The following is a 117,671-nucleotide window of genomic DNA, read 5'->3' as shown; positions in this document are numbered from 1 at the left end:
CTTGAGGAACTTGCCGCTCAGCGGCACCGAGCCCAGGGCGGCAGCTCTGCTGGAGAAGCGCACTGTGCGCAGTGCTGAGCCCAGGGCAGCAGCTCCGCTGGAGAACCGCACCGGGCGCGGTGCTGAGCCCAGGGCGGCAGCTCCGCTGGAGAACCGCTCCGGGCGCGGTGCTGAGCCCAGGGCGGCAGCTCCGCTGGAGAACCGCGCCGGGCGCGGTGCTGAGCCCAGGGCGGCAGCTCCGCTGGAGAACCGCTCCGGGCGCGGTGCTGAGCCCAGGGCGGCAGCTCCGCTGGAGAACCGCGCCGGGCGCGGTGCTGAGCCCAGGGCGGCAGCTCCGCTGGAGAACCGCGCCGGGCGCGGTGCTGAGCCCAGGGCGGCAGCTCCGCTGGAGAACCGCGCCGGGCGCGGTGCTGAGCCCAGGGCGGCAGCTCCGCTGGAGAACCGCGCCGGGCGCGGTGCTGAGCCCAGGGCGGCAGCTCCGCTGGAGAACCGCGCCGGGCGCGGTGCTGAGCCCAGGGCGCAGCTCTGCGCAAACGCCCCGAGCAGGGGCCGCAGGACGGGCCCGGCCACGCCGGCTGTTGACAGGTGTGGCCAACACGCTTTGCAGCTGCTGCACGGCTGCTACCGCTTGAGCCAAAGACTTAGATCAGATTATGTTGAGATCAGATTTTCTGTTTTCGTCCAGCAGAAAATCCCCTCTTAGATGTAGCAATGAATCTGCTTCCTGAGGTAAATGTTGTTGGACAGGAGGAGGCTCACTCAGGCTTGTGTAGCGCTTGTGTAGCGCTTGTGTCACACTTATAACTTACATAACCCTTCCTTGTTTGATTCACACCTGATAGATAAGGGGATAATAGCTCTTCTTTAGCACCTTGTTCCAGGGGGGCTCTGATCCTTTTGAGGGTTTTTTTGGTACCACAGCAAGCAAGAAAGCAGTTTTGAAAATGAATTACAGATTCATCCAAGCCCAGAGAACTGAAATATTTTGAGAGCAAGAATTAACTGGCCAGTTCAGCAGAAATCCTAAAGCTGAAGCTTACGTGTAGATGCATTTATTTACATAAAAATAAATACGCACAACTGCAGTATTTGCTTGCTCTTTATCTTGTGCAGGGCAAGCGGGACCCGCCGGGTGCCCACGGCCTCGCTCAGCGGGCGCAGCCGCCGTGTTCAGTCCTCGCCCCCCCAACACCCCGAAGAGCTGGGTACAGGCTCCAGTTTGCTTCTAGAACAACCCCACCTTGAAACGGCGAGTATGTATTCTACGTATTCCTGTAGATGCAAGAGTAGCTGGAGGGAAGGCAGGTAATCTAGTCCCCCAAAATGTAAACGTTTTTATTTAATGCCTTTCACTCATCACAAGGTTCTTTTTCCCCCTTTCCCCAGCCCCCAGAACCGAGATGGCAGCATAAGGCACTGTGTAGACACATGCACAGTCCACATACCATCTATGTAGGATCTGAAACGCAGCTATTGTTCTCACCAACAGTACCATGTGTCCTTATTATTCATGTACACAACGCGATTTTCCCCAGAGTTTGTTCTGGAGAAATGAACAATTAATTTAGAATGGCGACACTTTCCCCCACCCACCCCAAAAAGCCAGATTAAAAACACAGGTACAGAGCTTAATACCAGAGTAATGAGATTAGTCCATAAATTAAAAAAATACAAAAAAAAAAGAACAGTTTCACTCTTATTTTCAGAAGGTCCACGTGATGTGGTGTATTGTGCAGAGACTCCTTACGGTGTCCTCTTCCCCCTTCAGACGCAAGAGAACTGAGCGGTCGCCCCAGCCTCGCAGTGTTTGTCGGGGGGGCAAACGGCAGTTACAGCTCCGCACAGCCGGCCCGGCCAGGCGGCCGCGCGATCCCCGCGCATCCGAGGCTCCTCCTCTGTCCAAAGGAGGAAGGACTCGATACACTGTTCTTTGGCTGCGAGTTCTTAAGGGCTTCCACTGAAAGGGTTCTCCTTCAAAAAAAAGAAAAACTGCAGTTGCTGTGGGATTTTTTTCAATAAGAAAGTGTTGAGGAAAAGGTGGAACTGATGCGATAGTTTGAGTGAAGCCCTCACAGTGCTAAGATGTTGGGGTCTGCTACAAATATTCAAGTTCCAAGGCGTGCCGAAGAGCTTCCAGGTCGGCGTGACAAGAGATTCTCCAGAATGGCATGTTGTGCTAGAGTGAAACCAAAAGAGGGTGTTGTTTGGGTTTTGTTTAATACTGAGATCAAAACAACGTTCTTGTTTGCACCTTCAGGAGCAGAGCGTTGGTTGTCCCAGTGTCACAGGCAGGGAGGCTCATCTCGGAGAGCGAGGGAGGGAGGGGGCGGGAAGGGTCTGCTTGCTGAGGAGTTTCTCGTATGCAGCGAGGAAGGCGGACCCTGCGGCCCCCCCAGCGTCCTGCCTCCCAGATGATGGAGCATGTGCTAGCTACTAAACTTGACTGCTTTTTCTCATGGATTAATTAGGAACGTCTCTAGAACTGCAGTATTTCAGCGCTAGTGTTGTCAGTGGTTCACAGGCAAGTAACAGATAGATATCATAAAAGAAAGTTATTACCATTTATAAAAATGTAAAGAAAGGAATAAAATACCACAGAGTCAAAATGCTTCGTAACAATCCCAAGTCAACTGGAGCAGCAGGTCATGCTGCATTTTCTGTAGATGTAGGAACTGGTACCACTGCTCAGATCAGTTACTGGTGTGGTGTAACTGCTGCCTTAGAGAAGGGTGAGACAGGCTTGTAAGACAGCTTGTCCACAAAAACCTTCCTGCTTTGGAGAGACTATCATCTTCTCCTGCGTCCCTGTGTTTCACTTTACATTTACTGTGATAAATTGGAATTCACGTATCAAGTGTGCAAGATTTAACCAGCCAGTTCCACTTGATGTCTGGACAAAATCTGGAAAGGTAAACTACCTGTGACCTACTGTACCTTCTTCATAATATCCTGATGAATCTCTTGAAAATTGGGAAGGTACTCTAGGAAAAGACTCACAGCTGAAAGAGGACAGAGTATCAACTTTTTAAAGTGCAGTTCAATTACAGAGGGCACCTGAGATGGAAACTGTAACGTGCTAAGCACAACAGTGCTCTGAAAGCATCTTCAGAACAACGTAGTCCTGCCACCATTAGCATCCTGTTCCTTTCCAAGTGTACCTGCCTGTGGAAGAACCCTCCAGGGTTCGAGCTGTTCCCTTCACAGAGTGCCTGTTCACACTCTGACCTTTAAACAACTCCAGCTTCCCTCCGGTACGCTGCTCAGTAAACAAACGCTTCCTTCAAGCTATTGATCAGTGTGTGCAGACAGCAAACACGGACAGCTGAAGTGATTGGAATCCATTGCTCTGCAATTTCCCTTTAAGGGGAAAAGTTATTTCCTCCTCCCTCCCCCTCCCCTGGTTGTTATTAAACCCCTTCCATTAAATTATCTATTTTTTTCTTGCTTAAATTAGAAGAAAACTTGGCCTCCCAGCCACTCCTGTTGTTCAGCATTTACAGAGTTATCACTCATCAGACAGGTGAAGAAAAATGACCCACTGAAATGGAGATATTATCAGTGCTGTCGGCAAAACAGCGAAAGGCTCCCCGCCTGCCCCCTCCCGCTCACCTCTTTTGTATAAAGCTCAGGTGTGTGGAAGCCTTGACTAACGATTGTCATCAATCAACTGGAGACGGCAAAGAATGTGCTCTGCTAATGGGAGAGCTCCTTAGGCCAGGAGACACAAGCAAGAGGGCTCTTGAAATCTGCCGGCAGAAGATTGTTGAACCTTCCCACTCCTTCCTCCAGCCAGAGAGCCCCTGCAGCCTTTGATGCAGCGTGGTCAGGGCCCCGCTGCCCCGGGGGCGCGGGCTGGGCTGTCAGGAGCAGCAGGGCTGCTACCACTCCCCCAGGGACGCGTTTTCTGGTCTAGAGACTGGTAAATTAGAACTCTGCTGTCCAATTCAGTTCTCCTCTTGTACAATTCAGCTGATGCACCCGACTGCTCTCCCGCACGTCTCCATGTTTCTACCCCGCCTGGGTTTCCGTGATACACCGATATCCCCTGTATAAGGCAGCAGGTGTTCCTGGATCTCCGACCTCCAAGCCCAAATCACTGTGAGCAGAACACAAGCTTTGGGCCCCTCAGAGTTCGCTTCTATCTCTTCCAGGCTCTGGGGTTCTGGCTGCTCTCCTCTTACAGTCTACCCAAAACAAAGCAGCTTCAGCTGGGCGCTAGAACTCCAGTTCTCCTTCCAGTCAGAGGACTGGGTACTAATGCATGGAGACCCGACTGCACGCCCAGGTTACTGCACTGAACTCCCCCTACGGCCACCTACGCACCAGCGGCCGCTTCTGCGCCATGAGCATCAAATACTGCCCAGGCCTTGTTACTCCTGACCAAAATGCTATCGCAGTTTCTGTTCTACTTCTTCTCCCCATTTTGCTTGTGAAATTAATCACATTGATCCATAAAACACCGATAAAAGCAGCAACTCAGTCCTAGTCCCCTTGGTATCCACTCTAATGATGTTACACCCCATGATCTCAGTGAGTCATAAATACAAATACATGTGCATATTCTAATAAGTAATTCAAAACTAATTTCAATCATCTGGAATTTACAAAAGCGACGTGTAGATCAGAAATTCAGCCTGCTTGCTCATCTGAGATCACACACTGGAGTTTTCCTTGCCATCTATTTAAAGCCTTCTTTATTAAGCAAGCGTGATTCCTGGGACACACGGCACAGCGACCACCTGAAACATCGTCCTTGCTGCCAGGGTGCGGGGATTTACAGGAAGAAATTTCTCACAAGGTTGTTGAGTATTTTGCACATTAAGAAATGAGACCGGCTGTAAGCTGCTGGAGGGAGCTTCATTCAATGCTTAAGTAAACAAAGGGTCATTGAAATGAAAACTTGGAAGAATCCAGCATGGTATCCACAAACTGTACCTTTTTTGCTCCCTGTTCCTCTTCAACGCCATCTCCTATTACAACATACACGGCTTTCCTTCCAAACCTTTGCATGATTCTCTCAAAACAGCTTTCCTTCCCTAAGCAACAGAAGAGAAGACAGACACAGCTTTTTGTCTGGACACACAGAGCAGGCGGGGCTGACACTCAGGCAGTCACAGTGGAGCTGGGGCCCACCTGAACTTGCTGCTACACCGCTACATTCCTCGTTTTCTTTAGAAATTAGAACCCAACTGACCCTTCACCTCAGATGGACTCTCGCCATCTCATGACGGCTGCTGGCATTTTCTCCGTCAGCTGAGGACTTCCGAGTGCTGCCAGTTTTCTGTAAGCTTGGTGACTTTGATACACGGGCTCAGACCGGGCAGACTGATGTGACAGTCACGGTGTTCAGTTTCGAGAGCCCTCTTCTGTTCATTCTGGTTACAGTAAGAACACTGAAAAAACTAAAGCCCCAAGGCAACCCTACCTATACTTATTACTGACCCAGCTTCATAAAGCTCATTCAGCACGCCTGACCCCTCTGCCAGAACACCAGTACCCAAAGTGTCTCTGTTGGTAGCAGCTCCAGCCACCCACATGCAGCAGATGGGGATGAGCATTTTCAGCTCACTCCCCACAGAGACACTTGGGAAGACTTTGGTTTCTTGATTTTGTTTCAGCTTACGTGTGGGCGGTCAGGATGTGAATTAAGAGATGTGTAAACATGGAGATAAAAAGAAAGCTCATACTTCACTTGTTGCGATCAGGTTGAATGGATGTGCCTGCCTCAGGGACAAGATTTCAGTTTCTCCTCAGCAAAGCCTGAGTTAGTTTGCTCTTACCTGTTTTTGTTGCGCTGTAGATGTTTTCAATGGGGAAGACAGTGCCCAGTCCATAGAGAAGCACTTTAGCGAGAGCTGGTATAAGCTGAGTTGTGGTGACCAACACGTTCACACAGTTAGGCCTAGAAAACAAACGTTAGCAGAAGTGGCAACCTGTGTTCCTCTCTTTTATTCCTGCTGAAAGACAGCAGGAAGCAAACCTTTCTTGCAACTGGGAGCTCCCAAGCCCCCGGGAGATTCTGCAGCTAGAGACAGACAACGTGAGCACTGGCAATGTCTTTTTATCAGCTTAGTAGAGTGAAAAAACCATAAACCAAGACCAGCAGCAGTGAAGCAGCCTCACTGCATGCATGCCAGGGTCTGTCTGGGGGGAATCTGAACACCGGTGTCCTGCTGGATGAGCGAACATGTTCAGGGATAGAGCGTTTTCTCCCTTTCCTACTCTTTTGTGCATCTGCTCACGGGGGCAGCGTGCTGCAGATGACATAGCTACGAAAAGGCAAGGACTGGTTTTGCCTTTGCTCAGCTCAGCGTCTCACGCTCACCGCAACCCTTGATAGCGCAAGCCTGCAAACACGCGCAGACCGGCCTCCCGCAGGTTTGGCCAGCAAAGTCCTGCAAATGTGTCTCGATTTGTCTAGAGGGGGAAAAGAGGGGAAGCAAACGAGATCCTGGATCAAACCTGTAGGCAAATCTTTAAGCTGTTCTTACCGGGAATGTATCAAATTCAGTGCCTTCAGAGCATGTGTGAGCCAGAGATCAGTCAGCGCTTCAAGTTCTGCTCTTAACTGCAGCCAGGTTTCCCTCTTAGGAGCTCCTATTAAACCTGTAAGCAGGGAAAAGCATCTTTGCAGAAGCACAGACAGGGAAGGCAGAGCTCTGTATGGAGAATGCCAAAGGGCTCCTGTCTGCGTCCTGAACCCTCTCTCTTCAGTACCCTCCTCGTGGCCCGGGTGCCTTGTTACAAACCAGCAGTTATGAGACAAGAATGCCTTCAGACGGAGACCAGTGATGTGTGCTGTGGGAAAAAAGCCAACCATATTTAGTTTTGAACTGTTTTCTTGCTTACTAAACACTCTGAAAAATTGGAGAAGCTTGCTTTCCTGCTAAAGAAATTACAAAATAAAGCAACACACAGAGACTCGAGTCCTTCTCAAACCACTGAACCAGGTATTTTATCGTATCTCCTGCAAATCCTGTACAGAATCTTATCTAAGGACGACTGGTGAAGCACAAGCTCAGCTCGGTGTGAGGAGTTCCTACCACGATGCTCCCTACACCTCTGCCGTAGATGTCCCTAGCAGGGTCACAGGTATTTGGGAAGGTGGAAGCCGTGCTTGCTGCGTGGCCACAGACACTTACCCCCTACATTGTTTTTGTAGGTGTTGTACATCTCTTTCACCCGGCGGTAGCGGAACGCCAGCTTCCTCATCCAGTCAACTCCCCCGTGAACTCCCGAGCCCAGGCACAGGTTTGCGCTGGCGGCCGAGCTGTGAAAGCCGTCTGCGGAGAAGTTGTACGTGCTGGGCAAGGGCGGAGAGGAGGGGAGAGGTCAGCACAATCGCAGCCTGCACGGTGCCGCAAGGAGCAGAAACAATTGAAGAGAAGCACAGACAAGCGGCAGCAGAGACGTACGCGAGCCACGCTTCACGAAACAGGAGTTCATCTCTAGCATGGCTGCTACTGATTTGAAAAATGTCCTTACTGCAAACACAACGCAGGTTGCTCAGCACTCCCCGACAGTTCTGAGGTTCTCTGGCCTACAAAACACCGGACAACCCTCAGGTCACCGGAGCTCCGCACCTGCCTCTCACCCAGGCTGCTATGGTGACTGCAGAAATACTCAGTCCCCAAATTAACGTTTTGATCACTGCCTGAACAACTATCTCGACTGCTTACAGGCCACTGGAGCCAAAGCACCTAAATATACACGCGGCATTTCAGGGCACTGCAAAGCACGAAATAGCATTTCAGTTACAGCAAAAAACATTTCAAGGGTTCTATGCAGAAGGAAAAGTCTCTTCCCCGAAATACTTGTTTTTTGTGCTGTTTCTGAACCAATTTCTCATAACAACCAGTCAAAACCACAAACTGTAAAGCTCTATATGGGCCCTGCACATTTTATTCTTGTGCCTGTTACCATGACTCTACAGGCAACACTGGGAAAGGCAGATGTAATTGTACAGAAACAGTTTTTACATACATGATGATCTAATTTATGCAAATAATCATAGTGTTTGGTGCAGTTTGGATTCAAGTGTCCACCAGTGACGAGGCTCGGGCACGGCAAGGCCCACAGTCCTCACCGCTAAGCCCATTCATCAGAGACTGGGCAGAGGGAAACCTTTCCATCTGGTTTTGAAGTGTTCTGTCCAAGTCTGCGCCAAGGGCTGGGCAGATCGCATGAGAAAGTAGTGCTGTCTGACTGGAGTTCAGCCTCATTTCAGACAGATCTCCCAGAATGGTTCAGGACAGTCAGGGCTTAACAGCAGGCACAGGCACATTAATGTGAGGGAGGGGACAGGCAGCAGGCACAGGCACATTAATGTGAGGGAGGGGACAGGCAGCAGGCACAGGCACATTAATGTGAGGGAGGGGACAGGCAGCAGGCACAGGCACATTAATGTGAGGGAGGGGACAGGGTGCCTCTGCGCGCTCAATGAACGCAGCCCCAGGGAGCCAGGGAGGGGAGAGGCGCACGGTGAGAACCTTGCCCAACACCACTGACCGGCCCCTGCTGTTTCCAAACAGCTGTGGACGACCTGACCTGCAGTTTCCGGCCTGGAGATCCCATACCTTAGATCCTGACCGTTGTCATCCGAGGATACATCATCTATGTGGATCTGGTCGCAGTCCTGGGAAGCAAATGAAAAAACAATGTAGGAGAGTAAGTAAACGCTTTGAAAAAATATTTGAAAGAATGTAATGAAAAATTACTTTAAGGCTAATATTAAGGAGATAAAACATTACATATTGCTAGTGTTGTCTGGCACTGTCTAGCCAGTTAATTGTTAGGAATAAGTATAACATAGCACAAAATATGAATAGAGTGTGTGTATGTGATCCGCTGTTATCTAAGGGCACAACAGCTCTTGAATAATACAGTAAGTGAAACTCCTTCCTACGTAGACAGGACGGGGAGAGAGACACTTGTGTTTTAGCCAGGAAAACTGTGTTTTCCAAACTGCATGCATGCTAAGGCCGAGATCTGGCAGCCTGTGCCCCTGTGAGAACAGAGCTTTGGACGGGAGGTGTCTGCCCACCTGAGCACCAGGGCAGAAGAGCTGTCTGAAGACACCCCCAGAGGTGCCTGGCCTGCCCGTGTCTTCCCCGCTGTTCTGAGAGGGCCGAAGCACCCCCAGAGGTGCCTGGCCTGCCCGTGTCTTCCCCGCTGTTCTGAGAGGGCCGAAGCACCCCCAGAGGTGCCTGGCCTGCCCGTGTCTTCCCCGCTGTTCTGAGAGGGCCGAAGCACCCCCAGAGGTGCCTGGCCTGCCCGTGTCTTCCCCGCTGTTCTGAGAGGGCCGAAGCACCCCCAGAGGTGCCTGGCCTGCCCGTGTCTTCCTCGCTGTTCTGAGAGGGCCGAAGCACCCCCAGAGGTGCCTGGCCTGCCCGTGTCTTCCCCGCTGTTCTGAGAGGGCCGAAGCACGGCGGGGGGGGGCAGCCGCCTTTCACAGCCCGGGTGATCTGCATCAGCAACGCGAAAGTCAACCAGAATATGCGCTTGGAGCTCAGCCCACACGAAGTATGTACTCTAGATCTTATCTTCCAAAGTTCTTCATTGTTTGAATGGTGGAGGCCCTGCCTCAAAAATCTGAGCAATGTTATTTCTTTGGTTTCTTTCCTAGTCCTAGCATTAAGGTTAGAAAGAGAAAAATCAGGAAGCTCCTCCCACCACCTTAAAGCTCCTTTCTCCGTGGCCCTTGCAGGGAAGAACAGAGCAGAAAGCCTTCAAGCTGACCAACGCTCTCTTTCGTTCTCGCTGGTTTTTCAACAGAGGTAGAAGCACTTGGTACAACAGGGCCCCGAAGTCAGAACCACTGCAGCTAACCAGGGCAGTTATCCTCCGCCACTTCAGCACTCTGTAAACCACAGAATGTCACCTTCTCTACAGGATTACGAGTTTTACAAATGACTCTAAATTAGTCTCTTTAAAAAACAAACACCCCCTCAAAAAGCAACGACCAATCCCCGAAAAACCCAACAACAACAACAATCCCCAAACAAGTAACCAAACTTCCTATCAAAGGCAAAATATCACAGATAGTTCTTGTCCATAATGAGATTTTCTGCAGCATCTATTTTAGGTAATTCTCAAAAAGACACACGATTTTATCTTGTTCTCAGGTCATTGGTCTGGTCTCTTATCAACCTATCTCTGGGGTGAATATTTCTGTACGTGGCTGGAGCCAAGTGGCTGAATAACCGATCTCTGCTCCTCTCTCCCCTCTACCCCCATGACTTTTTAAGCCCCGCTCCTGAGAGCCGTTGTGAGCCAAGCTGGGACAACACCGAGCGGCCCACTCCACTCCAGTTGTGTGGTGCCGGGCATTAAGTCAGAGGAAAGGTATTTGTGGAGGGGTCTGTTTTTCTCATTTGTGGATGAATTGTTCTGTACACTGAAGTGTGACAACAGTAGCTATCACATTTCTAACTTAATAAAATACCATGACACTTGGTGAGACACTACCTCATAGTGCACCGGCTGAGCCTATCATGTTACCGGGTGAAACACAGGGAAGCTGGTTAAAGCCAGAGTATGGACCATGTTTTACTACTTGGTTAGGAGACTAATCTGTCATTCCTGCAGAATCTCTTTGAAATCTTAGTGAGCGGGGAATCAAGGCAGGATATCTGGGCTGCTGGAAAGAAGGTCCAGATTGTTCAAGTGGGAGTCTGCAATGGGGACATACTGCAGTTTTCACATCTGCTGACTTCTAAAAACGATAGTCTAGGACCAGAAGGGTATGTGACGTGTGGCACGTACGCCCTGTGACTGAGCCAAACGTGTAAGACCTAAGTCCACCCCCCCAGCTCTGGGAAGGGCACTGGTTTTACCGCGGTGGTATCTCCAGGTCAGCCTGTGCCACAGGACTTGGCTCCGGGGGGACCAGGCCCTCGTACCCACACGGAAGGAGCCTGAGCTGACGCAGCTGTGAAACGGTGCTGCAGGCCTGGAGAAAGCTCCTGCTGCCTCCTCCTGAAGCACAAGCTGTTCCCAGAACGCATGGTTATCGCTTATGATCATCACTTATGATCCCTCTGAATACTCTCAGGGTATTTCTTGCGCACCTATGACAACAGCTGATGAACGCAGAGGCTGTCTGTGTACCAGGACTGTGCCAGAGATTTGTGAAATCTCATGGATTCATTGACCAGTCAAGCCTGCATCCTCATTAGGCAGGAGGGTGAACGGTTCCCAGAACACAAAACCCCGCCCCGGGATGGCTCTGAAGGGCCGTAACTTGTAAACACACTAATCCCTTGTTCGTTAGCTCCTCATCCCCCTTGTCAGTTCCCCTCTGTAATACCTGTTTCGCAGAGTGCTACACAGAAACATCTCCAGAGGGACGGGGGGTGGAAGGTGCTATTCTGTAGCCAGCGCTGCACTGGGAACAAAAGGCACGTGGAAGAAAAAGCACAACCTGAGTTCGTATTTTAACTTTCTTGTGATTTCTATCCTTGGGCCACTCCTCTTCTCCCCTGATTTCCCAAAAGGGGAACAGAGAGTGAGAACAACCTGCCAAGCGGAGCAACGCCTGCGCCCTGCATGCCCTGGGAGCGCAGCACGCTGGCCGCCCGGTCCGAGTTTGGTGCCTCCATTCTTTGCGAACGGGCAGGCACAACACTAAGCCGGGGCTCAACAAGCATTGACCTCCCCCTGCCCCGAGCCAGCTGGAAAAAGAGTGCAGATGCTCTCTCTGTTTTGCTATGTTTGGCATTTTCTACTAAGAGCACCCTTGCTGGCCGCCTGGTCCGAGTTTGGTGCCTCCATTCTTTGCGAACGGGCAGGCACAACACTAAGCCGGGGCTCAACAAGCATTGACCTCCCCCTGCCCCAAGCCAGCTGGAAAAAGAGTGCAGATGCTCTCTCTGTTTTGCTATGTTTGGCATTTTCTACTAAGAGCACCCTTGCTCTGGTCCTGCATGGGCAGCTCTCCTACCGCTTTCTCCGTCACAGCTCCTTTCACCCTGCCCACCACAGGATACAGGCAGAACTGGCTTCAGCCCTGTGTGGTCCAGCTGATTTTGTCTTGTACAGACCAGTGCTGTACCACATGATGGTGCTAATGTATATGGTAATGTTTGTGGGTACAGAACTCAATCAGCTGCTGGGCTTGCTTTTTATCAACATCTTTTTTCAATATTGTACGCTGCATTCTTTTTAAGCTTAACACTTGGTGATGTATGATCCTTAAATATCAAACCTGACTTTTATTTATCACCCCAAATGAAGGAGTGGGATGGGTAACGAACAGAGATGGATTACTCTGTTACTGCAAATTCTTCTGAACTGAAATGGCTTTGTTTGGAATGTGCAATTTTGTAGAGAACATTTACTTCTCCTGAATTCTACCTCATCCCTCACCTTTTTCATTCGAAAGGCTTAGTGAAAACCAAAACAACTTAGGTTTGGTTTTGTTTGACAAAAACTTTGGTTTGTTTCACTTATCAAGCACATGTGAAAAGGGAAAAACTGAAAATTTTCAGTAGAAAATGATCTATCTTTCCAGCTACCTGGTCCATGCATCATCATTCAGAACACCTAGTGGTTTGATCTCGGTGCTGAACCGACCAGAACTGTTCCACAACGCTGTCTCCTTGCTAGTTTCTGCTCTGGCCAGCTGCAACACTGCCTGTTTTCAAAGGTTCTTCACGTTTTTCATGGGCTTCAGCCATCCAGGTCCAGTAATGAGTTGTTCTCACCTTCAGGTGCCCGTGTTGTCCTTTTTACACCCTCTAACAAGGCCCTTCAGGCTGTACTGACTCACCGATTCAGCTGCGGACTCTGTGTCTCACATCTTTACTAAAGAGCAGGTAAGCTGATAAGCCAGCCTACGAAATCAGCAAGAATCGCTTCTCTTGTCTCATAGCACTAGCAACAAAAATGGTTTTGTAGCCCAAACTACCTGAAGACAACCTCCCTGAATATTCTTCTGAGCACCTGACTGTGCTGCAGATGGAGCCCGGGTATTTTGCAGGAGGTTCTGATTTCTATTTGGAGACACCGTGCTAAACTTCAGCTCCTCCCTGGGTTACATAGTTCTGCTGGAGAGGCCTCCAGCTGAGGGACTTCTGTTTTGTTTTTGCTTCCTTAATGTCAAGAGACCACAAAAGAAAAGAAATACAACACACTAACTTTGTAGAATTAAAACCACTGCTCTGTCTTTGTGGCTGAAGAACTTGAGAGGCCATGTGAGACCAGACTGACCCAAGGACTCAGCTTCTAGCAGCCAAAGCTGTTACTGACTGATAAACGTGCAGAGTTTGACTGAGGGCAGACCATCTGCCGCTTCATTTCGTGTTTTAGAGCGGTTAAGTGAAGCCAGGAGAAAACTTGCTTTAAAGTGATTTGCCAACTTATATTCTCACAAAAGCCTCGACAGGCAGAGTGTTTCTGGAAGGTGGTTTTGTGGAGAACATGGAGCTTTGTTGCACCACATGTTGAGATCTGATAGGGGAAAAGTGCTGGTTGCGTATTAAATATCATCGCTACTTATACAGAGCCCCGCACAGCGGGGCTCCCTTTTCAGCTTTTTTCCGAAGAGAAGGATTTTCCCTCTGTAGCTCCCGCGCCCTCATCACGACGTCCCTCTTTGAAACAGGCCAGCTCTGAAAGGAGGGGAAACTCAGCCAGCGAAACCTCGGCCTGTGAGGAGCGCGACGGCAGGAGAGGATGTGCTGCTGCAGTCCAGGCCACCACAGTGCAACCGAGCACTGAACGAACAAGAAATTCTTGCTGAACTCATCAGGCACAGAAAAAAGGTCTCTTGTTTCATCTGGCACTGACACAAATTCTTCCCTTTTCAAGAGAAGAAAAAGCCCATAGAGGTCTGCCCCTGGATGCCTCCGACACCTCCGAGTCACCCTGACCCCAGGGTGCTCCCCTACTCCCTGTGTGTGCGACTGCTGCTACCGACAGCAGATACAAACAGCTTTCCATCCGCACACCAACACTGCACAGCTCTTTCGCAGCTGGTGACACAATTCTCCTAGTGCCACTTTGCTTGAATTTCACCCTATGTTCAAAAGGCGTTTCATTTTATATAAGGCGCAGTCTGATCTGACCATGCCACAATCAGGAAGGATTCCTCCTCTTGCTCTTCTGTGTCGGAACTCCCGTGGCCTCATCCTGCAGCGTGCCTGAGCTCCAGCAGAGCTGCTCTGGCTCTGTGCGCAGCCTCCTCAAGAACAGAGAGCGTCTTCAGAACTCCGCATGGGCTCAAGGCTAACTGCTACCTGCCCAGAGGATCTGTGCTGATTTAGCTTAATAAAGTTATTAAATAGCAAATTTCAGAAGCAGCGGCAGCAATGTCCTCATTATTAGGTTTAGTGAAACTGCCAAAAGCCATCACTGTTACTATGCATTTGGAAGGACATTCCTTACCAGAATGAAGACGTCAAAGGGACACAGTAAAGTATGCTTCCAATAAGTCATCTAAGGCCCATTTCTTTGGGGTCAAAAATGAAAGTTTCTTGGCCAGAAAAACAAGTTTGTAGACCAGATGCAAATGATTAGGAAGAGAGTTTTTAAATAAAATGAGCAGCTACGTACCTCCAGGTCATTAAAGAACAGATGTGTATCTGCGAGGCTGAAGATCATCTCTTCCATCATAAGGCCAATCCGCACGGACGTCGTCGTGTCCTGTTAGGGGAAAAGCGGTGTTTTCCATTCACTTTGATTTGATTTTTCTTTTTTTTCCCTTCTTTTTGCGGGGAGGGAGGTGGGAGGAGGGCGGGAGATCTCAGAGCACGCAGGGGACCTGCACATTCCTCTTTCTGAAGATATGCTGATTGACTTTATTTCCTGAGTATATCTTGACACGATTTTTCCCATCCTTTCATTTGCTCTCCTAGATAACCAAAATCTGTTATTCGAAGGATGTTTGTGGCTCACCTGGACCTGTAATAGCCCCCACACTTCCGATGATATAACAAGAATTACTTTGGCAGGTTGGACCAAGAGCAGAGCGGTGTGCTCGACAGGACACGCAGCGTCCCTCCCGCCACCAGGGGCTGCACCCAGCCCCCTGCGCCGCGGTGGTCACTGGGTCCCAGTCACTTTGCCATGTGTCTCATACACAAAGTCAACCACCCTCCCACCCCCGGACAACCGACCTTGCACCTAAACCCGCAGCAAAAGCCCAGAAACTCACTGATGCAAACAAGGTCCCCAGCAGAACACGTTCTTACTCATTAAACTCTTCAAAAACAAAAGTAAAAATAATCTGTGGTTAATTTGATAAACACTCATAGCTCAAAACCATTGTGCTGTGCCCGTTCAAACTCAACAACAAAGGACAGCTTGGAAAAAAGAAAAGAAGAGAAGAGAAAGAACATTCCCACAACAGGCTTTTATTTGTAATTCATCTTCATTAAGACAGGGATCTCTCATCTGTATGTGGGTGGTTTTCCTCCACTAAAGCTACAAGCCATGCTAAACCAGGGCAGATTTATATGCAGTCTTTGCTCTAATTTTCTGCAGATTTCTGTGGAATCATGTTATTTTATGACGGGACAGTAATGAATTAGTTGAGGAGCTCTTAACAAGGAGCACAATGTTTGGAAGATGAGTACATTTCAATCAACCTTTGCGGCAGATGCTGTTGACATGGATGGTGTATTACACGCTAACCTAATTATTACGCATTCTTGGTGTAGTTCTCTTTAATTAGAGCTGAATGGCTATGGTTTCAGCCATGTGTGTGACTCACGAGCACTGTGCCCATCTAAGAAGAGCTCTGTCACTCACGTTTGAACACGCTCATCGCTGCCCCAGAAAGAAGGGCACTTTCTCCTCTGGGCGAAAAGCAGACGTCAACAGCCCTGCCTTGAACACAGCTCTAATTTCAAGCCCCGGAGCTGCTCCCTGACAAGGCGCAGGGACACAGGCGCAATCAGGGCGTCTGACTGCGGCCCCATGCGAACAGCACTGAATCAAATTTTACTACCCAGGTGTAGTTACACAGGGGAACTGTTCTGAAGAAAATATGCTGCTAGGAAGAAATTATTTTGTAAAATAGTTTTTAATGAAGCAATTTATTTTTATACATTTCAAGGATCATTAGCCTTTAAAACTCTTTCAGGAAATCTCATTGGTTGGTATCTGTCATTTATCCTCTTGGTTTTGTCTTTAGCTTTATTGGTATTAATCACTAATGGGGACCAGGAAACATTTCCACAGTGTATGAAGTTACCTTCTCTTATACTAAACACTATGGAAATTGAACTTTAGATGAGAGAGGGGAAAAAAAATCATTCTCTTGAGATACAGAATATGATGGAATGAAAATAAAACAGAAAATGTACTTTACCACCCAGAGGGGAAGTCGTTTGGGGAAATGATTTGGCATCGCTGCTTTCACAGTATGGACGTTTCCTCTATAGCACGGCATGCTTCCAAGTCTTAAAGAGGCTGATAAAGTTAAAAGGCAAATCAGCGCTCCCAGTGTGATAGAGGTGTCTAGAGGCACCGGGCCAGGTTCCGCTGGCAGTTATTTGTTTGCATTACTGCAGCATCTAGAAGCACCGGTCCCAGACTTGAACCCCAGTGCGCTAGAGGTTGTGCATACACACAGGAACGACATCGCTGCAGCTTTCGAGTATGAATAAACAGGGGAACCAGACTGACGGGAAAGCACCAAAACAATATAGGTATGTCAGTCAACATGTTGTGCAAATTCCCTGTACAGTGTGTAAATAATCTGAAAGAGAATTATAACATTTATCTGAAGATGTTGATGGAAACCCTGTACCACTAAAGGCTGGCTCGGTGCTGCAGGGGCTGTCCCGGGGAACTGCTGCAGCCCGTGCCAGTGTGAGCTTAGCAGACCAATGCAAAGGTGCTGCACGCAGACGGATGATCCCTGCTAACGTGTCCCTCCGCACCAAAGTGCGCCCTGGAGCCCTGGGAACCAGCCAGTGGTTTCTGATGCGAACGAGCCCAAGGAAGAATGGACCAGACAGCCTGAAATCAAATCTCCAGGAACCACTTTTTACAGTGAAAACAGATTAATCTGAAAACTCAACCCTGAGTGCTTGTTTAGTAACTTGAGAAAAGTGAGGTCCTACCCCTCTGCTAATCCACAAGTCACGCTTTCGCAAACCAGGACGGTGAAAGGCAGGGGTAGAAAACGGGCAATAAACTCCTTTTGCAAATAAAACCTGCAGCACCACAGCGCACCCCACGTCTCACTGCCACGCACCACTGCTGGAGCTTCCTTAGGACGAAATTAAACAGCTCCACAAATTAGTTTTGGTGCTTCCCTCTGCGGCCAGGACGTGACAGACTCCTGCCCCTCCAACACAGCGCTGGGACAGCTTCGTCCCGTCACCAGGGGAGACGGGGACCAGGGGCGCAGCGGTCGTGCTGAACTATTCATTCACAAAGATCTTGATATTCCGCTCCTCAATAAACATCCCCTCCCACTTCTAATGAAGAAGAGCAGGAGCTTCACAGCTGCCCGTTTCTGCCCAGTGTGCATCTCGAGGGAACTGAGAGGCAGAAGGTAGAAAGCCCCCATTACTCCTTCAGAAATAATAAAGGATCAAAACATACAAAGAGTAAGATAGACCCTTTTTTAATGTTTTGGATCAAGTATATTTGCCCTAAAGAGCATTCTCAGCCATGTCTCTCTGCAGTTTCTGTCACAGCTGTGTCTTCCAGGCAAGGAAAGCTCCTGACAACAGCAGCACCCGTGAGCGAGACGCCTTCCACCCTGGGCACCGCCAGCTCCCAGCCCCACACTGACAACAGCAGCACCCGTGAGCGAGACGCCTTCCACCCTGGGCACCGCCAGCTCCCAGCCCCACACTGACAACAGCAGCACCCGTGAGCGAGACGCCTTCCACCCTGGGCACCGCCAGCTCCCAGCCCCACACTGACAACAGCAGCACCCGTGAGCGAGACGCCTTCCACCCTGGGCACCGCCAGCTCCCAGCCCCACACTGACAACAGCAGCACCCCTGAGCGAGACGCCTTCCACCCTGGGGCACCGCCAGCTCCCAGCCCCACACTGACAACAGCAGCACCCGTGAGCGAGACGCCTTCCACCATGGGCACCGCCAGCTCCCAGCCCCACACTGACAACAGCAGCACCCGTGAGCGAGACGCCTTCCACCCTGGGCACCGCCAGCTCCCAGCCCCACACTGACAACAGCAGCACCCCTGAGCGAGACGCCTTCCACCCTGGGCACCGCCAGCTCCCAGCCCCACACTGACAACAGCAGCACCCGTGAGCGAGACGCCTTCCACCCTGGGCACCGCCAGCTCAGCTCCCAGCCCCACACTGACAACAGCAGCACCCGTGAGCGAGACGCCTTCCACCCTGGGCACCACCAGCTCAGCTCCCAGCCCCACACTGACAACAGCAGCACCCCTGAGCGAGACGCCTTCCACCCTGGGCACTGCCAGCTCCCAGCCCCACACTGACAACAGCAGCACCCCTGAGCGAGACGCCTTCCACCCTGGGGCACCGCCAGCTCCCAGCCCCACACTGACAACAGCAGCACCCCTGAGCGAGACGCCTTCCACCCTGGGCACCGCCAGCTCCCAGCCCCACACTGACAACAGCAGCACCCCTGAGCGAGACGCCTTCCACCCTGGGGCACCGCCAGCTCCCAGCCCCACAGCTGCTTGCCTGGGGTTTGCTGCCTGTTCGGCAGACAGTCCTACGAGAGGAAAAGATAGGCAGCAGCAGCCTAATCCTCGAGCTAGTTCTGTATCTTCGAAGTGAACTGCATTTTAAAATTACAGTTTGAGTTCAATTATGTCCTCCAAGCTGATAACACCTTGCTTAAAATTAATTGTTTTGTTTCCATTTCGTCCCCTCATTTTGAGCCATTTTCAGGAGCTGACCTACACAGAAGCTTGCGTTGCCGGATCTTCACTACTGAAGCCACTGGCATCACCCACACAAGAGCTCACGTGCAGCAGCCACACTTCAAACTGCACCGCCAGCACCCTCCCAAACGGCTCTGTACGAAACCCTTCCTACCACCAGCCTCCCGAAGCACGGAGACGGACTCTTCGTAAACTGCTTATACTTGCCCTAGCGTATGCATTAAGAAGACGTGTTTGTTAACACCTGCAGTTACTGCTAATCCAGTTGGCTGGATGTCCGCAGCCAGCTCACCCTTCTCGTACACTGTAATTCTGCGAGGAAGAGAGAAGCAGACTTATCTCTGGCAATCTCTCAAGTGCGAGTCACTCTCGCCTCCAATCCTGGCTCCGGAGCCCATTGCAAGCCACTGCCTCCAGGTACCCTGTTCAGACTTGCAGGCCATTAGCAAAGGGGCGAAGCTGGCTCCTTTGAGACAGATTACAAATCAGCCTGCTGGCTGACTCCGCTTCTATTTAGCAGTGTGCCAATTAACCCGGCATTCAGAACTTGGGACAAAGTCGTTCTGAGCGTGCAGCTTGGATCCAGACCCGTCCCACACCCCCACGCTTTGAAAAAAAAGAAAACAAAAAGCCCTCGTATTTAAAATTAATCAGTCTCTTTAAATCCCTGCCAAATACCTGTTCATGCCATGAGCAAATAATGACTTTTCTACAAGAAAGAAAGTATTAATTAAGAGTATTCATCAGACTCCTGTTCTCTAGGGTTGATCTGCCACAGGTGTCAGCCAGAGGTGAGAGATGGATTAGGAGAAAATCAAGGGCTTTCTCAGTTAAATCTCCTCCTTGTGGACAGCTGTTAATAATGAAGTTGTCACCAAAAGAAAGAATTTAATAGTTTTAATTGGGTTTAATTACTTGGAAACTCCTGGAAAATGGACCAGCTTGGTTGTAGAATAAAAATAACAACCATCATAAAAAACAGTGAAGATACAAACGCCTGGGCCACATGTTTGAACAAAAAGAGGCTGTGAGAACAGTCACTCCTCGGCTGTAACAACCTACACCTTGGTCAGAATTTGAGACACGAGCAAGGCTTTCCCAAATCAATGGGAAATGAAGCATGTCCAGCAGTTCTAGTTCGAGTAAGTCCACGTCTTTTTGCGGAAGAGAACACATTTAGCTCTTTTACTACACTTAAATATCTCAGCTTGCAAGGTTGTCTTTGTTACGAATACAGGCTACACCTGGATCGAGCTTCTCCAGGCTTCTACGTCAGAGCGGGAATAGTTGTGAGAAACGTTGTTTTAAACAAGTACAGCAGCTGGGGAGCCGAAAGCCGCTTTCAGAAGTGACTTAAGTGACCACACTTCAGACTTCTTAAAAATGGATTGTCCTTTTCCAGATAGGATCCCCGGCTTTTCAGGCTTTACAATTTTTTTCCCCAAAATGAAGAACTATTTTTTTTTTACCTAAATATTGACACATTCAGGTTTATCAGGCAATCTACTGAATTTAAATAATAGTGTCCATATTCATCACAGTGTGACCTTGTGAAAAGTCCATGCTAGACAGAGAACAAATATAATTTAATCCCTTTTCTTCAGATACCTTTTCATATTCATCCTTACTGCGGCTTGAGAGGTACTTCCAAAGTATCGCTTATTATTCAGTGAAGGAAATTTTACTGGCACGTGTCTGTTCAGAAATGGTTGAGACTACACCTTGGAAATGATTCCAAAAAGCACACGGGCATGTCAGCCCCCAAGTCCCCACTGCACGAGCACACAGAGGTTGAACAGGACCTTGTCCCTCCCTGAATGACCTGTGCTTGGGGACAAGCGATGACGACTCCCTTGACTTCCCCAGTGCCTGAGCCCACGAGTTCCGAAATGGATCCCAGGCCCATGGGAATACTGTATTTAAATACACATTAAAAGCTGGGCCATGATGCTTGAGAACTAATTGTAATTATTTTTATTTAGTAATATGAGAAGTTCATGACCAAAACCCTACAAATTATTTATTTTTCCTATAGAGGGCATAAATGTCAAAAGAGGGAGTGGAATTTAAACTAAATACGTCTTCATTCCCCTTCCCCTCCTCCCAGGAACATCACTGCATTTCCGTATGCTGGCCCTTGATAGCCCTGTGAGAAACACAAAACCTCGGGAGCGCCTGCTGGGAGCACCCCCAGTGCACCACCCTTAGTGCGCCACCCCCACTGTGCCACCCCCACTGTGCCACCCCCAGTGCGCCACCCCCAGTGCGCCACCCCCAGTGCGCCACCCCCACTGTGCCACCCCCACTGTGCCACCCCCACTGTGCCACCCCCAGTGCGCCACCCCCAGTGCGCCACCCCCACTGTGCCACCCCCACTGCGCCACCCCCGGTGCGCCACCCCCGGTGCGCCACCCCCGGTGCGCCACCTCCAGTGCGTCACCCCCACTGTGCTACCCCCGGTGCGTCACCCCCAGTGTGCCATGTGCGCCACCCCCACTGTGCCACCCCCACTGTGCTACCCCCGGTGCGTCACCCCCAGTGTGCCACCCCCACTGTGCCACCCCCAGTGCGCCATCCCCGGTGCGCCACCCCAGCACAGCCGCGTCTGCCGCACACACCACTTCCCAACAGCTACGTCCCTTCGTAGTTTCTTTTAAAAACTATTTTTCCCTTCAAATCCAGACATGATTCAGCGCTATTAGGAAGTAGGTCCCTTTACTCTTGCCAGTCTGACAACCCAGTATCAGCCTGCTCTGTATTTTACACCAAAAACAACAACGCCACCCGCGTGCCCTGCCCGGGCCGCTCCGCTCGCCGAGGCCCAGGCGCGAGGCCGCGCGGCGGAGCTGGGGGCGCCCCTGCCCGACCCGGCTGCCGGGGCCGCTCTCCCGCGCCGCGCTGCGCCGCGCTGCTCCCACCCGCCAGCACGGGCCATGGAAGGAACACGGACTTTGCTCCCGAAATACACATCTGAAATCATCAAATGGCTGGAATTACTCAGTCCTCTCTCTCCAATAAGGAACTAATAATTGATATAGCAGCATGTCTAAAGTAACAGACTTTTTTATTACCTGCAGTGATTGAACACTTTTTAAATTTAACTTAAAAAGGCATTAAATACAAGGTTTAGCCTCCAGTGGGGAAAAAAGTCTCCAACTTCCTCAGAAAATCCGTTCCAAATTGTATTCATCTTGACTTAATCCATGATCTACTGAGTGAATTAGGTTCTATTTGTTTTGAAAATCTGTTTTATGGAGTTCCAGGACCATGTTTTCCTTCGGCAGGGCTCGTCCTGCCGTTCCGAGCAGGATCCGTGCCGGCGGCCGCGGCGCAGGCCCCTGCAGGCCCGCAGCGTCCCGGGCGCCCCACGCATACGCGCACAAAATGTAAATAAACACAGCTGAGCCAGGAAGAAACTGGAAGGTTTTCTCATTAAAGAAATAAAATAAACAGATGTCCTTAAGCACTTGGGCTCATGTTTGTCAGAGGAATGGCAAGCTCTCAGATGTCTGGGCAGCAGTAGTGATATAAGGCCACATCTCAAGCGAGAGGAGAAGAAAAAAGCGACGCCATTGCACTTAGAATTAACTAATAGCTCTCAAGGGAGGGCGTTTCTGATTTGAACCTTAGCAACTTCTACAAAGAGTTTTTAACAGCCAAGCAATAAACTGGGGTTTTATTCCTTCTCAGTTTGTAAAGCAGTAAAGGACAGATTCGGCCATTAGAAGCATGAATCACCATCAGGTTTGATTGAATCCCTATGGTGTTTCAAGCAGGGCCTGTGCGAGAACAAAGCAAGGAAAAGCACAAGCTACCCAAAGGATTCAAGGAAAGCCGAAAAATAATAAAAATAATTAAAAAACCAACAAACAATACAGCCTAGGATTTTACAAGGATCTCAAGTAGAGCTAAGCAGGAACTTTTCAATGACTTTTGTTCTTTTTTTAATTGTAGAACATATAACTGCCAATGAAACTTCTGAAGAACAAGGTTTCTTAGATGCACAACATCATTTCTAGTGAGAACAAGGCAGTCCCGCTCACGGCAGCTATGGCATTTGCTAGAACTGCTAGCACATCACGTTCATGTACCCCGTCCAAAGGTCTATCGGCCCCGCTGCTGCTGCAGGACCAACCCCCTCCTCGTCCTTCACGTTCCTGTGCTGCCGCAAGCCCCCCACGGCAGAGGCGGCGCCCATGGCCGCTCCGGCCGCAAGCTCCAGCGCGCGCCCCGTCTGCCGCGCTCACACCGCTCTGCCTACCGCGTCTGCAAATCCAGCGCTGCCGCTTCTGATACGCAAAAGCAATAAATACTTCAATTTCTCAGACTGAAAGAGAAGCGGAATTTTTGTCATGCCTTGACAACACAGACTATAGAACAAGCTTGCAAATGTCTCGGTCAGAGAAAGGGGAATAGACTCGTGACTTTTTTTGGCACAGGAGTGCTTGCAATCTCTTTTGATTGTGTCTGAACTAATACCACCGAAAGAGTCTTTCTGTATCGCGCCTTCAAACAAATGGGCAAGCCCCTGCGCTTTTACGCAGCTCGTGAACCCCTGGCAGCGCTGTGATGATTTCGGTCCATTTCCCCACCGTGTTCAGCGCGTGGCTCGGCAGGCAGATCTCTGCAGCCACAGCAAAGGCCGCAGCCATCTGACTGCTGAGTGGGAGCCTGGGGGGATCAAAGGGGCTGGGTGGGCAGTACATTACGCTGTAATGATGGCCTACATCTGTTGTGGTCTCTAGGCACATGGTAAATATTCTGCACCCATACAGTGATCACAAGCCTGCAGAACAGGTTTCTAAACCCTCCTGAACACAATACCCAGGGTTAACTGCCTACGGAACGTGTTTTTTCCCTTTGTTTGTCAGAGGACCTCCCGCTGAGAAACAAAAGGGTGCAGAGATTCCCTTGGCTTCGACAGCTTCGCCTGCGACTCCGCATGTGCGTGCGGGTCCAAACCCAAGAAAGCAACAGGAGAGGTGACCTCGCAGGCCACTCCGGCAGCCACTGCAGAGGCTATGGTACAGCGACCAGATGGGAAAGACATTAACACCAGTGTCTGATGACCGTGCGATCCATGGGACAGAACAAAGAGTTTGGGCAGAGGGGAAAAAAAGGAGCAGCCTAGGCTGGGCCATTCATTCATGCTTCTAATTTGAATAAATTTTGTGGTTTATCTTCTGTTAGTGCTGTGAGCAAATTATTTTCCAAACACCCGAGATAAAGTGTCAACGCCCGGAGGAGCCTGTATCTATGGCAAGAACTACAGAGATTCCCCTCGGAAACCAAAGACAATTTTCACATGAAACCAGGTCATAAAACATACATTGAAGCATTCATGATTAATACGACTACAACTGATAATCCTTTTTTCGAATTCTTCCCCCTCTAATTTGTTTTTTCCAAATCAGATTTTTTTTTGACAGCTCCCTATTGCTGCCATTACCAAGGAAGGGACAACATGCAGAACCATTTGAAATTTTGCAGCTAAAGATACAGGAGTTTAGACCCAAATCTCTGAGGCTGTCGCTTGACGTTCCTCCTCCCCTCTTCACAGAAAATCACCCCAGAAAGGTGTTATTCCTCAGCTCAATCAACTTTCTACACTGATTGTTAGAGCGGCCGCACAGCAGCTCTACTGGTTTCACAGACAGGGTGGTACCGGGACCTTAACGTTGGTCAGGGGAACGGAGGAGACCATACAAACTGGCACTTTTTCTGGAGGAAGACATACAGAACCATGTGTGAGACTTAATTCAAAGCATGTGCATGTCTAATTACAGACACATGAATCTTTTATGATCAATTATGGACAAAAAAAAGAATTTTTGGCCTTGACACTTAATTTACTTTGAGATTAACACTTTCTACATTATTTAACTAAGAGGTTCTGAAAGTCTATTAACCTCTGGCTCACTGCTTCACTTGATAATTCAGCTCACTTACATATTTTTTGATTGTGTTAGGATTTAACAGCTCCCAGGACAGCCTGCCTGCCTGTGCTGTATTCCCCTCCTGGTTAAAGGTCTGTGCCGAAGCCCACCAAAGCCTCTGGTTGTCTTTGGATCAAGCCGTTAGCCTGTAATACTTTTATAACACAACCATTTCCCTTATAGGAAAGCCCCGAGGAATTTTATACTGAGGAAACAAGTGAACAACTACAAAAATATCCTTCTAGAGAAGTCTCTCAAAGACCCTGTTGTAACTTAATAGAAAAGGTGATTAATTTGTATCATTCTTTATATTTGTATAAAGAAAACGGGCAACAGAAGTTTATCATTTCATACCTTTAAAGGCCTCCCAAAGCAGACAACCCGCGAGGCTCCGTGTTCCCCACTCCCTTTTGCAGGCTCCTGCTCACAAGTGCCCTGTCCTGGCCCAGCTCTCAGGGCAGGCAAGAGCAGCGTGGCCACTGCCGAGCGCTTCTGACGAACCCCTTGTGGCCCCAGCCCCTCCACGCCCTGCCCAGCTGCTCGAGAGGCGGCAGCTTCTGCCTTGGTGGAGGGCAGCGGCGCGGGCGGACGGGTGCTGCGCGGCAGGGCCTCTCACCGCGGGCCACCACCGCCTGCCCCGCGCAGCACGCTCCAGCCCCGCAGCCTCCGAAGGCGTGAAGGAGGCAGAGGATGACAGCATCTGCTTCCAGGTTTTACGCTGGGACAAAGCTCACTAAGGAATTCTCCGTACGCATACTGCAGTCCCCACCCAGTGCTAAGCACGACCACAGAGCAGATCTACACAGCCTAAGTTTATGTTTCCTGATCCTGCCTAATTCCTTCTGTTTTCTGCAGGCAGTAGGTTTGAGCTCACATCTGTACACCTCAGACTGCCTCACTCATTACATTCCCTGGGAACAGCAACCGCCTCAATTACCTTGTACCACACGGGTCTGAATAAATCCCTGCTTGGAAACACGTGCTCGGTTTTCAGAGGGTGCTGCTGAAGTGTCAGCAGCATTCCAAGGGCTGCAGTAGACTTCCACACCACAAACACCACTTTATATCCTTTAGAACTGTGCACATCTAACAGCAAACAATAAATCTATCTTACTAATTACACATTCAGCTTGTTATAACCATCGTAAAACAAGTACAGCTGGTAAAGCCATGAAATGATGTCAAATCGTATTTCTGCTTTCTAGAGAGAAGTAGGGTTATTTTCCAGCCTCCTGATGAAGCCGACTGTTCCAAGCCATGTGTGGAAACAGCTGCCAACTAGGTCATCTACCTCTAATTAGGTAATGATATTGTCCTTTTTCCTACCCATTTAAAAGTGTTTGACATTCTGTAATTCAAAATGACTTAGGTGTTTATCATAAAAAGCTGCCTTAGGAAGAAACCGAAGCACATGGTTCTACATCCAAGAGCCAGCATTCGCCCCTCAGCAGCCAGGTTCAGTTTGTTCAGCCACAGAGCGCTACCTTTTACTTTTCAAAGGGGTATCTGGAGCACGGACAGCTAACGGTACGGTTCCTACAAGCCCTTACAAACGTGAGTTTCAGCAGCCACATGAGAAGAAAAGCCAGGATTCCTCAGGGCAAGGAGACCAACACCAAACCTCTCTTAAAAAGTTGTCTGAGATTCAAAAGAAAACACCGGTCTGACACAGAACGTGTCGCCTCGTTCAGCTGGAGCTAATGCTGTCTGGCTCGCTTCTGCAGGACACAGACGGTGAAAGAACATCCCGGTGACCGACCTAGGGCAGCTGAACAATACCAGCTTTTGGAAAACTAGGGGCTACTCGCAATATGAAAGGGAGGGAAATTAAATTCTCACATGTTCAAAGGAAATACCACAGGACATATTTATACAAATGTGTCTGAAAAACTCAGCAGCATCTGTTTGAAAAGCTGTCTCGTTAGCTGCCCCCACATTCCCGATGCGATTTGGCTGGACAAGTAGTAATGCTAAAAAAATCAAATTTTACCTTCCCGTATCTGGATGCGAAGGTTCCCGTGAGTAAGGAGTGAAAAATAATTATCGTCTCATCCAAATCCCACACAAACACACGCTGTGGCGGCAGACGGGCGGAAAGAAAGAAACACAGTTACGTATTAAACAACTGCGAGAGCTCATTCAGTGAGGAAACACGTCCTGCTGGCCTAGAGCTTGGTGAGTTCACAAGCCCCCTTGCAGCAGACGCTTCGTGGAAGCGGGTGCACTGAAACATCGGGAATTTTGGAACTCGTGTGTGCTGGTCATCCGGAGTCTGCTCCCCCAAAGCACAGGAGCCTCCTGCGCAGGACAAGTCAGCGGAACAAAGCAGCAGACTTATAAAAAGCCCAAAAGCAAAAAATTCTATATACGAAGAATAGTTTGAGAGGCTGGTAATACAGAAACTAGGCAATTATTGTGACTATCCATGTCTGCGGGCCCAGTTATGTTCCTGTTCTATTCTGGCTCCTACAACTCACTAGTCTGACGGTGGGATTCGCTAACAGGTGCAGCTGTTTATCTTTGCTGGGTTTACCACGGGACTATAAATGGAAGTTACCACCTCGATCTCACTGTCGGCAGCAGGGGAAGCATCGCTGCCTCTCTTTGTCCGGGCTCGCACTTTGCCGTCCGACGCCCTGTGATGTCTGTCTGCTTCTGGATCTTTTGCTGGGGTTGTTGAATATTCCCCTATTATGAAAAAAGAAATTCCAGTGTGAACTTAAATTTTGCACTGTATCATTATAATTAAAGCATGAAACGTTTAATGGAGAGCACCAGAAACACTGTGAAAACACCACTGGGAAATCTGGCTCTTCATGCCAATAGCTGACACTGTTAGAGAAGTAACTTTTAAATCCTAAGATTTGTTAAAGCAATTTAAAAAAACCAGCAAGACTGCATATATAACACTTCAAAACTTAAAAAAACTTATCACATTTTTCAGTGAAAAAACCCCCAGCTTTTTGAATTTTACTCCTCCTTGTTTTTCAAGGGAGAAATCAGAAAGGTAATGGAAGAGGAAACCAATTCCACTTCCGAAATTATTTTGTTCTTTAAAAAAACCCCGATGAATGCTTGTGGTTAAAAATAAACTTTCAACATCAGCTTTTACGTAACGACACAGAACCGGCCTGTTCAGCCACACCGCGGTTCACAGCGGACAGTACTGTAAAAGCAACCGAGCAGAGCCAGTCAAAGGTGAACTTCCCTTGTACAAAGCATCTGTTTTGACTGGCTTGAGTTCTACAAACCTGTCCGGACTTCACTTACCTGACATTACAAATCCTTTCCAAACGTAGTTTTCTCTTTACCTTGCTAAGCTGTGGCCTCTCTATCTTCCTAGAATAACCATATGCTTCTCCACAGAAGACTGGATTGTGCCTAGCAAGCCTTTTTTAAATCATCCTTTCTCAAAAAGGCTGAGACAAGATCTCAGGAACACGAAATCTTCCAACGGCTTTCAGAGCAACCTGTGATCACTTCTTTTTAAAAACCAATATTAGTTTATTTTTCTTTTAGAGCAGCCACAGATGTTCGGATTGGGTTCATAAGTCAGCAGAGCTACAATGGGCGTATACGGCGATCATCCACAAACTCTGTGGTGTTTTATATAAATGCTATTGCATGCCAACGAAAACTTGAGCAGGGAGGCGATATCTGAAGGTTGTCCTCGAGCAGTACACTGGAGGATCATCATCCGTCAAATTCCATAAACCGCGTGAGCTTTGAGACTGTAACAGTTCAGCATTCAAAGAGAGGCCACAAATTTTGAAATCTTTTTGTGTGGAATTCATCCTGAACTTTCAACTTAGACAAACAGTTTGTGCTGATGTTTTGAAGAGGGACTTTATGTACCTATTTCTGAATGTATCTATTACATGTAGTTGCAAGCGGTAAATACAAACCCTGACAGAGACATGGGCTAAAACACCGCCAGACGATGAGGAAACTGTGGCTTTTCCAAAGCACGGCTGTTTGCTTTGAACTCAATGCTGCCCACGTCAGCCCTCCATATCGATCTGGGTTTTATTGTTTCACCTTTCTGTACTACCTTTAGAGCACATCAAACCTCACACACCCACGAAAACAACACAGGATGGTTTTAGAGAGCTCAGATGTTTTCATCTCTTCCCAAACCCCTGTGTTGCATCACGTAGGCAGAACTGATAAGCGCTAGGAAATCTGATTTATCCATGTAAATACAGGTATTCCTTAAAACTCCCAAGAGCAAGGTGACAGTGTTCACGTGGACAGGCGGCTGAGGCTGCCCAGCGGAAGCCAGGAGGGAGGCACCTACCGGGCAGCGACTCCGTGCTCTGAGCGCCGGCGTGCGGGGAGGGCTCCTGCAGGGAGCACGCGGGGGCGGGCGCCGCGCAGGGGCTGATGCTGCTCGCAGACACGTACGGGGAATTGTAGGAGGAGCTGTAATACTGTGAGTACTGGCCTTGAGGAAAGCTTGGATATGACGAGTAGTCCTTTGAGGGAAAAAAAAACAACATCTAAATTCTGCATATCTGGTTTTATCTTAAACGAGTAAGGCACCACGAAGGCAGTGTTACCTACACACGCAGCAAACCACGGTTCAGGAATATTTCACTAGAGAACCGCGTTTCATTCGCTACATTACATTGCTACTTCTCCCAAAGATACTCCTGTTTTATTAGGATCAACTCATCAACACGAGGTCAGAAATCAGGTGAATTCTGCTTTTTCTGTAGGATTTTACTTCTCAGCGCTGACACGTTTTGTGTTACAGGGTTCACCACTTCATGTTGGAGTGAAGAAGGTGCAAGTGACCCTGGGGAGCTGAGGTATCATCAAAGCCTTTGCCTTGACTTTAAGGCTCCTAAACAAACTGAGCACCATTATCCCTATATGTTCCTTTTTTTTTATTTTTGTGAGAAGCAGGACACTGGAATCAATCAGAAAACTTTTCTCTGGACAATTAAAACATACAAGGTTTAATTTGTTTATTTTTTTTAATTGCAACTCCTGCCGTTGTCCACCTATTTGCTTTTTTCAGATAAGAGAACTGTATCCATGCTCTGGCCATTGTCTCTGGTATTACGAAAAATTAAATAATAAATAGTCTTTGGAAAGACAAAAAGCACTTTCCTCCCTATCTGCTTCCATCTTTGTGACACAGCTATTTCATTAACTTTCAGTCACTAGGGAGCTCTCAGGAACAAAGACTCGAGCTGTCGTAGTAAGAACTAAACTGAAAAGCAAATGAGAGAATTTCATTGTTTTCTCTTAAAGAATACCACAAAATAATGAAAACAGCCCAATTATTTTTTTCATGTTTAGGCAACCTCCCTACTCCAATCAAATGCACTTCTATCAGCGTTTACTGACCAGGTTTTTATCCAAAATTACAGTAGTAAAGAAACCGACTTGCGTTTTTAATGACAACAGTGGACAACAATCAGTTAAAATTATTGGCCAACCAAAACACATTTTCTGGGACAGTGTGTTCATTTATTTGATCCAATCAAGAAGAGCCATTTGCTACTGAAGAACACCTGTCTAGTGTATATCTGCATGCTGTCTATACACACACATTCATCAGGGTATCTGAGGCATGAAGCCCACAGACAGGCGTACTCTCACAGAAGGAAGGGCACAGGAGGCTCCGTGGCTCAACCTTCGGCAGATTGTTCCTGTTTATCACACGGTGCCAAGACCGCTCTCCGTAGAGGATGGAAAACATATCTGGAAGTTGCAAGATGGCAGAGGAATGATGAAACTTTTGGCACTGCCACAGCAGCACAGCAGAGACCGCGGGGGCATCCTCCTCCCGCAACGACCGCACTCCCCGCGAGCCCGTGGAGCAACGCACACCTTAAACGGACCGAGAGACCCAGGAGCCAGCAAACGGACGGGCCACAGGAGCAGAGCAAATGGCAAATGGCTATACCTTCCTTAAATGCATGCAAGTACCAGAATAATCTCTCTCATCTACCAGTCTTCCAAGTGTTTCAAGTAAGTGACAATATTGCCAATAACAAAAGCTGAACCAAACCTGATGCACAGCACTGAATCCCGCAGAATTTGCCAGGCCGTTGGCTCCCTGGTAAATCCCTGTTGTGCCTACGGGAAAGAATACCATAGTCACAAAACACACCAGCAATCAAAGCAACGGGATATATCAATATAAATTATTTCGATCGGGAAGTACCTGCTCAATAGAAAAAAACCATGGCACAAATGTTGACAAGTAAAGGCTGTAAAGGTTTAGAGCTGTTACTGAGATCTGCTTGCTGAAGGGCATTCAGAGACAACCATCACACACTAAAATACTTAAGGAGCTGGGAAACAATGCTGGAAAATAAGGATTCAACCCAAATTTAAAATTCAGTTACTTCTTTTACCAATAAATAATGGAAGAGTATGTTTTATCATCTTCTCCTACAGGAAAAAACCTTCAGATTACATATACAACCACCCACACACTCTTTCCTATGTAGGTATGTTTTGGAATCTGTCCTTATGGGCCAGGTACCTGGGAATTTTTAGAAGACTTTGAAAATTTGCTCCCTAGTGTTGATATCCCAAGTATGAGAACCACATTGCTGAGACTCTGGGAGAGCGGGGAGCAAAAACATCGCTTCATGCTGGGATATTAGGAAGAGAAAGGATGGACAGGCGAGTGCGGTCCCAAATGGAGCAGCTGATGTCCAGCCAGGCCTCCTTAGTTGGACAAGCATTACCACAACAATTCTATGGGTGGAGGAGTAAAGGTTCAGGAAAGATCTACTGTGACAGTCCTCCTTCCCTTCCCTTCCCACCCGGGAAGCGGTAGGAGACCACAAGCTTCCCATCCCCTGGATCCTGCACCCCTGCTAAGTTCTATTTGATTTAACTCTAGTCTGTGCTGTTTTCCATTTCCAAAGTTTCCATCTCACATGGGTGGAGAACTCCCTGTTGAGTTTGTGTGCTCTGATGAGAAGCTATATCAAAATCTTCTCCCCGTGTCTTCAAGGTGCCCGCTCCAAGGGCTGGATGTTCATGTACAGGAGGCAAAAGCTGGACTATGCTATTCTGCATCCTAACGGAAGGCGACGGCTCCCACTAGCGCTCAGACTCGCTCCTTCCACAGAGAAAAGAGGAATGGTTTTGGTGCTGCTTGGCCACAGTGGGCTCTTGTCTGGCCTCCAGGTTGTTACCTCAAGTACCATCGGACTGAGCCCTAACCAGGCACTCAGCATTTTCTTTTCCTATCTGATTTCTTACCAGGTGAATGACTTTGAACAGCGTTTTGAGTGCTGCTTTAACCACAGGACACTGTGCATGTCTTCATGTGGCAACCTTTCTCCAAAGACCCACTTGCTTATTTTTATTTTAAGATGCCAGATTAGCTAGGGAGTGGACAGCTGAACAAACTCCGTGCTGCCAAGTGTAGCTACAAAGCACACACAGTGAGAAAGAAATCTCAAGCCAAAAAGAAACCAGAGGGAGGACTCTGCCTTCCAGAACTAATTCGTTGCCACATGCAGTCTTTAAAAAGAAGAGGACAGAGAGAGGGAAAAGAGGGAAAAGAGGGCGCAGGTGCCTGCCAGGTACTGTCAGGCCTGGCATCCCCAGGCTCCCTGCACGTGCCGGCTGGGGAGCCGAGCCAGCGCGGGGGGGTTCAGGTGGTGCCCCCTCCTGGCACTCACCCCCCGCGAGCAGCATCCAGCCCCTCGTCCTCCCCACAGCCCACGTGGGAAGCTTGCCCGGAGCAGCGTGCCAAACACAGATGCATTCAGCTATCGGCGTTTCCCCACCTCCTGCCAACGCGAGGCACGAGCAGGCAGCAAGACGTTCCTGTGATAACGCAGCATTCCTCGCTACGGCGAAGGGGAGTAACAGAGCCTCAGTGCTTACAGGCAAAAACTGCTTCCACAGAACACAAAACAGCTCTTGTACACCACAGCTCCAAACAATACAGGGGGGAATTTGTGATCTTCCTAAACTGTCATTTAGAAACAATCCATCATCCTTTATTAAAGCTGTCAAGAGGGGGCTGAGCTACCTCGAGGGACTCACGCTTTATGTGTAAATTGTGATGAGAACATGTTTATTGCTGTGCTACCTGCACATGATACCACAGCTTCCTGGCTTCCAAACAATCAGAACTATAAAAAGGATGAGAGATCTGCACAACGGACTTGGTCTGAACTTCGCAGCAGCTACACAAAGCGCGTGTGTCCACGCACACACGGAGGCGGGACGTGAGCGGGAAGAGGGCAGAAACACCGTGGTGAGCGGATGGGGGTGACTCGTGCTTCCCCCAGCACGCTGTGCCCAGACCTTATGTGCTGTATTCTGCACTGTGGTTTTGCGGGATATGTTTCTGCGTTTTAGCTGGGCCACCCCAGGTCCAAGCCCAGGCGTCCCCACAGGCTGCGGCAGCCCGGATCGCTCCGCCCAGAGGATTTTCAATAGGAAGGACTGTGGTGCAGAGTCAGAAACGAATCCTCTTGATTTTTTTACCTGCACATTTAAATAGGTGTGAAAGGGCTTAAGACTGGTATTTTCTATAACCTTCAAGAGGTCTGGGAACAGATTTTGGCAGCTCAGGTTTTTCACTTGTTCTGGCCCCGTCATGGTACCCTGACCAAGCAGAAGCATCATTTGAGCATAGTCTGTCTAAACTGAGATCAAATACACCTCTCTTTCTCTGCTCCTACAGCATCCCATTTGGAGAATGCCCTCGCACCCCCCGCTTCCCTATTTCTTTCAAATGCTTTCCCAGGTAATACCACTTCTTGTAATATTCAGAGATAGACTGGAACGCCATTAGAAAGCAGCGCTTATGTGGAACGGGGCACACCTACGAAGCCTTTGGCAAGCAATGTCCACAAATGCCTGGCCCCCTCTCATTTCTGAGCGGATACTGCCCACCCCCATGGCACTTTTGCTTGCATATACATTGGCTGCCTTTCCTGACCTCTGCAGACAGCACACTGTCTCAAACCGCAGATTTTACATTCGCGATACTGTAGATGTGTGAGCAAGTGATTTGTTTCCATCTATCTTGGTAGCTCAATGTCAAGTAATTGCATTCAAACTCCTACTTGCAAATCAGAAACAAGCCTAAGAACTCTCCCTTTGGATCTTGTCCATATGGAATACGGTTCACATCTGTGTTCAATCAAACCAGTTGCTAAATGTCACAATGCCCTCATTCACAGGTAGCTTAAAGAACATTTAGCTGGTAATAAAACAATCTGGACTCTAGAGAAGGATAGCGCTTCAGATGTTCGGTACTATAAGTGTTCCTGTAAAGTATGTATATCACAAACACACTTGCATGAAAAGACACCGCATAAAAGGCGTGCATATGCTGCACATATTCAGCACCATGACTTTTCCCTGGTAAGTAGATGTGGTCCTTCTCTATGAGTGTGCAAGGGCAACATGGATAGAGAAACTCTTTGTGAGCTGATTGATGGCATATTCTTGTTCTCATACAGATGGATTTCATTTGCTATTTTTCCCCTCATTCCCTTTTTAATTCAAGTATTTTAAAATCTACACCATGGTCAATGATAATTTCGATGGCGTGTGATCAGGACTGTGCTCCTGCAAAACCTTCCATGGCAGCTTCTCCCTCCTCTCGGTGTCTCCCTTTGTCTTTTAGTCACTGCAATAACAGAATGTGTTTCTTCCCTTCCCTTCCAGGTAACAGCAAGTAAAGAAAATTTCAGTATCTTCAGAAGTAAACTCTGGCATTGCTAAAAAAAGGTTTTCCTTCAGCTTATGAATACACAGTAAGACATAGGAATATTGGTGTTTTAGGGGAGTTGTGATTACAGAGACTGGATGGGCCTGTTCAGATCAACAGCACAATAAGTTTGAAAATCAGGTTCCTGTCCTTGCATTTCAAGTCAGAGGGGCCCTGACACCAGGGAAGTGTTCGCCAAGTCTCCTGCTCTGCTCCAAAGAGAATAAGCTGCTACATTCAGAAGAACAGATGGTTTGTGGCTCCAACATCCCATGAAAGAACAATCAGAGGAGGAGACAGCCAGGTTCAGCACAGGCGGACAGCACGGCATTTATCACAGCGCTCTGGGTAGCCAGCAGCAATAAAGCCCACAACCCCTCAAAAGATGGACTGAGGTAACGGTGTTCACAGGGTGGCTACCACGGGCACCTCTGAACACGCGTGAAACAGAACAATGAAGCTTAGATCCAAGCGTTTCTTCTAACTTGCACATGAATTGCACAGCGGTTCCAGGGAGAATTCTCTCAAAGGATTATTTGATCACTTACCACTAATAAAATAAATGCCTACAAGGTTCAGCTGAACTGCATGGTATTTTACAAGCTTGCATATAATGGTTTGAGTATTCTTACATCGGCAAGCTGTTTTCCTACAGGAAGCAATGCTGACTGTGAGTGATGCAGGAAAGGCCTCAGTCTAACTCCCAGCAGAGTCTGCGTTACCCTGTGCTATGAAGAACATCTGGCTGAAGACTTGCATGGCCATTCAGACGAGTTCTTTGCGGTGCTTTAGCTCTCTGACAAGCTAATGTTTCCTGCAGTAAATATTGCCTTCTTCAGGCTGCTGCCTTTTTAGTGAGAGGTTAAGTACTCATCAAAATTACCTCCCACCAGCTATACTCCAGTGCCTTGTAAGGTTCCAAATCCTACAACATCTGCCTGCATTTATTGGGCAAGAAAACTCATAAAATGTTGCATGGCTGTCAGCTGTGGAGGTATTTCAAGACTATCTGACCTGTTGAAAGAGAAGAAAAACTCAACCATATGTACTCTGCAGCACATTGCTCAACTGTTTGCCATTAGGAATAATGAACACTTTCCCCAAACCAGTCTTGTATTTCTGCCTGGAAAGGCTCAGACAGTACGGGAAGAGCACACTGTATTAACCCAGATGAAAAGCACGATTCTACACTTACAGCACTCGACAGCAGCAGTGTCTGTTAAAGGACATTGCTCCCAGAAGCATATGAACACCTCCTGCAGATAATACTGATATGCAACCCATCTAAAATATGTCCATTTGTCTCCTACTACAATCCCATTCAGTCCTGCTAGCCTGACCAGGTGTCTGAGGAAACTTCAGTGGTGATATAAACCACATTTTATGGCACAGTGTTTCTGAGTCCAAGCTCTTCCCCTGCCGCCTGCTCCGGGAGTCCTCAGCCCACCGGGCCCCGAAGAGCTTTAACCAGCGATGACCGGAGCAGGTTTAAGGGGCAGGCTTTTACCACCCTTTTGAGCCTGGTCACCTGTACAGTTCAACCCAGCTCAGCAGTGGTGTTGAAAGTGCCGGATGGTTTATATTTACTCTCGGGATTTGAACCATGGGAAAGTAATTAAATTTTATTCTATTTTGATAAAGTGTTCCTTTTAACCTCTCCTATCAAATGATGCTGCAGCTACAGAAGGAAATCACACTGGATTGTCTTCAAAAACAAATCACAAAGAAATGTTTGGGGCCAAGAAGTGAACATCCTTACAACAATGATGTGGACTATTTCTGTGCAATCCCTTGTCGAAAAAACAACCAGCAAAACCGGCTTTATTGGGATGAGTCCACAGGCACCACAGATGGGAGATTCCCCCAGCTGCAGTTTCGTCCTGGACACAATCCTCTGCTGACAGACAAGAAGACATGATAAAGGAAAGCTGAATTTGCCACCTCCTGTGCTGTTTAGTGGCTATGAGATTCCAGTTCCCAGGTCCGTATTAAAATCTAACTAGCCCTATAACATCTGCTGTCATGCAACACAGGATAAAAATCTGGCTGGTGAGCACAGCCACATGTTTAGCAACTCCCTTCCCCTCGAGCAAGGTGAATCTCTAAATACCAATGGACAAGAGTGATCCGGGCAGAGCGCTCTGCTCTTCGACCCATCACTTAGGGTCACGGTAACTCCGCAGTGAACACTGCGGAGCCAGGCATTCGCACCAAGGCTCACCAGCCCCTCCACTACCGCACACCCCACCCCCGCTTTCTGCGTCACTCTCATTCCCGACCGTCACACCCGCCGCCACGGCCCTGGCGCCGTCCTCTGCCGGGCTGAGGACAAACAACACGCTCACGCTTCCTCCCTCGCTGCTCTTCACACCGAGGAAAGAGTTCCTCCTAAATATTTGCAAAGCGAATGCTTCAAAATACTCACCTGCAGTTCCTCCAAACCTCGCAACACCAGGTAGGAGCCCAAGATGCTCAAGTCACTGCTTCTAATGCAGGTTAGTATTATTAATCTTCCTTTACACTTTTCCTAATTCTTTATCTACCTTAATCCATAAGCAAGGCCCGTGCAGCGACGATGCACAAACACCACCACCACCGCTGGGCAGCCCTCGTACGTTTTGCTGCCATGTGAATGCCCGGCCAGCCAGACCTCACGGATGCTGAGTCTGACCTTGTGTGCAGGACAACCACAGAATTTCAGCCGACACTTCCTCCACTGAACCAGTGACTTCTCTTACACTCAGACATACCCTTCTGAAACTACCTGTAGGAGTTCTTAAGCACAGAGATTTGGACGGACACTCCAAAATGTAGGAAACGGGCTGTGAGAACGAAGCCTCGTGCAGCACAGGGCAGCGGGTCACAGCGGGCAGAGCCCTCCTCCACTCACCCCTCTGGCGAAGCCTCCCCTTGAGCACCTCAGCAGACACCAGACACCTCCAAAGTACACGTTCTGTCTCAGAGAAGATTCCTGTTTTGGCCATACCACCATGTCTACAATTAAGATCGTTTTGCCATTACTTCTGAGTTTCCGCAGGTGCTAGTCAGCCAGGAGAACCTGTGTCCCCATACGAGCTTGAAGCCTTACCACAAACCCTGGTGCTCTTCAGGGACAAAGACACTGACAATAAACCCCTGATGAGCCTGGACAGAGCAGAAGTTACAGATGATTTGTCAGCCCATTTCTCTCTTACAAACACACATTCGCTCCTCTAGCTTCAGGACCATTCACCCTGGTGTCTACTTCCAATGGCATATTCTCTTCCCAAGTCCTCCTTGTTTAATAAGGACCAAGGAATGAGTTCTACATAGAACCTTAAAAAAACCCCAAACAGTAAATGGGAGAAGTCAGTGTAGGGCTTTCTCCTTGAGTAGCAGTAGCACAGATCTCAGCAGCTTACGGCGCGTCACTCACTGTCAACACCTTTGCCTCTCCCCTTGACTTCCCTCTCCTGTAAGATCGCTCATTTTCAAACAAAGTAAACGTAGCACGGTCAGCCCCTGGTGTTTAAAAATCTTTGAAAGGGAGACTGTGCTGTTATTCTCAGGAACCTTGTATTTACACGGTAAAAAGTGAGGTCTGACCCCTCCTGAAGAGAGGCCTCTCCCTGCTGAACTCACTGCAGAGCGGAGCACGGCTTTACTGCCAGCGTTAGACTGAAACTAACGCAAACCAGCTGTGGAGCAGAAGCTTTGGAAAGAGACTACGCATTTTCCACGGAGGTTTTAATCCAACCAATCTAAGGGATCTGAGTGACAGTTCGCTGAGAGCACGCTCTCGCACTCCCGTTTCCTGGGACCTCAGATGGATCCACTATCTGTGTGCCAAGGTGTGAGCCACATCTCTCAAGTGTAGATTGAAATTTCCCCTTTTCACACATTTCATCACTAAGTACTTAAAGAATCAAGCTTAAAATTAAACATGCCACTTCCTTCGCAAAATTCATGCATGCAGAGCTAACTATTCATGCCAAGTAGATATTTATGGCCTCATATTAAATATCTAACACACAAACTGGCACACAATTGCAAGAAACTCAGGCATCTCGGAAAAAAAAATTGCCTAGGTTATCCAGATATTAACAAGAGCCAAAGTGTTTCCAGCACAAGAAAACATTTCAATTGATTAAATACTCAGATTTTACTTGGTCTCAGGCCAGAAGAACAATTCATAAGCAACTCATTCCACAAACACAAGCAACATATACAGTCTATTTAAATCAGTGTTGCGCAAAAGCAATGCTGCTTTCTATTAATTCTTTGTTTGACAGCTGATCAGAACGGAGTCTGCAAAGACAACAAATGCTCAGCAGTAGCAAACAATTTACTGCGTAGGTCTTTGGCCCCACATTTATGTCTGTGCCGAACTCAATGCTGCCTTGCAATTCCTTGACAAAGGAAAATCACCCCAGTTACATAACTGAATCTTTCTTTGTAATGTAAAAAGTATTTTGTGGGTAGATAGTTTTGGATATTAATAATTAAAAAGAAGTGGTCAAATCTTTTCCTGCCCAACGACAGTATCTGTAGTGGTCTTTGGCCATAGTTTTAACTGTTGTGCAACTTCATAGTTTCACAGCAGCTGCCAGTCGAGCTGTAATAACTGAAGAGCAAGGCATTGTCTAGGAACTCGTAACAAGCCGAGAAGGGACGGCCTGATGTGCACGGAAGGGACAGCAGGCGCCCGCGCAGCCACGGGAAGCGCCCTGCGGGCCGCCTGCTGCCGCTCTTGCTGCAGACTGATGGGTCTCCTCTGTCGCTGATGTGCCGGCACACCTCTCTCTTCGTATTCTGCACAGCTCATTAAATGATAAGTTCCTTATATTCCAGAGAAGCAACAAGCAGTTTCCTCATGCCAGCTGACACAGTAAGCCCTTTGGGGTAGAAGCCGAATTAGATCTTTGTATTTTATATTCGATTTCTGTCCTTGAATAATAAGTTTACCAAAAGTCTGAGCAAATCACTGAAATGCTAAATTGTCAGAAAAAGTTAAAAATCAGAAAAACGTGTGCTAAAGAGCACAATACACTTCTCGTATCCAGCCTAGGGTGTTGTCTGGGGATTTGGTGCTGTAATTGTACCCTTACATCAGGACTGATCAAGAAATGGCACAGACCTTGAAGCAACGTTTATCCACCAGCATCACAAATTTCTCACTTTAAAGACAGAAACCCCATACAAGCGGTGACCTCCTCTTCCAATTCATGGCTCTAAATATGAGTGGCATCCCCAGATTGGTCACAGGCATATTTCAAATATCCTCACCTCACTAGGAAACAAATTAATTTTGTAAATACAGTGATGACATGAAACAACACCGCATACAGCACTGGTTAAAAAAAGAGGAGGGAAAAGCGAGTGTCACTGCTTTGGAGTAAATAAGTGAATACAAGGTTTCGGTCTATCTGAGTGCTACAGTCCGATGCTGTGCTACCATATCCACTGTTACATGGCAACTAAAACCCATCCTTTCTATCTGTAGTACCTTTGTGATACCATTTCATGCCATTTTGATGAGCTATGGAATTTGTCAGTCATATATTCATATGTGTATGTGACATATTGCATTAGCTACTTGCCTTATAAGCACATACTTAATTTATTTTCATGCTAGGGACGCACGGAAACAGATTTTCCCCTCTGTCTGGTTGTAAAATAGGGTTTTTTCTTTACCACTTAAAGACCAAAGGTGCGCTCTATCCTCACTCTTGCTTTTTAGTAGATTCTGTTATCACTCAAGAACTAGGATACAGTCGATAACTGAATGCTACCCCAGTTCCTCTGCGTCACCCGTGTTTGTAAGGAAACCAGACCCAAGAGAGCGGAGTTTGGCTTCAGAAGCCCCACGTTACCAACGACGGCCGCCAGGGAAGCGAGGCTGCCCCGGGCACGCGCCCCGGCCAGCAGCAGCGCGGGCACCAAGGAAACGCGAGCAAACAAACCAGCACCGACTATTAATACATTGGCATCTACTGAAGGGGATCGTTTGTCCTAGAGCACTGTGAGACAAAGCATTTGTCACCCAAGAGGCCATTCATTCCTTGGTGACAGGCATAACACACCTACAACGGGCGCTGTTTGCTGGCTGGACCGGGTGACTCAGAAACGAGGGGACAGTGAGGGGGAGTCACAGGGGCTGCGCAGCCCGACCACCCACGCCTGCCCGCAGGCGACTCCACCGCGTTGCTCTGGGAGCTGGTTCTCGGTGACCGTACAATGGAAGCAAACAATACTAAAATTATTTCACTCCCGTGCTTGAGCCATCGCCATCTTAGAACGCTTGCGGGGCTTAGCTTAAGAAAATATCTCTTTCTCACAGTTTAAAACACAAAACTGAGCAGCACGCACTTCTGGAGATACCTTTCCTTGCTGATCGCCTGCACATCGCTCTCTTCAAGATCTCTCTTTCAACATTTTGTCCTTGAAATGGAGATTAACAGCTTGATTCTGAAAGTCTCCCTGAAATTTGATTTTATAAATATATGAAAATAAAAAATTGCCCTTTTCACCCAGAGTCCCTGCCTGGGTCAGCAATTTGGTGAGCAGAAGGACCACGGTGAACTCAGCAGGAGTGTCGGTGGTCCTGGAGCTGGGTGAGGAGAGCGGCCTGCTCGCAGCAGGGAGACGGGCGGCCCCTCCCGCCCCGCGCGCTGGGTGGAAAGCGGGCAGCTCGCGCGCCGCGGCAGCTCCGGCACCGGAAGGCTCCTGGCTCCTCGCTCCCACCTTCCCCAGCACCCAGCGAGGTAAACAAATCGTACGGTCAGATCGTTCCTCTCATGAGCGATGGGAAGACAGGTGGAAACACTTGTTTACAACACGACACTTATTCCTGCCCCCTTTGCCTTGGAGTGAGCACACGCCACTTGCAGAAACTGCTTTTTTTCTCTTTTCTTTTGCATTAAAGGCTTAGTGAGCTGGCTGAAATGATCTTCCTGGCGTAAAAATCTGAAAAGAAGTGATTTCACCTCATACCACGGCACCGCACCAGGGAACGTTATCTGACAGCACTTCAGGCACGTCTGTGCTCGTATGTGCACGTGAAGTTCCTCCCGGCCTGTCTGGGTACAACCCATGGTTGTGTCGCTGTTGTTTGCACGTGTAACATTTTCAAGTGCTGATGCACAAAATTTACCTGTCTAAACCTCCTGACTGAACAAAGGTGCCGTCTTAAAAACTTCAGTCCCAAGTGAGTCGAGAGTTGGCCTTCTCAAACAGCTCAGATTCTTCTAAGCTAGCGAAGCACGTGTGGAAGCTGTGTCCTGAGGAAGCGCACCGCGGCAGGAACCTGCACGGAAACACGGCGATCTTCCACGGCAGCACAAGGAAACAGCAGCGCCTTGCCAGCAGCGGCGCTCAGCCAGCAGCACCTGACCCCAGAGCAGGGAGCCTGGAGGCAGCACAGCTGCTGCTGCTCCGGGAGCGCTCTCAGCCGGCACAACGCTGCGACCCTCCAGCACCTGCCACTGCTGGTAACTGCAGCCACAGCTTTACTAGGACAGCCCTTCGGCTGCTGCAGTGTAGCACAGTCCTAAAGCAAGACCGATGTGTTCAAGGAGCAAAATAGAAGCCAAAAACTGAACTCCTGTTAGGAGCAGACAGGTGAGGTTTGTAGGAGTCAAGGTGAGGAAAAAAAACCCCACATAGCCTACTCTTGTGTGCGTGCACCACATTCAAGCCAGGTGTATCCAGCGTGTCACAGGAGGGACCCAAGCCACAAAACCCACCCTAGCGTTAGGGACGTGTGCTCTGACAAAGCCAGTACATGAAGTCTCAGGAGAGGGTCACCTCTCAGCCTTCAGCTTTCTTAAATAATTTCTAGAATAAAATGGGGACTTACAGATACATGGCAGCCTTATCTTAGCAGGTATTAGCTACACCTTAACAGTAAAAAAGTGCTTTAGTATCAATATCGGCTTTTAAATAAAAATAGTTGAGAGAATATACAGTAACTGAACCACGGGGCAGCTCCTCCAGGACAGCACAGAGCAGAAGTGTAATACTAACGTTACTGTGTGCGTGGAGTGTGAAACCACCTTTGCTTGCTTACACTTGGAGTCCAGGAATTCACAGCAACACAACGGTCCCAGGTACGCAGTCACAACAATCATTTTCAAAAAGAAGACAGTTTCTACAGAAATGCAAAGCTTTTCTTGATCATCTGTGAAGTTCTGGTAGGGTATAGTCCTGCTACATCCAGTACCTCAGCCAGACATTAATTCCTTTATGAGCAAAACAGATCTGTGGAGAGTTACCTCCTTCCCTCCCCTGCCCTGAGAGCCTACACCTAAGCTTTTCATCGTAGCTGCAAAAGAGGAAGAGCTGGTCTAATATGGGGGGCAACAGAGGACTCTGAGTTCTCCTAGCAAGCCCTGCGAGGCGCCAGGCTGTACTCACCGTGCATCTGGTACGTGTACGGTGCTTGTCCAGCTGCTGGGGCACTGAAGCTGGATCCATAGCTAAGAAACCCGCTCTGTCCCGGGGAATGGCTCAGGCTGTCCTCTGTTTTGATGCCTTCGGGGCATAAAGTAGGAACCAAGAGCAGAACGTGAGTGTTTGTCATATAAAGGTGTGAAAAAGCAAGTTTAGGCATTAACACTTTTTTTTTTTAATTATCTGCATTACCCAAAGAGGTCTCTTAAATAAGACAGTCAAGGAAATCAGTCACAAATAATATTTGAGTCAGCTACATCCTGTATCCACACCTGAATGAACTTTTGCTAAGATGAGGAAACAACCATGAATAATAGCGTTTTCAAAAACAATTTCTGAACAAATAGTTTTGTTTTAGAATTAAACGAACTCATTGACTCTTGAACTTTCCGGATGGTTATCAGATGCAAGCAATGATTAACAAAGCAACAGGACCTTCAGCACCATAACCTCAAGACTTCTATTCTCAATGGAGTTACCTTCTATTTGTGTTGCATTTTCAGCTCTGGTAGCAAAATATTTACTGGCTAGTCATACCGGAGGGTTCTCATGGGTTCAGTCACATACAACATACTAGGAACAACAGGTAAATACTGAAGCACAAAAATATTTTCATTATGAAGATCAGACGAACTGACAATTTACAGAGGGAACAGTGACAGCTGAATTAAACACTGCAAGACTAAACCTTTGCCGGTAGTGAAAGGGCTCGATGTTTTATCCCAAGATGCTGCTGAGATCGTACAGCTGTATTATTAAAATAAACAGCGAAAGGTGCATCTTACGAACCCTTTGGGCACGATCCTTCCCTCCTTTGCATCCGTATTTACACAAAACAAGAAAGTGGACACACCCTGAATGCTGGGCCTAAACAAAGACCCTGCTGATGTTCTGGCCCTGGATTTATCCACTTCCCATGCTGCCGTCCTCTTTCAGCACTTGTAGGCAAACTTGCCAACACACAAGTTGAGTTTCATGGGCCTTTCACCAAACATGCTGTCTTCTAGCTTAATGACTCTTAAAAGCAAGAAGTCTGCATTTGCTCAAGTTGGGAATAAGTTCTCCCAGATAATGTTTTCTCTAATAAAAATGACTTCCTTTAGCTTTAGGTGAGAATAGCTGCAATGCAATTTGAGTACAAGTCAGTAATGAGATGACAATGCTGCATTGTGAAATGCGGGAAGTTTATCTGGACAGCGAACGAACGAACGTGTGCTGGTGCAAGCGCCCGGCTCCATCACCGCTGGGAAAGCAAAGGGATTTGCGAGTGTGCGCAGAGAAGCCGCTTTTCATAACATCCCATGCTTTTCAATTACATCAGCACTCCGCATGCGAGCATTCAACCTACCCCAGCTACAATTAATCTTCAGCGAATGGGCCTTTTTGGAAGTCTAAAAATCGTTGTCAGACAGCGAAATAACTTAGCACCAAATTAATTTTCACACAATGTTCTGTTTTGTCTAGAAACTGGCTGAGTTTTATTTTTGTGCCTAAAACCAATACTGCTTCATTGTTCTTGGTTGTCAGCCAGGTGGAGTTTTTCATATGCTGTGTTGAGTATCTTAGAGAGGGTATACGGGCTGGGGGAGGGAAATCACTGCTCAAGGATGCTAAGAGGTCATCCACGGGATTTATAAGCAGCATATGGGCCTGACACATGTATGCCCTAAAGACTCTAGGCAGTAGCAAATGGCTCTACTTTCACCTGCTCTAACAGGACAACTGCTCAGAGTTTGCCTTGGAACTCAGCCAGCTGATGCAAACACACAGGCAGCTCCAGGAAAGGGTCTCTAAACATTCCTCTCGTCATCCTGGTAGAGCTTGGGCTCTGCCAAGCCCATTTCCCCGGCCTTCCAGACTCTCTCATGGAATTTCCCTTAAGTAAAAGCTTTGTCAATGGCTGTACAAAAGCTTCTTGTTGGGAAGAGATACCGTATTTGCCAAGCAAACAAAGGCGTTCAGGAGCACAAGAGAAAACAGGAATGGAAACAGAACCACCGTATGAAGCCATTTTAGGGCTGCAAGATTCAGCACTCATAGGATCAGCTGGGAATAAGGAACCCAAAGCTTTCTAAAGAGCTGCACGTAAGCAAGAGCAACATCTCTTTGGTCCTTAGGAGTGGAAAGAATTTCCCAGCTCTCTCAAGAGCTCAAACTTTCCACGAAGAGCCTGAGGACACCCTCAACACTTGGGCTGGCAGGTACCCCCCTACCGGGAGCGCTGGTTTTATCAGCCCCCTGCCTGAACCCCCAGCTGCTGGTGCCCAGCGCCGCTGCCCCGCAGCTGCTGGCCGCGCTGCGCAGGAGGAGCAAGGCTGACTGCAGTCCAGTGTGTTCACTGCACCTACACCTAACACCCTCCATTCAAATATTAACAGTCTTCCAAACCCAAAGTACCCTGTATCATATTTCACTTAAGCCTTATTCTGCTCTCTGTCTTGGTTCTTCCATAATAATATACAAAAACTTTTTGTAAAGTAGCTTGCATCATTGAAACTCCAGGAAGAAACAAGGAAGGCCAAGTGTAGTTTACCTAAATATCATAACTAATGCAAGAGACTTTGTCTTGGCAACGAGTCATGGGAACACTCACCAGATACTACTCGTAAGTGACACATCCTACTGTTTCTCATGCTAACATCCTACTACTGACTGGCTCCAAACTCAACTAGTTCGTAACATCATAACCCAGACAGAAAGAGCTGACAAACAGTTCAAAAGTAATCCTACCATTTTTAACAAAGCCAGATTTTCCTTTAAGCCTAAGAAGAGAACATTGCCGAGACCGAAACGACCCTTCATTTTAAAACTTAAGATTTCAATTCTGTTTTCCAAGGAGCAAGAGACAGGTGTCCTCAGGCAGCACGGCGGCAGAGTACTCACTGTAGGGTATGGCGTAGGGCTGCCCCGGCGGCGGGTAGGCAGCGTACGCAGCAGCCTGCTGCACTCCCGCGCTGTACTGGGCCTGTCCATACGCTGCCATCGCTGGGAAGGATGGCACTGTCACTATATGGGGATAATGTCTATTCGGAAAAAGAAAACAGAAGGTGTAAGGCAATAGCTACTGTACCTGACCTTCTAGAGCACACGTAGAACACTCCCAGACATTTTGATAGAATAATATCCAAAGTATGACAGTGAATATTTTGGGAGCTCAGAACTGACTAGACAGAGGCAAAAGTTAGTTTCAGTATATGGCTGACACAAGCTACTAAGATTATCTAAATGAATGGGGACTTTAAGACTGCATAATATGTGCAAGTTAATAAAATCACCACTGATTTTTCATGTTTCATTTTGAGTTTGCCAAAAAAAACCGAGTGACATGGGAAACCTCTGGCATTTCCACATATTCCTCTGTGGTAACTCGTAAACACAACAATACTCAAACTGATGAGGTTTGGATTCCCAGGGTATGAAAGTACAGTGCACAGTACTTCAGACCTTCTGGCACTCCATATCTAACAAGATTAAGAACCAGCTACTTCATTGGGGCCAGAAACACGCAGGGGAACAGGTGGATGGGCTTAAGGCAAACGCTCCGCAAGGTGACAGAAGCCTGCACAAAACGGCTGCTCAGCAAACACGGTTTGTAAACGACAGCACTTGGCACGAGCACTCACTTTGTGGAGTAAAGATGGAGAGGACACTGTGGTGCTGCTTGGCTGCTGCCTGGAAAACAAAATCAAAGGGTCTTAGATTTTCATCACATTCCGTTGTTCGGCCAAACTGATACCACTGTTGTACCATGGCTGGTCTGAGAAAAACACACAGGAATGAGAAGACTTTGGTTTTAGTGAATCTCCACAAACTGAAGTAGGTAAGAAAGTTATTCTCCACTTCATAACAAATAAAGATTTAGGTTTTAACTGAGGGTGAAACTGAACAATTGAGCTACCAGTTTCTTCTCGTGGAAGCAATAACAACCACGAAGCTGGTCTTTAGTGGAATGACCTTTATCCTAAAGGCTACAAAGGCAACTACTATGATTATTGATATAAGCTCACTGCACCTTTTGCCCTTTGGATTTTTTTGCACTCTCCTAGACCATAGCTCACTTTCTTTAATGTTCATTAAAATACATCAAATCAAAATTAATATTAAAAATACATCGTAAATCTCCTTACTCTTGAATTTTTTGAGTTAACTATAACCCACCTTCTTCACCCGCCAGCAGAACATCAAACCAGTAGAAAATGTAACGTACAGGTCATATGTGCAAGATGCCTCCCAACGAACCAAACTGTTGTGTCCTCCAACACTACCAAAGAAAAATGTGCCACCATATTCAGAGATAAATTTAGGTTTAATGAACTAAAATCTAAAAAAACCCCTAAATTAAAACCTCTAAGTTGTCTGTGAGTATCATACCTAAATGCACTGTGAGTACTACACAGGTTGCACCCATACTGCCATCTGAATTGTGCTTCTCAGTTCCTGGCTGGAGCTGTTAGATGTTATTACAGCATGACGAATGCCAAAACACCCTCACAATCGCCAATAACAGCATTAGGTACAACAGATGCAGCCTCTCTGTCTGCTGGCTGCAGCAATTAACAGACCAGACTAATTGCACACTGCTTCTCCACACCAGGAGAACACCAAGCACCGCGTTGTGTGCTGCTGGCAGCACCACCATCCTTGACACCGCTGCTGGCATCCACAGTGAGGTTTGTTATGGACAGGAGACGATGATCTCTCAACTACAGGTGCGCAAGGGTGGGAAGGGAGATTCCTGCAGCACCCCCGATGCCTTCGCGTTGTCACCGCCGGCAGGGAACGCCTGCAGCGCTGTCCCGCGCACCGAGAGCGCCGCGCCCGCCGCGCTGCGGAGGGAGCGTCTCCAGGGCCCACGCCGCCCCGAGAGACCTCGCACAGTAAAACCCACCAGCAGCCCTGCCTTAGCTCCTCTTCCTGCAAAAAACGCAGGCAACACTCAACCATTTCCTAAGCAACGGGCAGAGAGGCTTAGTTATAGTGTTATACAAATACACATATTCATTTACACACTCATCTATAGAAAAAACATTAAATCCAATATGGGCTTACCTGGTTCACCTTCAAACACACTATAAAAAGTTTGCTTTGACTTACCTGAAAGTAAAAAGGTTTAAAAAATTAGATTTTTAGACTGTGAAAAAAGCCCCATACCATTTCTGCCACACCGTTCCTTTTCACCAAACAGAACTGCATTGAAGAAATACACTTCTTTAGTTTTCACTTGTTTAATTCATATTGCCTTTTACAGCAGAACAGACAGTTTGAGCATAAGATTAATTTCTTTTTTTATAAGAAAAATTTTTAATTTTTGAAAGAGGTAAGTACAGAGCAGATACACCTGCCAAGAATACCAAATGGGGATTTCCTGCATAGGAACACACAATATGCCACTGTCACTGCCAGAAAGAAGTGCAAGTTAAACCTACACGTGTCTCTACCCAAAAGGGCAGCACTACAGGTAAAATGTGCATTTGAAAATTATATTGATGTAATTGCACGGCTCATGATAAGCACCCATGAAAACAGCAGGCCAGACATCTACATGGGCATCCCTGTAAGTATTGCTACTAGACTTGCTAAAATGAAAACTATATCTTGAATACAATTGTGTGCGCTTATTGCATTAAAAGCTCTGTCAGTCTGAGACTTGGCAAACACACCAGTATTTTGGGGTTTTCAAAATAGCAAGAAAAATTTTCAAGGGAATGCGCATAATCTTGGTAGCACAGGAGATCATTTCATTGAAAACCAACCAGAACACTTCTGTAAGAAATGCATCAACACGAGCTGTCGCCAACAAACCGGCGTCCAACTGCACAAGGGCTATGCTGGCTCTTATTTATATCCCATAATAACAAACAGCTCCTGCACCGAGAAGTTTACAAAATGATGTATTTAAAAAATAATTTCTAGCTCTAATCTTTTATGTAAACACCTACATGTAACAGGACGTTTCCTTTAGATTGTTATCCCTTCAAATGCCCTTGTAAATAGGCAGTCATGATGTACGTGATTTAATCAGGCAATTTCTAATGCCTTAGCAAACATGCAAGCAAAACACCTCCTTGGCTCCTAAGAACCTATAAAGGAAGGGTTAAACATGCTACTAAAACATAATAGCCAGTGCCTTTTGCTAGCTCCCCTCCAACAGGAAGGCTGACAGATCCTGACCGCAGCAAACAATAGCTGGGATTGTACCAGCAAGAACTAGTTCAGCTGCATCACTTGCCAATAATTTTTTTAGCAGATTTAACATTCTTCTGTTTCCTTCACTTGAACAGTATGATGGGGGAAGGAGGAGGAGAAAAGCAGACGAATTTCCATCAGAGCCTCAACCACTGAAAGAATTTGTCCTTGGTACCTGCCAGATGTGAAACTGCAGCCCGGGGCCAGCACGGCCACCCGTTTGGAGTGGCGGCCACGATCTCGGAGCGGCGGCCACGATCTCGGAGCGACGCACGCGGGGCACGGGGCTGCTCTGGCAAAAGGTCTCCCGCTGTACGATACGCTGTGAGGCCCGGGAGCCCCCGCGCTCCCCATCCCAACAGCAGCAGCACAGCCACTAAGCACAGGGCTCACGTTCGTGCCACCACTGGGGCTCTAGCGGGGCCAAAACAAAGACCACCCGCTCTGACTCCAGTGAAGCACACGCATATGTGCCTGGGTGCGCATGTCTGCACCTACTGTACACAGATCTATATCCGCATATAAAACGCTTAGATTCTATTTGTGTTCAAACCATTGCTGAACTACTCAGCCACAACTGGAGTACCTACAAAGAAAACATGCCGAAATCTCAGTTGCTCACTATAATGTAGAACTAACTGTCAGAAGCAGAGGCCTTGCATGTGGCCAGTTCCCTTTGGTTGCATATATATATCTATACACACATCATGGTAAAGCCAGTAAATAAAAGAGACAGCCTACCTTCTATGTCATCTGGAGCCGTGGCATAAATGTTGGAAAGGTTAAGCTTCAGTCTGTCAGAGCACTCTCTAGTTACAGTCAGGCTGGGTGATATCACTAGATCTAGCATTTCCTTACACCTGAAGGAAAACAAAGGAAAAATATAATTTATTCTTTAATTATGCATGCTTACTAATGATTCAAATTTTTTTCCCTAAGAGTATAAATATTAAAGCTGATTACCCAAACCCAGGCTTCATATAAATTCCACATAATAACATTCACTAAGTTTGCATCAAAGGGAAATGCTGAATTAAAATGCAGTACTTGCTCCCTTGGAGATTACACCCATCTGATTAATGCTTTCCCTTTCTTCCTGGATTTGTCACACGAAAACTGTATTTCCTTATCTCTCATACGCCATCAGAGCGAGAACGTATACATCAGTGTTCAGTGAGTCCAGAACAAACTGTTAAGGGCTGAAAATGAAGTTCTGGGCAGTTAACATTGCTATGTAGTCTTACAAGATAATAAGGTCAGTACTGGTGGTAGCACAGGTTTTTCAGGGGACACCTGAAGCTGGCACCTAACCACAATGTCCTGACCATTAGGTGGCAGCGATGCAAGCACAGTCCTTTTCACATAAATAATCTCATCTGAGTTAACCCAAAATTTCAAACGTACAATATAGAGGACTTGAGCCTCCAAAGCAAAACATAAGTGTTTGTGTGTGGTCATGACCTACACTATAATGAAAGCTTACAAACTCTGCTCTACACAAACAGTTCAGAAAAGAGAAGGACTAAATCATTATCTCAGGCAATATGCACAACCTCAATAGGTTTATTCATCTAAATACCACCATTTTCCATACATGTATCTAACTCCAGCTATACGCCTCAGAACTGGGCTCTGAAGACACGTGAAACAGACCTGCTTGGCTCCCTTGAAAGTGTTGGATGTTTTGCAGGGGTACAACATTTGGCGTTAAGTGCACTGATTTACATACCTGTGTTTGCAAGTTTGTCTAAAGACAACTGGGTGAGTACTGCAAGGAAACTGTGTGTTACATCAGAAATCTGCATGATGGCTTCTATGCAAGATGTGTTTCCACATAATGTTCTTTAAAGGGCCCTTCCAACCCAAACTATTCTATGCTTCTGTGACGTGCTACCCACAAAGGCAGCCAGCACACCCCTGCTCTCAGGCTGGGACTTATCTGAGCTGGAATACAAAGGCAGCAGATGGCATAGCAGCAAAAGGCTGGTAGCAATCCATAGCACACCTAAAACACCACGAAGATAAAGACAACAGGACATAAACCTGAGATCTTGACACAGGGCTTCTGTGATACTAATCTATGCACTTCTAAGAAAAGCAAAGAGGTTTGCTTTGAATTTCTACTTAAACACCACTGGATGACTTTACCAGCTTTAAGAACAATAAACCACATATTTTTTAATCTGAACTTCTCCAATAACTTTTACAAAGCCTGCAGTCCCTGTGAGGGAGCATAACTGTCGTTATGAACAGGCACAAACCAGACGAAGTGTTTTACCTGTAACTGAACAGCAAAAACCAAACCTGAGCTCATTTTCCCCTTCCCCACCTAACAGCTGGGAAGGTGCGCGGCCCAGGCAGAGACCGCATCCATCGCCTGCGAACGCGCACAACGGCCAACAACGGGCAGGAGGTGGCAGAACCACGGCAACAGCCGCAGTCCCAGTCCTCCCTATCCAAATGGGCTCTGGGCTCCCCTGCTCTGCCTCCTTTGGAATCCACACAGACGTGCACGTTTTCACTGCCAATGTAGCCCCAAGTCCAAACGCTGGTAGAGAATTCCTGAATATGTGCCGTGAAGGAGACCTTAAGTCAGCTCTGAATGACCGGTGAGGTAAAACCAGAGTACTCTGAATCCAGCACTTGTGAGATCCTTGCTCCCTAACTGCTGCGTGTTATAGATTTGCTAAGAAAACAAGACTAGCATAAAAACCAGTGTTTCTTTGCAGCTGGCGGACCTCTGTTGCTAGGGGGCCTTAAAGGGCCCCATGTTCAGCTGTGTCCCTGTAAGACAAGGACAAACCCTGCCCCCGCGCCTCAGACACCGACAGCACAGCTCAGCAAGGCAGAAGGGAAAATGCAGGTGCTCCAACTGCGCCCACAACCAGCACCCTGCTGCCACCTCTGTGGAAACGCAACAAGCCATGAGATCTGTGCAAGGACACCAAAAAATAGCCCCTGTCGGAATTCCTCCGTAAGTGACTCAGTCTAATGGCAGAGCCAAAACAACAATCCAGGACTCCTGACCTAATCCAAAACAGAACACCGCCCATTAGAAACTTCACTCAGTCCTAACATCAGTGGAGCAAATTATGCTCCAAACTGGTACCTGCAGACAGAGCCTTCAGCAAAGCAACACGTGCGTCCATTTCGCAGGCGGGTGCCTGGGAGCCCACGGATGATCAGGCAGGAAGGATGGTCCCGGCCCTACTGCACACTTTGATCAAGCCAGAGGCAAAAGAGATCTCCCCTGAAACGGCCACCTCGCTCCGCTGCTGGCACAGCCAGGCTGCCGCAGGGAAAGGGGCCGGGAAGGTTCCTGTGGCGCTCACTGCTCAGTGGGGAGGAACGAGGTCTCTCCTATCAGCAACCACGGCTCCTAAGGCTCTCTTAGAAGCAGTAGGCTAGGCAAGGGCTCTTTTCCCAGAGGAACTGCGTTATTCAAATCCATTGGCACCAAATTAAATTTTGTTTGCACGGCTGAGAAGGCAACTTCCAGTTTTATATCAGCTTTTCCTTTCCACTGTAAGCGATGTCAATTTTTGCCCCTCACTCCCTTAACACGACACCTGAACTGAGGAGCAGCGCTGCTGCTGCAGCCCTCCCAGGCCGGGGTGCTGCACACCCCGCTCAGAGCACACACGCCCTTCAGCAGAACCCCCAGCGCCATCACCCACGGCCTTCAGCAGAACCCCCAGCGCCATCACCCACGGCCTTCAGCAGAACCCCCAGCGCCATCACCCACGGCCTTCAGCAGAACCCCCAGCGCCATCACCCACGGCCTTCAGCAGAACCCCAGCGCCATCACCCACGGCCTTCAGCAGAACCCCCAGCGCCATCACCCACGGCCTTCAGCAGAACCCCCAGCGCCATCACCCACGCCCTTCAGCAGAACCCCCAGCGCCATCACCCACGCCCTTCAGCAGAACCCCCAGCGCCATCACCCACGCCCTTCAGCAGAACCCCCAGCGCCATCACCCACGCCCTTCAGCAGAACCCCAGCGCCATCACCCACGTCCTTCAGCAGAACCCCAGCGCCATCACCCACGTCCTTCAGCAGAACCCCAGCCCCATCACCCACGCCCTTCAGCAGAACCCCAGCCCCATCACCCACGCCCTTCAGCAGAACCCCAGCCCCATCACCCACGTCCTTCAGCAGAACCCCAGCGCCATCACCCACGTCCTTCAGCAGAACCCCCAGCCCCATCACCCACGCCCTTCAGCAGAACCCCCAGCCCCATCACCCACGCCCTTCAGCAGAACCCCCAGCCCCATCACCCACGCCCTTCAGCAGAACCCCCAGCCCCATCACCCACGGCCTTCAGCAGAACCCCCAGCGCCATCACCCACGGCCTTCAGCAGAACCCCCAGCGCCATCACCCACGGCCTTCAGCAGAACCCCCAGCGCCATCACCCACGCCCTTCAGCAGAACCCCCAGCGCCATCACCCACGCCCTTCAGCAGAACCCCCAGCGCCATCACCCACGCCCTTCAGCAGAACCCCAGCGCCATCACCCACGCCCTTCAGCAGAACCCCAGCGCCATCACCCACGCCCTTCAGCAGAACCCCCAGCGCCATCACCCACGCCCTTCAGCAGAACCCCCAGCGCCATCACCCACGCCCTTCAGCAGAACCCCCAGCGCCATCACCCACGCCCTTCAGCAGAACCCCAGCGCCATCACCCACGCCCTTCAGCAGAACCCCAGCGCCATCACCCACGGCCTTCAGCAGAACCCCCAGCGCCATCACCCACGGCCTTCAGCAGAACCCCAGCGCCATCACCCACGCCCTTCAGCAGAACCCCAGCGCCATCACCCACGCCCTTCAGCAGAACCCCAGCGCCATCACCCACGCCCTTCAGCAGAACCCCAGCGCCATCACCCACGCCCTTCAGCAGAACCCCAGCGCCATCACCCACGCCCTTCAGCAGAACCCCAGCGCCATCACCCACGCCCTTCAGCAGAACCCCAGCGCCATCACCCACGCCCTTCAGCAGAACCCCAGCGCCATCACCCACGCCCTTCAGCAGAACCCCAGCGCCATCACCCACGCCCTTCAGCAGAACCCCAGCGCCATCACCCACGCCCTTCAGCAGAACCCCAGCGCCATCACCCACGCCCTTCAGCAGAACCCCAGCGCCATCACCCACGCCCTTCAGCAGAACCCCAGCGCCATCACCCACGCCCTTCAGCAGAACCCCAGCGCCATCACCCACGCCCTTCAGCAGAACCCCCAGCGCCATCACCCACGCCCTTCAGCAGAACCCCAGCGCCATCACCCACGCCCTTCAGCAGAACCCCAGCGCCATCACCCACGCCCTTCAGCAGAACCCCAGCGCCATCACCCACGCCCTTCAGCAGAACCCCAGCGCCATCACCCACGCCCTTCAGCAGAACCCCAGCGCCATCACCCACGCCCTTCAGCAGAACCCCAGCGCCATCACCCACGCCCTTCAGCAGAACCCCAGCGCCATCACCCACGCCCTTCAGCAGAACCCCAGCGCCATCACCCACGGCCTTCAGCAGAACCCCCAGCGCCATCACCCACGGCCTTCAGCAGAACCCCCAGCGCCATCACCCACGCCCTTCAGCAGAACCCCCAGCGCCATCACCCACGGCCTTCAGCAGAACCCCCAGCGCCATCACCCACGGCCTTCAGCAGAACCCCAGCGCCATCACCCACGCCCTTCAGCAGAACCCCAGCGCCATCACCCACGCCCTTCAGCAGAACCCCAGCGCCATCACCCACGCCCTTCAGCAGAACCCCAGCGCCATCACCCACGCCCTTCAGCAGAACCCCAGCGCCATCACCCACGGCCTTCAGCAGAACCCCAGCGCCATCACCCACGGCACTGCCCGGGCTGCTGCCCATGAGTGTGAGCAGACGTTTAAAGGGAAAAGATCTTTATGATGATTAATGCACTTCAATCACACAATTGTTCAGAGATTTCATTAGCTACACTCTGACCGATGATTTCTCTATTGGTTTTCTTCTGTTCACTTTTGTATTCACAAAGTCACATCGCACTTGCCTGTATTTGCTCTATAACATTTTCCTGCTATTGTTTCAGCCTCCATTCTTCTTCCGAGTCTGTGTATTAGTTACATGTACAAACAGGTAACTTCTTACAGAAATACCTGTCTGCTGTGCACGTCACGTATGTGTTTGCATTGTCAGTAGCTTTGCCTGCTTTGCACGCACCATCTACCGATTTGTTTCTGGGCATTTCTCCCTATGTACACCTTCGCAAGAGTTTCTGAAATCCCAGTTTTAACGATGGTAATCTACAGAAAATCTTCAGCGAAACAATGGAACTGGGATGACATTTAACACAGTAAATGACGAGCTGGAGTGCAACTGATGAAAACATCGGGTCCTTCTTTGCTTGCTTTTTAGAGCAAAAACTTTTTCTGGTTTAAGCAAAGTAAATCAGCAATAAATTCTGCTGAATCTGAGCTTTTATTAAAACCAGGGATGGCAGCATCCAGCACGTCGGGCTGACAGACATCTGGAAGAGCTTTTGGCTTCTACAGTTAAGAAGAACCTTGTGCGATTCTGGTGCTCAGCTTTTCCATTAGAACCCCCTGCTCAAAAACCCATACTTTGGCCCTGCAGTTGGCCCACAAAATCTCTGCCAAGAACCAAAACTTTTCTCTTCGCTAGCATTTAAGAAGGAAAAAAGAAAAATAAAAGCATTTTAAGTCATTCTGAAGCTAGGAATGCCAAATTAAACATTTTAAAGTTTCAAATTTTTGATCGAGGTGCTGGGGTAACCTACAAATCACATTTTCTGTTACAAGGATGTTTTGATTCCAGACCCCAACACAAAACTCTCAGGCGTGCACTGAAGACGGAGCCCCTGAGCGAGCCCACGTCTGCCCAGCGGGACACAGAGGTGTCCCCAAGTGCGCTGCGTGAGCGGGACCCAGCGCGCAGGCCCAGCCCGCGAGGTGCGCTGGGTGAGTGCTGATGAGAACTGGATGGATAGCATTTCAAAAGCGTGAAACGGGAAACCACCCCCGCATTGTGGGCAGATGCAACCGCACCAGAGCTGAAAGGCTAGGAGGCACCAGCAAGAGGTGAAAGAGACTCCTGCCAAAGCTCGGACCTCTGCTGCTCAGGTGGAACTCAAAGCATCTCTCAGTCCGCCCCAACTCGTTTTCAACACGCTGGTGGCATCACCCCCGGGGCATGGGCACGTCCACACCCCCACTGTGGAGGCAGCGCACTTGTTCCTGCAGTCTGCATGTCTCACCCGTTTCTACTCCATTTCTGGGGTGAGAAGATACTATTCTGGCTTCAAAACACACAAGCACATGAAGTAGAACAAATGTTTAGAAGAGCACTTCCAAGGCATTTTCTGTAAATAAGGCACCCGGGCCGTACGTAGTGACCGAGCGATGGAGAGGTTTCGGAGGGAACGCGCGCCAAGGAGAGCGGAGCGCCCGCCCGGCCCTGCCAGCAGCCTGTGGGAGGCATCTGAGCAACAGGGGTTGATGGCACAGGTCAGAAAGAACACACCAGGAGCAAAGGATGGCACGGGGGAAAACGCTGGCGTGGCTGTGAATACAATAAAGAAAATCAGCTCTGCATCTGCCATCAGCGGAGGAACTGGGGAGTTAGGAGCCCCACAGGATGAAGCAGGTGAGAAATGAAGGACAGGACTCCTACCCTTGGGAAAACCTGCCAGATCCTACAGTGGGAAAGACGAGATGCTTTAAAGGAGCACAAAACTGCAAAGAAGGTTTGTCCATGAGGGGAGAGGCAAATCTAGAAATTACTCTCCCTGCAACAACCCCACACGATGATCTTCTCAAGAATCTTTACTCTTATCTGGCTAGAGACCAAATACAAGCTTAAACCACTAGATCCTCCTAAACAGATGCATCTGCCAGCACAGAGCCCCAGGCAGGACTGGCACACGCCAAGCCCTCTGCTTTTAGCTTTGCTGGGAAGGGGAGCAGTGGAGACAGAGACTGCAGCCTAATTGCAAGAGGAACATTTTGGTCTTGCTTCCATGACTTTATCTGGTGTTGATTCCTTATCAACTGCTCTCACCTTTATTCTCTTCAAAGAATGGTGCAGATTACTAAGTAGAAATCTGCAGCTTTACGACTCCAGTGCTACTCATCCTGAAACAGAAGACAGTCTGATTCCCCACTTCGTTTCAGGAATGAATTACTAAAGGTAACTGCAAAAAAGTGTGAAAACAGCTTTTTCAATCTCTGATTCAAAGAAAACACACAAAGAAAACCCCAATCCTAAAAAGTTTGCCTTTCCTTCATTCCTAGGAAATACGAAATTGGTTGTAATTTTTTTCCACATGGGCAACATTTTCAAAAGCACTTGCTATGTCTCATCAATTTTCATTAGGAATTAAGATCTGTACTGTTTTAACTCCTTGAGAAGCACGGCAGCTTAGCCAGCTTAGCCAGGACTAACTGGTTGCAAAATTACGCTCCCCATTTTACTCCACTCCTGCACAAAAAAGGAATCATTCAGAAGCACAGAAAACACCTCTCTCGTAGCCACGGAGCAGGTGGTACAATAATGCGGAATCTCCCACGCTGTAGATCTGGCTACTTCCGTGCACACATTTCAAAAGCAGAGGAAAGCAATTTCATTTCCTCCGTTAGGACAATTTCTCCCCATCTATAGTAGATCCTTGGTTACTGCCATTCCAATAACTCAAAAATGCTTCAGCAGGTGAAAAATCACGCTATCTTTTCTTTTATAATTAATCTTAGCTCACCCACAAGAACATCTGGTAAATGTATGCAGGAAAGGCCTGAACAGGCACAACGCCAAACCTGAGCTGGCCCGGCTGCTCGTGCACGGCCAGGATGAGCAGACCCCGTCCGGGTGACCCGCGGGGCCGCGCCCGGGCTGTTCAGTGCCCGGGAGCGCCTGCCGCGACTGACCGCACAATAAAGGCAGCAGCACTTGTCCGGTTTACCATTGCCCAGCCCGTTCCGCACACAAAGTAAGAGGACTCGCAGTCGCATGCCTTGTAGCACAGCACCTGGGGGTGGGAGACACAACTGCATTATTCTCCAGCACATAATATCTTAGGCTAAGGGCTAAACCAAGAGGAACAAGAGAAAAGTTATGTGATAGATAGGCAAGGGACAAAGCACATCAGACTGAAATAAGGAATTAAAAGCGGTGGTAGTGAGGCTGCTCCAGATGAGAGGCCACAGCCAACCCTCCCTGCAACTGCTGATCAGACTGAGCCGAGAGATGAGAAAAAAACGAACAGGCGAGACAAAGGAGGAGCTGGGGGTGTGCTGGCTGAACCTGAGCCCACAGCAAGGAAAATCTTCAGCAGAAGCAGGACGACACTCTCGTTACGGAAGGGCTGGGGAGAACAGCCCAGCTGCGCGGAGGCTACGCAGGGACACGCAGGGACACGCAGGGACACGCAGCCCTCCCCGCGCGGCTCCGCAGCCCCGCGTCGCTCCCCGCCAGCACACGGCGCCACCCAGCCTCCCAATCTCCCTGCTCATCTCCAAAGACACGCGTCTCTCCTTTAGCCCAGGACTGAAATCACCAGCCATAAGGTTATGCTTAAAAAAGCTACCAATCTAACTAATAGATACGTAGTGCTTCAGTTAAAACAAAACTAACAACCCAAACAATGGAACCACAAAACCAACCACCTCAGAACTTGAAATAAGAGCAGCCAAGTAAGAGCTGGATCACAAGTAAGTTCGTTAATTCAGCAGCCAAATGGAAAACTTTTACACAGGAAAACAGCCCTTCCTTTTCTCTATTAATTCTGGGTATGTCTAAAATCATTCACGACTCATAAGAAAAAATTCGGTTTGGGTTTACATTAAGATTTTCAAATTCCTTTATCTTTTAAACGTGTTAATTGTAAACAATTTGACGAAAAATAACTGAGAAAATAACAAAATAGAGTATTTCTGTCACACTTCGAAACCACTATTGCTTAAAACCACCCAAAGTATTCCAAAAGCTTTAAAATCCTTCCCCAGACGGTTTCTTTGTTTTGTTGTAAATGAGAGTCTTTTTGACCAAAATTTGACTTTCACTGAAGTTTTCTGTCTTGCTCCAACCCATTGACCAGACAGTGAAAACCAGCTGAAAAATCCTGTCTCATGAATTTTTTGAGCCAATTTCACCTTTATTTCTGTTTTGAGGAAAGGCTGCCCTTGGGTTTTTGAGTGCTTGTGACCGGCGAAAATAATTCCTTGCCTTGTTTCCCCGGCAGTCCTGAATGTCTGGAATCCTGGAAGCGCTGGCTTGCTTGGCCCGGTCTCATCTCCCGCCATTCCAGACGGCTTTCCAGCTTTTCATTGTTTTAAACACGCTGTTTGCTCCTGGACTCAGACCGGCTCACTTGGAAAAGGAGGCTGCATATCAACAAATACTCTTCCTGCCCTAGCAAGGCTTCACCGCACACACAGAGCGATGCTGAGAGGGAAGGGGGCCGGGCCGGGCTGCCCCCCCTGCACTTCCTGCGCACCTGGGATGCGATCGATCGGGGAGATAGGCCGGGAGCATCGGCAGCTTGGGGCGAGCAGCCCGAGGTAAAGGGGATTTAGCGCGCACAAAAACAAACAAGCCGGCCACCTTCGCTGTTTGTTAGGAAGGCACAGCCTGAAAGGCAGCTTGGAAATGCAAAGTGAGCTGATGATGGGTTTTGCACCACGGGCTGTCAATCGCAGCCGATCAGGAAATACCTTGTAGAATTGCTTTGAGTAATTTTTTTTAATTAATTTCAACACTAGTATTTCACTTACAATAAGTCAAAATGAGAAAGCTACCTTTTTCAGAACGCCTTTTTTTGTCTGTTGAAGCTCTTTGCTAAATGAGGCAACATTTACAAAAGATCTTATTTGCCAAAAAAATTACTCAGCTGTCCTACTGTGGACAATCAAGTACCACACAGAATAGACCAAGCTGGTAAGGAAACACTATGTGCGTACAGCATACAGTTATTTGTAAAACAAAACTGAATGTGCAAACATACAAATACGGGCATACCCACAAACATACATCATCTCTCCCAGTTTGCAATTTCTCCTCGAGATCCCATTACACCTCTTCCCATTCAGACCCCAAGCCCGCCAGCGCTGCTTGGGACTCCAGAAAACTCTGGCATCTCCAGCTGCAGAATCACAGCCCATGACACCGAAACTGTCCCCAAAGACAGGTCCTCTCAAGCCAGGCACTCAAGGGACTGGCTCCTCAGTTATTTGTCACCGCTTAGGCATCTCCTTCCACTCCGAAGAACTATGACTTTTATCCCTTCTCTTCAGAACCACAAGGGCTAAAAACTCAAATATAAATCACAAAAACGTGATTTAAGAAAAACTAGGAGATCTGGAATGAGGACATAACAGCTGATAACTTAGATATTCATGCTGAAATCTGGGTTGTTACAGAATCCTGCAAGAATGTGTTTTGTCTTGTAAACTACTCATTACTTTTCTCTCAAGTCACTTTTTTCATCCAGCTTTGAAATTTACAGGAAAAGGAGCTTTGAGAAACTAAGTAATCTACAATTCTTGAACAGCAGTAACCTCCACAGGTAACCTAAGAAAACGGAACACCTCCCTCCACAAACGCGGCAGAACCTGGAGTCAGCGGGGCTGGGGCTTTGTGGGATGAGAGCGCAGAAAGGACGGGTGCGGGCAGCTCCGCGCTCCCCACGCACCGCACAGCGCCGCGCTCCCCACGCACCGCACAGCGCCCCGCTCCCCACGCACCGCACAGCGCCCCGCTCCCCACGCACCGCACAGCGCCCCGCTCCCCACGCACCGCACAGCGCCCCGCTCCCCACGCACCGCACAGCGCCCCGCGCTCCCCACGCACCGCACAGCGCCCCGCGCTCCCCACGCACCGCACAGCGCCCCGCGCTCCCCACGCACCGCACAGCGCCCCGCGCTCCCCGCGCACACGGCACAGGGCCCCGCGCTCCCCGCGCACACGGCACAGGGCCCCGCGCTCCCCACGCACATGGCACAGCGCTCTCCACACACGGCGCAGGGCGCCGCGCTCCCCGCGCACAGCACAGGGCCCCGCGTTCCCCACGCACACAGCACAGCGCCGCGCTCCCCACGCACACAGCACAGCGCCCCACGCTCCCCACGCACACAGCACAGCGCCCCGCGCTCCCCACGCACACAGCACAGCGCCCCGCGCTCCCCACGCACACAGCACAGCGCCCCACGCTCCCCACGCACACAGCACAGCGCCCCACGCTCCCCACGCACACAGCACAGCGCCCCACGCTCCCCACGCACACAGCACAGCGCCCCACGCTCCCCACGCACACAGCACAGCGCGCCACGCTCCCCACGCACACAGCACAGCGCGCCACGCTCCCCACGCACACAGCACAGCGCGCCACGCTCCCCACGCACACAGCACAGCGCCCCGCGCTCCCCACGCACACAGCACAGCGCCCCGCGCTCCCCACGCACACAGCACAGCGCCCCGCGCTCCCCACGCACACAGCACAGCGCCCCGCGCTCCCCACGCACACAGCACAGCGCTCCCCATGTGCACAGGGCGCTGCGCTCCCCACGCACACAGCACAGGGCCCCGCGCTCCCCACGCACACAGCACAGGGCCCCGCGCTCCCCACGCACACAGCACAGGGCCCCGCGCTCCCCACGCACACAGCACAGGGCCCCGCGCTCCCCACGCACACAGCACAGGGCCCCGCGCTCCCCACGCACACAGCACAGGGCCCCGCGCTCCCCACGCACACAGCACAGGGCCCCGCGCTCCCCACGCACACAGCACAGGGCCCCGCGCTCCCCACGCACACAGCACAGGGCCCCGCGCTCCCCACGCACACAGCACAGGGCCCCGCGCTCCCCACGCACACAGCACAGGGCCCCGCGCTCCCCACGCACACAGCACAGGGCCCCGCGCTCCCCACGCACACAGCACAGCGCCCCGCGCTCCCCACGCACACAGCACAGCGCCCCGCGCTCCCCACGCACACAGCACAGCGCCCCGCGCTCCCCACGCACACAGCACAGCGCCCCGCGCTCCCCACGCACACAGCACAGCGCTCCCCATGTGCACAGGGCCCCGCACTCCCCACGCACAAGAACACCCGCAAGCGGTTACTCTGCTTTGCGCAGGACTTATCCACGTGCAATCGCACAAAAACTACAGATTTAACTGTATTAAAAGCAGCACAATTCTGAGGTGGAATGAGGAAAAGCTTTGGGGTCACAACATACCTTTGCCATGGGATAAAGATATATTTTGTATGGCCTTTCCAGGCATGTGGCTGTTTCACAGAAGGAAGCAAAACAAAATGGAAACCCAAAACAGTCACCACCAGAATAGTAATTTTCTGTCAAATATGTACTAATATATCAGAATATTCTCAATGATGCTGGTCCATAAATGGGAGAAATACGGAATTTATCATACTTGTTTCTGTCCATGAAGCTGCCTCCTCAGAGCAGCCCGTACGCACCGGGGCCTTAGCCGCCGCAGAGCCGGCAGGTGCCCCGCACGCGCACGGTGGTGCTGTGCACAGGTGCGTGTCGCCACAAGTCCAAGTCTGACTCCAACAAGGGGAATTACACGTAGTTGTTGAAGGAGAGAACTGAGAACTGCAGTTCGAGTTCTGCTTCCAAGCTCTGACACTAACAGATTGGGCAAGTTTCTCAGGACTACATTAAGGCCTCTGTAAAACTGAGAAATACAGTATAAACTGCCAATTAAGCTCTTTTTAGGGGCTGGAAAGCGCTCTGAAATCTTTAGGAGAAATCGTGACATCATTGCAGTGTCAATATCCATGGTGATGAATAATGACCATCCTGAACATGAAACAGCCAAGCAGGGAGCGAGGCACAAGAGCTGTCCTTCAGGGCATGTTCTCTCACTCATTTTTGGTCCAAAAGCTCTCCATTCCCAGACTATGAGAATTTCTTCACCCTTTTGATTTACTTCTTCAACCTGTCAGAGTCCCGCAACGGCTCCAACGACCCGGTGAGAAAGGTAAGGCTGCCTCTTTATAACAGGCCTGTGTCAGCACCTCCTTTCTCAGCCTGTAAAGGAGTGGCATTCGGGGAATAATAATTCAAAAAGAGCTATGGGAAAAGAACTATGAAACGTAAGTTAGTAGAAGGACCTTGAACGCTGGGGAAAAGTCCAGCGTGGCAGCACAGGCGAGGCTGGAGCGAGAATGACGCACCCCCGTTAACCCCCCCGGCCCCGCTCGCTCGGGTCAGAGCGGACGGCAGGGGAAGCCCTGCTGCGCACGCAGAGCGCGGACGGCACCCGCGACCGCGACCCGCTCCTCCACCCTTCTGCCGCTGCTGAGGGAAAGGAGACGATCTCATCTATCTGCGGAAATAAACCAAGGAAGGTGATTCTTAAGGATTCAGAAGCAACGAATGCCTCATGTTTTATATGCTTTGTGCACCGTTTCATCTATTTATGAAGTGTCTTGATGAGGGAAAACACAAATGCTGGTCTCGTCTTAAATACAATTGATGCCTTACATACCAGAACAAAATACGACAAAGTTTGTGGTCTATCTAAAACTTAAAGCACTTTCTTAAGAAACTGGAAGTATAATATAATTTAGCAATGTATCTGAAATCTCTGTCCTGCTTTGGCTTGGTCCCATAGTCTGGAATTCAAGCAGCACCCCAAGCATCCCACAGCTCCTCATACTGAAAAAACAAAAGACCTTTGTGGCAGCCCGTCGCTGCGGCTGAGCGAGAACAAAAGCTGCAGCTCCCGCACCCCCAAAGCTGCCTTCCCTCACTGCTTCTCTGCCCCGACAGACGTTGGGGTCCGCACGCTCAGCACAGGGGGAAAGGGGCAATTTCTTCCTTTTCATTTGGACTTTCCTTGCTGTGGTCGTAAAGCATCGCGACACCAGGACTTGTGGCTCCCAAGCAGCTGCTGACTGAGCACGTCTGCGGCAACAGCGGGACGCGAGCTCTGCACCTGGCCCAGGGCAGCGCGCCCGCCGGGCGACGGAGCAGCCCCGAGCCCAGCGCTGCGCCGGCGGGAAGGACCCTCCTGTCCCGCTGCTGCCAACTGGGACAGCACATTTAGTACCACAGTCCAGAGGCCCATGTGCTCCCACTTTTGAAAGCCACCCTTCAACCCTCCTGCCCCGCTCTCCTTACCAATAAAACAGGAACGACAGTGATAAGCCTATGGGACTTCTGAATAAAACTGCTCTACTAGTGCTAAGGGTTATGGAAATACCATATTCACAAAGTTTAGATCATTCTGTGATCAACAGTGAATTTCTGGCTGGATCATCTTCAAACATGTTGAGTCAAAATAGCAAAGTCTAATAATGGAAGAAGAGCTACTTCCCTCCTTTTGATCCTGCTTAACACAACCTCGTTCATAAATGCTGCAGGCGAAACTCGCCCAGCGCCTGAGCAATCGCTGTGTAAGTACTGCGAACGCAGGTGCTTCTTCAGCGCACCGGACCCCGCCGCTGCTTTCCAAGCGCACGGCCTCAACACACAGCTGGTTCGCTCCTGGGCTGTGAAATCCAACTGTGCTTTCCCTGTTTTGATTTGAAGCAAATCAGGTTACCAATCTGGATTTAGTAAATATTGTGGTTAAATAAATCAAATTTATAAACTTTTAACATTCACTCAGTCACAATCGTTTCTCTTTCTTTGAAAAGAGCAGAGGGTGGTCTTGGAAGAGAGGCTATCACTCAGCTAAGCTTCAAGTTATCCATCCTCCTCTTGTTCACTGATTTAATCAAAGCCATCTTTTTCCTCCTCTTTTGACTCTTAAGAAAATGAAAATCAAATGTCATTATTAATAATGAGGATTGATCTCCAATAATTTATCTGAAGACGGAAATGTTTCCTAGAGATTACAGCCAGGAAGTCAAAGGCTTTCATTCCCAGCTCTGACACCAGCTCACTGGCCGTACGCAGCACATCTCCTTCGCCCATTCCCTGTTACAGGGCTGTTAAACATTTATTTCACTTCAGAGCAAGCAGGTCTGCACACCACAAACCCCTGGTTACTGGAACCCAGGTACCCCATGTGCAATCGCTAGGTTTTCACCTGCCTGTACAATTGAACAAAGGCTTCTGCTGTCATTGCTGTCAATGTAAGATGCACAGCAGATGTGCATTTTTACAGCACTGAGCTCCTCCTAGGCTTTTAAAAACACAAGAAAAAGCTACTGCTTAGGTTAAGGTCTTCAGGAATCTGTGTGAAACACGTAGGAGACACTGCTGGTAAATACTATTTCTTTAGTGGAAGCTGGTTGCTTCATCAGTAGGAATAAAAAACGGTGAGGTTCTTTGTTCCTGCGTTTCTAACGGAAAGGTTCAAAAGGAGGTTCTGAACCAGGAGACGGGCTGATGGCCGCAGGGTACGGGTGAAAGTTATGGGGGGCAGACTTCTCATTTTAAAGAGCTACAGCACAACTGTGGTGAGCAAAGTAACACAACCTAATCAACCTAATTGCCGCGTATCTTAGGGATGCTTGGAGGAAAAAAAGACAACTAATCAAAAGCAATGCTTAAGCAATAACTGCACTTTGATTTGTCACTCGTGCCAATTAATAGCGTGGAAACAGCCAAGGGGAGAAGGAGTTTACTCAGAGCAAATGCTGACATGGTGTTTTCCTTGATATTTGTTCCATTAATCATTTGTCTCTGTGGATATTTGAAAGTCAGGCTAAAATAACCTAGAAATAACAAACAGGACAGCTTGGTTCGCTTTGGGGTTCAGGTGGGCTGGGGGGTGATTTCCCAAGAGTTCTGCTGCAACAATAGGCTGGAGCTTTCTTCCTTTAAGCGCGGGGGAAAGCCAACCTGTCAGCATCAGGTTTATTTTCAAGACAGAAGGGATATTTTGGGGATGACCAGAGGATATTACCAAACAAGGAGGAGTTGCGGAGCACCCTTGCAGAGATGCTGCCCCAAACACCGCAGGGCAGCACGGAGGTGCAAATACCAACAGCAAAATGCACCAACCCGGTGCCACTCACACAATGGCCTTGTTTTCCTTTGCAAAGCGTGATCTGATAAACACTTTCTGAGCGTGCCATGTTACGATATTAAACAGGCCTCGAATCACTCACCAAAGTACAGAGGAACACTGACATTTGAACTGCGGGAGTTTTGTTTTTCCCCCCTGTGACTTCTGCATTTGAATAACTGGAATTTTTAAAATCCCTTTTCCTCCTTTCACCATGATGTAATGCAACTGTTGCACAAGACTAACAATGCAGAGTTACTGCTGCTGGAGCCGAGTTTGGCACCAAGAGAGATCAGGGCTGGCACCAAACACCATAATCTCTAAAATAAACCTGGCAGACGTAGTGAAAAGGTTTGCCATTGCCGCCATAAACAGCTTACAGAGCAGTACAGGGAAAAGCGCTGAAAGGAACTGTGGTATTCTTACTGGAACAAAGACATCGATCAGCCAACCACTTCATCTAGCACCTACTTATATGTGAAAACAAAGGGTTTTACAACGGTACGTCAAAATCAAGGGCGGTAGCAGGGACCAAAGCGCACCGTCACAGGCCTGTCACACGTCCACCGCACCAAACACCCCATAGATACCAGCAGCTGGCTACCTATGAGCCAGGAGAACCTCTGTGAGTCACTGCAACTGGCACTGGATTATCCAAAGAAAAATAACTCGATCCATACCAGAACACCCCTGTCTCAACAGTACCGTCTCTCCTTACAGGACTTCTCAGATACGCCTTCCTGAGAGGGAATTTGCTGCTACCCCACGGTGCTGGAGCAGCGCTCTGGAAAGAGCACGGTTTCTGTTTAAATGTAGATGGGAAACAGAAGAGAAACGCAAGTTTTCCTCACTGTATCACTCAGCTGGAGCTGAAAAAGCGTGGGCTGATTTTCTCTGCTCTATATAAGGGTCTGATGATTTGTGAGGTGGACATCTGCCGGCAACTGGACATACGCCACCAGCTTATTCCACACAGACAACTAGACAGCCATCTAATAGTAGCATTTTTCAATTGCTGGTAATTATTATTGGGTTTTGGTTTTGGTTTTTACTCATTGCCGAGCAGAAAAGCTCCATATTCCATCCCAAATTTCTCCTTAAGCACCAATTCTCAAACAAGGGACCACCTTCACCGGCCAGAAGGTTGTGTGGTGCCGTAACAGCTTTTTGCCAATCTGGTTAGCACCAAAATGTGCAAGAAAACTTAAAGCTGATTTCAAGTGATTTATCTGATGCTCAGTAGTAACCATGCACTTTCACAAACAGGACCGACAGGCACTCCAGGTATCTCCAACATGGTGTTTGTGTGCAGAGACATATGAAAGTTACAGCCGCCTGCTGCAACTTACTGAGGCATAGAGGAAAATCAAGAACCAAATCCTGGTGTTTTACTGGAAGATGTTTACAGCTTCAGCGACAAAACCGGAGTCTCACAGCCCGCTCTATCTGACTGAAGAGCGGCTGCCTCTGTCCCGTCAGGCACCACGTGCCCCTGGGATCACCAGCGCAGCTCCCACGCAGCCGCCCCGCAGCGCAGCTCCCACGCAGCCGCCCCGCAGCGCAGCTCCCACGCAGCCGCCCCGCAGCGCAGCTCCCACGCAGCCGCCCCGCAGCGCAGCTCCCCGCGCCGAGGGGGCCGCCAGGAGCCCCCGACCAGAGCGCCGGGCTGCGCGAACACGGGGGCGCAGCAGAGCTGACGGCTCCGTCTCCAGGGCTGCAGGGCAGCTCAGGACAATGGACAATGTCATCTGCACAGAGTTCACCCAAATAACCTGAGAGTTCTGTCATCTGCACAGATTGGGAAATCCAGCTTCCAGTAAAAGCCAACTTTAGCTTCCTGGATGTCTGAGAACAAGCTTACACGCGCCATTAAGAAGGTGACCGCCTTACACTTAAAACTCAGATTCGATCTGCAGTATCCCTAGCTTAAAGGCAAACATCTCTCACACACACGGGACTTCAAAGGCCCTTGCTCTCCCACAGCCCCGAAGAGCAGCCCGACAGCCGGGTTCAACAGCTGATGTGTTTCCTGGTGTTGGGTTAACGCCAGCTCATTGCCCTCAGCAGAGCTGATCTCTGACACTTTTACGGAATAACTTCTACAACAGACAAAGGAATCAAAATCATTTCCTTCCTCCCTCCAGCTACTACAGGATGGCACAGGTAGGACCGGTTCACTCACAAGCAGCATGCGAGGACATTCTTGCCGACCCGCCTGTTTGCAGCAATAAGCTAAGAAACACCAACACACCACAACCCAAACCCCCAAACCCAACTGTGCAGAATGCCTGAATGCAAGACTTGGCCTCCAAAGGAAATACAGCAGCTCACCTTCTCTCCCTCTTCCCAAAAAAGCGATCCTGGTAACTCCAGTGAGGAACTAGGAAAAAGGAGGGTAGGCCTAATTTCAGGGTTTTTTTTACTAGCCCATGTACAGGAGAAAACAAGAGTTGGAGTAAAGGCGTCTGAGCTCAGACAAATTACAGTTTTACAGCAGTACTGTATGAATTGCCCTGAACTGCTAAGTGGGGAGCCATCTTCAATACTGACACCAACACAGCTGCAACGACGAAAAAAATGACTTTTTTTCTCAAGTAGGATTGTCATTAATGGCAAATTTGGTGCCACAGTCCAGTGGCCAGGGCTCTCATTCGGGAGACTTGGATTCAGTTCTCTGTCAGCCACAGGTTTCCCGTCACCAGAGTATTTTACAAGGCCAACTCATATTTAATCCGCTTGCCTCTATTTCCCTGCTCTGTAAAGTAGCGATTACCGCATTTTTCCACGCCTGAGCACACGGAGCTCAAACCCATGAAGATACTGTGCTGCGCTCGGGTGTGAGGGAGAAAACAATCGAATGCAAAAAGCAACCTCACACCTACTAAAAATGTGATGAAACATGCGTATTTTTTACTTTTTCTTATTAATTCACAACCTTTCTCTTCTCTTCTGCCAATGCAGAGAGCAGACACTGCCTGCAGTTGTCACTACGGAAGCATAAATCTCACGTTCCTGTTTTCTCCCAGACCACATAATATCTCTACTCTTTCTACAGTCAACTTTTGCATGGCTAATTTCTCCCTTCACTTGGCATCTGGCTATGTAGCTCTTCTAGCCCAGCCACGCCACCCCAGTTGGCCTGTTCCTGCCCTCGAGCAATAGGTGCCAGGCATGTTGTGCATCCTCTGTTAGCACGTCCTGCCCGGTTCACATCAGGCGTGACCAACCTGCTAAGCCCTGGACAGCTGCTGGTTTTACAGGCTGTCAGCACAAAGAGCGCCTGTGTGCCTGCTGGTGGGATTTTGATCCTGGAGGAGCCCAGCAAGTGGATTTACCCAGTTCAGCTGGAAATTCAAGCATGCAATTGAAACGCCACAATTAAGAGAACCAGCTTTGCTTAGTTTAGCTTTTCTTCACAAACTGGCATTGATGCTCATCTAACATCTTAAAATCACATATCTTTCACTGCTAACGTAGCTCCTAAAAGTTAACAGGGTGCATTTTCAGCAATAGATATCATAGAGTAAACGGGTGCAACAAAGATCCCAGCCGGTACCACAACTTCTCCCTCTAAAACTGGTCCAGGAACTACTGCCTGCGTGTGTATGTGCACGTGCCAGTAGGACAGAAGCTAAGAGAGACAAAAATCAGTGAGAAAATAACACGAAAACAGATGGACGCGTGACATAAAGGTAAAAAAGGCTCCTGGGACATGGGTGCAAGGAACATCCTTCAAAACGCTATGGAGTACTAGTGAAAAACAACCCCTGCTCCCTTCTGTGCCCTGGCTTAGAAACAAACCAACCCAACCAAACAGCGGCAGCACAACCCACACCACAAAACTTTCAGTGCAGTTTATAAACAAACGAAACAAGTTCCTGCCAGAACCACACCCCATCTATTTCCCTCTGCCACGGGAACTCGAGCTTCTGCCTTGTTGGGGAAAAGGTTCATGTCCAACCGAAAAAGGGAACTTTTTTCTTGGCCTGTATTAATACCACTTTGCCAGTAAATCGGTGGGACAAATACTTCAAAAAGCACGTACACGCACCTTAAGGTTTAAAAGCACCTTAAGTTTTAAAAGCAACAGCCCGAAACAGAGCTGTAAGAGTTGAGGTTTTTCTCAAAGCTGAGCACACATTTTTCCATACAAACTGCCGATCATGGATATTTTGAAGACTAGTTTGTTAGGCACAATACAGCACATCTCCAACCCAGCTCTGTAAAGTGTGTCCAGTGCTGTACAAAGCATTAAAAAGCATTTAAATGTGGAACTCGCTGGCATCCACTGGCACAGCAGAAGAACCAAGAACACCAGTCTCACAGCTGCCTTGAAACACAGCAGATTTATCCCGTGGCTTTAGTCATTAACTGTAGTTATCTGACCTACACCAGAACACAAAATGAGCTGGACTAATGTAATGTACAGCAACACCTGAAATACACTCTCCTGACTCCAGGGTGCTGAAGTTAGTTGTATTTCTTCTCATTGGAAGCATTCAGTTTTGGTTAAAATGAAACTGTAGGCAAAGAAAAAAGCCAAATGAAGGCTACATACAAGTCAGTTCATCAAATATCTAGATACAGAACGGTTCTGTTGGTCTTCTGCATTGCTATGGCACTGGATCTGCAGGCAACACCCAGCAACTGAAAATCGTTGTGATCTAATAGTCCAACACTGTTTTTTCTTTCGTGGTAAATGTTTATGTGTATTTTCTAAAGGGAAGAGGAGATAACATCAGAGAAGCAGTGATATAAATATTATCCTTAGCTGTACGGAAACTTAAATGTAAGTACCCATTCAAGAGTGCAATGTATTGGAAACACTACTAATTGGGTTTAGAATTCAAAACTGATGCTCGATGAATTCAAAGGAAAAACAGAGTTACATGAACACCGCCTCAATCTATGAATAACTGAGTGCATAAATTAAATTCTAGAAAGGCTGGCAAAATCACCCTCAGCCACACCACAACCCTGAGTTCATGCCAAGGAGAGCTCTGTTGTTTTCGACAGAAGTGCTCAGGTGGGCTTTCAGGCTCAGTTCTCACTGCACAAGAGGGTTTTTCCTGTGGTCCACGAAAACACTGCACCTCCCGCCACCCCCGCTGCCCCTTACACCAGAGCAGCCCGACGGGCGCTGGCGCTCCCGCGCTGGGGGACGCCGGAGGTGTCACAGACTCGGAAGGCAGCAACCAAACTTTTGTGGACGCTTCCTGTGAGGATGGAACCAGAAATCGCTCTTTCCTCATATCCTGCCAATAGCATAAATCAAGCGGCTAAGCAGCTTTTCACTGTCATTTTGCTTGAATATTTTTAAAGACTGCTATCTAGGACAACACTGAGCTAACAGGAAAGCTGAGCCTGGCTTCCCCTCTCCACCTCCCGCCCTCCAGGCCCCTCTCTGCAGTTTATTTGGCAGAAAGGCATTGCACAGCATCTCATCCAACGCTGCTACGGGAGCGTTCCTGAACATGATTAATCTGTTAATGATACGAATCTCCAAACAGCATGTCAGTACTGCTGATGATTTATTAAACGTCAGAGATCACTCTCTCACGAGCAATAAGCTCTTTCCAGTTGGCAGGTTTATATGAAACCTCCTGCAATTGCTGAGACCATTCTCATCTCTGCATTGCTCCCAGACAGTGCAAGAAAGCTGCAGGAAGGATTTCTTTAACGAATTGCAGGTTATGTACACACACAAATAATACAGAGGGGCAGATTATGAATTCTTGCATACTTTCATATGCAAAAAGCCAAAAGTTTGCTTTGGAACAGAGACAAGCCTCACTGGGCAAACGCTTTGCTTGGTTTGCTCTCCTCCCAGGACGCAAGTGCGCACCAGCAATTGTAAAACTAGGGAACATGTTTCCTTTTCTCAGCTGCTCACAGTACTGCCCTCGGCACCCCAGTAGCCCGAGATACATGAGCAGAGATTCCTCAAATAGTCTCAGAAACGTCAGTAGTTTTTCACATTTCTTGGGCCGTACAATGCACCCGAAGCCCATAGCATAACCCCAAATTGCCCTAGTCCCAGCATCCTTGGCCAGAAAAGTGATACCAAACTGCCCTCAGTTATGATTTGATGACCTTGATCGATGGCATACAGGATATGTGTTTCTTCTTCCAGCAACATCTGCAGTCAGCTTGTGCTTTCCTTGTGTTTATTTGAATATATGCAGACTACCAGTTATTTTTACCTATGTGGAATAATCATAGATAGCTGAAAATATTTAAGATGTGAGATCTTCACTCTGACCAGCCAAGAAACCTCTGGCTGCTTTTGGTGTTCTGACAAGCAAGGCCTTTTAACAAAAATATTTCAAAATTGGAATAGCAGGGATTTGTAAGACAGTTTTGGAACATTCCCTGAATCATATGGACTGGCATGAGCTACTCATTCCTAAAAAACCGGGCTACTGCAAGATACCTTTACTGAACGCCATTTGAGTTTGTTTTTCACTTGCTGCCCTCCCAAGAACCGTGCTGTGTTTCCGAGGGGTGCGGGTACCCCTCTCCCTGCTGCGTTCACTTGTCTGCAATACGGGTGTGCTGAGACATCGTTGGAGCTCTATCCGGTTTCTCTGTCTATAAAAGAAGCCACTAATTTGTAAGCATTAATAAGCACGCCATCCAACAGTGTTCGCATGCCCAAGGTTGACTGGAGGGACTTCCCAGCAGCGGTGCCTCCAAAGTCCGACGTTTGAACCACCCTGTGTGCCTCAAACACGGGATCACGCTGGGCCTGCCATCCGTGCTTTCCTGGCACAGAAATAAGTCAACCTGCTCAGGCTTCTACGTGTAAACACGTGATTTTTATATTGTTAAAAAACCTTCTCAGTCTTATCACTGTTCCTCTATCCATTCCTCATGCACATTAACTTCACTGAAATATTTCAAAGAATCCCATCTGATGCCATGTATTTCTCTGCACTGTTACAAGTGCAGCATCTTCTCTGAGGCTCTCCAGATTACGACCCTGCACTGAGACCATCCCACGTCACCTCCAAGTTACTGTTCCAAGCCAGTGAGAAATATAAAACCTGAATACAAAGAGAAGTAACAGGCAGGAGGACACAAGATTTGGAAACTCAGTAAGATATCCAGCCCTTCCATTCACATCATAACTAAAAATCTAGAATAACTAAACAATCTAGAATTGAACTGTATATATACATATGCATATATATATACACCAATTACTGTCATGGCTTTCTTTTTACTTTAGCACAACTGATTAATGTGTATGTATTTAAGACTACGGCACTATCAGTTACAAAACGAGAGTTGTACCTTTGACAGAATAGTAGTTTTGAACCCGCTTTGTCAATCAGTGTAATTCTGGTTGCGTTTAACAGGCAGGAGAAAGAGAGAACTTTACATATACTTGTTAAATGCACTTCTGTGCTCAGACAAACCTCAGAGATGTGGTTGTTTCAACCCTACAGTTCTGTCCACAAGCTGGTAAAGCCATTATTTGCCACAGAAACCTCACAGGAGCAGTTAAAACAAACAAACCAACCAAACCCAAAACCAAACAAAACCCCACACAACCTAAAACCAAACCAACCTGTCTTCATCTGCATGCACACCATCTCGCTGGAAAACATGCATGCAACCAAGCTACAATCAGTTCTGAACTCCAACAGCAATCTATGACGCAGAGATCCCCTGCAAGTTAGGCCGTGCATCAGGCTTTTAAAACTACTACAGATTTCTTTTAACTCCAAAGGAGCCCCATCTTGGTGTTCTGCTCCCAGCGCGAGATGAACTGCAGCTCCAGCCGCAGACGTTCGGGCTGGGATCAGCGCTGCTGCGCCCGGGCAGCGGGCGCGTTTGAGCAAGGGTGAGGGGTCAGAAAAGGGCAAAGTCCAAAGTAATTTTAGGAGGTTCAACAAAGTAGGGAAGGCTAATGGGAAACCATTTTAATTTATTACAGTCATCCCTAGTGAATAAAAGGACAACGTTTTCCTTCAGCAGCTTGATTACAAAGCAGTAAATCCCTCTGTGTATATAAAAGACCTACGAACAGTATAGATCAAATGTCCAAAGAAAGTTTGCACTATATCTTAGATGTAGGAGTTAGGGACAGTTTTAGATATTCAATCATTCTCATTTTTAAATATTTCCAACATACATTCTCTATATAGGAACAGACACACACACGCAATTCTGCCATCTCCATCTACAAAGCCACAACGTAACGATGCTTTTGCAGCACATATTTTTGGACCTTTGCTTTAAAAAAGAAGCCAAAAAACACAACAAGAAACAAAGGAACATGCTCTTGACCACAGAAACACGTCACCTTTCTCACTCTCCCCACACCACCTGCTGCCCCAAGTCCTCGCAGCCCCGGCAGAGCGCAGGCGGCAGTGAACAAGCAAAGCCCAGCTCGGGACGGCTGCACCTCAGCACCAGAAACACCCTGCGGCAGCAATTACGCCAGAACAGGATTCTCTCCAATTGCTAACAGGGATTTTGGTCAGTGTATCTGTTTCTTTTTTCCCTGACCAATTGCCAGTTCTGATAGACTCAATACAACAAATAACACTATTTAATTGCACCGGGCTAAGACAGGATTGAAACCCATCTGACACAGTGCGAGTCGCAGCTACTGAGCCCCAGGTTCTTCTTTTTTTTTTTTTCCAGTCAGAAACAGGATTTCTAGGCTCAGAAATAATAGAATGCTCAGCCATTAGGAATTATTGAGCTTTATACTGAGCTGTATAATTCAGAGGCAAACCCCAACATTCGGTTTACTTCATAAAAATATAATGACCTGGGCATAGCAATTTGCATCCTGTTCCATGCTGGTTTTCCACACGTTTTTCTCTGGTCATGAGAAAGAAGCACTGTGAGGCAAGAAGCACTTCGGTTACACCTCCGTGCAGAGTGGGGCTGGGACCAAGTACTGTCTGGACCATAAACCACCTTCTCCTAAAGTAATTTCAGTAATGCTTACTAAATAGTTTTGTCAAGACAAATTTTCAGAAACCTTCCTGTTTCGGGTTGGCCTTTTGACCAGGAGCATCAACCAGCTCTGCAACTCTGCAAACCCTTGGGGTATGAACCCTAACAGCCCCCAGGGGGTGCTTACAAGAGACATTACCCATGTCAGCAGCGCTTGCTGCTGGCCAAGGGACGTTTACAGAGGTCTGGAGACACTATCATGTTACCAATAGCTCAGCTACAGGACAGTAACGCTCCTTGTGACCATCATTCACCTTTTCCTAGGTAATGGACAAAGGTTTCTGCTGCTGGCACTTCTACTGCATCCCCGCTCCATCAGCCACTCATTTCGACACTTCTCAGCTTCACTGTCTTGCGCTAATAGTGCCACATCCTCAGCCAGGTTTTGGAAAGATCAGTGCTGTCTTCAAGGAACTCTTCTATAGAGCAGCAAAGCTGTATGCCACAGGCGCAGCGTAATTTCAGATGTTGCATTTTTAACTTTTAATCCCTTTACTGTTAATAAAAAACTTTACAGCAGTTAGGTTGCTATCGACTCTTGGCCAAAGCAGGCTCTCGTGTTTGTGTTCTGTCTGCCCACAACACTTCCTGTCATTTCTACCAGCTAAAATGTCCTTTTCTGTGGTTGTGCAGAGTGTCTCTCCCTGCTGTGCCCTGCACAACAACAGTTGGGTTTCATCCCACGTACAGCTCTTTCAAGCTCATGGGGAGCAAGGGGAAGGAGCGAGAACAACGGGGAGTGGGACCCAAAGCTAAATAAATCAATGTTTCTTTGATCCTTTGGGATCAGGATGCTGTAAAACACACAGTTATTAGAACTGTGAATTTATTGGTGAAGGACTTGGTTACTGGCACTGTATTTCAACATGAACTTACATTATGATACTAAGTACAAAGCACTCATTCTGTTTGTGGCTGTAAGAATTAATCTCTTCCATGTGCAGCAAGGCTGTGTGATAATTTAACCGAGATCCCTGTTGGCAGTCTGGGAGGGCTCATCAGCTGCGGGGCTCTCAACAACACCCAGCAGCAGCTCCGGAGCAGCCGGTGCGACCCGCGTCCCTCCCAGCGCCACCACGCGCGGCCAGAGCGGTCGGCACAGCTCGGGGCTTCCACCCAACCGGGCTGTCAAAAACCTGAAACTAAAAGGTGAGTCTCTCCCAAAACACTTCAAATGCTTAACTTTGGACAGAATTCAACAACTAATGGACTTTGAATGAAATTGTACGTTTCTAATACCTTGCATTTGCCTCAGTACTAAAAAAAGCTCTGATCCTGATTATTAAAAATGAAAAAGTAATTTGAAATGTTTATGTGGATGGCAGCTTTATACGCAGATAGAAATGCTCCAACTGCCTTTTCTATCCAGCTGGAACAAAGTTTTCATTTTTCTTCTTTCATGAAATTTCATTTATTATGAACACTATGCCTTAGTAAGGCAGCTGTTGGCAGCCAGCTGTGAAATTAAAGTTGAGCTGGTTAGTACTAAGAGCCAAGATATAATACGCTTTTGTCAGGGAGAAGGTTTTTTGTCTGAATGTAACATCCACTCAGTAGTTAAAACAGCTAGTCAGTCAGTCATACCAACCCCACTTCAAGGGAGAGCTAATGCTACTTTAAAATACAATTTCCAAATTGTAAAGATCGCAAGCAAAAAGTTTGGATTTCTATAGCTCAGTTCAGTGAGGTCTTTACAGAGCCAATGACGTCAGAAACCCGGAAATGAAGGATTCTTGACTCTCATCGCTGTCCTGCTAACACGGTGTTAGGTTTTGGGCAAGTCACTTCTGGCAGCATAGCAAAACAGGAATGCAATCAGGGTCAGCGTGTTAGTGCTGTCCAGCGGGGCTGCCACACGCAGCCTGCGACCGCAGGAAGGCATCCTGTCCCTCTAACTGGGGCGAGCGCTCTCTTCACTCAATACACAACCATTTCTTTCTTTCTTTCCTACAAGAAAATAGCAGTACGCTTCTCACCCTCCTCTGAACCTCCTCTGGAATGTGCTGACGATGCACATTTCAATAATACCTACCCAGAAGTGCCCTCGGGACCCAGGTGAAGGAGCAGGACAGCGCTCGGCCCGTGCTGCTGGAAGTCCAAGCCAGGTAAAGGACAGAATTTTATATATGAGATGCATTAATAAAAAGACAGAACATGAAAAAATGCCTGAACTAAAGCATCAGTCTGATTAATCCTCAACAATTAAGTTGATTATACCTTGCAAATTGACTTCCTTCCCATAATGTTGCCTGGAAGTTAAATAGGAAGACTGTAACGCCATCTATCTCAGGAATCCGATTAGCTTACAACGGCAGCAAAACTTCAAAGACCTTACTTCCGAGCCAAGACGCGACCCTGTCCTGTCCCCAGCGCGGCCACGAGCTCCCGCACGCTCCCCCAACCACACAAGTCTGGCTACAGCCAGACCAGCAAACTGACTTCTCTGGTTGTCTTCTCAGCTGCATCAGTGAGTTGGTTCAATGTGTAGCATGTCTGATAGCAACAACACAGGGGAGGAGACAGGAACACGCAGCCACGCTAAGGAGGCCACTTCTGATGTCAACACAGCTCTCAGCTTAATCCACTCTTGAAACCATACCTGAAATCTACCACCGGGACTGTTGTAGGGAGGGTCCCTCTGCTCACAGGGTGACTGCAGTTCTAGTGCCACGTAAGACAGTCTGCCCAAATTTACTGCACTTCTTAGGTGACAGCTACGTGTTCTTCCCTGTAAACACGGGATTACAATTAAATACTCCAATACATGTTGAAGTTGGCATTGCTTTTACTATATTAATGTTCACTGACAAACAGATTAATTTAACAAGGGTTTGATGACTATGTCCCCCTCACCTAACCCATAAACTACGCTCAAGTGCAGACTTTGCGCCAGCAGTTCTTACTTGACATCCACTTTAGGTATTCGCAGCACTGTCCTGTTTGCAAGGCAATCAAACTACTTTGGGGTTTACTTCTTGTCATGCATACACCCTGGCAGCCAGCTACTGCAGTGAAACAAAGAACCCAAAAGCTCTACAAGGTATCTAGAAAATTAAATAGTATTTAGTAATTGGTGAGAGATTGCTCACTGGTGTTTCGTATCAGTGAATACAGTGGCTGGCTACAAGGCTCTTGTAAGCGTTTTTACGCAGAAAGAAGCCTGGCAGGTTCTTTCTTCCATGCGATTCTTTTTCTGAAGAGCTTTTTTAAGGGATAAGAATAGGGTTTTACTCTTCTGAGATTACACGCATTGTTAAAGACAAGTGGACCCTATCTCTTTTGTATTTTAAAAAAATCTGACTTGTCAGCATCTAGAGAGTCAAAATCCTCCGATGAAAAGTGCACTTGGTATGCCCATGAAGGACGGGAGCTGGCGGCCACCACTCCGCGAGCGCTGCCCCAACACAGACTCACGGCAGCATAGAGAGAAAACGCTGGCAAGGAACTGGAATGATAATAAAAAGACCATATGAATCATGCATACAACTAATTAAACATGAACATTGACTTTACAGTCACTTACCTTCACCGTTTGTAAGTTAACATTCAGCAGAACAAATCTGAGTGGTGTATCTTGGACATTTACAATCTGGGAGAAACGCTACTTTAAACTCACGTCGGGATAACACGGCTTCCTTTCCAAGGACTGATTATTCCAGGCCTTCCTAACTCAAGTGAAAAAAGCTGAAGACTGAACACAAGCCTTGGCTGACAGCATTTAAATGAGCCTGGAAATCTTCAAACTTAAGCACAGAGAACTGCTGCATAGCTTCTAGGCTAAAACTCCAGGGCGAGGCATCACCTACATCCAGCTCACCCACGAGCTGAAGTAGTCAGATGTTGGTAACTAAACCGTGGTCTTCCTTTTGCACACATAATACTGCATCTTCTAAGCACTTCGCTGTTTGCTGCCAGGGGAGCATCTGAAAAACGCCTCCACAACTCACATCCCAGCCATCTCCTCTCCACTAACATCTGATCTGTGGATTACAATCCAAACTGCACTTCCAGAGGCAGCAGTAGATCGACCACCTGAGGAACAACAGAAGAACCCCTGTGACATTCAGGGCTTGGTTTTCAGCGACTCTGGGAAACAAAACAAAACAAAAACCACACACACACACAAACAACCACCAAACCAGAACAGCAGCCTGTACTGGTAACTCCCAAGCAATCTCTCTGCCTTTATCTTGACACACAAGCTCTTTCATTTTATTTTCTCCCCCAAACCTGTTGAGGATGGGGAGTGGGAGAGGAGCTGGGTGGGTGTCCGGCCACCACCTGAGGTCAACCCACGACACATATCAAAGTGTTCATTACCCACCTCAGTGTTCTGACTGAAGAATACACTAAAACTGAAAGAAACATAGCAAACCAACTAAACTTCCTTTCCAATAATCTGCTCCCGACAGAACACAAAATCTTCCTTCTCTCCAAGTGCAGAATAGCTGAGAGGAAACCTTACTCTCCAGCAAGAAACAGAGAACTGTGCTAACAGGGTCAGGACTTTCCCGGCCATGCCAGGGCTTCCCCAGCTACATAAACACTTTCACCACAAAGTTGCTGCACATGTTGTTTCTAACATGTGCATTGTTTGGTGCAGTACTCAGTACTTCTCCCCAAATCTCTGAAACTGCTGCTGTCCTAACACTGAATCATTACTTCTGCCACAGACACCTACTGCCAGCCTCCTTCCTGAGCGACTTTTTGGGTTGTACTAAAGAGCAGGTGAAGGGTAAAGCAGAAAGCTCTCAAGAAGCCAGGCTGGTGCTGCGGGGGCACGGGGCAGCGGTACCGGCTCCACCGGAGAGCAGCGCTCCTGCAGTGGGAACCAGACCGGCTGCTCCTGCAGTGGGAACCAGACCGGCTGCTCCTGCAGTGGGAACCAGACCGGCTGCTCCTGCAGTGGGAACCAGACCGGCTGCTCCTGCAGTGGGAACCAGACCGGCTGCTCCTGCAGTGGGAACCAGACCGGCTGCTCCTGCAGTGGGAACCAGACCGGCTGCTCCTGCAGTGGGAACCAGACCGGCTGCTCCTGCAGTGGGAACCAGACCGGCTGCGCAACTCCTGCACCAGCGAAGGGACAACAGAGGCTGCCTGCGGACACCCTGCTGCTACAGGCAGCGCTTGGCTGGCATTTCCAGCCACCTACTTCCACTCCTAAAGCTGGTCATAAGCAGACGAATTCTATCAAATATCATATTCACATTTCCCTGTGTCTACTCACATACGACACAAATGCAGACTTGGTCTAAAGAAGGGAGACCAAAATCCTCATTCCACTCTCTCCTGCTATTGTGACGGCTCCTGCTCTCCCTGCTGATGCTGAACTGTGGTGAAACCACAGCACTGGGGGTACAGGGATGAAGTCAAAGCTCTGTTATTGCAGAAAAGGGCAAAGCGATAACACTACACCAGTGTCTGGACACTGAAATAGTTCTCCACTGGGAAAAACTGACTTGTAAAGACACTTGTGGCAGAGACACCATGAGATTTGTTGTCAGGTTCGAGCTGTCAGCAGCTGGAGATATTCTCTAGCAGCATTTTCACCTGAACTCGGGTTTTTAACGTCATTATAGAGTATCAAAGCCACCAGCAAGCAGAGTGTGGCTCTCTTTTTGACAACAGTGTTCCTCAAACAACGACCAGGACGCAGCACGTGCCGCCCGCAGAGCTGAGCGCCTGCACCTGCAGAGCTGAGCGCCCGCAGAGCTGAGCGCCCACAGCCCCCAGAGCTGAGCCCCCGCCGCCCGCAGAGCTGAGCGCCCGCAGAGCTGAGCCCCCGCCGCCCGCAGAGCTGAGCGCCCGCAGAGCTGAGCCCCCGCCGCCCGCAGAGCTGAGCGCCCGCAGAGCTGAGCGCCCGTGCCCGCAGAGCTGAGCGCCCGCAGAGCTGAGCGCCCGCCGCCCGCAGAGCTGAGCGCCCGCAGAGCTGAGCGCCCGCAGAGCTGAGCGCCCGCCGCCCGCAGAGCTGAGCGCCCGTGCCCGCAGAGCTGAGCGCCCGTGCCCGCAGAGCTGAGCGCCCGCCGCCCGCAGAGCTGAGCGCCCGCCGCCCGCAGAGCTGAGCGCCCGCCGCCCGCAGAGCTGAGCGCCCGCCGCCCGCAGAGCTGAGCGCCCGCCGCCCGCAGAGCTGAGCGCCCGCCGCCCGCAGAGCTGAGCGCCCGCCGCCCGCAGAGCTGAGCCCCCGCCGCCCGCAGAGCTGAGCGCCCGCCCGGGTGCTGCTGCACGTCAGAGCTCCCCCTCCGGAGCCCTATGAGTGACTTTCCTCCTCCAGCGCGCCCGAATGAATCCCACTGAATGAATCCCACTGAATGAATCCCAGTGACGCCCGCAGGTAGAAATCCTCCCCCAAACATTCTGCCCTGATCGGTATCTTCGGAGCCTCCCTTCACTCTGCTCCGGCTGCTGCCCAGACCTTTACTCGTGCTCCTTTCGTCAGTGTCGGCAACAGGAAGCTGCACTCAGCTCTTCCACTGATCGGTTCTCTTAAACCTGACATCTCCGCATTGTAATGAAGGAACCCCTGGGTATCAGTGACAAATTACTCACCAGCTAAAGATATTTCCTTCTCTGTACCAGGTGGAAGATATTAAAATCTCTAGAGGAATTTTGCCTAGTCTGCTACAATAAATCATCACGGAATTTTCTTTTAAGGTGACTTAATTTTCCTACCTTTAAAACTTCACCACAAATTAAAAAGTCCTCAGCTGTGTTAATGAAAGATTAAAAGTCTTGTGAACTTAATCGAAGACCATAAATAAGATGTATTTAATTTTATTTTGAAAATTAATATAATTTTACTTGAACATTTTAAATGTTATTTTTTAAATAAAGAAATTTTCCTTTCTGAAAATAAAAAAATCATGTACCTACCAAAGCCAGAAGTTATCACCTTCAAAATGTTAGCAAAACAAGCAAACAAAAAATTTTCCTTTCTCCAATTATGCAACTTAACAGCGAACGGTGCTTTCAGATTCGGGTTCCGCTCCAGGCAGCCCGCAGGGGAGCCCCGCGCTGCCGGCTGCCGTCGGGGGCTCGCGCAGCAGCCGCCGCAGGAAGGCACAGCTCTGCCTTTAATTTCTGTTGCTAGACAGCAGTAGTATTTTAATGGTAATACACGATTAAGAAGTTGATACTCAAAATTTTAACTTCCCAACCATGTAGACTTCGTGTCACTTCAGCAGGGTTTTCTACTTTATCGGACAGATAAAATTTCAATATTTTATAATTAATACTAAATACTACACAACTGGCTTATGGCTTCTGATTACATGGCTTCACATATAATTATGTGTTCTTAATCATCAATTAAGTCAATTTTCAATATCATAATAGGCCCATTAAGTAACCAAGGCAGTGAAAAGAGTTCGTTTTACAAGTGAAAGTAACACCAGGACCAAGACAGAAATTAAAGTCACGCCTCACCAGCAAATGCAGGGCGGGAGTGTGTCTGTCAATAAATACCGTACGTGAAGCCTACACACAATTGTTTCTTCCTCTATTTGAGAAGGAAAAACTGAGGGGCAAGAGATCAATTAAGCAGCAGAAATGCACCCCCAAGGCGCACACCACGACCAGACGTTCAGGATCCCACAGCGCTTCTCACGAGCACAGCGCATCCCTCCCCCGCCTCTCCGGGGAGCTCCAGCTCCCACAATCACTTTCTGTCTGCTCACAAAGTTCAAGTTCAAAACAATATTCATTTTCCATTTCCTGTCCTAAACCAGGGCACAATGCTTCTGTGCATCGTCAAGTAACCATCCCACTTCACCACAGACGCAGCTAAACCCCCGCCGTGGTGATTGAATAATCCTGATTTGCGGCAGGGAGCTGGGGGGAGGAGCAGCACCGGGCTTCACGAAGGAAAGCCAGAAACCAAAACTGAATGGCACGCAACAGGCAGAAGACGCCTTCTTTAGAACAACAACTTCAAGTTTTCAGGTGCAGAGATACTGAAGAGGGCAAAGTCATTTTAAGGAGAGACAGCAAAGCTCTGTCGAAGTTTTCATGCAGCTGACATCTTACATTGCCTCGCACATGGTTACACGCATCTACAACAGTGTTGAATGGTTGCGTACTTTAGATCAGAGACCCAAGCTCGCCTCTTATTCAGAGAGAGCTGAATTTTATTAAAAACATGATTCCTCAAACGTAGGTATTTACACAAGAGGCTACTAAGGCTAAACAGAATGAGAACCTTGACAATTTTATTTCAATAAATAAACAGAAAATTAGTGCCTGCCTTACTTTCCTACTATGGACCTGACGCCACCACCACACTTCAGAGTATCAGGCCAGCGGGGACGTCAGGCCCAGCACTGAGTCACAGCACGGCAAAGGTCTCTGGGTGCAGGAGGCCACGTCCACGGCTGCCGCAGGGGCTGGCTCCTCCCGCTCAGGACCCTGCGGACCCGCCAGCTCCCACCAGCTGTGCCGAACGCCTTCGCCAGCTGCAGACGAGGCCTGAGCGCACCGCGGAGAAAGACAGCGACTGCCGCTCCTGTCCTGCGCGGCTCCGGCGCTACAGAAATCAGCCAGACCGGCACTGCCTGCGGCTACCGGGTGGTCTGATGGGTTTTTTAAAAGGTACTCGAGCAACAAGTACAGATGATTTCAAACTGCTCTCCCGTAACGGGGCAGCCTTACTGCAGTGGAGTGACCGGAGCTGCAGGCCTGGATCTCCCGCATTTGCCCACGAACGCAGGAAAGGAGAGAAGTTCTGTTGCTGCAAATACCAAGGCGGACTTGCCCCTAACTCTGCATCCCAGAACAGGAGTGGTCACAATGCAGCACTTACCAAACAGACGCCAGCAAACCCCAGGTTTTATAAATTCAAAAAATAAAATTAGCCTAGTAAATAAAAGGAAAATTTGGACACAGCCAACATAACATTCAAATGTTTTAGTTATAAAATTGTCACGTTTCATAAAAAATGGTGCTTTTTAGTTTGTTAAAGGGTGGAAAAACAATCTTTCTCAAATAAAAAGTATTGTTCAATTCTAAACAAGATTTTAAGTTGTTTCAGGCACAGAAATAGGGACAAAAATAATAAATTTGCATAGTAGCACTTCGGTTTAGAAAACTGAAGCACACATTGTGAACATTTACTGAAAGTATTTCATGAATAATCACATCATCAGATATTTACAATTAAACTCTAAACATAGTTACTTGTCGCCGAATAACGGTCGGAAGGGGAATCAAAGTGATGATACAGATCTACATTCAAAAATGATCAAAGTTATTTCAAAGGAACTGTAGGAAAAGTCACACCACAAGAAGCTGAATTGAACGCGTCACCGACAGATGTGATTGGCACGGATGCAGAGCTCGGGGCTGGGACAGCGGGTGAGCCCCCGCGCGGCGCCCAGCCCGCGCCGTAAGCAACCGCGGCCTCCCGGCTGCTTTGCTTGCTCAACCTGCTAACAAACAAACACACGAACGAACGAACAAACGAAGCAGACGCCTGCCCCACTCTCCCCTCACTGTTTCCTGTGGGTGAAGTATTTCCAGTTTCCAAGGCATTAGCTGAGATTTAGACATTTCCCCCACGTCCTCTTGTCTTTGCCTGGGAGCACCAGGTCTCCTGCTCCGGCTGACTCGCTCTGTGAAGCTCTTCCCAGCACAGCTCTCTGTGGGCTAACGAGTTACTATCTGGGCCGACTCGTATTAAATCTCTGTTTAGGATTAGTATTTATCTATTTAGCTGGGCTGTTTGCCTTCTCAAAAGCAAATGAGAATTTCTGCATTATGAGACTGAACACCTAGAATTAGGCACCAAACAGCATAAAATCACCAGTTTTCTTAAACCTTTCTGCACATCTGAGAAGGGGCAATTCAAACTGGGCCTTCTCTAATTACTGCAACCCAGAGAAGCAGGAGCCCACTGCCCAGAAGGGACAGCAAAGAGAAATCCTGTCTGCAGAGCGGCTTGGCTTGCAGTCTGTAGCACTGGTTTAGTTTAAAACGTTCCCGAAGAAGTCTATTATTGTTGAAATAATCCAAGACTTCCATTTCCCTGAATTACGGAGTGGCGTTGCAGCAAAGGCAAGCTGAGGTTCTACCGCGCATCAGCCTCCTCTCCAAAAGCAGAGGGGGATGGATGACACGGGCATTTCACGCAGCACTCGCGCAAGGACACGGACATGAAGGAATCTCAGGTTTGTAACCAAATACTTTAAACCTTCATTTCCTTAAGAGGAAACCAGCTGGGAATAAGTTTGAAATGGGCTATCATCACGGAAGCCTCTAACATCTGAAAAACAAACTTCAATCGGTTTCTACCAGTCTCTGTCCATCAGTACAAACCCTTCACCTGCCTTTCCAGTTGCTGAGGCCCAAATCACATCCAGGCTCTCCCAACCTCAATCCCATTTTCACTCCTTGTGTTCAAACCTGGCAGTAACAGCACACACAGAAAACGCACAGCAAACAACAAAATCCCCCACCCCGGCAAAACACGCACCCTGCCCCAGCAAGAAAGTGTCAGTCGACAAACAGGCCCAAATTTCACAATGGCTGAGGTCATTCCCTTTAAGTCATTAGGGCTTGTGGGTGAGTTTTCCTGGTGGTTTTAACATTGGTTTCTGTGACTGCAGTTATGCTTATTTATGCATTTAAGGCGTATGATCTAATACACTTAGGTTTAACTACTTCATTCTTTTGACATTCTTTCCAAATTATAAAAAGGATTCTTGGTGTTTTCACTGCCTTGGTAAAGAAACAAAATTGCTGTCCACATAATTTCTTAAAAATACAGAACAGAGTAAGAACTTGTGGAAAATAATACAAACAAAAAAACCCCTGCACCCCCCTACATAACACGTACTTTTGTTCTCTTCCTAACCTTCTGACGGAAGTTACTATTTTTCAGAAATAGCTGTTTTGCTGGCTTTTTAAAAAACACTGTTCAGGTCCTCGGTGTACGTCAGTTACAAGTTATCAGCAACACAGAAGTTCACTGCATTGTTTTAAAAGTCTCTTCTATTTTTACTGCTTTGCTTTGTAAGAACCGCACATTTGCGGTACGCTTCATTCACCTTGCATCTTCCACAGCCACTTTGATCTCTACAGCAATGCTCATCCTACTTTTGGTTATGATCTACCAGGGTTGCTCTGCCTTGATAAAAATCACAACTTCTAAAGGAAGTTTAAATCATCTTCTCCCTCCCAGGCAAAATCAAAACCAAACAGCCCCACCACCCAAGTCGGGCTGGAGAAATTCACCAACCTTTCGGAAACATTCAGAAACTTTTTTAAGAAACTCAAAACACGAAAATTATGTCTACGTGTACATGCACATCTCTCCCCCAATGCTGTGCGCAGTGCACGACTATCGGTTGTAAACCTAATCACACCGAAACACTTAAAGTAACCTTATCAAACTAGAGGCCATGGTTACTTCTATACAATGGATTTCCAGTGTTGCCAACACTGTTTCAAACATCCAAGCACATTTCTAGCGAACAGGAGGAGGGAGGGTACCCACCAGCTTTGTAGGAGGCAGGGGCCGTGTTCCTGCCCCAGCCCTGGCCGGCAGAAGCGCCACCCCTCCTGACCCCAGCCCAGCATCACCACCAGGCACAGCTGTTTCCAGTCTGACTGTGACCCAGCCACACCAACAGCGACACAATGTTACTCAGTGGCACACAAAACGCTCTGGACTTCCCACGGGGTCAGGTCTGCATCTCCCGAATTCTGTAAAATATCACGATTTACAGCCACCCACTTCATGGGGAGCTCAACAACGTCCCAGGCTCCCCTCTCCCCTGCTGCTCCTCCTTTTCCAGGCTGCTTTTTCTAACTGAACCCCAACCAACATCTCCACAAAACCCCTCCTTTAAAATTCCTGATGAACCCTACCGCAACCCCTGCCTTTCCACAGGGCCTCTGTACATCAACGCGAGGGAAGATACCTTAGCACAGCGCTAATGAAGCGCTGCCCAGAGCGAGCAGGGTGACAAACAGGATGAGAGCAAAGCTAAGATGCCATCTCGACTTCAGGCAAACAACCTCTTCTGACCTCTGGCAGCTCCCACACACTATTAAACAAAAAGTATTCTCTCCATGTTAACGAACCGTGTACAACCCAACAGATAACACTGATGTTAAATAAACATGTTTATATGTGACTCCTAATGCTAGGACTTCAGCAGCTACAGACAAATTATTTTAAATGGGAAGGATTATGTTCACGTAATCTTTCTCCTCTCATTTTCCACATCTTCAAAATAATTCAAATACGTAACTGAAATCCAAGCAGAAAGACTGAGTGAAAAGAGCTTTGACTATTTTTAATTAACATTCACTCTGATGCACTTCATGGAACCATCGATGCAGGGACTACAATTTTGGATCCAGTTTTCCTGTCACACCTCTCGCAGCCGTGAATCAAGAGCAGCTGAGGAGCTTGCCCAAGAGGAAATGGGATCAGGTTTTGTGTGCCCTAATCAAAACGCATTTTGCAGCTGACTGCTGAGCCCCCCACCCTCCACTCCCGCCCCAGCACTCCGGTGGCACCAGACCCACCGAACCGCAGCACCTGGGGCCCAGAACCACCCAGCCAAGATGAGCAACTATTGACACCCTAATTGAGGGGCTTATCCTCACCTGATTAAAACAAGGTGTTTGTTAAACATCATTACTTGAGTTAAGATCTGCAAATACAGGCGAAGTATTGTTTTAAGAATTAGACTGCCATGAACAATTGTTTTCTGATGAGACCTCTTAACAAACAGTCCCAGCTGGGATAGTATTTTTGGCTTTGCAGTAATGGGAGGGAAGGAAATTTGCTGAGTCCAACCTGTCCATATCGAACTGGATATTGTGCCAAGACATTTGAGTAGTAAAGCTTTTTTCTTTTTTAGTAGACGTGCCCCCCCCCCTTGTACTTTTTACTGAACTAAGCCACTGGTATAACTATTTTTTCTGTCCTGTGTAGTACAACGTGACATTTAATGAAAAGAACCTGATTGTTTGCCCAGCAGACTACACCATGTGCTAATAAAGTTTATATTGCTATTGCTGTGAATAATGCACATGCATATGGTAACTACACGTTGGAAACGGCAGTACAAGGTTTCCCTATTTGATCTACAGAATGACCCCTCCACTTATGGGATATACTTAAAATCCTCATATTAAAACTGCAGCGTTCCGTGGTTTATGGAAAGGATTTGAATTTGCAACTTCATTTAACAGTTCATCCCTAATAAAAGTCACTCCAGCCAGGCAAAACTAATTCAAAATATTGTCTTATCATGCTAAGAACTTCTGATAGTTTTTGCAAAATTTTAAAAGCATTTTTCACTGCACAAATAATCTTAACATTCATTTCCACAGATTAAGTCTAACAACCTGTGGATTTATTGCAGAAGGAATTTACTATAAGGACTAATTAGTCTTCAGCACTGTTCTTGCTTGTTCACCAGTTGAAGACACCTTAAAAACATCTGGTTACTGCAAAATTTGGCACAGAAGAAACAAATCTTACTGAGGAGAATTATAGCTGATTTCAGAATAGCTGTTTTACTACTACACATCATAAATAACAGTCGGCAAGACAGCAGAAAATTACTAACTGCTTTAATTGTTTTCTTCGTCAGCAGTGTGCACGTACACACACGGACGCACAAACGCAGCCACGCCGACCTCCGTGTGATGCCTTCCAGGCTTGAAGTTAAACATGCAATTAGTTTATGTAGGATTAGTAGTGAAATTAGTACATTTTCAGGGAAATCTAGCACATTGACCAGAGAGGCACAACACAGCAACACACAAGATTCTTTAAATGATATACTGAGATCAAGTTCGTTGTATTAATACCCAAATTTCATTAGTTTGTATAATAAAGGCGAACCCATACACATTGTGCAGTTGAGTACGGGGCTTATTGTTGGAGGGGGAATTATCAACATTTTTATTTCTCCCTAATGAAGCTTCTCTAATGAAATTTAAGACGGCCAAGGCTGTGAGATATTTGAAACAGGAGCCCATTCTGAACATTTCAACCAAATAATGGTGATAAGATTAGAGAGTCATGGGAATCAAGTCTACATATTATGTGAAAAGAAAACGAGCTGAGGGGAGCAGGCTAAACAAAGCAAAGCAAAACAAATCCATGAGCCTAAACCTAAGAGAGTGCAGCACTTGTTGTTTAGCCAAACGTTCAGACCTGCTGGTGGGGAGCAGATGAGGCACTTGAATTGCACGGGCGATTTGACTCAGTACCTTCACAGTTTAATTCTGCACCACACATCCAGAGTTTTTCTTTTTTCATGAAGAGATGCAAGTTAGAATAATTGAGTCAAGTTATCAGCTACGGTGTCATTTCAAGTGAATTTTTAAAACACGCTGAAAAAGCTTCTGGAATGTTTCCAAAACTGATTATTTTCAAGATATTTGTACTGCAAGTCCTACCTACTTGCCTGTGTAACATTTGAAGCCACATGATGCCTTGGATTTCAAAGTAGAAATAAAAATTAAGTTTGTTTAAGAATAGAAATGGTTAATTCATGTCAAAAAGGATGATGTAAATTAATTTGTCCTGTACGTAGTGACAAGTAACACAAACCAGTGCAACACTAAATGTGTGAAACTATCTAAGAAACATTCGTTCAGGCACAGAACGATGAGTTTAAATACATGCGATTCTTCTGGAGACCAAACTGCTCTAATACACACAGATGTAGAGACGTAGAAATAATTTAGACATGGTTTCTCAATATATTGGGGGGCGAGAGGGGAAGGAACCCTTCTATGGATGGCATAGCAGAAATAAGAAATTCTCAGTAAATTAGTAAAGTTCTTTAGAAGATTAAACAATAAACCATTCCTGCCATTGCCTTTAACGGCGCTAAGGGATGTGTGAATTTGGTACTATGCTGAATCAAATTCCTGTTGATAAATTTGATGTAGACCAATAAACTGTTTCTTAGTAAACCATGTGTATTTTAACAATTACAATTTTATACAACAGAATATACGTTTTGAAGTGTCTGAAAAACAGTAGCTGTATACCATCAATAATTTCCTTTAGAGGCCATTCACTGGGCTTAAGTATAATTTAGCACTCAAAAAAGTTTACTTAAACTGCATAAATCACAGGACGAGTTTTCCTCGTGTGAACAACCGCGGAAAAGGGCATTTATTTTAACGCACGCTTCAGTTTTTAAAATAATTACTAAACGAAAGCAGCCTTGAGGTAAAAGCAAACGCTACGCTGCGCATCAATCAACCATCTCTGAATTTCGGGTCGCAACCCCGCAGGCAGGACCCCAACGCGCTGTCGCGCTTCACGCCCCGGAAAGCACCGCACCGCGCCCAACGCCATTCCGCGCCCGCGGAGGGCGGCTCACCGCGCTTCCCCGAGGGGTTTCGGGGCGAGCGCCTCGCTCCGCGGCAGCGCCCTCCGCCGTGCCCCCCGCCCCGCGCCGCTCCGCGCACCGGCCGGCGCGCAACACGCGGAGGCGGCTTCACACTTCGAACAGCCGGCGGGCACGCAAAGCCCCGCTCGGGAGCGCACCGCCGCCCGCCTCCTCCGCGGGAAGCGGTGCGCGCGGAGAAGCCGCTCCGCGGCCGTTCCCCCGCCCGTACTCACCGGAGGCGCAGCGCGGAGCCGCAGCGCTGCGGAGTGTGCGCGCCCGCTGCGGGCGCAGTGAGCATGTGCGAGGCAGGCGCGCATGCCCGCGGAAGGGAGCGGAGTGGGGCGGCGGCTCCGCACCCCGCGCTGCGCCCAAGGCGCGCCCACCCCCCTCCCCGCCGCGGCTCCCGCCGGGGCTCGCGCGCTGCGCAGGGGCGCGGAGCGGCGCGGGGCTCGAGCGGCTGTCGGCACACGGCGCACGAGCGACGGCGCGGGGGTTTTTGATGGGTTCCCCTGACCTGTTGCTTCCCCGGCCCCTCCGCCCCCCGCGGCAGCCCGTCACCCGCGCCTCCGGCCGCTGACAGCACCGCGGGGCTTTCCCCGCGCTGCCGCCGTCGGGGGCGGCCGGTCCGCGCTGCACCTACCGCACGCGTGGGGCCGCGGCGTGTCGCAGCGGGCGCCCTCGGAGGTGTCCCAGCGCCCGCACGGCTGCGCTGCCCGCGGCGCGGTGCCGGGGCGGAGGAGGAGCCTCCCGCGGCTCCCGCACACCGCGGGGCCCGGCCGGAGCGCGGGGACGCCCTGGCAGCCCCTCTGCTATTGTCACAAACCTGCCCCGGGTGACCCTCCGCCGCTGTTTTGGCTGGAGGAGCGCTGTCCCGGCTGCTTCCCCCGCGTTTTCTGACAAAAGCCAGTCAGTATTTCCACTGACAGCAGGTATCTCCTAACACGCCCTTTTTGCTTGCATAGCTGCAAGTTTTTAAAAGATTTGCGGTTTAAAACTTGGAAGCTTGAATACCACTTGAATACTACCTTATCTGTAGGCTTTCCTTCCATGAAAATCATCATTCTCGCTACAGTCCTTGTATTACTGATCTCTAGTGACAATTTTAAAATAAAAATTTAAAAAGAAGGGCTTTTTGTGGATGCTCGGTATGCGCACTGTGCCACAGAGCTGTAGGTCCTGCAGAAGTAGCTTCAGTCCTGTGCGCCATCCCTCTGCACTCGCAAACGCAGAGCGTCACACAGCTCCTGGCTCCCTGGAGGGTGAAAGCCCTCTGGGTGATCTTGCTTCTAGCTCTGAACTCCTCAAGGGAACCAGAACGGATTTATGACCATACAGAGGTGCTGCCTCATCTCCTGTGTCAGCACAGAATCAGAGGCAGTCTCTCTGGCGTGTGCACCTCGAGGGGGACTTCTGCCTCTGCCTGACATCGGTCTCCACTGCCAGATACATCATCTGCTCCTCCACACGTCCAAGAGATGCAACACGCACCTCTGGAGGGCTCATGCTGGGGAGATGGGGTTGGGGCCTCCCACCTCATGCACCCTCCATGCATCCCTTGTGCTGTACATCATGCACACAGCTTCACCCTTCCCATGCCGGCCTCGTCCCCACACACGGCACAGGTAGCACACAGCTGCCCAGTCCCACCGGCGTACCTGCTAGCTGGGGATGCAGCCCGGCCACAGTAGCATTGGGGGGTTTCATTTCCACACCCCGCTCTTCCTCTTTATTCCCCCCTTCTCGCCAGTCTGAGGCAGACCGCAGCTCTCCAGTTCTGTCTCTCCAGTACCGAGGATGCAATGGAGGAGACCTACAAGTCCTTGCCCTGATGTCTTTTATTACACCTAGCCCTTTCCTCAGGAAAGGGATATCCCATGGACCGCAGTGGAAAAGCTGAAGGAGCACAAAGGGTGTTGAGTTCAGGGTTTGAACAAGCTGCAGCCCACTCATGGATTTAGCTCAAAATTTTGACAATGGAACAAAAACATAATTGCAACGAGACAGCTGGTTTTACTATCAAAATCTCTCAGATCAGTTGAACTGCAAAGTGTGTTCCTACAATCCGAAGGAGACAAAGCTCCCAGCATCAGTTTGGAGCTGGCAGGCTTCCTAGCACGAGCTACCTCCCGCCGGCCCAGGAAAACCAAAGCCCTTTCAGTTGTTATTCCCCATCAGTTCTCAGCACTAACCCCCTGATTTCCCCATGGATTATCTGCAGTTCTGAGTTTACACTGCTCTCACATTAAACTCAGAGAGATCGCGTGTTCGCGAGACTTTCTTGCTGCCTCTCTTGCCTGCAGTTGTGGTTCTGGCGCGGAGGGTCTGGAGTACACTAAAGCCTTCAGATCCACCTGGAGAAAATCTCCTTCTCCCCACAACCTGCCCCCAAAACTGATTGCCACATTAGCTCCTTTTGAAGCTGGTCTTAACAAGTAAGTTTGTATATACTAATCATCTAAAAATGCCTTGCATGCAAAATTCACCCGACCCCTGATTTCACAACATATTTGAATATAAGCTTAGTTTTATGCATGTGAATGGTCCCACAACAGTCAATACAATTATTTACTTAAGTGCTTAAAGCCAGGCAGGTATTTAAGAACTAGTATTGTTTGTGGTAATGCCACAGCAAGCCAGTCAGAGACCAGGACCTCATTGTTTGTACAGCACCCTGCACACAAAAAGACACTCCTTGGCCCTTTCGGTATAAGTGATTTTCGTAAGTTGTGAATTGGTGCCAGAAACACCTCTCTTGAGCTGGTGGGTAAACATTATTTGCCTACTCTAATATCCCTTCTACTTACTAAAAACATTGTATGCAATATTTGGAAAAGTAGATAAGGGCACAGTGGGAAACGAGTGCAAAGAGGAAGATAAAGGATATTTTTCAGTTTGGAATTTTAAGTATTTTCATCATTGTTTGTATCCAGAAAAATACCTGTAGACCTTAAAAGCAATTTAGAAAGGCAAGGGAACAAAATGGCTTCTGCCCCTTGGGTTAGACTGTGGGCTGGGGTGCACGGGTCATGGTGCTGCAGGGGCTGCCAGGCTGCAAGACAAGAGGAAGTAGCAGTGCTAGTAGCTGGCTCAGCAGAATTCCCCGTGCCACCAAGCCGGGTCATCATCAGCCATATAATGACAAGGGTTTCTCAGAGTGGGGGATTTCCTTTTTGTTTCTGTGCGTGTGTGAAAGACCAAGCCAGGTTTAGAAAGGGGTTTGCCTGACCTCTTACCTTGTGCTTATTTCCATTTGCCATAAAGTTAAAGATCCATACATTCACCAATGGAAACGCCTCCGATCACCTGGCTGGCTGACAGTGTCCTGGACAGATCGAGGATCTTTCCGCGGCGCCCCAGGGGACCGGAGCACCCAGCCCACACCCTGCCCTTGGGCACAGGGGAGCCACCTCCTGCCAGAGCCCGGGACCCCGGGAGCTCCTCCTGCAGCGTGGGGCGCGCAGCGCTGCACCTCGGCCTCTCAGAGGGGGCGAGGAGCTCGAGCCCAACGTTCGGTTGCCACAGAATATGTTGTTCCCTGAGGAAATTGGTCCAGTTGCTGCTGTCCACCTCATAATCAAAAAGAACAGAGTGACATCTGTACAAACAACTGGCTCAGTTCCTAAAAGCAAGAAATAAGCCAATATTTAACTTCAGCATCCTGTCTGACAATATCTGATGCCACTCTCCGGTAGAAACCAAGGTAAGAAACCCTTAATAAGGGTATAGAGAATTTATTGGGTTATCGAATGTGATTAAGCCCAAGCATAGAAACGCACTGAGTCAGACCCTGAGTGTCATGAAATTGCTTTACAAAGTGTAAGATTTTAAAAGCAGTGAACTTTGGGATCTTGCTAATTGTTCTCCGGCCCTTGGGTTCTCGCTTTCAATTTCTCTTTGCAACCACAATGCTGAGTAACTCACTTGTTTTCTAAAATTAAAACTGAGAATCTCACATTTTCTTGTTTTCACATGAGCCAGAGCTCAGGCTTTGTGAAAAGAACCAACTCCAAACAGCCCAAGCCTCGCGTTTTAGAAGACTTGCAAACAAATTGGGAAAGTTGGCAACCGTAATATTTCCTAACACATTATTTTGTGGACTGCAGCGAAATTTCATTCTCAAGGCTCATGGTGGCTTCCTCTCTGGTAAATGCCAAGAATTGCTGCTACTGGTATTGTTAGAACATCATTAATTACACTGCGCTCTAAAACCAGAGGAGAGGTGCTTTTCCTCAGGGGGTTGGAGGATAAATAACACAAGCTACAGACTATTTTGGATTTCTCTTTTGTAGAGCTAAACAGAATTACTTTAAAAAGAGCTGTTTCATGTATTAGTGCTCAATCCCACAAGGTACTGAGGGTCTGATTCTGGAAAGACTTGAAACATGTATTTAATTTTGAGACTGACCCCAGTGCGATCAAAGCACCCACTCTGGGACCAGGTATTTAACAGCAGTGCCATCCAAGGGGACTTGATGGTGCCAGACTTGATCGCACTTTTGATGCCAAAAGGCTCGGCACCTTGTAGGGTGGATTCTTGTAGAGACGACAAGAGCTGTGTTAGGATTCCAGTGCTAGCATCTCCTGTTCAGTATTCAGAACCAAAGCCATCAATTCTAAGATCATTCTTATTTCTAAGAAATACTTGTTTGCAAAGTCACAGGCCGCAATATTAAACAACTTGTCAGTTGGGTTTTCAGTACTGATGATAAACCAATAAGTGTTGTTTAGCCCGCTTCATCAAAATTCAGAACATTTGTAACTGATAAACAAAGTGCATGTTAGCTATTAAAGCTCAAAATTAGGCAGGCAGTAAAAAGTAATCTGAGAGGAGGACTGTAGCTACTGATACTATTGAAGCTGGTCTTAAAACATATGGTTTCCAATCATTGACACAATGCACAAAAATAAAACCGAGCAACTGAGGAGTGCCTGATCTTTTCACCACTAAATGATCAAATATGCCTGTTTGTTTTTTAGTTTTATGTCCCTTTCCTCTTTCTGTTTTTTGAAAGGAGAAGCTTGCTATTTTATATTAACGAAGGTTTGGCCCTTTGTGGCAGCTACAGACGGGCTTCATTAATCAATTTCCACTACTGGCTTGAAATGAAAAAACAGGGATGTTTTTTTAATACCCTCTCACTGTTTTGCCTGGAATTTCTCCTGTAGAAACAAAAGATCCCTCTATTCCATCCTTCCTGTTTCCTTGCACTTTAGCAGAAATACGATTTGTGCTATGAAGACAATGAAATTTTATGAATAACATACCTGTGGAGAAAAAAATGATGATTTATTGCAGGGTGGGATGCTGCCACTCTTCACTGACACAGCCGCTTCTGACAATAGGAATAAAACCAATGTCACCTGTCAGCACAACTGCATAACCGTTAGTTTGCATGGAAAGATATTAAAACATAAAACGAGTTTTGTGACCACTTTTTTCTCTATGAGGTGTTTTTAAGAGCTCTTTTAATAACATACTAAGAGAGAGAATTCTTGTGCTGCCTTCTTAGCCTGGGATGGAGCGTTACAGGCAAACACACGCTTCCCGCCGCTCGCGGGGGCACGTGGGCACGGAGCCGGTCTGGGGACGGGAGCGGGCACGGGACGAGAGCGGGCATGGAGCCTGTCTGGGGACGGGAGCGGGCATGGAGCCTGTCTGGGGACGGGAGCGGGCATGGAGCCTGTCTGGGGACGGGAGCGGGCACGGAGCCGGTCTGGGGACGGGAGCGGGCACGGGGCCGGTCTGGGGACGGGAGCGGGCATGGAGCCTGTCTGGGGACGGGAGCGGGCATGCAGCCTGTCTGGGGACGGGAGCGGGCACGGAGCCGGTCTGGGGACGGGAGCGGGCATGCAGCCTGTCTGGGGACGGGAGCGGGCACGGAGCCTGTCTGGGGACGGGAGCGGGCACGGAGCCGGTCTGGGGACGGGAGCGGGCATGCAGCCTGTCTGGGGACGGGAGCGGGCATGCAGCCTGTCTGGGGACGGGAGCGGGCACGGAGCCGGTCTGGGGACGGGAGCGGGCATGCAGCCTGTCTGGGGACGGGAGCGGGCACGGAGCCGGTCTGGGGACGGGAGCGGGCACGGAGCCGGTCTGGGGACGGGAGCGGGCATGCAGCCTGTCTGGGGACGGGAGCGGGCATGGAGCCTGTCTGGGGACGGGAGCGGGCACGGAGCCGGTCTGGGGACGGGAGCGGGCATGCAGCCTGTCTGGGGACGGGAGCGGGCACGGAGCCGGTCTGGGGACGGGAGCGGGCACGGAGCCGGTCTGGGGACGGGAGCGGGCATGCAGCCTGTCTGGGGACGGGAGCGGGCACGGAGCCGGTCTGGGGACGGGTGCGGGCACGGAGCCGGTCTGGGGACGGGAGCGAGCGCGGCCCTGCTGGCGGGAGGAACCATGCTCTACGGGGCGCTTTGAGAGCCTGACCCGAGACAGAGCTACAACGATGTTCTAGAGTTAAGATTTTACATGTTATTTCAATTACCAGTAATAAAAAGATGACTGGGAAGAGTTTGACCGCTGATCCATTTGGAGAGGAGGTACGCGATTGTAGGTTTTTTACAGCAGAACAGAGCTGGCAAGTGGCCTGTTTTCAAGTCTAATCAATATGTGCGTTATAAGTGAGATTAAGAAAACTTGTATTAATTTTTTATAAAATGACATTTCATTTGAAAATAAGATGTGTTTGTGGTCTGCACAGAAGACACGTGGCCCACTCATGTGGATATGGAGGAAAATGGAAGGTATTTGTGCAGTTGTTTTCTTACGGCTCACTAGATCTTTTTTTCTTTTCCTTCTTTTACACTGTGGGTGAAGTATTTTGTAGATATCAGCCTCCTCCTCGGCCAAGGAAGACTTATGAATTCCACAGACTGGTAAACCTACTCAGAAATCGCAACTTTTGGCTCTGTTTCTTCATGGCTGGAGCAGCATGCATGAGGCAAAACATAATTCAGGGCCATCACTGCAGTTGCTTCTGACACGTATGATGTTGCGTCTGCCTCCAGGTAGATGTCCCAGTAAGCCAAGAGAAGCTGAACTTTGGGTGAGCTCCACATTGGGCACCGGTGAACTCCTGATGCGAGAGCATCCGAGCGCGCAGCGCCGCGGGGACAGGGCGGCCGGCCGGCCCCCGAAGCCCTCCGCTTCGTTTGTCCCGTAGCACTGACAGGTGTCTGGAAGGTTCATCCACACGTGAATCAACAGCCGTCCTTCTTCCACCTTCACCGCAGATTTCGACTGCAAAGAGGAGTCAGATTTGAGGAATCTGAATGCAATCACTCTGGAACTTTTTCTAATGTCTATGCCCATGGGAATCAAGTCTCATTATTATGTACATTAAAACTGATAATCAGAGACAAATGCTTCAGCGTGTTATTTTAAACTTGAACAATGTTTACCTAAATTCTATCTACTTTCATTCAAGAAATCTCATCTGGTTTTCTAAACTGTATTCTATCTTTAGCGAACCTTTCTTTAAGTCACTTTATACTTGATGGAAAAACTAGGGACAAATTCAGCTGTATTTCAGTGTAATTTAACTACGCCATAGAAACAGGCTTTCAAACCTTTCATCGAACTGATTTATGAGCGGAACTAAGGTTTGCTTAGTACAACATTTTCACAGTAAGAGTTACATTCCCACCAAGGGAATGCTGTCAGGTAGAATGACCATGAGTCAACTCTGCCACAGGAATTGCTGTTCAGATGAGTCGATCTGGCTGCCTCAGAGCTTTAATTAGAAAGTTTAACATAATATTTTTTAAAAATTGTCCAAAACATGGCTGTAAAATATTTTAAAACAGAGAATACAGTAGATGCAGAGGAGCATTTTACTATTTTTCCATCATTAGTATTCACTGGACTTTTCACAAACTGCTGAAGGGGCAGAATGTTACATGCTGAAGAACGGGAAAGCACCAAGGGACCCAGCTTGTACTGCATTTCGTGAATGCATGGGGCTCCAGGCTGTAAAGATCCACCTCAAATCAAAAGAATAAGTGCTCTTTCCTGACTGCCATGCAAACGCAGTGAAATTTAAGAAACTCAGATCTAGTCAGGTAGTGCCAGGAAATCACAAACAGTCTATTTTCCTTTTTTGTCAAGAAGAAATGTAATAATTCCCTTTCTGTTTATTATAACAGAGAGATAATTTGCATCTTGCTAATCAATGCTACAGACAGGAATAAGCCACATCCGCAATCTGTGAGAGCGAGGACTCTGCACCGTTCCGATAACTCATCGGTTACCTTCTAGAAGTGTAAAGTAAGTAAATCAACGTGATTTATAACTTTGGGAGCAATTCTCTGCAGATCAGTTTACCTACAATAATTCTTTTAAAAAATCTGACTCTGGTAAAATGTTTCCTTTTCTTTCTGTGCTCAGGATGATAATTAGACTAAAATGTTCCCTTATGCTCTCACGATCTAATTCTTCTTTGTTTTTGTCTGAGCCTGTTTGCACCTTCCACCGCTGTGCGCTGGTGCAGCGAGCGCCCGGGCGGGGTCTGCGCTCTGTGTCCGTCCTCAGCAGAGGAGACGGGCGCACGTCTGCGCGGCGCGGCACAGCCTGGCGCTGACCCAGCAGAGCCTGTCATCCGCTGTTCTATGAGCTGAGTAACTTGGGGCTTTCGAAACGACGTTATTCCGAATTGTGGGAGGTAGTTGATAAGATCTCCATCTGGCTTGCAGCAATTCGAGTATTTCTGCTGCCTTGTTTATACCGTTTGAAATATCTAATGAATACAATATGCTGTCCCCAAAATAATATTGCATATAAGGCCTGTAAATTTGGAGTACGAAATTTCATGAAAGAACTTAGCATATTACCTCTCTAGAGATGTTAACTGACTGCTCCCTATAGTGCTTTCCTGAGCTTCCGTTTCACCCAGCAAGCAGGCAGGGAAGTGCGGGCAGCAGCGGTGCTGAAGCAGCGGTGGAGATCCAGTCCAGTGGCCAAGCTGCCTCCGGTTCCATTGTATTTTGTTGCTCTTTTTCCACTCCCAACAAGTTTTCACTTAAAAACGTGTGTTTTTCAGGGCACAGCAAGTACCAACAGATTTCTAAGGGAAGGTAAGCCAGGAGCCAGGTGTGACCCCAGCCCAGGTGGTGATGGCTGCTGTCAGTGGGGCCCATTGAGAGCCCCAGACACAGGGAACGGTGAACCAGGCCCAAGGTCCAACCAGGGAGCCCAGCCAGGTACAAAAGCAGGAAGGGACAAAGAGAAGATCAGACAAGCCACTCACAGCACGGGGCCGAGATCCTGCACCCAGGAGTCAAGGCTGGAGACACAAGCACCTGCAGTTCGGGCAGGGGGTAGGTACCCTGGGGCTGAGCTTGAACAGAGCCATGGGCCGTGGGTGGGGGTCCCAGGTGGGGCTAGTCAGGGCAATTCAGACCTTTTGGCACATTCAGCTACATTCGTACATTCCAATATCTGGAAATAGGTGAAGTCTAATCTGTCTGTTTGTTTGCTTGCTTGCATTTGATACAGGGCATGAGCAAACAAGCCAGGGTAAGTGGGGAGCCGACTGACAACGTGAGCTCGGGGCCGGTTTTCCCGAAGAAGGCGGTGGTGCAACTGCGGCCTCGGTGCGAGCAGGGCCAGGGGTCAGGTGTGGACAGCTGGAGATGGGCTTGGTGTAAACCAGGGGGGTGTCCCTGGTGTCCGTGTGATGTACCCTGCGGGTCACCAGCGTTTTCCTGTCTCTCACCGAATTTCATTGTTTAGGTGAACCTACCGACTCTTGACATAGATCAAACTGGCTCCAGGGGCTGTGCCTGTGTCCAGGGCTCCCCCTGAAGGAGGCAGGAGTATGGGAAAGCCCAGGTGCAAGAAGCTGTTCCACGCAGCTTTTGAGCCTCTTTCTGCTGCCCAGGTCTCTGGAAAACCAACAATTTTACATTTCTCCAAAACAAGTTGAGATCCCTTGAGAGCAAACTCATGCACTGAACGAGATGGATCATTTTGTTGATAAAATATTGTGTGGTGTCATCAATGCTCTCTTGGAATCTATGTTTATAGAAAATGGTATATATTTATAAGTGTATACAGTCACTTCTTTTCTTGCCTTTACTAACTGATGGAAAACAATGTCTTGGCTGGGGAGAAAACGGTTTTGCCATCAGACTTTGCAAACCTTTCCTCATTCATTTCAAACGTTGCAGATTTTAACGTTAACTTCCAGAGGCCCTGTGTGGCAGTGCAATACAGATCAGAAATACTGAGTGCATTACAAGTAGCAGGTTACACTTCAAAACACTCGGTTCACCGTGTTCAAGACCATTAGTCATTTTTATTATTCTAAAGGACTGAAAGGGCTTAAAACTTTGCCTAGGAAGCCGTATAGATTCTCAACAGCTGCCTATGATTCCTGCTCACATTAGGGTTTGGACAGGCCATTGATTTTCAGCAAATGTTCTTGGCGGCCAGGAAGTGCTGAAACTGGCAAACTTTCTCTCGCAAACAGCTTTTTTTCCTTCTGAAATGAAAAACGTGCTGGTTATGTTGATTTCGATTGTGAGTATGGCCCAGATTTACCACCACACCACAGCGTTATGGAACCGGTGTATCAAGGGAATTCAGTTACAGACCAGGCAAAATCAAGCTCGCTGCAGGGAGCACATAGGCTGTTTTTGCAAGTGGGTTTCTTTGAGTCTGTGTTAATGGGCACTGTATGTATGTAAACTCTTGCACATGTTTTTTCTTTGTTGTTATGACAATTGTAAGTAGGGAAGATAGTCAGTAGAATTTGTCTGTGTGTGAACTCAGATTTTCAGAACAGACCAAAAAACATTGCATTTAGAGAAGTATAGCCACAAACGAACAAACAGAACTACCGTCATTACCCATGCAATTGTGTATGCACTAAAATTACATTAAATATCTGTGTACATTTTTGCATACTTAGATCGCAAACAGATACACGAGCCACTGTGTAGGAAGGTGGCAGGATACTTTATCCCAGGCCTCCTTCCTGGAAGTGACACTTTGTTCCTTGTGAGCTGGGAAACGGAGCCCGTGTTGTCCCCAGCCCAGGTCACTGCTCGGGAGAGGCCGCTGGGACGAGGGCGCCTTTCACAGGAGGGGAGACCGCAGTTCGGGCTTGAATGGGGGACTTCAAATGCATCGGAGGATCTCAATTGTATTGAAAAAATGAAACTGTATGTGAAAATGGCATTCAAATTAAGTGTTTTCAAGAGAGAAAGGGTGTAAACAAACACAATTTAGATCCCCTAAGCAAAGCAATATCGCGGCGTTTTCATTTTTCTTTCTCTTTTCATGCTTCTCACAAGAGAGGGAGGAAGCTAAGTGAGGAATTGGAAACGCTCCAGCAGAGGCAGGAAACACGTGCTCAGTTATCGAAACCTGGAATGGTGTTCTGAATAGATGCGGTATAAAGCAGCAATATTTTTATTTTTTCATTTGGTCTACTTAAAATGGAAATAGAATTATATTATATTTGATGGCATTTCTGGAAAACAAACAAAAAAAAGGCAGTTTTTGTAGTTGGGTTGTTGTTGAAAAAGGTTCTTATGAAGAGTACTTATGCGAAAGAAAGGTGCTATAGGTGCGTTAGTGTGACGTAATGCAGCCGGAGAAACAAAAATGTCTTCAGTATTTGGCATTTGTATTCCTTTAGAAAGCTTCAGGTAGCAAAGCATGGGGAAAAGGAAATTCATACGAAACATTTGATGCGATTTGTCACATATTTGATATAAAAAAGAGACCTGTTTCCTAGCTACGTAAAAAGAAATTTACTGTTCGTAAAGACAATTACACAAAAATGTCTTTTTTGAAAAAAAATTGTGATACAGTAGGTTTCTAGTTTTTATTGCTCTCATAGGCTCAAAAGGCACTCACGCTGAATGAAGCAGATAAGATCTTTGAAACACTAACTTTTAGAATCTGATGATTCTCAATGTCGCCGTGCAGAGGGTGGAGGAGGACGCTGCTGTGACGCGGTGCCTGTGCAGGGGCACTCTCCGCCCTGTCTGTGGACACCCACACGCTTTTCATCCAGAGCTGGTGTTTTCATTGCAGTAGCATTTGGGATCCCATTTTGCTGCACTTTGACATGAGAAAGCAGTGCCTGTGCTGAAGAGCTGAGACTTGCCAGCAGACATGGAATGGGGAGAGGGAGAGGAGAGGAGAGGGAGAGGAAGAGGAGAGGGAGAGGAAGAGGAGAGGGAGAGGAGAGGGAGAGGAGAGGGAGAGGAAGAGGAGAGGGAGAGGAGATGGAGAGGGAGAGGAGAGGGAGAGGGAGAGGAGAGAAGAGGGAGAGGAGATGGAGAGGGAGAGGGAGAGGAGAGGGAGAGGAGAGAAGAGGGAGAGGAGAGGGAGAGGAGAGGGAGAGGAGAGGAGAGGAGAGGAGAGGAGAGGAGAGGAGAGGAGAGGAGAGGAGAGGAGAGGAGAGGAGAGGAGAGGAGAGGAGAGGAGAGGAGAGGAGAGGAGAGGAGAGGTCAGGAGAGGAGAGGAGAGGAGAGGAGAGGAGAGGAGAGGAGAGGAGAGGAGAGGAGAGGTCGCCCACCCTTCCCCTAAGCTCAGGTTCCCAACGGGAAAGCCGGGGCAGAGTCCTGGTGGTTTCAAAGGCGCTTGTTTTAAAGGGCAGCCGTGCTTCGGGGTTGCACAGAAAAACAATTCAATGCGGGCTGCCACTTAGAAGGTAAACTTGTGTCTTGACAATTTTCCACCAAAGCATGTCCAGCTTCCCGAACTGCTTACTTTTGTTGCTTTTGGGATGAACTTGCCTTTCATCGCAGAGAGCCCTCGCCTTTGTTTTCAAAGGCTTTTCCTGCCAAGCAAAGTAACTGTGTTTCTCGAGCACAGTCCTCTGAAGGCACTGAAGCATGCTGGATACAGGAGAGCGATTTGTTCCCTCAGGCTGTATGTGTCTTGTATTAAAAACTACAAGATGAGAATCTACGGCTGTGCTGGGAGCGCACACTGGAGTTGTTGTATGGTGAGAAGAAAACAGGTTCTGGCTAATCTCGTTCATTCATTGCAGATAAGAGAGGCGCTGCCCTTTCTGCTTTCTTGCTTTCTTGGGTTGGGATCAAATCCCCAGCTGTCCATCAATGTGAACAATTGTGTCTGAGTCAAGAGTGCTTTGATTAAAAAGGATATGGTTGGAAACACCCTCTTTACGGAGGAGAAATGAATAAGGAAATGGCCCTGGTGTGAGCTTCTGGGAGAGGCGTCTGCTGGGCTGGCGGGCCAGTCACAATACGCCTGCTGGCAGGGAGGTGCGTGAACAGACCAGCCTCAGGAGATGGAGATTTGGGGCAAGAGACTAATGTTGTTCTAAAATTCTTTTGGGTTGGAATTTAAATCCAATTTTAATGAGGTCATAGTAGAAAATTAATATATTTTCTGTCTTCCAAACAATATCTTCTTTGTTAAATAGGAAGATTGGATAGGGTTTTTTTTAAAAAAGTTATTGATATATGCTTAAAAATGTGTAAAATCTCTGACCCCTGTCATTTCCCAAAGACAATCATGTGATAACCCTAAGCGGACCACATAAATGTATTATTCTCATAGCCCTAAGTGTTATGGAGAATTGAGAAACCTCCATACTTTGGCATTCTTGTGTATGGGGAGTCAAGAATGAAAGGAAAGTAGCGGTTTTGTAGTGAAAAATACAAAACTGCTGAGTAACACCAACATGAGTATACAGGGACTTGCTATGGAGTGGTTGCCAGTGGAAGGGGTGGAAACTCCATCATTCAAAGCATCAAAGTCTTATGGCTGTTGAGAGTCGCGGTACCGGGTGTTTTTCCTAAATCTCCGGCTTCTGGAGTCGGAGAGTTTGTCAGCGTTTCCGTGTGCCTTGCACAGCAACACACGGGTGGGCTGCCAGTTCTCCTACTTGTGGGGAAAAGCTTAGAAGTGAGTCTCTGAAATAACTAAATACTAAGAAATACAAGGAATTGTGATTTCTTCATTTTACAGACCTGGGAAATCTTTACATTTTGAACCTGCAAGTTTGCAGGTGACCTACAAAGTGTCCACAATAAAGAACCGTGGATGGTAAGAGGTGATGCGGTGTCCTGGGACGCCGCCATCCCTCAGACGCTCCTGCTCATCCCTGGCCCGTGGCTCTTTGGAACGCCCAGGTGCTGGGTGCGTTTTGCAGAGCTGGTTGTGAGGCCGTGTGGAGCTGCGATGTAAGCGCCTGACCAGCACGGAGCTGCTGGAACCACGCCTGGGTCTTGGCTCTGGGTCTGTCACAGCCAGGGTGTGAACATCAGCGTGTTTCTTAATCACGGATTTCATGAGTGCTTTCTGTGTTCTGTTTTCCACAGGAAGTGCAAAAGTCCTCCTCATCAAAATACACTCTTTTTTTGAACAGCAAGGGACTTGGCATCACACCCTTGAATGAGTGGATAAGTCTCCGGTGGCAGAGTCCCAGCTGAGCCAGGGGACAAGCAAAGGCAACGGATGGAAACAGGAGCCTCTTGAAGCAGATGATGTCTGGTGGCTCCTCATCATGCTTTATCACGTGTGTGAGTCTCATCTGGATTTTGGAAGGAAATGACCTGAAGGCAAGACAGCTATTGCAGGTAAGAGCGACTTGAAGGAAACAATGGTTTGATAATGATGCATTAGATTACTGCGGTCGGGAAGCAGTCTGTCTGTTCACCAGGTCTGGATAAATCTCAGTGTGTCTCGTTGCTGCGGAGCCTGTTGTGACTGATAACTTCCAGCGAAGGCAGAAAGACAGCGTAATGCAGCTCTGCTACTACGAGTGCTTCTCAAGTGGCGGCAGAGGTGCCTGGAGATCACTTACACAAACCCTTCTGCAAAACCCACCAGGATTTTGTGACAGCAACCACACGGCCTGGGCACCATTAACTCTGGTGGCTGCACATGGTGCTGCGTTTGCACTAAAAGTGCAGGGTGCACCCTGCCAGGGCATTTCGTGCATACTAAAATGCACTTAGAAGTAGATTTCTAAAATTTGACCTCCCAGAGGAGCTGACCCATGCCTGCCGGGATGTGAATCAGTGATTCCCAACTGTGTTTCAAACTTACTGCTTAGCTCCTTAAGCCATCACATGGCAACTAATGCCTGCACTAAATGGAAAAGAGTATTCTTTACATGCAGACACAGTTTAATGCCGTTGCCAAAGTTTTTTCAGCTCCTCTGCTACCCTGAGCCATCACCTGCTAGTGCTTGTGGTGTGCAAATTGGAGAGTTTTCTTTATGAGTCGCACATAAAATCCACACCTCTGGTCATGCATGAGAAACTGCTGAAAGACCCTGATAGAACCCTGAATGTGTTCCGTGTTTTACGGACAAGGCCTTGCGGTTGTTTGCTTTCCAGAGCTGCACCGTGTGTCACGCCTGGCCCTGCTGGCCCTGGCAGGTACCAAACGACGCGCTCCTGGCGGGGAGCACAGCCGGCTAATTGTGCATGCAGTTTACCTACGTGCTGGCTTTAAAAGGAGCCCAATTAAATGATCCAAGGGGGCAGGAGAAAAATGAAGGCATTGCTAGAGAAGTGAAACCTTTTCTACCTCCTGAGGCAAAACGAAGTATTTTTACAGTGTTCAGGAAAAAAACAAAACAGAGCAGATGTTTTCCCTTTAAAAAGAAGCATACTTTGCTCCTTATTGGTGTTGATCATCATTACCTTTGACATTTATTTTTTTATTACAAAAAGAGGTATTCTCATGCTCTTTGAGTATTATTATAATGCTGATCTTTCCCCCATTCAATAGCTGTCAGCTTCTATGTGGTTATTTGTACAGAATTGCTCGTTTAGGTGAGCAAATATGGTCACCAGGCAGTACAGGAGCAGCGTGGGGACGTTTCCAGCCCTAAAGCATTTGGCCTTTTGGTTTTGCTCCACAGCAGTGGTGACTTCTCTGGAGGCGTGCCCAGCCCTGCTGGGGAGCAGGGGAACGCACCTCCTGCAAAACGGGGCACGAGCTCGAGGTTGCCCGATTAAATCCGGTGGCGCACACAGAGAGCTGCCCAGCAAACACCCTCTGCGTTTGGCAGTGTGAATCCAAAGGCAGCTCACGCTGCTGCTCTCTGCCCAAACTGTGTTTCCTTCTGGTGCCTATAAAAGAGCTGGAAGAGCTGCTTGGGGGAGAAAACATTCTGGAAACTCTAAAGTGAGCTGAATTCCCCAAGTCATTACACGTGGTTAGTGTCTTTCACAACACTGCTAAGCTCTAGGTAATGGTATGCACAACCCCGAAAAGCAGAAACAGAGAGACAGGAAATTATGGCTGAACTGGTGTTTTTCTTAGGGCGTTTGTGCTCACTGTTGGAGCAGCCAGTGCCAGGTATTGTGAAACACAGTGAGAAGCCCCTTTTCAACTAAGCTGCTGTTTAAAATTCAGTCAGATCATAGTGAGATACAAAAATCTCCAGAAGAGGTATCGAGAAGTGCCACTTGCTTCTCTGAGAGCCTCACGTACAGCCGGGTCACAGTGTAGTCCCTGCAAACCTGACAGTGCTGCTGATCCCGCAGCTCCAGCATTACAGGGAGGTTCCCTTACTGCTCCAAGATAAGGTCAGTTTATGCTTAAAACAATCACAATGTGCTCTTTGAGCTTTTAAGGGTTCAGATTGTCCTTAAAACTGTGATTTTTGGTATACTTCATATATTTCAGATGAAGTCATATCTCATTATCTGGTAGCAAACCGTTAGGGCTGCTGCTTTGAAGAGAACTTCAAAACGCTGCAGCGCTGGGGTGAAAGCTCTGCATGTTCCAGTGGGTGCTTCCCTGGTTATCTGTCCATCTTATGGGCCCCTCTTAAAAACCGCTCAATGTGCACAGCATTTCACAAAAAGCGATTCTAATTGACAAACCTTGTTACTGCGAGTGTGAACTGTCCCTTTCCAGGACATCCAGAAGGTCTGATGACCCCCTCGCTTGTGCTGATAGCTGATGCACACAGTGCAGCGCCTAAACCAGCCCGAAGTCGGACTCAGTCACCTGCCGTCAGTTTTCCTGAATGATACAAAATGCAGTGGAGCGATATTTGCTGAAACCCACGTTAAGGGTTTGGTGGGTGACTGGTCGTGCCCTCTTCCCTGGGCTGCTTTCTCCCCACAGCTTCTCCCCATCTGAAGCTCCACAGTCTGTGCAGCTGAGAAGCCAGACCCTCGCTTTCAGGGCACGGGAACAGCTGCTGCTTTGGGAACAAGAGGGAAGGGGCAGCAGCAGTTTCAGCCCTTAAACCTTCACAGCGGGTAAAATATTGAAATGCAGTTGTTGGGCAGCCACAAGAAAGGATTGGATGCAAGGACAGCAAATTGCTCCCAAGTACATTTTCACAAACATGAGCTTGCAGTCTTAAATACTTCCCAGTTAGAAGTGGCGTCTTCCAATTTTTGTCAGAGAAATGGTGGAACCTTATTGTACCATTTGGCTCCAATTGCTTTTTAAGATCTCGATGTAGCTGCCGAATCTTTCTGTTACAAAACAGGTGAGTTTCGTGTGGCCCAAAGAGCTGTGCAGACAAATACCCGACACACAGCTTAGTGAGCGCCGTAAGGAGCAGATCAAGCCTTGCTCACGCGTGTTGTTCGTTTACACCTTGCATCGCACACAGCTCTGTGCCTTCATCTCAGCTTTGTACTGAATCTAGACAATGAGCCTGATTCACCACTGCATTCCTTCGTTTTTACCTCAGGATAATTCCATTTGAATCGGAGAACAGACTGGACTAACCCAGTGTTTTCTGTGCCAAAGAAATCTACACTACAAGCCTCTGAGCTTCCTGGCCTGCTGTTTTGCTTTAGCTTTCACTTCAGGGTTTTTTATCCTACTTGGGGACCTTGATGGGTTCATGTTTGTTGGAGGCTCCTCTGTTGTCTCGAGAGAGCCAGTTAGGTGCTAGAATTAAATACTGAATGTCAGATTTTCATAGCATGGGAAGAGCAAAACAAAACAGCTGTCTGCATAAACCTGAAGGAGCAGGAACTAGGCTGCTCTTTAAAAATAAACTTGGCATTGGAGATGGTGACTGAGATAAAGTTACAGCCAAAAATGGTGAATATTTAAGATGCTCAAAAATATTCTTGTGTTAGTGGTTTGCAAATGTGGGAACAATATATTCAAGCTTTATTTTCTTTAGCATGTTCTTTGGCTTAAAGTGAAGTTCAGCATTCAAAATGACCATGTAATAATGGAACTGTTTCAGATGACCTGTTGTTTTTCTGTATTCAGTCAGATCCACCGCCTCCAGTGCCAAAAATAAGTTTTCACTGATTTTTACTTCTGTTAGCCTGAAAGAACCAAAACAACGGAGAATCAGCAAATGGAGGATTTAGTTCTACATATCCAAGTTTGCTAAATTCACCTGTTAAAACTCATTAAGGCAGGGAGGTACCGTGAATATTGCTGAGATTCTAATTTGACCTATGGAATAATGTGTGATGAAGGTGTAGAGCTGAAAGAACTCACACACGTAGATTTTGACCTTGGTAATTTAACTGTTATTAAATATTTACTTGTACCATGCATGCATCTTTACATGGAAATCAGTAAATACTCCACGATAGTATTTTTACGAAGATGTTCTTCAGATCCAAACTGCTCTTTTCCTCCGCTGCAGCACCGATGGGTTCTTGTTTGCGCACCCCACAGTAAGCGAAACAAGCAGATCTCTCTTCTCCATCGAGCGCTGCAGCCCCGGCCCGGGCGAGCTGCTCCGCGTGTGGAAGCGCCAGCGGCCCCTGCGCTGTGCTGGCCCAGCCCCGTGCCGTGGGCTGCCAGGAGAAGGAGTTGCACCAGGGAGATGCTTTTTCTAACAGAGCCAGGAATAGATTACAAGACTATTTCCGGAGCTGCTGTGTAGGCGTCAGCGGATGATAGCTTTGGTCACCATCTTCATCACCTGCTGACCTGCTCATGTGAAAGGGGCTCTACAGGTGTCAATGCCCATCTTCACGGATATGTGGGGCAGGAAGAACGAAGCTTCTGCCATTGTGACTTCATTTTTGCATGGCCATAGTGAAAGTCAGGGCCATTTCTACAGCTGGCGGGGCTCTATTTGGAGGGCCACATCCCAAAGCACATTTTGACAGTCTGTGTGCAGACGCTTTTGACTGTTTGTGCATTAGAGACGCTGACTCCATGTTGGGGAAGATCTGGGGAAGACTCAGTTTACAGCCCTTGTATTTCATTTCTCAGGAAACTGCAAAAATGTTTCCCAGGTTTTATGTGTGAGAGAGCGCCTACTCTGGTTATCACTCAGCTGCGGAGCACGACAAGGCCCAAATCCAGAGGTTAAGCTTGTCTTAAATTGTCATAATCAACTCGTTGGTGTTCCTCAACCATCTGTTCCTGTCTTTGCTCAGTTTTCAGGGCAAAACAAGAGTGGGTCACAGGTACACAACTCTTTCAGCAAGGTGGTCCTTGGTTTGGAGGCTATGACAGAATGTGAAACCAGATTAGTTTCATGTAATATTAAGTTTTCCTGCTGGCGTTTTCCGTGAGTGCACTTACATAGGGGCTGCAACGAGCTGGAAAGCTGCTTGGCAGGAACGTTGAAGCAGAGCTGAGGTCCAAGGTGTTCCTTGGTGCCTTAGCTGGTACAAGAAATGGAGGCCTGTCTGTGTCTATTTCACATGTGGCTCTGCTTTCTGTCATGTGCAAGACCCACTTATAATGTAACATAGAGAAAAGTGCAAGGGACACTGTGTACTGTCCAGTAATACCTGCGTGAACGTTCATTGAAATCATTACGGTCTGCACAAAACTTGCTTGTATTACATTTCACAAAATATGCTGAAATTGTTAATTCAAGCACTCAAAATCTAGGCTAGCCAAGAATTAATATTGTAACTGTAATGCAGCCCTTTTTTTTTTTCCTATGCTTGATTCAGTTAAATAATAATTGCCTTATTCTCGACTGCTTCATTCACTGGACACTTACTGGTTATTCAGGATTTTAATACCCCCTTTTAGTATGTGGTCCCAGATGTTTTGTACTGCACATTATTCAAATGCTGCTGGAATACAAAAGTTAATTGGCTTGTGTACATTTCCGTGGTGGTATCACCATCATATCTGAATGCTTCTCGAAATCAATTGCTTCACCTTTGCATCAGTCCTGTGTAACCTCATCTGGGTGTTCCTGGGTGATCTTTCGAGGTCCCTTCCAATCCCTAACATTCTGTGATTCTGTGATCAATGTTGCAATAGTCAATCATATTACTATTCCCTTTTACAACAGAGTAGAGAAGACAGCTTCTCAGCTTCCACGAGACTCCAATGAGTATTTGCAGAGTAACGTTTCCGAACTGCACGAGTTAGTCAGACCCAGGCAAGGACTGAGTCACGTCAGGGGTGCGAGGGGTCCAGACACCGTGCTCACTCCCACATCACCAGTCATCCAGACCTTGCTAAAGAGAAGGGAGGAGGCGAGAACTTCTCGGTGAAATGTGTGTGACACTGTCATTTTCACAGTGTTTCTAAGCTTCAGAGACATCACCCAGGTAGGTCAGGATGTCAGGGACTAAACAGCAACACTTTCAGCTGCCTAATGTGACGAAAACCTTACACAGACTCTCTCATCCTCCTGTTTGCCTTCTTGTATAGTGGGCTTGTGACTAGAAGAGCCTTAATTAGCTCTCAAACAACTCCTGAAGCAGCAGGTGGAATTTATTCCCATAGTTCTTTTGTGCGTTCCCTTTTCCCTGAGCACAAAAGGAAACGTAGTGCCGTCTCAGAGGACCCCCCAGCTGGTGTTACTTGTGGATGATGCCTCATCTGTTTTTGTTGCTGATGGGAACACGCAGGTCAGTGCTGACACACGCAGTTCGTTCTCTGCTTTCTGCAGTCTGGGGAGGAGCTGCTCTGGCTTTCTGGGTGAAGTCCCTGGGGCTGCAGTTCGCTGCGGCTCGGGTGGCCCAGCCAGGCGCACGGCTGCGCAGCCCGGGCGCTGCCTGGCTGGAGGCGGCGCTGCTCCTGCCTCGTGTCCATCTGCTTGTGATGGGAACTGACGGGGATACTTCCAGTGAAGAAACATCTTCTGAAGCTACATGCAAGAGCCAGACTTGTAAATGTCTGGAGGCTATTTAAGAATGTCAGCCTATGAGTGCCTTTGTATATGTGCATGAGTCTCTTGATATCAGAGAGACTTCCGACTCTTCAAGCAACGTTAACACTATCCTATAGCACGCAAATTGCACACAAATTAGCTACAATAAATTATAAAAATTAAAATGTTAAGAGGCATGTTAGTTCATTTTCTCTCACCAGTCTCTGTGTTTCAAATAATGCTTTCTGTGTGGTGGCTTGCTGCCATTCATGAGAGCGTCAGTACACTAATCAAGCATTAGCATTAATCAAAGAAGTATAAAATTCTGCTCTGAACATGTCTAGATGGCAGGGGAGCCAAGATGCTGGCAGACAGGTATGCTTTACTTGTACAAGCATCATGACTTGCAGGTCTTACACAGCAATCACAGAATAGTTTGGGTTGGAAGGGACCTTAAAGGTCGTCTGGTTCCAGCCCCCAACGGGGGAGGAATTTTCAGAAAATAATTCTGCACCAGATGTAGTTGAATAGACCTGAGCAAAAAGGACTGATAGCTGTCAAACTGAGGTGCGTACGTCCCTTAAGCAACAGAGCTTCTGCTTTCTGGCAACCCAGATCACTGGGGTTATTTTAAAGATCATTTTCTACATCTGTTTCCCCCTCTTCTGCCTTTGTGACCTCACATAGATGATATAGATTTTGAGAGAGATTTGAGACTTGGTGACATTGTGATGTTGGAGATGGAGTCCGTAATTTATTAATTTCCCTGCAAGCCCCAGACTTACCTTCCTAACTTAGTTTCTCTGGCACCTACAGTTTGGCTGGTAGAAAAGGGACCATATTATTTTTAGCTGAACTGCTATGGATATAGTAATGTCTGCAGTAAATTAAATGAGAAGGAAGGACACCTGTTTCGCCCCCTTGCTCACAACCAGGCAGCGTTCGGAGGTGAGCACCGGCACTGGGGAACATTTATGGCGCTGGAACAAAGACACGGCTGACCCCTGACATCATTTAAAGCTGCTTGATGCCAAGGACTTCCTAACTTTTTATGGATATTGAAACAAGTAAGTCATGGAAATGATGACCGACTCCATCTACATGGGAGCAGAGATTAGCTGCTAATATGGAAAGTTACCTGGCCAGCGCTGCGGTCGCTCACGAGGGAAGGGGAGATCAGAGCCAGGGCTGCGGAGACTGTGCGGTAACGTGGCTGCTGATGGAGAGGAGCTGCAGCTCAGGAGGACGGGAAGAGGAAAAGGTTTTCGCTGCTGAAGCCAAAAGTGTCGTCATAGTGTGGCTGATGGACGGAGCTGCGTTTTCTAGCTGTTTGATATTATGGGAATAAAAAGCATGAGGAAGTAATGGAATTTAGACTGTGAAGTGCATGGCAGGAAAAGCGGTAAATCAAGGACCAGCAAAAGACTGGAAAGGCTCTATTCAACACTTAGCAAAATGTCAGCAGAAACATTTGCCTTAGGATGGCTTGCAAGACACAGTGTGGGTCACTGTGCAGCAAACTATTTAGGTCCTGTGAATTAGATTCATAGAAGACAATGATAATGGCTGGAAGTGGGACTAAGACATCAAAGCTTTCTCTCTCTCTTTTTTGTATGTTTCATGTTTGTTTGCTATTCAGTCCTGATAATTCATGGGGTTTTGGATAATTTTCTTCCTGAACACTGACACACAATTGGTATATAATGTTGGTATATAATGTATGCATTATGTTAGCTTACGTTTTTGGTAATTACAGAAACCTGCCACCCTTGGAGCTGCCTTCTGCTTCCCTTCTTGTCTCTGACTTTGGTGGCTGAAATTTCTTTTAGCATCATAAAATCCAGCATTGTAACATTCATATTGTAACTTTAACAGCCACATCTGTTTTAAACATTTTTGTTTTAAGAACTTGATATGAATTTAATGTCAAGGCTATAAAAGTTGAAAGAAATTATCACGGATCTGTAAAGCCATAAGATAAGTTTCTGCACTTCTGTGGGCCATCAAACAACAAAGAACCCAATCGATTTTATTGTACCAGTTCTGCTCTGAAAGCATTTCATGGTTTAATCTACGAGCAAGAATTAACGTTGCATTTACATCAGTATTAATAATGAGAATTGTCCCCAGATGTGGGACATTGTCATTAGCACAGAGACACCGACACCATGTTCAGAAAAAAATTCTTTACAGTGTTTGACAATAATAAATGACAAATTATCAACATATTTTGTGTGCCACCAAATCAATCTACAGAATCAAGAATGTAACAAAAATTATGCTCTGGAAATGAAAATAAAGGCAGTAACAAAACCGTCAGAAATAGAAAAGGAAGGCTAGAGTTATAAAAAGAATAAAAATAGGCATGATACTCGAGACGGGGCAAAGGCGTCTCCCAGCGGCCCCTGAGCCTCCCTTGGGCAGGCTGGCCTGGCTTCTGCCGCTGCCACTGCCAGGGCGGCACCGTGCACAGTGAAGGGGACAACGGCAGCGCAGCAGCACTCGTGCCAACAAGGGACATCAGGAGCGCAGCAGCACTCGTGCCAACGAGGGACAATGGGAGCGCAGCAGCACTCGTGCCAATGAGGGACAATGGGAGAGCAGCAGCACTCGTGCCAACGAGGGACAGTGGGAGCGCAGCAGCACTCGTGCCAACGAGGGACATCGGGAGCGCAGCAGCACTCGTGCCAACGAGGGACAATGGGAGCGCAGCAGCACTCGTGCCAACGAGGGACAATGGGAGCGCAGCAGCACTCGTGCCAACGAGGGACAATGGGAGCGCAGCAGCACTCGTGCCAACGAGGGACAATGGGAGCGCAGCAGCACTCGTGCCAACGAGGGACATCAGGAGCGCAGCAGCACTCGTGCCAACGAGGGACAGTGGGAGCGCAGCAGCACTCGTGCCAACGAGGGACATCGGGAGCGCAGCAGCACTCGTGCCAACGAGGGACATCAGGAGCGCAGCAGCACTCGTGCCAACGAGGGACAATGGGAGCGGAGCAGCACTCGTGCCAACGAGGGACAATGGGAGCGCAGCAGCACTCGTGCCAGCGAGGGACATCAGGAGCGCAGCAGCACTCATGCCAACGAGGGACATCGGGAGCGCAGCAGCACTCGTGCCAACGAGGGACATCGGGAGCGCAGCAGCACTCGTGCCAACGAGGGACAATGGGAGCGCAGCAGCACTCGTGCCAACGAGGGACAGTGGGAGCGCAGCAGCACTCGTGCCAACGAGGGACATCGGGAGCGCAGCAGCACTCGTGCCAGCGAGGGAGAGTGGGAGCGCAGCAGCACTCGTGCCAACGAGGGACAACGGGAGCGCAGCAGCACTCGTGCCAACGAGGGACAACGGGAGTGCAGCAGCACTCGTGCCAACGAGGGACAGTGGGAGCGCAGCAGCACTCGTGCCAACGAGGGACATCGGGAGCGCAGCAGCACTCGTGCCAACGAGGGACGACGGCAGCGCAGCAGCACTCGTGCCAACGAGGGTCCCGCTCTGTGCTGTGGCCACCATGGCATCTGCAGAAAATCCTGCTCCGTGATGACAAGTCAGTTAAATCACCGTGTCACGCTGATCACTCACGTTCTGACCATTGCCAGTCAGCTGGCCGACATGAGGTTTTATCGCTTCCCCCTATTCACAACTGTTACTTTTCATTTTGCTCTGTTAAAATCCCAGTTTGATGATCCTGAACGTGCCTTGTGTAAACCTCATCCTTTTCTGGCTATTTCCTCAAGAGAAACAACTGCTGGCCCTGTAGCCCCCTGGTTTTCAATGCAGTTGAAAAATTGTTGTAACACATTGAGCTCTGCGATCAGGTTTCACCCCAGTTCGGGGGCCTGCGCGGGTTCTCGTGAGATGCCTCATTGATTCAAAGCGCTTACAGTGACCTGCTGGACTCTGTGTAATATAAGGCCTGCGTGTGTCGAGGAAATGTTCCATCTGTGTGCTCTGTCCTGCAAACAGCTCGTCTGGGCCAAGGTCAATGTCAGCAGCTCAGCCTGCAGAGCTGGTGCTTGTGGGTCTCATCGTGCCACGCTGCCTCCGGAGCGGTGTGTGAATGGGGCACAGACAGGCACGTGTGGGTCTGTGCAGAGAGCAGGAAGCACGTGTTGATCTCTAGCAGCCAAAGGGCAGGGAGAACTGGAGGCAGACCTGCATTTTTAGAGCTGAGTGATTCAAAGTTTGCTCTTAACCCAAGGGCCATTCTTATCTTCCCAGTGGTGGTAATTTAGGGTTCAGTTTGGCATCGGATGCTTGGTAAAGGAGCGCCCAGGATCTTCCTTCAAGTGTTGGGTTGGAAATATGTTATGTAAAAATAATGGCTGATGTTCAGCAAGAATCTGGCATGGCTGGGAGAGCCCCACTTTACTCATCAGTCAAGTCTGAGCCACGGACCTGCTGCCTCCTGGCAGAGGACGCAGGACGCCCTTCCCAGTGCCAGACACAAACGGTCCTCTCGGGCTGCTCAGGGACCCGGCGCAAGGTGTGGGCTCTGCCTCCCGCAGCGAGCCAGGCCTTCCGACCCCTCTCCTAAACGTGGCTGCCGAGATGCCCAGGTTCGGATGCAATCAGAAACTCTGTGCTCCTGCTCTGCAACCCCCGCGTTTACCGTCTGCACAGCACAGGTGCGGGTCCCCGTGCAAACGCCCCGAGCGCCCCGGCAGGGCTCTCACACTGCCCGGCTGTCCTGCGGGCGGCCCCGCTCCCCTGCGCGGCTGCGGGGACGCGGCCATCTGCGCCAGCAGAGCTGCCGTGGTGGCGTGCGGGCAGACCTGAGGCTTAAACAGCAGCTATTCAAGAGCTGACATGAACTAATTTATTAGAAATCGGTTTTAGCAGGTGCTAACCTGTCTCGACCGCAGATAACAAGATAGTTGCTGTTGGGAGTCAAACCAAAGAGCCATAAAACCTGAGTGTCATTACGCAGTTTGCTGGAGAGCACAGCTGCTGCGCTGTCATCATTTCTCTCTGTCGAAGACGCACCCCTTCCTGCTGAATTCTGTCCAAGCGAATGCCAGGAATTAGAGCCACACAATCACAGAGCAGCAATTGCCTTTTCAATATTATTCAATTCTGTCTGTGTATGTGCACATTCGTCTGGCTACCCCTTTGCTTTTGACACCTACTGCAAATCTCCACTCTTTGCTTACCCTCTCACTTCCATTCTTTTGCTAGAGATAAAACAGGGAGGGTTTTTTCCCCTTCAGTCTCACCATATTCACCATATACGTCACTAATAGGACTTTTCAAAACTTTATCAGTCACCTTCTGTAACAGCCCGAGTAATACTGTAGGGACATCTATAGTAGCTGGATACAGGATATTGTATTTCTTAGTTTGTCCAGTTGAATAATTGCTTGGAGCAGCTTTGTGGACTTGCACAATGGTTACTTGGAAGGAAGAGAAAAACCAACTGGGGAATCTAAATATTTCTAGGGTGACTTACAGAAGAATGAGGTTAAAATCAACAGGTCAGGGTTCGATTTGAGATCACAAATTAGGTGCCTGGAGAGAACTTGTTGGGAGGAGCAATGTTCACCGTATTGAATTCATTTGAAAAATCACTGTTTATTGATGCACCATTTTTCACCGTTAAAATGAAATATTACTCCTGCTTTTTGCATTCAATGCATTTTAGCCGCAAAATACCATTGAAGAAAAGGGCGAGAATCAAAATTATCAAACTCTGCCTTCGTTGCCTCTGTTACTGTGGAGAATGCGTTCCCGGAGGTGATGATGCATCTGGTGGTGCTGCAGGCTTGGATCAGCGAGCTCAGGTCTCACTTGAGTTCGTCCCTTGCGTGAGCAGCAGCAGGAGCTGAGCCCGGGGAGGAGCCCACGGGGCAGCATCCCCCGCGGTGAGCAGCGGACTCTGATGGTCGGTCTGGCGTCTTTCACTGACACCAAATCTGCTTCAAGGTTGAAAACAAGTGAAGCCAGAATGCAGTTGAGACTGAACATACGTTGGAAGTTCAGCTTAGGTAATGCAATAAGCTCCTCAAGAGTGGATTCGCTTTCTCCTCAATGTAAATAAATACTCGTGATAGCCCCAGACATATTCATTTTCTTGCAGTTCCCGCCTGCCTTATCGGAGGTGGTGTCCTGTGCCTTATTGACGTGGGCTCCTTTGTGATACTGTGCTCTTGTCCATATGTGCAAATCACTTAATAAAATGAGAAGCAATGTGTAAAATAACAAGAGTGTTGATGTAAAGTTCTCAAATGGCCAGCACTGGGATTAAT

General features: G+C 48.4%; 1 protein-coding gene across 12 annotated transcripts; it reads right to left on the bottom strand.

Moving 5' to 3' along the window:
• Window positions 1-1,309: 1,309 nt before the first annotated feature.
• EYA2 (EYA transcriptional coactivator and phosphatase 2) lies at window positions 1,310-92,219 on the bottom strand. 12 transcript variants are annotated; one of them, XM_065850057.2, is made up of 17 exons: window positions 90,651-90,758; window positions 49,843-49,961; window positions 47,965-48,009; window positions 46,539-46,587; window positions 45,799-45,938; window positions 42,880-42,996; window positions 30,799-30,866; window positions 29,074-29,251; window positions 27,337-27,464; window positions 26,767-26,850; window positions 14,554-14,643; window positions 8,577-8,635; window positions 7,143-7,303; window positions 6,492-6,606; window positions 5,781-5,902; window positions 4,936-5,036; window positions 1,310-2,176 (listed from the first exon to the last, which is right to left on the bottom strand). In XM_065850057.2, exons 1-17 carry the CDS (start codon window positions 90,713-90,715, stop codon window positions 2,096-2,098), a joined length of 1,722 nt encoding a protein of 573 aa, XP_065706129.1. In that variant the 5' UTR covers window positions 90,716-90,758; the 3' UTR covers window positions 1,310-2,095. The 12 variants fall into 12 exon arrangements, with proteins under 12 accessions (XP_065706129.1, XP_071671528.1, XP_071671527.1 ...); XM_071815427.1 differs by lacking the exons at window positions 47,965-48,009; window positions 90,651-90,758 and adding an exon at window positions 92,073-92,219; XM_071815426.1 differs by lacking the exons at window positions 47,965-48,009; window positions 90,651-90,758 and adding an exon at window positions 91,443-91,725.
• Window positions 92,220-117,671: the final 25,452 nt, after the last annotated feature.

The sequence above is a fragment of the Patagioenas fasciata genome, chromosome 16, assembly GCF_037038585.1.
Source record: "Patagioenas fasciata isolate bPatFas1 chromosome 16, bPatFas1.hap1, whole genome shotgun sequence".
In the NCBI taxonomy this organism is placed as follows: domain Eukaryota; kingdom Metazoa; phylum Chordata; class Aves; order Columbiformes; family Columbidae; genus Patagioenas; species Patagioenas fasciata.
The sequence above is the reverse complement of the archived record's forward strand: the minus strand, read 5'-3'. Positions and strand labels throughout refer to the sequence as shown.

Coding starts and splice junctions, on each gene's coding strand:
- EYA2 (XM_065850057.2), bottom strand. CDS start 90,715: ATGCTCACTGCGCCCGCAGCGGGCGCGCACACTCCGCAGCGCTGCGGC. Junction 14,644..26,766: donor TCGCATCCAGATACGGGAAG/GTAAAATTTGAT, acceptor TTCCCCTAACAG/GACACGACGACGTCCGTGCG. Junction 5,037..5,780: donor CTACAGCGCAACAAAAACAG/GTAAGAGCAAAC, acceptor TCTGTTGCTTAG/GGAAGGAAAGCTGTTTTGAG.